Source organism: Mytilus californianus, unplaced genomic scaffold (genome assembly GCF_021869535.1).
Source record: "Mytilus californianus isolate M0D057914Y unplaced genomic scaffold, xbMytCali1.0.p SCAF_8, whole genome shotgun sequence".
In the NCBI taxonomy this organism is placed as follows: Eukaryota; Metazoa; Mollusca; class Bivalvia; order Mytilida; family Mytilidae; genus Mytilus; species Mytilus californianus.
Window position 1 is genome coordinate 81674304 of NW_026262734.1, and position 144179 is coordinate 81818482.

General features: G+C 32.4%; 2 protein-coding genes and 2 long non-coding RNA genes across 4 annotated transcripts in view; 1 reads left to right on the plus strand and 3 right to left on the minus strand.

The window, feature by feature from the left end:
• Positions 1-8213: 8213 nt before the first annotated feature.
• Positions 8214-34233, minus strand: LOC127712866 (uncharacterized). Its single transcript, XM_052219471.1, has 10 exons — positions 34135-34233; positions 32187-32349; positions 30261-30569; positions 29379-29445; positions 19803-19885; positions 16887-16925; positions 14594-14653; positions 12348-12461; positions 10400-10443; positions 8214-8383 (listed from the first exon to the last, which is right to left on the minus strand). The coding sequence occupies exons 1-10, from the start codon at positions 34231-34233 to the stop codon at positions 8291-8293; spliced, it is 1071 nt and encodes a 356-aa protein (XP_052075431.1). The 3' UTR covers positions 8214-8290.
• Positions 34234-42039: 7806 nt separating this feature from the next.
• On the minus strand, positions 42040-46060 carry LOC127710729 (uncharacterized). Its single transcript, XR_007986302.1, has 2 exons — positions 45934-46060; positions 42040-43713 (listed from the first exon to the last, which is right to left on the minus strand). It is a non-coding gene; the product is annotated as an uncharacterized LOC127710729 (long non-coding RNA).
• A 2593-nt stretch (positions 46061-48653) lies between these two features.
• On the minus strand, positions 48654-57237 carry LOC127711693 (uncharacterized). The gene is made up of 4 exons (XM_052217805.1): positions 57137-57237; positions 55078-55127; positions 50102-50210; positions 48654-49068 (listed from the first exon to the last, which is right to left on the minus strand). Exons 1-4 carry the CDS (start codon positions 57235-57237, stop codon positions 48894-48896), a joined length of 435 nt encoding a protein of 144 aa, XP_052073765.1. The 3' UTR covers positions 48654-48893.
• Positions 57238-141337: 84100 nt separating this feature from the next.
• Positions 141338-144179, plus strand: part of LOC127711216 (uncharacterized) — a 3376-nt gene continuing 534 nt past the window's right edge. The window contains exons 1-2 of the long non-coding RNA XR_007986599.1: positions 141338-141727; positions 143960-144179. The exon at positions 143960-144179 is cut by the window's right edge and continues 534 nt beyond it. This is a non-coding gene — a long non-coding RNA (uncharacterized LOC127711216). The remainder of the gene's footprint in view (positions 141728-143959) is intronic.

The window sequence follows — 144179 nt, forward strand, 5'->3', positions numbered from 1 at the left end:
TGTAAATATGTTTTGTTAGATCTCAAGACTCCCTTATACCTCTAGCCAATGTAGAATAAAAAAACACACAGTAAAACTCAGTTCAAAAGAAGTCTAAGTCCGATGTCAGGATAGGTACATTTGAACCAAAAAGAAACTAAGTATAATGACAATAATGCATAAATTACTAGCAGTTACTGACATGCCAGCTCCAGACCTCGATTAAACTAATTTAAGATTATGTCGTCATCATATGAAAATCAAGCACAAGTCTAACATTGATGAAGAATTTTCCAATTTTTCGCGTTTTTGCCTCATCTTAAAAATTGTAATGAAAACTTAAGTACAGAAAATTTTTTTATCAGCATGACTAGATCTCCAATTTAAAGACAATATGGGGGAAATCATCCAACAACTCGAGAGAATTATTGCCCGTTAATGCATTTTTTTTACCATATTTTTTTAATAATTTGTCTTATATGATAATAATTATAATAGGTAAATACTGGGTAGACACTGTAAATCAAAAAATTATCAGCAATGCAAGATCTACTGAAGTCAAAGTATTCTCAATAGTTAGTAGACTGTCACTCTTTATAGAAGTGGTTGCCCTTAAATGAGGATTTTAATACCATCTTTTGTGTTTTGAACAAAAATTTATTAAGATAGAAAGAAACTAAACAGACTAAATGATCAGCAATACAAGGTATAAAAAAACAGATTTTTGTCATGGTGTAACACCACTTATTCGGGCCCGGCCAGAAAGCAGTAGTTCCTACGCATGGGTGTAACTTTCAAAATATGTAGAATATTTAGGTAATTTTAGTATCAAATGAAAGCTGAATGACTAGTGATCATTGTAGAACACTTTTTGACTTGTAATTTTGAATAATAAAAGAATTGCGTTGCATTTTGTGCTGTGTACAGGACATTTTAAGAAAAAATGGTGGGTTGAACCTGGTTTCATGGCATGCCAAACCTCCCGCTTTATGACAATGTTAAAAAATATCGTTAAAACACTACGTGACAGAAATACAGCACAAACACACGCAAGAACATTCACAACAAAGAAACGCAAACAGATAATGTAAAAGTCGACACTTTCATGGATCAAAACTCACAAGCCGTAAACATACAACACTTTCATGGATCAATAACTCATAAGCCGTAAACTTACCATTGATTGTTAATCAAGAGTTCTTTGTAATCGAGATTGGTGTGATATGTACTTTTAATGTATTCAATATTTATTTGAAACTTTATTATTCTTTAATTTATAAATAAACATAGTTTTGTACAAGTAATTTGAAATCCAATATTTTGTTGACAAATTATGGGACAAGTCATTATATAAAAATAACGAAACCCACGGGATAAGATAATACAGATTGTCCATCAAGTCGGACCTTTTTCAACATATTGATGGTTTTATTGACATGTTTTTGATTTGATACATGAACACACAAACAATAATTGCTATTATGATAGGTTATTTTTAGAAACGGTGGTCAGAATTCATTGTTCAATTGTCACAAAAAAGGAAAAGCGATACACACTACCAGAGATAAAGTTATATTTTGAAGTCTTACAGTTTGAGGTCTACAATAATACGTTAAGATGTCAAGTGATGTCATCATATTAAGGTAATAACAAAAATACCGCATCCCAAATTCCCAACAAAAATCAATACTTTTCACAAGACGTTAAAGATTTATCCGGGTACTCGAGTACTCACAACCATCATGACCGAGTACTCGAGTATTAAATTTCAGATCTTTTGACATCCCTTATATTTAATCATGTTTTAATTTATCAAAAACAAAATCAATGTTAGAACAACAGATATCTCTAAAAGCACATTGCAAGTTTTTTGTACGTACCAAGCTGATTTATTTCGTGTACCTTTCCTTGTACATTCCTTATGTCACTTGACAAAGAAGCATAATTCTGCCCCAACGAATGAATTATATTTTTCGTAGAATTACCTTCTAGCGCATAATTCTGTTCAAGGGAATCTAGCCGAGCTAAATTGTTTTCTGTGTAATTTTGAAAGGATTTTGACCAGCTATCAAACTTTTCCAACTTTTAATCAGCTGCATTCGTTTTATCTAAAAACGCTAAAAAGCCTGGCTTCGAGAGGTGGAAGTCGACGAAAGAGAATAAAGTCGCGAATTTAAAGTTTTCATTTTAGATGTTAGCTCGTCCATACCGATTTATATCGTTGTAACGTTTCGAATGTTTGAAGCGGCAATGTAGTGTGTAAAGGAATCCACATCTTGCTTTGTATGAACACTAAAATTGTGCCAATCCGTAATTTGACATTTTAGATCAGAACCATCATGTTGGAGGACATTGTTTTCATTTTGAATAGTATCGAATTTCTTCAACAGCATGTCATAGCTATTCTGTAAACGAATGCTTTTGTGACGCAACTGAGAGGTTTCATTTTTTAATTCGGCAACAACATGTGATTGAGTGGTATTTTAATTTTTTAATTTTCCAAAAGCAAGCGATTGTGTGGTACTGTTTCCAGATTTTAAATCCTTTATCTCTTGGTTGTTAATTAATTCTGAAGTTGAAGAACAAATATTTCCATTTGTGCGATTAACTGATTCTGTATGCCTAACTCATCAGTTATTATTAGGTAATGACTGTCGGTCAAGCCGTGTGTTCCAACTGAAGATATTCCTGTTTTATTAGGTAATAAAAATCCATGGCAAATAGACAGAATAATGCAAGACAGAAAACAACACTGCATAGTTAACACCATGACACCTTATCTGGTCTCTGCTATAGATAAGAATGACGGAATCATAACATATGTTCGTTTTTTGTAATTCAACTTATAAAATAAAACAAAAGCTGTATAATCTAAAAACAAAGGAAAACAAAATGATATAAATATAAAATGATGAAAATAAACAACTACATCAAAATATAGATTTGATAATCTTTATTCTGATAATAATATATAAATTTGAAAACAAATACCAGGCATGCAAACATTTGTAATTTTATCTATCAGACAACTACGTTGTCATCTCAAACAAAGGCCAACAGGGTATTCAGCACTTGTCTTTTGTAGAACACGTAAAATTTGATATGTTAAATTATTTCTTTTGTTGTTTGTTTATTGTTGTTCCGGCCTATTTTGTTTTTCAAATGGAAGGAGTATCATAGAATTATTTTCTTATATCTATTTTCTAAAAAAAATGATTTTATCAAAGAGTTAGTCCCAGCGGTTCGTGTTGCTCAATGCCGTTATGCTTTCAATAACGTTTTGCATTTAATGACTATGAAATGTTATCAACTACAGATTAATATGTTTCAAAACTAGGCTTGTTTTATTTCAAATAGTTGCATATTTTTTTTAAATCGGTTATGCCTTCTGCTAAACAATACGGGTTAATGTTTTCCTGAATCGAGACAAACCAATAGGTACATAGCTTATCATTATATTCAAACTTACAATTGATTTTCTGTACATCGTTTCATAATTGCGAGGACTAATATCTTTCAGGAGAGACGAGAATGTCTTTAACTAACTATGTAATTATATTCAATATCAAAGTATCTGCAAGGTATGTCAACCGGAATAACGGATAAGCAATTTAGAATGTAACTTGGAAATGATAGTCGGTTAGGTAGGACTTTAAAGTAACCTCAGAGAGTTGTTGAAAGGATTCTTTTAGATGCAGAGACCATGAAACTCTCCAACCACGATAAATCAAATCCAACTTTTCCATTAAGGATTGACATATATGCATATTGTTTTTTTTTCAATCCCGTTAATACAGCCAAACAAACGTTCCAGTGTAGTTTGGATTTTACTGCTGAAAAGAATCATTAGTGTTAAAAGATAAAGTTTAACGTGTTTGGTTCCAGCAGTTGAGTATCAGTTGTTTAAAAAGAATAGAACATTGCGAAATAGAAGCCAGAAAAACCTGTTATTTTTATCCGTCTAATCTATAAAAGTAAAGAAAATAATAATTTGGAAGTAGAAGGCAACCATGATAAACATTTAATGTTTGTATAAACATTTCTGTGCTTTTTATTTTGATTTGGACATGAACACCACAACTGTTGAAATGCTGCATGCATGCCATATATATGCCAACCCACAGAATGGTCCTTGATGTCATAAATGGTGAAACGTGAATAGGTAACAGAAGTAACAGAGTGGTATCAATATGGGAAATTTAATGGTAAACAATACTGGATCCGATGACGGCTTAATTTTGTAGGGTTGTATACTTTTTTTATGCATTTTCACTGCCGCCCGCCCTTTCTTTTCGGTGTCTCCCTCGGAACCCCAATTTGATTGGACAAAGTCATTTATTTTGAGAGGGTAAACCATGCAGGTTTTCCTGGCGAAATGATTAAACATAATTCTTTTTTAATTATTACTTGATAAAGTCAATCTGCAATTTTGCAGGTGCATGTCCGTTTTTCGGTCTGTAAACTAAATTTTACAAGGAAAAACCCGTATAAAGTCGTTCTTTCTCAAATATCCGCGTACCGGTAGCTGCATGATATTTCTGGTTTGAAGGGTGTAGCATGACGCTGAAAATGATATTTAAATGACATGTGGGTCATATGACAGGAAAATTCAAACCAACGTAATATACCACTTTTCTGATCGATCGAATGTGTCCGGTGTATTTTGATTCACTATCAGTTGGTTGATACAGGTACAAATTGACTAGCTGTTCGATAAAATCAGCAGTAGCTGTCAAAGTACGTACTATGATTTATTATTTATAAAATAATCATTCAAAGAATTTGAATATAAAAAAATAAATAGATAAGTGAATGAACAAACAACAGACTGTTATATTGTATAACGAATGAGCGTAGCGCGTTGTTCAATTCACAAGTTGTTTATCAGAGAGTTAAATAATGTTCGATATTCGAATTCTTTTATTAGTTTATTTGTATTGCATTTCTATGCGTTCTCACTACTTTGTAATGCGACATCGCTGGTGATGATGATGGCGGATTGGTGTTTAACTTCCAGTGGAAAATATTACATGCATATCAGGGCGAAAACATGTTGAGGTAATATGAATATGAACATTGCTTTTTACTTAACCGCCATGCTGAGCCGAATGTTTAATGTGCTAGTTTACACGGTATAACAAAGAAAGACATGTCAGACTACCAGCACAAATTATTCTTAGTCCGAACCAGTCAATCTTTGCTCTTATTCCTTAATATCGCGTGATAAACGGCAGAGGATCAAACCCATGACCTGGCATACTCGAGGCAATCACGCTACCACCCAAAGGGGTTCAGCATCTTTGAAAATATCTAAATAATATGTATTTTTACTTAACGTTTCTTTGCAACCAAAGTTATAATATAATGACATGTTTTGATTTAAACTTTTTGAAATTTTTATCATGCAAAACAATTTCGTATATTAATGATATTCAACTGCCTCACGAAAATACCCTGTATTGTACATATGAGAATAGGAATAACAGATGATTGGTGTATCAACAAAAATAAATGTTCATATGTGCTGGCTGATTTTGTTGAAAAAAAGTTATTTCTGGGTTATTTTATGTTATATATCATTCCTTGTATTTATAGATTTTTGACATTTTCACTATGAACGTTTATTATGGAGGTAAATGCAGAAATGAGCATCTCATTAAGAAATAACCATACACGCAATTAAATGGCCATTTAAAAAGTCAGAATGCGAATATATATGTTCAAACTCTTTTAGGTCATTTTTAAGTAATAACAAACAAAATAACTATGTCGATTGGACCTGCTTTGATACGATAACGGCACTTGAATTTTTACTATATAACATTTTTGTTCTCTATGGAGATTCCGTATATCGTCAAGTTATCGGAATTCAAATGGAGACTAACTGTGCACCACTCTTTCTGTATTGTTTTGAATTATAATTTATGACTTAAATCAGCAAAGATTCATCGAAACAACATCTGATACAAAATTTAATAACACTTTTAGATATTTGGATGATATATTGGCTCTCAATACTGACGACTTCAGTATGTACACTAAAGAGATTGATCCTGTTGAACTGACTTTAAATAAAGCTAACACTGACAAAAAACACTGCCCTTTCCTGGATCTTAATGTCTATTCCTTGAACGGGAAGCTTTATATCAAAATTTACAATAACAGAGATGATGTTTCATTTCTTATTGTTAATTATCCATTTTGAGATAGTGACGTTCCCTTGTAACCATCTTTTGGTGTTTATATATCTCAACTTGTTTGATTCGCTCGTGTATGTAACAACGTAGTTGATTTTAACGAAAAAAATCTCTGTATAACTGAACAATTATTACACCAGGGTTTTCGATATCACAAACTAGTCAAAACATTTACTAAATTTATCATCGGTACAAGGACATCATTCGTAAATTTAAATCAACATGCAGACATCTTATATGTTCAGGTATTTCATATCCATTCTTTTATGGTAATATTCTATACAAAGCACAAAAATGTCGTCATTTACCTCAAAAGCTAACCAAACCTTTAAACAGACTTATTCAGAAGAGATATAATTACGATACTGTTGGCAGGTCACTAGAAATGGCATATTTTGGAATTAATATTGATTCACTCATATGGTCTTTTCATCGGAAATAAACACATAAAACCAGTTGTTGGCATGATACGCGTTATGTTCTTCTCGTATATTTTATGATGGTATGATACCAAACCCCTAACGGGAGGGAATGTACTTGAAACTCGGCAGTAAAACTAAACTCTTCGACAGAACCTTTTTTAGAAAATAGATATAAAAAATAAGTTTATGACACTCCAGTCCATTTGAAAAAACAAAAGAGGCCGAAACAACATAAACAAACAAACAACAACAAAAATAATTAAATATAGAACATGTAGAAAAGAAAGAAAAAAAAATAGAAACACGCGTTCTACAAAAGACAAGTTATATATACCCTGTACCGAGACATAATCTCATATATATGTCTGGAAGGAAAACCAATGATCTATCAAAACAACACATAAACACAATGCATTAGTAGTTGGATATAATTACTGGAAAATGATGAGACAAAAACAAGAACGAATGACGTTTCTTAGTCGTCCTCAAATTGCATTCTGTGTTGGCCTTTGTTAGAGATGACTACGTACACAATGTAGTTGTATGAAATATAAAATTACAAATTTGAAATATTGAAAAAAATGCATGTAAAAAAATGTGTCAAAAGTTGTTTATTTATACATTATGTTTCCAATACTTTCAAACTATTTTAACACATGGATAAATATTGAGATAAATGAATCGAATAAGTCATTGTCATTTGGTGTGTCTGAGCGTGAATTTGCATTGCGGGAGATCTTGTTTGGTTACAGAAAACCATAAATTTTCGTTCTGTTTATATAAAACAAATAGTATTTTAGTGTTATTCACATGTGTTTTGCCTGTCTGAAGTCATCACCCTGTACATTGCTTTTATATCTTTTATTTTATCATTAGGAAACTTGATGTTGTGGCTAAATTTTGATAGTCACTGTGAAGTTCATGCTTACTTGTCTTGACTTGGGAAGATTAAGTGCTTTACGTATAGTATATACTTTTGAAAAATAATGGGATGACAGCATCTTGACAGATTAAATAAAATTAATTAATGTCTCTATATATAGATAACCCGTAATAAATTTATAGCGTCCGAACGCTTCATCATGAACACTGAAACCAAAGTTTTTGAAATTTATGGATGTATAAATACGGAAAACGTGTAACCAGAAAGGACTTATAAAAACTAACCAAATTCATATAAGGTTAACTTAGACTCCAAATATGCCTTTTTAAAACTTTGTGTCTTATAATGAGAAATATCTTATCTTAATATCATGGATGTTATAATACATGCTAAAGGAGGAGGTATGATAAGACCACCATATAGCCCCTTAAATTTATCAGGGAGTATTTGTAAATGAATTTATTATACTTTAAATATCACATAGTTGTATATGTATACACAGCGATAGACCAATGTTTTAATACTAGTTATCTCATGTCTCACGCACGTTTAAGAAATCAACCTCGTGTCATTGTCATAAAATAACTATTTATTGCTTGAAACGGTTTTGTTTCGTTTTGCAAGTTAACATGGTCTTCAGTCATTTAAGACAAACATAGATTCATAATATAACTACATATCTTTAATTCAAAATGTTTATTAAGAATTTTACACAATGCATTCTTGTTGTCTTTGTACCCTATCAATGCTTTAAAATACCGAAACGTTTCCCCTGTCCATTTCTTCAATTCGTCAATAACAGTTGTGTTTTATTGCTCTACTTCCCTTCTACGGATAATGTAATCACTCTTATATTCCTCAAAAAGTTTTTGTATTGCTTTTTCCTCTTCAGTGTGCGCAGTCTGTGAAAAAAATATATTTAAGATACTTCAATAGCATTAAAATTTTGTTTAGAACAGGAAAATCGTAATGAGATGAATAGAAATTAAGCCATTAATGTTACGACAGCCTATGTTATTTCTGTAGTTCCTTTTTCTAGTATCAACGGTTCTTAAACAAGTCAGAGATTTCATTGGCTTATCTTCCAATTTTTGTAAACAAATTGAATCAGTTAAAAAACGTACAGCTTACTCTTTAAAATGTATCTGCCTTAACATACTTCAGACATCAATTTTACTACATATTTGAAATGTGATGTCGGCATACATTTTTTTCGAACAAAATAGTCAAAAACTAATTACACAATGTACTAGTACTATCAATTTGCATTGCAAATCTACCTTTATCTGTGTTCGTTCGGTTGTTTGTTTATTTATCTATACCCGTATTTTCAAAAAGGGTAATGTCACGTGCCTAAAAGGCCAAATAGGCATTGTTTAAGATAATTTTATTTACTTTATCTGCTTTACTGCATATTTTTAAGGGCAATCTCATAGTAGTGCAATAATTTTAAAATAAATGGGCAGAAATCTTTGACCTCTACGCTCAACAATTGTTTCAATTTTACTTTTTTTCAACATACCTTTTCTTTAGTATGATTTAGGTCGGTGTTTCGTTACTTCACACCCAAACTTTATATATTAACACATACAGTTAATATAAAATCAATTAAAAAAATCAGATCAACGAAAGTGCAATTTAGTCTTATATCTTGTTATGGTGTTTAGAATGTGTAATTTATTTCCATCATTTTCCTACCTTAAACGACTGAAGAACAATGAGTAATTTTACATAAGAAAATATGTCATGAACTCTCAACTGAAATCGACATTTAACGTTAAAATTGTTTTGTTATGCTGTTGATAGGACGATAGTTTGTTTCCAATCTTAATATTTATATATTATTGTTGTCAGCTTAGAATCGATGTTATCATTTAAATCTTTTACAGTTTGTTCTTATGTTGTGTTGTTACACCTTCACAGGTTAGGAGGACTGTAATTATAACTTTGTACAATCCCGCATCATTCTTTATGTGTCTCTCACAAGTTATTATTATTGGTTGATGTATTATTATTGGTTGGTGTTTACTTTGGATTCATAGTTATTCGTTGGATTCTAATTTTTGAGGATGTCGTGGGAAGCTGGTGGAGGTTTAACACTATTTTGAATGTTAAACAAAGTACAAATAATCTTAAGGCTTGTATTCAGATTTTGGCCACATTAAGAAATCAATTATTCACGAAATACAATGTTTCCTTAATCGACAAAAACTAGTACCATAAAAATAAAATAATGCATAAGTATTATGCATTCCTGCATAATAACTCTTGGTGACACGAAATGGGAGAACTTTCCTTTTCCAGCTCCACTAAGATTAGCCATAACGACCTTTTTTCGTTCTAAATTTTGTGTTTAGGTTTAAAGTATCTTAACATTGCAGCAGAATCAGATGAAATAGTATTATCTAAACAAGGATTTAATTAGTTAAGAAATCATCTTGATAACCAGGGATATCTTTTTAGATGCAAACAGGTCTTGTTTTTTCAATACAGTGAAACTATAGAAAAGACCATAAACAAACTCAAATGACAAAAGGGGGTAAACACAGGGTAATTTTCTAGTCAAAGGAGATTTTAAAGGAAAATAAATAAGATGAAGTATGATTGTCAATGAGACAACTAATTATCAGAGACCACATGACGTAGAATTTAACAACTATAGGTCACTGTTTGGTCTTCAACTTGAGCCAAACCCATACTGCATTGTAAGCCAGTTGACAAGTTGTCGCAAAGGCAATTATATACCACATCTCTTAATTTTTATATAAAATTGAATTTAATCATTCAATATTATTATATTGTTTATCCTAGTCAGTAACATTCTGGCATACAAATTAAAATGTAGTTTTTCTTAAAAAAAACTTCAAGCAGTTTCATTTCATAAAACAAACGACACTAACACCATTTAAACTACTTACATATGTCGTACTTTCAGGAGAATCATAAATCTCTATCGTTCCATCTAAAATACAATAATAAAAAGAATCTTTTCGTCACCGGTGTCTGGTCAGAAAGTTGATGAACCAGTTATGTCAAAGGACATCTCGTCCTTTTTCTTAAAAAGTTTATCGGAAGATACCAAGACCTTGTTGGTAAATATTTCGTATCAACTTCACAAATAATACATGATGGTCTTGAAGTATAGATTCTAGGTACTGATTTTGTTAATCCTCTTAATTACGTGTTATAGTGCTCTTTTTATTTGTCTTTGTATATTTTCAACCTTCACTGTTTAATCCTTTTTTGGTAATATACTTTTGGCGTGGCTCGGTATTTACACATCCCGTCATTGTGTTATTGTGCTATTGTCATTTTTTGTATTCTTGTCTTTCATTTTTGCTTAATATGTACTTTGCCTATAGAGAGTCTATATGCCATTTTGTTTTTCTTTGCTGAAATAGTGATTAGTTTTATAGTGATTGAGATTATTACACAATGTTGACTGATGTACCCCAATTTTTGATAATTTTACATATTATGTCTGTATGTTTTGCTCACACATTGTTGTCAATATAATGAAATTCTATGCAACTGTAATACAAGTGAGAGGTTAAGCTAGCTATAAAACCAGATTTAATCCACCATTTTCTACATAAGGAAATGCCTGTACCAAGTCAGGAATATTACAGTTGTTTTCCTTTCGTTTGATGTGTTTAAGCTTTTGTTTTTACCATTTGATAAAGGACTTTCCGTTTCGAATTTTGCTTGAAGTTTCGGTCTTTTTTTGCTATTTTACTATTTTCTATCGTCACAATAACATATATGAAGAAGGTGTTCGTCAATAAGTAATTTCACACCTTCAAAACCTGCTTCTGTTATACCGGAACTTATATTACCCTTCCAGAAATGTTAAGGGCACTCCCGTGTTTCTTGTTATTCACGAGACATAGTTTGTAGTTTGGGGCTATTTTTATCTTTTCGTCCCTTTTTTGTCAGCTTGGGTATTGTCTATTTAAAAAAGAAGATGTAGTATGAGTGCCCTAACACTCCATCCAAGTCACAATGTATAAAAAGTTAACAATTATAGGTCAAAGTACGGCCTTCAACACAGAGCCTTGGCTCACACCGAACAGCAAGCTATAAAGGGCCCCAATATGACTAGTGTAAAACAATTCAAACAGGAAAACCAACGGTCTAATCTATATAAAAAAGAAGAAACGAGAAACACTTATGAACCACACCAACAAACGACAACCACTGAACAACAGGCTCCTGACTTAGGACAGGTGTTCTTTTGTAATTTGATATGTTTATTTTTATTCGAGTTTTACAATTGTTTTTCTAATAAGTCTGCTATTTATGTTTACGGTCATAACCGCCAAACAAGTTGATAATGTGGACACTAAGTTATGAGTTCTTGAGGTTTTTTAGGTCCCCTATATGATTTTGGTGTCCATGAAATGCACATCAAATACTTCGAGACCAAAGATTGATTACTTCTTGAACTTATTGTATTATACGAATTCAATAAGGTATACAAAAAGAACTTTATTTCATAGTATGACTGTAATTATAGTTTATTTTGGGTAATGGTTTTATGAGTTAAGGTCTGAAATTATTTCATTTACTAAATGTGTATTAGCTACGTCCTTAGCTTTACAAGGGGTTGTGCCAATGCTAAAATGCGAAAGTGTATGTTTTTATAAATTCAAAATATACTTTAATTTTGAGAAGAGAAATTAAATATTTTGCCAAGAGTGAAGTTAAAATATGATGTATTTTGAAGGTGATTTTTTTTTACATTCATTTTAAATAAGATGAATACATAAGGTGATTAACATATAATGATATAAATAGTAGGTGATATGCTGGGTATATGAAGAAGAATAAGAAAAAAACTTATGCAATAATTAATAGCTCACTCACCTTCAGTCAGATCTTTTAATACTGTAAATTCATATGGTTTGTTCTTGTAGGACTCCAATTTGGCTTTGTGTATTCTATATTTACTTTTATATTCTTTTGTCTTCGTGTTTTGATCTTCAGCAAAGACAAAAAAATCGAAAGCAATTTTTACATTTATTTTTTCCTGCAGTCATTTTAATAAGTTCTTTACAATAATATCAAATTCATTCATACAACTGTTACATAAAGAGATATGAAAAAAAAATTTACGGAATTAATAATAAAGAACCCAAAGATAGTTTGCTTATTATACATGTTAAATGTATTGCGGTATTATCATTTGATGCTTTACAAAATAGTATACGGATTAATGGTGTATTATTTTGTGGCCATCTTGCCTCTTAAAAAGTACTATTGTGAAAACAATGGTCGATTTTGTTATAAAAAAGTAAAATATTTTAACGGGACATTAGCTGTCAATTTCATTTCCACCTTCGTAGCTCAAAGTTTTAATTTCATTTATTAAATACTAAAGTATTTACAAGAATTGGTAATTGCTGTTTATTTACCAAAGCAATTGCCTATCATTATTCTTTTTCAAGATGAAAAAGATTCAAGAATCAACTGTAGTAGAGGGAAGTTGTCAATGTGTTAATTTTATCTTCAGTTGAAATTTTTGTGAAGATTTAGTTTCTGCAAAATGAACAAACGAAACTTTTTTTATGTTAATTTAGATGAATTTGTTTTGAGAAAATATGTTTTTGCAGTTATTATATTGGTATTATCTCTTACTTAAATACTGTTTAGGGAAATAAACTATGTTTAAAAATAACAAGTCTTTTATTGTCAATGTGTTGACCGATTTTAACACCCATCCCTTCTAAATAAAAAAACACATGTAATTTTGATGAAGTCAATCGTCAATTTTCCGGATTAACAACTTGTTGTGTAAACAACACATGTCAAGACCACCTGGTCAGTTAACATTTCTTTATTGTATTTATCAGAAGTTTTAAATCGCTATTTCTATGCTCTTTGTATGGACTATCGTCAGGGTAACTATCTTTCCCAATTAAGTAACAAATTTAATTAGTTGTACCTGAAACATGTGAAACAATCCCCCAAAATAATAGTCAAATAATTGATTATTTTTTATAGAAGGTTGCTTTTTTTTCTGTTTTGCTTTTGTTGAATGACTCATTTTTCTAAACATACTTAATGAACTGAGATAGTTTTCATATCAGTAAATATGTTATTTGGAAAGGTCATTTAATCGTATCGAACTTATATGCATACGAAGTTGGATGAATTACATGAATTAGATGCTTCTATTATTTGCAGTTCATATCGTATCAATATTGTCGATTATAATTTCATTCATTTTATTTGACTACTTCATGCGCTTTTGACGATAAAGACCGTAAAACATATGTTACTGTTTTACTCATTTCTGTGTTTAGCTCTTGGTCATTTATCTTTGTCCGCAAGGAGTGCTCTTGGTCTAGCTAAGCAACACAGTATAAGTCAGCCACCCACATATCCAGAATCTCAATTTTGAAACTATTCAAACTAAGGGTGAAACAAAGGTTACATGCATCCAAACTCAAATGATGTCGAATAAGTGTCAATGATTTATCATGGAAGCTTTTTAACATAATTTTACAAATTGTACCAAACACTTTGCCGATAGCGAGTAATCATTTCAATATTCTGCTTTTATTAGTGTTATAAAAAATACTTAAGTTTTGTTTTGTCTTAACTGTGGCTAATACCTCCTTTAATTAATTAATTGAACACACATTAAGACATTTCAATAAAATTTGAAAACAAAGGAAGGTGTACCAAAATGTTTTCATTTCCCATCAGATAAATACAATTCAGTTTCAGATTGTAAGCAGTTATATATCCATTATCCAATATAAGACACAAAAATTAGCTTAATAAACTTTTAACAAATACGTTAAACATACCTTATTTTTCATTTTATGTTCAGTGAATAATATTATGTTAAAAAAGGACATGAATCACGGACGACATAATCATGGCAAAATCAAGATTAACAATAGTATGCAAAAACATAATCGCAAAGTTGATGATTTAGCATGATAAAATGGCAGCAATGTCATGTGTTTCTAAAGGAAACAAATATTCTTCACCACTATTATGTGAGGAAGACCCGATAACAAAAAATGATAAATTAGAAGAAAACAACAATAGTTCTAATATAGTATATATAATACATACGAAAAAGGTTCATTATGTCATACCTGTGTTATCCATTTCTATTGTGTCCTGTATTGGTGGGATCACGAACAAACACAGAATACCTAGAACAATAAAGTGATATGTCTTTAAAGATACAATTCTTTTTAAACATGTTAAAGTGGTTGCCGTAGTAGAAATTTTATCTGTAAAAACTATTACAACTCAAAGTAATTGCCTTAAACACTAATGATGTATTTAATACAAACTAGATGTTATTTTCTCCTTGACAACATTTATGTGCGTTTCGGTAATAAAGTGTATACACAGAATGTAGGTATTCTTATAGGGACAAATTGCACCCCTTTAATAGCACGCTTGTTCTTTTATTGTTATGAATCACAGTTAATGACCAAACTCAGTAAAGGCCCGTCTTTATTGCATTTATTTGATAAATTCAACAACACTTGTCGCTATCTTAATGATATTTCTTCGTTAAATATTTAAGAATTTTCTAATCATACTGCCGAAATTAATTCAAAGGAACTTTGAATACATTAACTACAACTGTATAAACGTTAAAACCGGTTTTTCATAGATTAAGATATTTTCAATTTTACACGGGAAATTTTATAAAAAATGTGCAACAAAAAGGACGATTTTTCTTTCCCTAATGGTAAATTTCCTCTTTAGGATGGTGATGTTCCTTTGGAAACATCTCAAGGGGTATATATACCACTACTTGTTCGCTATGTCCGTGTCTGTAGTGAAGTTTTGGATTTCAATGAACGTTATCTATGTATTACGGTTAAATTATTAAGTCAGGGAATTCGTTACCAAAAATTACTTTAAGCTTTTATTTAATTCTTCCATATATACAAATACTTAATTTGGAAGTTTGGCTGTACTTGTACAAAATACAAATATTTGATTTGTAAGTTTGGCTGTACCTGTACTAAACATATTTCAAAGGGGATAGCACATCCTAATTTTTACGGAGATGTTGTTTATCGAGCCTGGAAATTTAGATACGATCAGAGTAAACTAGTAGATACTTTAAATAATCTTATTTTTAAAGGTTACCAATTCAACACTATAATTAGATTTTCAAATATTGTTTTATCGGAATAAATTTTGATTTTGTTATCAGTAAATTAAAACCAAAATAATATTATGGTTGTATATATATATATTTACACATTCACGGTTCTTCAATCTGTCGATACCTGTATTTTGGCATTGCACAAGGTCATGTTTTGTTCTAACTGTAAATAAATTCTTTACACTAAATCCATTGGATGTTGGATGTGTACTGATTGATATTTTAGTCTTTAATACATGATTTGTTTATAGATGTTATTGGCTTTGAACTAGCTGTCAGTAGCTGCTAGTACTCTCAGATCTTTACTTTGTGTCTTTTTATGGTGGGGATGTATAAATACCCTGCCACGTCCGATGTTTCTGTTACTTGTTATTCTGCTTTGAATCGATCTAATGAGTTAAGCTCTTTTTGCCTGATTTTTATAGTTTGTTCATATGTTGTGCTGTTACACCACTGTCCCAGGTTAGGGGAGGGTTGGGCGCCCGCACATATGTTTAATCCCATCACATTCTGCATGTGCCTGTCTATATCCGAAGCCTGTTATTCAGTGGATGTCGTTAGTGGCTGTTTATCGTATTTGTTTTTCGTTCATTGTTTTGTACATGAATTAAGCCGTTAGTTTTCTTGTTTTCTTGTTTGAATTACATTTGTCATTTCGTGGACTTTTTTATAGCTGCCTATGCTGTATGGGTTTTGCTTATTGTTGAGGCAATACGGTGACCTATAGTTGTTAACTTCGATTTCATTTGGTCTCTAGCATCATACCACATCTCCTTATAGTTATAGCCTCTTGAATTCTGTAACAATGTAATTCTGATTTTTTTTATTAATGACAATTTATTTGTTACAAGGATAACAATATATGTTTCTATTACATTAAAAAAATATAATTTAGTCACATTATTTTAAAATATAGAAAAACAAAATTCTTACAAAAAGAACACAGAGATGTAAATTTCTTACGGTTTCTTTAGTGTAGCAACAAGAACAATCCTGATGTAAGAATAAATTTTTCAAAGAATAACTAATGAAATGTTCACCGCCATCAAGGGACATTGGCAATTCAACCCATACAAAGATATGTTAACCTTAAACGGCAGGTTAACAGATGCATGTAAAGTTGAAATATTGCACGTTTTAATTCTGAATATTGAGGGAATTTTGGACAAAAAACTCTATTAGATCCAATTTGACCACAGGGAGTACCTACTTCTTTGTATTGAAGTTGAAATTTGACCATTCGAATACCTACTTACCAATAACGATAATTCCTGCTGAGCAAACAATCAATACTTCTATTAATAAAAATATCAGAGAAATAATAAATGTTAACATTTCAAATATATAATTAATTCAACTGAGTAACAGAGTTTTGCGAAGTATTTAAAACATCAGCTTTGAACTTTTACAGTATGTTCTATGTTTCTCCAATTATTTTTTAAACCTGTTAATAAAATAAAATGGCACGAAAATTAAGCTACAATGTAAATGTATAAAATAGTAGTTGAGAATAACTACATCTTAAAAAAGCTGACAGCAACCATTGAATACTTCCAAGTACCCCAACGCATTGTTGCTGTTATATAATGAATGAAAATTTAAACGAAGATGTAACATTTTAACCAAACTAAGTGAGAGAATGCAATATGGGAAATAATGACACTGGTTTTGAGGGTGTTCGGGTTGTACAATGCATAGCTTGTAAGAACTGAACTTGAACGTACAACCTAATACAAATCAATGAAACATGAGATGCAAATCTGAATGACACCAATTTATCCTCAGAAATGAAGCAGGAACTGCTTACAGTTCTTAACCAACTGAGTTCATCCCCCGTTTCTTCATCTTTAGTTCAATGTGATATGTTTTAATGTTTAAAATTGAGAATGGAAATGGGGAATGTGTCAAAGAGACAACAACCCGACCATAGAGCAGACAACAGCCGAAGGCCACCAATGGGTCTTTAATGCAGCGAGAAACTCCGCACCCGGAGGCGTCCTTCAGCTGGCACCTAAACAAATATGTATACTATTTCAGTGATAATGGACGTCATACTAAACTCCAAATTATACACAGGAAACTAAAATTAAAAATGATACAAGACTAACAAATGCCGGAGGCTCCTGACTTGGGACAGGCGCAAAAATGCGGCTGGGTTAAACATGTTTTTTGAGATCTCAACCCTCCCCCTATACCTCTAGCCAATGTAGAAAAAAACAAACGCACAACAGTACGCACAGTAAAACGCAGTATAAGAGAAGTCTGAGTCCGATGTCAGAATAGGAAACAAAAGAAAATAAACAAAATGATAATAATACATAAATAACAACAGACTACTAGCAGTTACTGACATGCCAGCTCCAGACCTCAATTAAACTGATTGAAAGATTATGTCTTCATCATATGAATATCAGGCACAATCCCTTCTGTTAGGGGTTTAGTATTCTACCGTCATAAAATATATGAGAAGAACATAACCCGTGTGATACCAACAACTGGTTTTAGAATAAATGTGTTTAATTCCGATGCAAAGACCCTATAAGTGAATCAATATTAAAGCCAAAATATGCAATCTCTAATGACCTGACAACAGTATCGTAACTATATCCCTTCTTAATAAGTCTGTTTAAAGGTTTTGTTAGCTTTTGTTAGCTTTTGTTTGTCTTTTATTATTTGTCAACATGTTGTTAGTTTTTCTTTGTCTGATTTTGTTTGGTTTAACTCCTGTATAACGTCCCCTTTTTTACATGCAATATAATTGTAAGCGTGTAAGTATCTGTGAACTGAATTCGAATGTTAAACTTGCAGAAGATCAACTATGATGTTAAAACAACTAAAGTCAGTGAAATGTAAATTATGTTTTATGTGTTCAAACTTATAAACAAGCATTTGAATAAACAAAGTTGTATAACTAAATATTAAATCATTCTTGAGAACTTGACATGTACACTGACGTGACCCCTCTGGGAACGTTGACACTTCCTTCACTTGGTAAGATTGAATTAAAAAATTCACACTAGTATCGTAAAGTTCCATTGAGATGTGTATAAAATATGGACAATTTGGCACGTATTTAGTGTATAAGAAAATGAAATTATTTGATTCATTCGTATATTAGGTGTAATACCACCAAATCATAGTACGTCACATCCGGTTGCATTCGAAAATAGGTCGAAAAAAAATATTCCCTTGATTTGTCAGTTGTAGGTAATTAATCCTACATTTCATTGCAGTAAAACATTTCTGGGTCATAAACATATATCTTGGGTATTTAAAAGCACCATTATTTTTTTATTTGGGGTTTCTATAGAATATTTTTGAAACTTGAGGTTACATGGTTACTAAAGCTTGTACACGGGTTAATAAAAGGGGAAAATTTGATTGGTTAACTTCCAGTGATGGTTATTTTCTAATATGCAATGAAATGTTATGTGAAATTTTTTCTATAGTACTGGACAGGATAAAACTTGACTCATGCCAAGTATTTCTTTATTTGAAACAGAGATAAATTCTGCACAATTTTTTGAAAAGTGCAAATTTAACAAAGACTAATAGGGGAAAATCAATGGTGGTATTACACCTATTATGACAACCAGTAGTTATTTCGGGAGGTTAGATATTTATGAGTAAGATAATTTCGGAAAATGGTAAACCAAACAAAAATAAAACACTAATAAAAATATATTTTAACTGTAAGATGGGAAAGGTTCAGGTGAATAGGTATATGAAGCCAGCTAAAGTTTTTGTAGTAGGTTTAGTAGTATATAACATGCGGCTATTTTAATGAAAGCTTCCATGTAATCATTATATGTCCTTATCTTGAATTATACAGAACAGACAATGCATTTACCGATACAAAACTAATGATTTTTATATAAATCCTTTATTGTGTGTGCTAGTTTCACTAAATATCAGCTATTTGTTAAAATGAGAAAGTAAATTATCCTTTTAAAGTGTCATATTAAATGCAATTTCATTTTAGAACTGTTGCCGAAAAAATGCAGAAACAGAAGTTCCTCTAACATGAAAGATATTTGAATTGTTATAAAATTATGCTAATGAATGCTTCCACAAATGACTAAGATAGTTTAATGTATATACGAAAATCTTCTGAAGGAATAAAAATGAAGCATTACAGATGAAGCGATTAAAGCAAGTCATTTTGTATGTACCAATGCTCTTTCCATTCTGTACGTCCAATTGATTTGCATTTGTTCTTATAGTTCTATTACGTTTTTCAGCTTTTGTTTGACTTCTGTAAGAAAACGATCAATAACGTTTTTTTTTTTTTATATTCAGGAGAATATTGTTTTAAATTAATACTTTAACGTCAACTTAATCACTATTGTAATAATATATGAATAATACCTTTATCATCACATTCATAATTCATAATTAACATCCTGTGAATCGAATTAATATCAACATTAATGTTAACTAGAACTTAAAAAGGGACAGAGAAAATACAAATATTTCCCAAATCAACTCCACTACATGTTAAAGTAACCGTCTAAAGTTATTAATCTCGTCAGTTGAAGTTTTCTTTTATTATATGAGATTAGAGTTTGTGCATGCTGAAATGTCTCGCCTGCTTTACTTATCATGATTGAAAGTCTGTTATATGAATGTGGTACTACAAGTATTAAATACACTAAAGATTTATAATCATCCATGAAAATGAGCTCAAGGTCAGATGAACAAAGCCAGATATGTACACCTTCCAATCATTCCATACACCATAATAATCGAATAATTGCTTATAGTATCTGATAAACTGACAAAACCAAAAAAGACTTTACATTGCCAAATTAGTCATGACAATGAAGTCAAAGTCATACGAAACCTACCAGGCGATAATTTCGACTTCATTTTGTCTCTGCTGGAGAGTTGTCTCATCGGTAATTATACCACTTCTTCTGATTCTTATATTAGTTTTATTTTTCTTCAAAAAAGGTTTATATTTTTTAGTTGTGTCATTTATATTTGCTTAACATCTGCCAACTTCATGCAGAAAAAACATGAAAAAAACTACCCCAAAAAACTCATTTTGAGATTTTGTATACAAAGGCCCTTATCGAAAATGATGTTTTGCCACAATGTGCCTTTTGAAATATTAATTTTGATAAATATCTTCTGTAGTAAGGCGTTTCTCATATCTAATTATTCCAAAATTTGTGTGAAATATGCCAAGTCCCACATATTTCTGAAATCAGGTTGTCACGACTATTGAGTAAGGCGTAAAATAAGCGGAGCCACCAATTTACAAAAAGAAATGAAGTTTATTTTAACAAAATACAAAACGATAAATTGACTGTCCAATATGATATCAATATCTAAGGATCTATATACATGAATGGCTTTTAGCTTTTATGGAGTTGCTGTTTAATTGACTTCATTCATGCATCATTTTCTGTTCATTATAGAGCCAATCAACTACCACTTTCGCTTAAGTGTTTAGTATCATAGAAATTGAGGACTTAAAATTTTATGTTTCTAATCAATATAAATCAGAAAAAAGTCATATATCAAAACCGATAATTGAATTGATCGGCAGGCAAAATTTAGATAAAAAACAGTGTCTTGTAAATTTATATTTGTCGATTTTATATCATAATGCTCTTTTTGAGTTTTGACAAAACAAGACTTTCACTTGATGACAGTGAGCATCATGGTGCAGAAGAAATATTTTCAATAGTACACTAGATAATTAGAATATCAAAGAAATGTTCGGATATAAATAAAACAAGATATTGTGAACATGTCAATAAGAAAGCAACTGAATAACAAATTACAACCTCCGTTCTACGGGGCAAACATGATACTTAAAGGTCACAATACCATCTTCAGCAAAAGACAACGGGCTTAAATTCTTATTCTTAATCAAAAATATTCCCTTTTGTCTGGAGTGATAAAAAAACATAGAAAAAAAGACTAAGGGTGATATTCTCAAATGTGGACATTTATGTATGAACTATCAACTACAAAATCTTTTTTGCTGGCGTATTTGTCAGATTTATGGGTACAATCATTCGATTTTTTAGTCAGCTATGTTGTATGTCTGTGATTTATGTTTACACAGTTTTGACTGCAATATCTGAATTATTGTCACATTATGTCTTTCTTGAAAGAGATGTGTTCAAAATTATATAGACAAGTCAAATTGACATTTACCAAAAAAAAAGCATTTACACAAATATCGAACTCCAAAGTAAATTCAAAAAGGGTGAAGCCTATAAAACCTGACAAAATTAAATGTTAAACTATATCAACCAACAGAACGAATAGAAATCAACTGTCCTGATTTGGTACATATATTTTCTGAAGAATATGGTGGACTAAACTTGGTTCAATTCTAGTTAAACGCCCAATTTGTGTGACAGTTGTGTATAGTTCCGTTATACATGACGTTAAAATACTAAATCCCTGGGATGTGTTTTAGTTGATTTTAGTCTCTGATGCATGATTTTTTATTATTAATTGTGTTTGGCTTTTAACTAGCTGTCAGTAGCTGCGAGTACTCTCAAATCGTACTTTCTTGTTTATTTGACCTGTTGATACTAATTGTAATGCTTTTTTGTTATTTAATGTTATTCAGGGTTATATCTGGTCTATATACCAGCTTTGATAAGTGTTTGGTATTACTATAAATTTTCACTTCGTTCTATGAACATCAAAATTATTTATTTTGTAAAATTATTTCAATTCTCAATTTGAACTGTACACGTATACCTAACAACAAAGTTACTTTCATTTACCTGTGTTGAAAGAAATTGCAAATGGCTGATATTTTTGTTCGAGCATATTGTTTTTCTTAAATTGTTTAACATTTCATAGCGGTATAACATGTTACTTTTATTATTCTTCCCTTAATTTATTTATTTCATATTTACATTGTATCAAAGGTCAAATTTATTTGTTCAGTGTATGTTCACTGGTGTTAATATGTCCTTTGATTGAGTTAAGCCATTTCTCTTGATATTTTATAGTGTGACTTTCTATGTTGGGATGTTACACTATTGTTTCAGAAAAAGGGTGAAGGTTTGGTACCATTAAAACGTTTAAACCCGCTGCAATTGTTTGCACCTGTCCTAAGTCAGGAATCTGATGTTCAGTAGTTGTCGTTTGTTGATGTGGTTCATAAGTGTTTCTCGTTTCTCTTTTTTTATATAGATTAGACCGTTGGTTTTCCCGTTTTAATGGTTTTACACTAGTAATTTTTGGGGCCCTTTATAGCTTGCTGTTCGGTGTGAGCCAAGGCTCCGTGTTGAAGACCGTACTTTGACCTATAATGGTTTACTTTTATAAATTTCGACTTGGATGGAGGGTTGTCTCATTGGCACTCATACCACATCTTCTTATATCTATTGACACAATTGAGTGAACAAAAGGAACACAGACATTAAACTCTTAGTAATTTGACACTATCTGAGTCCAACAGCTGACAGATATCCCACTATAAATCGAGTTTTCTGTCTGTAGTACGGTCCAAATCAAGCAGTGATTTTAAAAATTCTTGTACAAATAAAAATATATCCACTAATTATATTGTTTGTAAGAAAATGAAATCAATATCCATTTCGATTTGAGATATTTTGCTATTTCAGGATAACTTCTTACCACAATTTATGACAAACGTAGTCTTTTTTTCCTTTTCTACTACCACCTTTTCTGACTTGTAGCCTTAAGTTATATTCTCACAAATTAATATCAAAATCAGGGAAAATGTTATGATTGCCAATGAGACAAAAAGGTACAAAGATGTGAACGATAACAGGTAATCGTATAAAACAAAAATTAAGACAACTATGGCAAACAGTTATTAATGTGGTCTACTGGGTTGCATGATCCTGGCTTTGGAGATGGAAATACAGAAATTTGCGGGGTTAAATATATTTGTCGGCGCACAATCCTGCCCTACGGACAGTGATGTAACAGTACAAAATATGATCACACTGTAAAAACTAGTTGGGATGGGCTTGACACATTTGATCAACAGAAAGCACAAAAAGCCAAATAACAAAAAGACAGAATACATATCGATCTCTAAGTACTCGTGGAACTAATTCAACTAATAAAGAAACCATATTTTTTCCTGAAAAAAAATATATCCGTCGTTACAGTTTCAAAGGATTAAGCAGTTGAGAAAAAGCCAGACTGTGTGTGAAATTCCACATTAGAATTTCCCAGCATATAGGACATTACGTGCTTATTCCTAGATAGCAATACATATTTTATTATGTTTTAATCAATCGATGTACGTATTGGGGTTAAACAAGTAGTTTGTATTATATGTTTACGGGATAACCAGACTGAATTAAGTTAAGATTAAACTGTTGTATATGTTGACACATTGCGTCTTGTCTTATGTATTCAATCAAGACGCATTCTTTGTGATTATCGACACAAAATATACAATTTCATTGAATAAAAAGAATCGATCAAGTAGTTGGTGTTCTAAATTACAACAAATAACAGTAATTCACAGTTATTTTTGTTGAAAGATGTGTTGACTCTGAAATATCTTACGATTTACTTTGGCATGGCCGTGTGATTAATTGGCTGTTTATGTATCTATTAGTTAGGGGTTAACTGGACCCGAGATTCAAAGAGTCAAGGGTCAATGAATCTTATAGAGGATTTAAGCCCAATTTGGATAAAAATTCAAATTTTACAAGCTTTAAAGGATAACTAATTATGATGGATGATTATGACCTTCTCTCTGACGATGTTGTACAGATAAATAATGTTGAAATGAATAAAAACAGTCCTTATTCGAGACTTTTATCATTGTTTTTGATGTCAATGTATTTCACTATCTTACCAAGAACATAATTTTACAGGAAGAGTCGTGAAGTGTATTTACAGATAACAGTAACAGATAAACACCGTAATGAAGATTTTTAAAATTTTATTCTGTTCTAGGACATGTAGTAATAAAAAAATGAGCACTGTTTTATGTGTTTGTGTTCAACAATTTATTCGTTCTTCTAAATAACAAATAAGGCCATGATTAATGGGGTTAAGTTGAATGCCAATATTTCTAACTAGATTCTTTAAATAGAATTTCAGTGTGCACATCACGTCTTAATCACATAAGATCACTTTTTCATTGGGTTCATGTTGCTCAGTTTTAGTTTTCTATGTTGTGTGTTGTAGGCTGTTGTTTGTCTTTCGGTCGTTTTTTTCGTTTTTTACCATGGTGTTGTCCGTTTGTTTTCGTCTTACGAGTCTGAATATCCTTTTAGTATCTCCTGTCTCTGTTTTACTTTCGGAACAAACAAACAAATAACGCTCAAAAGTGCAAACACCAACAAAACAGCTTAATACGTCTACGGTCAACTTTATCTAAGGTAGTTTCAACTTTAGCTTTAACACGTTTGCATGATGTAATGGCCAGACAAAATGGATGAATACTTAATGTTCGTAGCATTTGGCCACTCAGAAATGTAATATTTTATTTGACTGTGACCCTGTTTGATGGCAACAAGTACAGTTTATTTTGATTTTTTTTAAAGAATTCTAAAAGAGCTATTAACTCATAATAGATTCTTAAATTACAATGAATGTCGATAAGTTTTCAATTAAAGAACATAACAATTCATTTTCCGTGTAAAGTACCAGAATTTTGCACAACCTGCAGCTTCAACGCAAGCTATTTTGGCAACACATATAACTATATATATTTTTTTTAAAATAACTAGACAAAGTATAATAAAGATATTAATTTTTACTCATATTCTATTTCAAGATACAATCAATTTGCTTTAATTCTTTCAGTTAAATAAGTACTCATTTTGCAAGCTGCATATTTTAACACCATAAATATGGTCTTAATGACAAAATATTAGGACAGGGGAACATAACTAAAACTTCAATCGATGTCATTAATATTGTCGATAAACGACTTAGAAATAAAAGGTCTCATGGCAAACGCAAAAACCGTAATCAACGTATTAAACATCGTATAAATTATACACTTGCTGATCTGTTATCTATAATAAAAAATAATGGCAGACATCAAGTATTATGCAAACTGGGTCAGATACCAATAAGTAAATTATATGCTATTTTTCTGGAGTGTGATACAATTTCTTTTTTTAGCCCAATGTATGAATACACCCGTATTATTACAGCCTTTTGTCATCATAGGCTATTTCCTAGTATCGATAAACCTGAAAATCATAAACGACATTTTCTTAAATTAAAATATATAAATAGAGGTATTGATTTTATTAACTTATCTAGTATATTCAATGACTCTACCATCCAAAGCCAAATACCTCCATATTTTGATAATATAGAACCACCTATTATTTCGTATTCTTATAAAAAAAACCAGCAGAAGTTTGATTTTTAATTATACGTCAGTTACATCAGACGTCAATATAGAAAATAATGTTCCTTCCACTTGAGATTGTGAAACATCTAGTTTTAGATATGTTCCCTATGGTCATGTCCTTACAGGAGACCTCAACATCGTCGAAGACCGTGAGGTCATAACTTTTCTTAAGAAAGGACCGAAATATCGTCATCCATCTAAAATAGATTGGAAACAGTGTCGTCAGATCATTAAAGACGCTCTGTCTGTCTACTGTAAAAATTGGTGTAAACGTGAAAAATCTGATAAAAAATCTCTAGACAGTTATTTGAATAAAATTATGAATACTGTTAATATTCGTATATCTCATTTTGAAAACAATTCTGAAATTAGTAATAGGGTCCATGATATTCCCATTTCCAGAATAAAAAATAAACTCCAAGTACTCGCAAAGCGGTTTGTTTTCGTACCGGCAGACAAAGCTGCAAATAATGTAGTGGTGGTGTGACGCATATACTACACGGAAGTTCTCCAAAACGAAATTACAAATTCATCTACATTCAGGTCCGTACGCTCCACAGAGAGTCAAATTGTAAACAAGCATATCACTGCCACTACCCAGCTTAAGGCCTTTTCCGAACATTTGAAAGTCCCTACTATGTACTGGTTACCTAAATTGCACAAAAAAACCAATTAAATTCCGTTTCATCTCCGCATCTAGTAAGTGTTCTACTACTAATCTATCAGTGCTTCTAACTACCTCCCTTACTACTATCAAAGAACTTGTTATTAACTTTTGTAATAAAGCTTATGAAAAAAATGGTATTAATTATTTTTGGAGTGTTAAAAATTCTTTAGAGGTTTTAGATAAAATACATGCTTTTGATGGTCCTTTTAATTCTGTTGACAGTTATGATTTTTCTACTCTCTATACTACACTTCCACACAATCTTATCAAGAAAAAGTTTTCATATTTGATTAAATGGTCTTTTGAAAAATCTCATTACAAATTTATTTGCTCTAACTCGTTTAAAGCCTTTTTCTGTAACGAAAAAGGAAAGTATGCTAGATACACTTACTGGAAATGTGAAGATATGACTGAAGCTTTAAATTTTCTCCTGGACAACATATATGTACGTTTCGGCGATAGAATGTATCGACAGGTAGTAGGTATTCCTATGGGCGCTAACTGCGCCCCTTTAATAGCAGATTTATTCCTGTATTGCTATGAATCTCAGTTTATGACCAAACTCAGTAAAGACACGTCATTGTTACATTTGGTTGATACATTCAACAATACCTTCCGTTATCTAGATGATATTTTTTCGTTAAATAATCCAGAGTTCAATAAATATACTACCGAAATTTACCCAATAGAACTTACTTTAACTAAATCTAACATAAACAGCAGTAGTTGTCCTTTTCTGGATTTGGACATTTCAATCTCTAAAGGAAAACTCACTACGAAAATTTACGACAAAAGAGACGATTTTTCATTCCCTATTGTTAATTTTCCTTTTTTAAACGGCGATGTTCCTTTGGCTCCATCATACGGTGTATATATATCCCAACTGGTTCGTTATGCCCGTGTGTGTAGTGATGTCATAGATTTTAACGAACGTAATCAATGGATCACTGGTAAATTATTAAATCAAGGATTTCGTTACCATAAATTACGTAAAACTTTTGCTAAGTTCTTCATAGATACAAAGATTTGATTAGTAAATTTGGCTGTACTTGTAGAAAACTGATTAAAAACGGTATTTCACATCCTAAATTTTACGGTAATATTGTACTTAAAGCGCGGAAATCACTATGTGATCCGTGTAAACTCATCGAACCTTTAAACAGGCTTTTTAGTAAAGGTTATCTTACCAATGTTGTAATTAGATCTTTGAATATAGTTTACATTGGCACTAATATCGATTTTGTCATCAGCAAATTAAAACATAACTAAATTTGTATTTTTTTCAAGTGGGATGTATAAACACACACCCACGTTCGTTTAGATCTATAAAGAGGTTAAACTCCTAACTATCCTACTGTCTGTCGATACATTTATTTTTGGCATTGCACTAGTCATGTCTTCTTTGACTGTCCATGACGTTAAAATACTAAATCCCTGGGATGTGTTTTAGTTGATTTTAGTCTCTGATGCATGATTTTTTAGTATTAATTGTTTTGGCTTTTAACTAGCTGTCAGTAACTGCGAGTACTCTCAAATCGTACTTTCTTGTTTATTTGACCTGTTGATACTAATTGTATAGCTTTTTTGTTATTTAATGTTATTCAGGGTTATATCTGGTCTATATACCAGCTTTTATAAGTGTTTGGTATAACTATAAATTTTCACTTCGCACTATGAACATCAAAATTATTTATTTTGTAATAATATTTCCTTTCTCTATTGGTACTGTACACGTATACCTGACAACAAAATTATTTTCATTTACCTGTGTTTAAAGTTATTGCAAATGGATGATATTTTTGTTCGAACATATTGTTTTTCTTTAATTGTTTAACATTTCTTACCGATATAACATGTTACTTTTATTATTCTTCCCTTAGTTTATTTATTTTGTAAAAATATTTCCTTTCTCTATTGGTACTGTACAGGTATACCTAACAACAAAATTATTTTCATTTACCTGTGTTTAAAGTTATTGCAAATGGATGGTATTTTTGTTCGAGCATATTGTTTTTCTTTAATTGTTTAACATTTCTTACCGATATAACATGTTACTTTTATTATTCTTCCCTTAGTTTATTTATTTTGTATTTACATTGTGTCATAGGTCAAATTTATTTGTTCAGTGTATGTTCAATGGTGTTTATATGTCCTTTGATTGAGTTAAGCTATTTCAGTTGATATTTTATAGTGTGTCTTTCTATGTTGTGATGTTACACTATTGTTTCAGGAAAAAGGGTGAAGGTTTGGTACCATTAAAACGTTTAAACCCGCTGCATTTGTTTGCACCTGTCCTAAGTCAGGAATCTGATGTTTAGTAGTTGTCGTTTGTTGATGTGGTTCATAAGTGTTTCTCGTTTCTCGTTTTTTATATAGATTAGACCGTTGGTTTTCCCGTTTGAATGGTTTTACACTAGTTATTTTTTGGGGCCCTTTATAGCTTACTGTTCGGTGTGAGCCAAGGCTCCGTGTTGAAGACCGTACTGTGACCTATAATGGTTTACTTTTATACATTTTGACTTGGATGGAGAGTTGTCTCATTGGCACTCATACCACATCTTCTAATATATATATATAGAGCACTTTTTAAAGAAAATTGTACGCATATTATATGTAATAAGCTTTAAAATCCCAATGATAACTTATTTACATGGTAGGATATGATTTATTCCAAGTGTGCACTTATATGTTTACTTGATAAGAACGCGCCATATTATAAGCATTCATTACAAGTTTACTTACGATTGAATTTCAATATCTTTACAAACAAACTTTCCATAGGAATCCTCAATTTTGACACATTGGTAGTCTGTAAAGTATTCAAAGTATTAATATATCTGGAGGATAATGGACCACGTGATTACGTTTAAAGACTTGGATGGGATATGCACGATCGATAATCGTAATCATCAGAAAAATATTTAATCTTAAATATCTTTTTAGTATTTAAGCATTCTTTAGATATCATCAAAATCTAAAAATCTGAATGTTTTTGATAGAAAATATAATTCAATATACTGTTTTTCGTCCATAAAGAAGACAGAACGCCACAAAAAATGATGCATATAAGCCCCATGAGCAGTACAAATTTTCAAATTTTACGATTTTTCTTTTGGAATTTTTGCGCGGTGTGCAAGTATCCCTGAGAAGTTTGTTTTAAAGAGATAATGTTTTTTACATGTCAAACTTTATGAAATACAATTAATTTACGTGTGATATTAAAACGCCTTATATGGAAGAGCCGTAGTAATTCAGAAACAAAAGATCTGAACGGTATATTATCTATGTTAACTGTAATGTAATCGAGGAGACTAACTGAAGTTTTACATTAATAAAGCTTAGTTGGAAGAGTGACCAAGGGCCCATTACAAATGACAATCGGGATTATCACACTATCACATAAAGTATCGTAGGTTCCCATCCTAAGGAGAGGAGGACATTGCATTTTTGTTCTTTTTTATATTAGCTTGTTAAAGTCAGGTAAGTCGATAGAGGATGTCTGACACAAAGTTGTCAAATATTTAGACGTATAAATTATAATAAAGACATTATGACCGCATAGTTAGAATAATCATCCTTAATAACTGACCCAACATAATACATATACTGCACATGCATTCTTACCAGGTGTCAAAATCTGTCCTACGCTGCACAGTTTGATGAAACATGAACAGTCTTCGTTTGTTGGATCACAAGAACACATGTCAACTCTTTTTTTCGACACAAAACTAAAATTATTTGTATAATCGCATCTGCATTTTCTGTCGTATACACTCGTTCCATTGCTATAAATCAGTTGTCCTTCTTCAATACACATTGTTTTCTTGTAAATACAATTATTGCCTTGAGATGTAAAAAAAGAAAAGGGTTGGAATCTTTCCATTAAGCATGATTCGGTGTCAAAATTTCCGCTGTTTACCACTGTTTTGTCTCCTGAATAAATAAAAAAAGTTGTTTTATACAACATGTACAATGTTAAAAAACATTTATCAAATTATTTTCAAAACATTTCGAACTTATTAACATTACATTTTTCAGAAAATACTTGACTGTATGAAAACCAAACATAGTTCGCCTACAATGATCGCAAAAATAACATTTGCATACACTTCTAAACTTCTCAGTATTAACATACGTTTTTGAATTTTATTGTCAATCAATAATATGCAAAATATACAAAATGCCTGACAAAAAATTTAATATATCACAAATAACACATGTTCGAAGTTTTTATTGATGCATCTCAAGTACAGGGAAATGCCCTAAACCGTATTATTTTTTATAAAAACTATTTTAGTTTTTTGTTGTTGAAGAACTACTTTGCAGATCCATAGAAAGCACGCATAGTGTAGTACATTCCAATAATGTGTATCGTACATGAATACTGAGTGAGATGAACAAAGATAAAATGTTGTATATTACATTTTGGCTGGTTGTTTTTGTTTGAAATAAGAACATTGTACATTATGCATGCTTGTATTGTGTAACAAGAATTTAAGCCGCTCGTTGCTAAAAGCTTTTAAAAAAAAAAGCGAGAGATACCAAAGAGACATTCAAACTCATAAGTCGAATACAAAACTGACAACGCCATGGCAAAAAAACGAAAAGACCAAAAGGCAGACATTAGTATACAAAACTTAACATTAGAAACTAAAGATTGAACAACACGAACCCCACCGAAAACTGGGAGTGCTCCGGAAAGGTAAGCCCAATTGTGGAAAGATGAATATAGAAAATATTGTGCAGAAACATAATATTGCAGGTTTTTGAAAAAAAATATCAATGAGATAAAGTGAATGAAGTACATATGGTACTGCATATTATAGAAATTTGGCCAATGTAGAAAACAATATAAAACACATGACAGAAAGTACAATAAAATGATACCACAAGTAAACATTTTCAACCGAGGCGAGGCTTAACAATCTGCCGAATAACCCTCGCCTCGGTTATGTTATTCAATTTATTTAACGCTTCTCTCATTAAATTATCGATTCAAAATGAAAATCAGCGTTCTTTATTCATTCTTTCATTCCTAGTTTTAAAATTTTGAGGTAAGAAAAGCTTTATATTCTATAATTGGATACAATAAGGCGACTGCAGTTTACCAATGTTCAAATGTCAAGTGGCGAATATTTCATGCATGTTTAAGACGAGAATAAATTGACAATAAATACAAAAAGTTGGTACTGTAATAGGGATTGCCCGGAATAAAAATCGGGAAATAAGAACCGCCACTGAAAAAATGAGAGTATATTGGACATGGACAGCATTTTTTACTTGCGACAGGCCATCTACCGACATCACAAATAGTTGTTGCAAGGTTTATAAACGTTCAGATATTGTGGCACTCTCTTTTCATGAGGGATATAACGTTTCCATTCTAACTGGCACAATTTGTACCTTTAGTTATATCTATTATCTGTCCATAAAATGTATTGCCCAAACGTACATAGATGTTGTTTAGTTTGGTTCAAACCTTAATTGACCAAAATGTTATGAATTTTGTATTGTTTTTTTTTAATTGTAAACAGGGGAATCATTACTAACCAGGTGGTTCAGTTTTTGGTCCATTGCAGCTTTCTTTATCAACGTTGTTTACATAATCCAACAAGCAGGTATATTGCTCTACAGATGAACAAAATGACTTTGCCCTCAAGTTCCAATGTTTTCCTGAAGGACATTTAACTTTGATCTCTGACTTGACCAACAACTGTAATAAAACAATAATCATTAAGCTATAGATAAGGAACAATGTTTGTTTTGTTTACAGCTAATCGGGAAACAGCGAGACTTAAGAAGAGCAATCAAATGTAAAAAGGCACATAAGCGTATGAATAAAAACAAATATGGATATCAACAAACATACAGAATGATTCCACAATCCAACCACATAAAATAACCAAATGATATCTAGTAGTCAAAAGGCGTGAGTTCAATAAGGGACAAGTGTGTTTTCAGTATCTCAGGCTCATATGGTCTTGCCTGAGACTATGGTATGTACGTAAAACATATATAAACAAAAATAACAAACTCAAACGCAAATTACAAAAGGGGGCAGGCCAATAGACATGACAATTCAATGCTTGACTATATTTAGCCAACTCAGCGACTAGAAAACAACTGTCATATTCCTAATTTATTGCACACATATTTTCTAAGAAAAGGGTGGGTTAAACCTGGTTTTATAGCTAGTTTTTACTTCCTACTTGTATGACAGTTGTATATAGTCCCGTATAAATTTGCAACCTTTCGGCATGACTTTCGAAATGTGTCTAAATATCGAAAAAAATATATTTTATTTAACTTTCATATTTCTCAATATATATTCAATCGGAGTCAGACAAAAAATGGTAAAATGTAAAAATTGTATCTAAAAATTGCAAAAAAATCAAAATCAAAATTGGTATTTCTGATATTTCTAAGATTCCTATCCTATGTGTACAGATATATATATATATATATATTCGATTACAGTCAGTCAAACTGATTGGGAAATGTAAAACTTGTATTTAAAAATTGCAAGAAAAACAAAATGAAATCATTACGCTTCAAATCGCTATTTCTGATATTTCTGGGAATCCTGTCCTACGTCATGTTATATTTATTTGTAGTGCATTTTTCCTGCAAATAGTATGTGCATTGTAACGGAAATTTTGTTATTGAATATACAAATTTACTGGAGTGACTTAATTTTTGTTGTATAAATCATTCAAATATGTGCCATGTTTTCATAACAGTGAAATACCAAATTTTATATGCGCGATTCACGTTATTTATGGCCCTTTTCTCACAATGTATGCACCAATCGATGAATGTTATCTAATAAAAAAGAATTAATTGACTCCTTTATAAAATTTTTAGATATAAAAGGGGAATTTCAGGGACAATAACGGTACCTTTTTTCAAAGTAATTGGTTGCGACTTTCCCCATTGTGAACGTTGCATTTCCTTCTAGCAGCGTTTCAGTGGCGCCTATATATAGAATATATATATCTCCAATATGATACACTATTCAAGAGCTTGTGTCATTTATCATGATTTCCTGAATAGATAGTTTGTTACACGAGAAATATTATACCGAGGGATCCCAATGGTAGAATTAAAGTAAACCCCGATATCATCGTCAAATATGAAAGCCGGGATATTCATGTCGTTCTTGTTTCCCCCGCTCTGACTTCAACAAAAAGACTACCGTCACCACAAATAACCATGAATAAAAACATTAATATATAACTTGAGACAATCACTAACTGTGTCAGGTTACTCTCGTGGGACATGGACAAATTAATGTTTATCAATATCCATGATAATGATTATGATAATGATAATATAAAAAAGGAATTTTGCTATAATATTTGTGAATGAAGAAAGATATAATGGTTATTTTTCTCTCTTTTGTAAATATATTTTACATCGATTGTGAAATTTCGGCTTTCCAAAACTAGGGTTTGTCCCTATATGCTTACCAGGTAAATGAAAACTACGAATTACTCACAAGAAACATTGTTGACGCCAGCATTATGATTTGTTTACACATCTTCAGTTCTGTACAAGGATTTATTTCATCTGAAAAAGGACAAAATCTCCAAGTCATTGCACATAACGTTTATATTTGTATTTAACAAAATAATGATCTCGTATTAATTTTATGTTTGCACATAGTCATATTTAGGAAAACGGTACAGTATAACAAAATGAAACCGGTATTTCAAGAGTAAAAGTTTGTAAATTCTGATTTAAACTGAGAGGCGACATGAGACAGCTTTAACTCTTCTTAACAATCTTTTTGAAAAATTACCGATGGAAATAGAGGGAGCGCAACCTATCGATGATATTTGCTTTCCACATGACACGAGCTCTGAAAAAAAATAATATGATGCATACTTATTCTTTCATGAGCTAAGAATGCAAAATACTATATATATTCACTATGAAATTACAAATGATATACTGTCCGTTTTTGACTTATATTCAACCATTTGTTTCCAAGTACTTCGTTTTTATTTTGGAAACGTGATAAAAGCAGTCAAGGGTTCAAGATAACGTGAATGAATTGAAATGAATTCGCATAGTTTCATTTCACGTCGTTGTTTTGAATAATTGGCGTCTGTTTGGAATGTGTTGAATTTGTTGAAATGCGAAAGCTTCTGCTTTTTCTCTCTTACCATTATTAAACAATATATTAGAAACAATGACAGACACGGATTACAACTAAAGGAAGAAACGGTTGGGTTCTGTATTTGTATATCTGCTCAATAATTATCGTTAAGGTAGGTTTTGGTGCTTCTATAATACAGTCACAAAACTGATGCAAACGAATATGCATAAAATCGAAAGAATTTTTTTCTATCAACATTAATTTTTTGTCTTCGAATAATTATGTTGATTCCTTTTTGTGTATCTTTTCCCTCTCTTTTGTAGCTATTAAGCATCATTTAATGTACTTTTAGACATTTTGTCAACTTAAAATTTTGTCTGATCGGTTGTCAGGTGGAATTTTTGAAAGTTAAAAAAAAACACGAGAAAAATCTAATGAACTATTTCGTGGAAGGGCAGACTAAACCGTTTCAAAGTTTTAACACCAATTACCCTACATAACACGCACATAAAATGATAAGTTATGCATCAAACTGATCTACACGTAAACTCTGCAGTCAAGGGCTTTCAGTAAACATTTGATAGAGTGCTTATGAACGAAGTATTCGACTTTTCTTTCTTTTAGTACATTTAATAAATAAGATAATTCGTGTGCCTAAATTTTGATTGAATAATAAGAGAACGAAAATAAAGTTATTTTGTATTTACATTGGATCATAGGTCAAATTTATTTGTTCAGTGTTTGTTCACTGGTGTTTATATGTCCTTTGATTGAGTTAAGCCATTTCAGTTGATATTTTATAGTGTGTCTTTCTATGTTGTGATGTTACATTATTGTTTCAGATAAGGGTGAAGGTTTGGTACCATTCAAACGTTTAAACCCGCTGCATTTGTTTGCACCTGTCCTAAGTCAGGAATCTGATGTTCAGTAGTTGTCGTTTGTTGATGTGGTTCATAAGTGTTTCTCGTTCCTCGTTTTTTATATAGATTAGACCGTTGGTTTTCCCGTTTGAAAGGTTTTACACTAGTAATTTTTTGGGCCCTTTATAGCTTACTGTTCGGTGTGAGCCAAGGCTCCGTGTTGAAGACCGTACTGTGACCTATAATGATTTACCTTTATAAATTTTGACTTGGATGGAGAGTTGTCTCATTGGCACTCATACCACACCTTCTTATATCTAATTAAGAAATACATATCGAATTTTAACATTTGTAGTAAGACCAAAATTAACCAACCCCAAGAGAGATATTTATTTACAAGAAAGTGAAATGGAAAGAGATCAAAGCCGATGTTGTTAAATTAGGCTCGGATATCATCAATAGTAACACATCTGTTAAGACAAATGAACCAACCTATAAAAAAGTATAGATACAATACTAAATATCAATGTACCAAAGAAATAAATAAATACGAGATATAGTTTACCGTGGTTATCAAACACTGTGAAAAAGAAAATTATGAGGAAACACAAACTGTTTTAGAAAGTTAAAAAGACAGGAAATCCTAAAGATTATGTAAATTTCACACCATAAAGGCGAGCCATCTAAAAAGCTGTACGACAACCTCATTGTCAACATGTCAACAAGGTACTTGATACGGTACAAGAGAAAGGCAAAAGTAAACATTTCTGGCGATACGATAAGTCAAAACATACTGATAACATAGGTGTAGCTGCAAATAAAATTAAACGGAATACTATACATGGACAGCAAAACTAAGACCGAGCTATTAAACGAACAAGTTAAGTCAGTCTTAACCAAGGAAAGCGCGTCAGTCCTATTAACACAAACACAGAAATCGAAATATCCCAGTCTTTAAAACATAAACATAGATGTTCAAAGAGTTGAAAAACTTCTGAAAAACTTAAATACCAATAAAGCTAGTGGACCAGAAGGCATTTCAAAGAAAGGACTACATCTGTGTTCAATAGCTCTAGAAGAAACTCATATGTTCCAAATTCAGGCAAACTTCCATCTCACTGGAGAAATGCGAACATTAGCCCGATAATAAACAAAAGTTGATAGACAGCTACATTTTATCGACCTGTATCGCTTTCATGTGTTTGCTGTAAACTTCTTGAACACATATTGTGCAAACCTATCCTAAACCACATAGAAAGAAATAATATACCTACCTCACTTCAACACGGCTTCCGTAGTGGCCATTCCTGTTAAAGTCAGCTTTTTTGAACGATGCACGACATCATGATATATTTCGATGCCAAGAAGCAAATTGATCTTATAATACTTGATACTTGTAAGACATTCGAAACCGTGCCTCACCGAAAACTACTACATAAACCAAACAAAAACCATGGCATAGCTGGTAACACAATTGTGTTATGTGGGTAATCATTCCTAAAGAAAGATATGAACCGTAGAGAGAGCATTCAACGAAGGTCGGCTAGGCTCGTATGCAAAGACCTAAGGCGCACTAGAAGTATCACTTCCATGATGGAGGACCTTATGTAGCAGGAATAGGAGAAAAGCGTTTTGTACTACTGTACAAGTAGTGAACGATCTGGTAGCCATCCCCTTTGAAAATCATATTGAATTAAATAACATACCATCAAGAACTACAAACTAAAAACAACTGATAATTTTATCAGCAAATACTGACATTTACAAACATTCTATTTTTCCACAAACTATAAACGATTGGAACTCATTATCAAACAGTGCAAACAAATGTATAACAATGGTAAGTTTTAAGGCAGTCAAATCGCAAGTCCAATTGAAACTATGGCGCACAAACACATCATTTCGAGTTGTATACAAATACAAAAGACGAAGCTTTTTTTTTATTATTCGAACACACCAACTCTGTTTTTAAGAATAACTAAAAAGGTATTTCGCTTTATCCGTATACTTCATTTCTTTGTACATTGAATGTTTAATGTTAATATATCAATATGTAGCATATATAAAAATACGTTTTCAAGACAAAATAGACAAAACGCTTGAACATAAAAAGGTGTATCTGACTTTCTTTTTTCGTTGAAATTATTGCCCATTTTTTGGTAGGAGTTTTTCCCTAGTAACTGTTGGCAGGGCAAAGATGCAAATTAATGTTTTAAAAAGATTATTTTTCTTTGGAATTATGTTTCGGCGAAATTTATGCTTATGCCAAAAAATAAATCCACATGTATTTGCACCTTCCATAATTGGCTGTTGTGTGATAATTTGTCTTTAATTCAAACTTAACAAATATCTCGAAACTCCATATTATAATATCAATTTAAGTACAAACACGTATATGAGATGCACAAAAATCCTGAACTATAGACCTAGATTTAATTTTTTTAAAGTCCATAGAAACAGATGTACACAATTCAAAAATACCAGCTTGGCCATTATACCTTCTCTAATAAAGAGTTCTATTTCATTTGTTTAAACTCAACTGGATATCAGTTGTTGTAATGTTGTGTGCAAAAAGGGTGTAGGAAATTCTATGTTATACCACGGTTCAGATAAACGCTTTTGTTGACAATATCACTGAATTCATCAAAATGAGGTCTGATGAATTGTTTCAAAAAAATGAATTTCATATGTAAGAGGTTATTATTTCATTTTATTTATTCAAAATTTAGCGCAAAAAAAAGGTGAATTTGCTATATCAAGTCAATAGCTTTGTTGACTTTTGAAGCTCTAACTGTCTTTGCTTTAAATACTTTAGTCAGAATCAGAAATCCATATGGGTTTATTGTTTTTCTGAAATTGTTTAACATTTCACAGCGGTATAACATGTTACTTTAATTATTCTTCCCTCAGTTTATTTATTTTGTATTTGCATTGTATCATAGATCAAATTTATTTGTTCAGTGTACGTTCACCGGTGTTAATGTGTCTTTTGATTGAGTTAAGCCATTTCAATCAATATTTTATAGTGTGTTTTTCTATGTTGTGATGTTTCACTATTGTTTCAGATAAGGTTGAAGTTTTGGTACCATTAAAACGTTTAAACCCGCTGCAATTGTTTGCACCTGTCCTAAGTCAGGAATCTGATGTTCAGTAGTTGTCGTTTGTTGATGTGGTTCATAAGTGTTTCTCGTTCCTCGTTTTTTATATAGATTAGACCGTTGGTTTTCCCGTTTGAATGGTTTTACACTAGTAATTTTTGGGACCCTTTATAGCTTGCTGTTCGGTGTGATCCAAGGCTCCGTGTTGAAGACCGTACTTTGACCTATAATGGTTTACTTTTATAAATTTTGACTTGGATGGAGAGTTGTCTCATTGGCACTCATACCACATCTTCTATTATCTATATTATGTTAACTCCCTTTAAATTAACCCCTAATAACAAACATCGCATTTCTTCACAAAATTATACCACACACTTTAATTGGAAGCTGGAGTGGAATGGTGATAACTAAACAAATTAGTTTAACACAATTATACTGTATGTTCATGATCCTTTTCTAAGTCAGGATCCTCGTTGTTTGTTGTCCTGAGTTATATTTTTGATGATTTGAATTGTCTTTTAAGAATTCATATTATATTTGTTAACTTTATGTCACTACTTTTACAGAATCCGGGCTTGTCATATGAAATATACGTTTGTTTGTTTGTTTGTTTGTTTGTTTTTTGTATTTTTTTTTAAGAATAAAGGCATTGTTCCTTACATTACAACTTTAAATGTTTAAAGCTAATATAGAAATTTAAAAACTCAAATGTTATATATCGAAAACAATATGTGAGTAGTAAAAATGGAATGAAATAAATTCTAAATCAAAAGTAATAATGTAGCTATGTATATGTCCTGGAAGTTATTTGACTCACAAAATGCGGATTGAGAAAAAACCAGAACATAAGTAAATACAATGTAGCTATATATAAACGTACCTGATTTTTAGTAAAGACTTGCATATCCATGGATAATTGATACAAGTTTTAATGTTTGTTTATTCGTGTATGTAATCTTCCCACGAAAAAGTTGATTTAACTCGTTATTTAATGAATGTAGCATCAAAATATAATTATAAGGATTGATGTTTCTTTTTGTAGATTTAAAGGGTTGTAAATAAAGGCAACAGTAGTATACCGGTATAAACGTGATAATCGTGTCCACAGTTTTAGTGTGAAGCTCGGAATTGTTTTGTTATTCAACCATTTAATATAGTTTTAGTTCACCTGGATAACACATTCTTGAGTAAAGTTTTGTACTGTGTAATTGGAATGTTTTCTACAGTACGGGTGCATTTGTACATATGTTGCAGTTCTTAGCTAAGCTTACAGGAAGACCTAACAACAGAAACGACTATAGGTCTTTGTTTGATTATGTTGATGGCTTATAAATTTATAAGTAAAACTTTTATAAGTTTTGATACTTCATTCTGAATGCGCACATAAAATCAGTGTTAAAAACAATAAAAAAGTTAAATAATCAATTAAATACACTTTAAATTCAGCAATTGTTAGAATAGAACTATAAAATATTGAACACAATGTGTGGTACGAAACCATTAGCCGCATATACTGACTTCATACTTTAACTAACAATGTACCCAGGTAATCAAAATTATAAAACATTTACTTCTTTAAATCAAAAAGTCTCAATTGACATAAATTAAACATGAATAGTTTGATAACTCTTTTTATCACTAACATGTACACAGCTTGCTATCAATTCAATATAAAACAGTATAACTATTTAAACAGGGAACCAGTTTATAAAACAGGTAAATAAAGCGTCCTTATAGAAGAAGTGTATTTCATATTTTCTGATTAAAATCTACAATTAAAACATGATTAAAGTTTTATAAAGAATTTGTTACTTAAATTTTCCATTTGCTATGACACAATAACTTTAAATTCCCTATTTAACGTACAGTAACTGGACACTTTACAATAGTATACATGTTTAATTGTGACGCACAGAAACAGTATTTACAAAGTATTTTAAACATGTAATTGATGATATTTAAGAATAAAATCAAACAACTGAAATACATGAACACACATGATATATACAAAATGTTTTTTAAATCTATTTTACCTTTTTATTAGCTGTGCTTAACATTGTTCAACTTCATTACACATATATGTTTATTTATGAATACATCATTATCTGTTCAACATACCACTAGTCATAATTGTACACTATACGAATAAGATATACATAGCTCAACTGACTTTAAAAGAAAAGTATGTGTTTACTGCTGTTAGACTTATGATACCACATAAATTAGTAAAATATAAATACTTTTGATCATTATACAAATACAAACAAGCTTTACTTAAAGTCGGTTTAAACTACTTTTTCAAAATACATAGACATTTTTATACTAAACGTGCTTTGATAAGGTATTGGATAAAAATATATCACAACATTGATTTTGTCAGTTTTTATAGACTTTCCCTTTTTAAATACGCAATGAAGTTTAGTATTTGTTTAAAACTTTTATAGACACATAGCTATGATAGTCAAGGAATAATAAAATGAATTCAGTACGAGAGTGTGGAAATTAGCAATATTAGAAGGATAAGGTATATGCTAGTTACGTAGCAAGTGACATGGTGAACAAGGTAATGTGCATATTTTGAACATCAGGGATTGTGGTAGAATTACAAGTGAGAAAAGTAGTGATTTTGATAAATTTTTACTAAGATTGGGGTTTCAATGAAGCATCAGACTATCACTTGCACACTATTCTAGTTAAGAGTACATATTGAAAAAAGCTTTTGATATGAAACAAAAGAATGGATTTGAACATTTCCTGTTAATTCAGAATACTGAAATGTAGCATGATCGCATTTGGATTTGTGAAGTGATAATATCAGTTTAAACATTGGAAAGTAGTTGACGGTGTATGATTTATTAATACTGTGTACAAAGAGAGTGGTAATGGTGATATGTATAAATTTTAGTTATGTACATAAAACACACTATATAGAAAAGCGAAGTCTCACTAAAACGAACCTTACAAAAAAACACCCGGTTGTGCTTATCTTAAATGGGAAAGCTGTGATTTCAACATCAACACGAGATTGTGACTACGTTCCTGAAACAGATGCATGGTCAATTGTGACATGACCATTCCTTATCGTCATATCAGCGCGCAATAAAACTTTTCGAGGGATGGCAACAACTCAATGGCTTCCTAGTGAGCAGCAAACCTTAGCGAAAACATCATAAGACACAAGCCTTCATCAACGAGCAAAACCCAATAAACATTTTGTAGTAAGTAAGCTTTAAAAAGCCCTGTATAAAACAAAAACCGAAAAACATATATAACAGCGATCAACGACAAACACTGAATGAAAATTCATGGAATGGGATTGGCACAAACAGAATGAGGCATGCTGAAACATTTTTAAAATCTTTGTAATTAAATAAAAAAAAAAAAAAAATCTTCAAAAACAAATTAAAAATAATCATACATATACATATTTAATACAAAAAGCAAAATTTCAGAAGTTAAGTTGACATGCACAGCACGTTGACCGTCAATAACATATTCTGCTTGTTCCCATTATTGTTTTTTTTTTTCAAATAGAAAACTATTGAATCTAATGAACAATCTTAAAAGGTGCACAATTATACTATATATAGTCGATTTTAAGGAAAATAACTAGGAATATTCCATTGGAATCAACCACTCAGTGGCGAGGATGAATTCGGTATGACGGTAACTTCACATAAAGAATAAAAAAATTTTGAAATACTGTGGACATACAAAAATGTCAACCGATGAAAATAATGATCGAGGTGGTTTAGATCTTTTTTAAAATGAAAATAACAATTTATCAATTTCGTGCGTCCGAAGAATAATTGTGGATTTACCTTCACCAGAAACGCTCAAGTCTTAACTATAAAGATGCTAAGAATATATAAGACATGAGAACGTGACTAGCGATATTACAAAAAGGCAACTAAAAAGGTAGTCTTATTCATCTAAGATCAATTTAACATATTGCATATCATTTGACTGTTCGATCGTTATAATCTGTATGTTGCCCTATACATGTCTTATAATTATTGTTGTCGTTGGGTTGCATTATCATTAAATTATAACCTACATCTCCTTCTATCCCTATTTAAATGTCTGCATAATGGCAAAATTTATATAATATTGTTAGAAAAACAAAAAACAAGTCTGATGAAAGCAAGACGTGATTGTTTGCATTTGCATGAGTAATATACTATTAATTCATTGATAAATGATCGCTGGATAAAACAGATATGGAGTCAGAAATCTAAATTCCCTTTCTTTTTAGATATTAAAAAATGCGACATACTACATCATAACGATACATCCAACAACAAAAGGGAAAAAAGTTGGACAATTAGGATTTTTATATATTCTTTTCCATTTCCATTGATTTCTTTTCTCATCAATTATGATTGTTTGGTCGATAACTTGCATCTATTCTGAAAGATGTTTACTTTTGTTTATGTCGGAGATGTGGCAGTAGGAAGTCTTGTCGACTAAAGTATTGTTCCGGTGAAGGTAGCTTGCTCGGTCATACGTGCAATCTACTGAAATTTCATAACCCGAAGCGTCCTCTTCTATTGGCGGATAGGTACTGCATAAACTTTGATCTACTATACAATTATATTTTTTCGTAGACGGAATTGCATTTTGGCTTTGTTCGTCCTTATGACTGGATTCCTTTGTACCAAGACTGGTAAATGGGTGTTGGTAACAGGCCAGAGTTTCGTTACAATTTGTTATACTTTCAGAACTGGACGAGTCATAGTCTTTTTCAAGATTAGAACTAAATGTAATGGGAAGTAATATGCTGTCCAAATGACTATCGTCGATGCTTTCGTATAGGCATTCATGGAGTTCCAAAGTTTCTTGTGTTGTGTGTTCTTCTGCTTTACCACCACTTTCTTCGACAGTGTTTTTGCATTTTGATTTCGAAAGACATCTACGTTTCTTGACACAGTTTGAAATTCCTAAGATTCCTAGTAAAACAATAATCCCAGATAAGGCTCCACAGAATAGGATTAGTAGTTCTGTTTTTGATAAACCTACGAAATTAAATTGTTTTGTTATCAATTACATGTAAACATATTTCAACTGATTTTTACTGTTCAATTTATGATGTGGTGTTACATCACTGTCTTGTTTGATCGCTCACACGTGTGATTCATCCCGTTACATCTTTTATTCAGTAATTCAGAGGTGTGTCTTTAATTGGTGTCTGCCATATTTTATTTTTGTTCTGTAAAAAAATACGCCTTTGGTTTTTCTCATTTGAACTGCATGACATGTTTTCTTTTATGGGCCTTTGTAATGAATATATGGTACTGATGTTGCTCATTGTCAAAAACCTTTCTGTGACCGTTACTGCTATCCACGTTATTTGAACTCTGATGGATAATTGTCATTGGCAATCACATCACATATCCTTATCTTTAAATATTCTTACTGATATTTAATTTACTGTTCAAACTAAATAAATAAAAGACTAAATTTGGTTTATGTCATTTTCTTAGATATATTAGACAAAGCGAGAAGTTTTTCTTGTACAATGTGAACAGCTTACAGAAGTTGGGTAGTAAGGATTTCAAGATTTTACTGCAAAAAGATGCAGACGATACAAAGGGGACAGTCAAAACATTTAAGCAAAAAAAAAAACCTTTGCGATATAACGCAAACAGTTGCGAAATAACGCAAACCTTTGCGTTATAACGCAAACATTTTGATTTCAATTTTTCATTAAGTTTTGTATATATGTCCTTCTGTCATTAAATTCCGGTTGTGATAAAGTTAAGCGAAGAACCATAAATATAAGGCCAAATCATTACTAATAAATATGAATATGAATAAGGGAATACTTGAGGTGCAATTATACACAAATTAAGAATTGTTTTTGTATCAGAAAATTATATAATTTAACAAGAAAATAGATAGGGTATAGGCATATTTTAAGTGAAAGGCCAAAATTTTGAAAATTTTGATTAAATAGATAAGAGCAAAAATAATGTCATACAATTGTGAAACTATCACGTCAAATAGACAAATTGATCTTTCTGCTTAAAAATGAATTATTCAGAAAAAATAACATTTTTTTAAATTTTGATGTGAGAAATCGTTTTAAAATTAGAATATGATAGATTCTTTGATAAAAAGTCATGGAATTTTCATTTCAATCTAGTGAGGTAACTTTAAGATGCTTGGGTAGCAATGTGAATAGAGAGAACATAATTATAATAATAAAACATCTTCATTTTATACATATATTACAAAAGGTAGCTTGTTTGGATCAAACCAACCTTACACAATGTTAAAACGAGAGCTTACTTTGGAAGTATATTCATTATATATAGTATTAGCAAGGTCGATTTTTTATTTTCTTTGGTATAACTTCAATATATACATGTATTATCCTGATCATTATTAATCAATGATATGTTCTAAATATTCAAGCATTTAATTTTGCAATGAGTACAAAGGGTGATAAATTTTAATATATGCAGCCTCCTCCATTGATAACAGCTGCTTCCTTTGAAACTTAAATAAGATAAAACAAATGTTTGCGTTATAACGCAAAAGGTTTGGGTTATAATGCAAAGGTTTGCGTTATATCGCAAAGGTTTGCGTTATTTTGCAAAGGTTTGCGTTATAACGCAAACATAGGAAGAAATATTAAAAAAAAATGTGTGGCGCTAATACGCTTCCGTAAAAAACAGTCCACAAAACACTTCACAGAAAACTAAAGACGGATCAAAATGAACTAATGAAAAAAAAATGGGGTGATCTCAGATTCTCTAGAATGTCCTGCAACCAAAAACATTGAATAGGGCAAGGGCATATTTTATCAATTGAATATATGTTTTTATCAACGGACTATTATGTGCAGACATTTCATTGTATATTATCATTTATTAAATTCATAAATGAAAATTATCATAGATTAGGTTAGCTTCTTCTGATGTAAGCCTTACTACCTTAAAGTGAGTCAAAGTTCATGCTGTTCTGTGTTAATTGGTACACATGAAATAATTGCAGCCTTTGATTTATTATCAATACATAATATATATATACGAAGCCTAGGTGGTCGAGTGGTCTAGCGCGTCGGATACAGTGCAGGCGATTTGGTGTCACGATATCTCAGTAGCATGAGTTCGAATCCCGGCGAGGGAAGAACAAAACATTTGCGAAAGCAAATTTACAGATCTAACATTGTTGGGCTGATTTTTAGACGAGTTACAATGTATATATATATATATAAACTTCAATTCTACCGTCGGTTTCTTCTTCTTCGTGCACCTTCGTCACACTTTCTTCTGAAGAAATAGCTTCAACTATATTTGAATGTGTTGTCACTTAAAGCATAAAGACAAAATAAAATGAAATTGTTTTCGTTATAAATGATATATATATATATAGAAAACACAAATGATTTTTAATTCTACAAGAATTTTTTTTTATAATACATAATATAGTGATATTAATGTAGAAATCTAAACATGTACATTTGAGAATAATAAATCTATTTTGATTTTCTATCTTTGATTTCAAATATTCATTCTATCTTCTTACTATATGACTCAACACTATTTATACAAAACTACATGTGGTTAAGGATTTAGTATATACATACATAAATATCAAGTTGCGCATTGAAGGTAGGTCTTTTTACACAATTTATCGTCTAGATCAATAATTATTAATTAATATTGTCGCAAAAGCTTTTAACAGTTAGAAAGACGGTAGCTATATAATGATAAAATGATTGAATTTCAAGGGTCATACATGTACAATGCAATAAATGTAGAATCGTGTCTAGGAAGTTTCAACTTCTGTTTACTCGACTAATTTCAAAATGGTTTTCGGATGAACGTCTTTACTTAGTTAACCACAGAGACTATTAAAACATCCTTTTATTTTGCACATTAAATGGCCATTCCTAATATTATCTAGAAAATTAAAATAAAGTTATCTCAACATCAACATTATCTGCATGTCATAGTTACCCTCAAGATTTTATATACATGAATCCAACATTTCCTTATGTATCAAAGAACAAAAGACAGTCGTGTCACATAACAGTAAGTAAAGGATACAATGGACCTATGTTTCCAATAGTGTACGTATAAGATGGTTAAACTTTTAAAAACAATATGCCTCGTGTACCTTTTATTTGCAATTAAGAAAATTCTATTTGCTGAGAATGAAAATTTCTCGTGAAAATATATAATTTTACATGGATTTGACGCTTCAATTATGTATTTGAAAACAAAGTATGAATATATTCAATTTCTAAAAACCTTGAAGTTATATTTTAATTAAGTAATTATATTCCTCGTCAGAACCCGTATGATTACATCCATGAATACAGACGCAGTCACTGTTATCGTCATCATACATCACCAACTCTCCATGATGTTTCTATTAATGACCTGCTGCCGTTTGAACATAAGCCGTGAGGTATTCATCACATTCGGACGAAGCTTTATACATTACCCCTTTCAAAGCTTCATTCTCTCTACAACTTATGTTTGGAAACCACTGTTACAAACCCTCATTCAAACCAATACAAACTTACAACTTTCATTTCCGAAATTGCAAGTCACAGACTTTTTAAACCAGTTCGCATTAGAAAAGATGAAAGAGAGAAAAGATACTTTCTTAAACATTCCTTTGCCAACAAAGGTCTCGATGCCCTCAACTTGGGCAATATCCTTACTCATAAATTAGTTCAATCGAAAGATCAGTCTGTACCAATCATTTCTTATACCTATACCAAACCCATTGCAACTAAAGTTTTCAATTACAAACACGTGTTGCAGGATCTCAATATTGGCGACTTCAAGTCTTAACCTCCTGATTGCACCTATGCTAGTTCCCCAGTCATATATAATCCGGCTGACCATGTTATTACCGGTGACCTCAACATTGTCAATAACACTTCCATGCGAAATGTGTTATCCAAAGGTCCGAAATATCGATGGCCTAAATCCATCAATTGGAAACACAACTTCAAAAGACCTGGATTCGGTCGTTGATTATGCCAGTCAATGGGTTAAACGCGAGAAAGAAGACGTATATGCTCTTTCCAAATGAATTAAGGCCGTGAGGTCGTTGATACAAATCAGAATTAAGAAACTAAATGGGTCTATCAATACCTATGGTACATTTTTAAAGACCTACATGTGGCAAAACACTTGTCTCACCCCTATGACAAATATGTTGTCGTTCCCGCAGATAAATACACAAACAACATCGTTTTTGTGTATAATTCACATTACATCAACTGCTTGATAAAAGAATTAGGTATTGACAGTTCAAGAAAAAATATCATCATCGATGTTCTCTCACTAAATAATTCAAGATTTGGTGACTTTGTTGAACGCATCTATCCCATCTAACTTGAGATACAGGATACAATATATACTCATATCTTGACTTAAATCTAGAAATTAACAATGAGCGTCGGTTAGAAACAAAACTTTACGATAAAAGAGAGATGATTTCAGCTTTCCAATTGTGTATTTTTCCATTTCTATGTAGCAACATTCCAGCAGCGCCTGCATACGGAGTATATTTCCCAATTGATAAGATATTCCTCGGCTTGTATTTCCTATCATGATTTCCTTGATAGAGAGTTGTTGCTCATAAGGAAGCTATTAAAACAAGAGTTCCAAATGGTGAAGTTGAAATCATCCCTTCGTAAATTTTACGGAAGCCATCACGAGTTGGTTGACCGTTATGGAATATCCGTTTCACAAAGATAGCGGATATGTTCCTAATGTCGTAAATACAATCTCGTTCCCTTTTCATGAATGTGACCTACAGAATTAGACTTTTTCCCGGGTTTGTACTAACATATGCAACACGACACGGGTTTCACATGCAGAGCAGGATCTGCTTACCCTCTTGATGCACCTGAGATCAACCCATTTTTTGTGGGTTCGTGTTGCTTTGTCTTTAGTTTTCTATAATGTGTTTTGTGTACTATTGTTTTGTCTGTTTGTCTTTTTTTTTCTTTTTTAGACATGATGTTGTCAGTTTATTTTCGATTTATGAGTTTGAATATCCCTTTGGTAACTTTCGCTCCTCTTACAGGTTTCATCATACTGATAACATCTAGAATCAAACATTCAAACTGCAAATTGTTTTTGGTGACTTTTATTATAAAATATCAACATTGTTTAAAATATATTTTAAATCTTATAGCATTAATGTATACTGTTATCAATGTCTATGAAGTTTTGATAACATAAATAAAGGTATCAAACAATCTTCCCATATTACAGTTTTTGGTATGCAATAAATAAGTAGTGCAGTTTCTCTTAGTTGTAAAATACATAAAAATTGACATACGTGTACTTGTAGTCTCTACATATTTCTCTATACACCCTTGAACATTGTCACATCTGTAATCAGTATAAAAATTATGATAAGCCAGGAAAAAATTCTTTCTATCATCCATACTTTAAAGTGAGTATAATACCCTTCAAAAACTAATTTTTATAACTGTTACATTGAGATTATTATTTTATGCGGGTTTGAATAGAGGTTAAACAAATAGAGCATCATGACATAACAAACTGTTATTTGGAAGGAAAAGTGATAAAAGTACATAACATAAGTGATAACAGACAAACGTATCGTTTACACGTTTTTTATTTCAACTATTTCATAAATATATTGTAAACTTCTTAGTTACTCAGACATTAATATATTTCCTCAATCTTAGTCACAAAAAGCGATCTACCTTTAATCGATGTGTCTCATTGGCGAATGCTTTCTTGTTTTTCCATTCGTCTTTTTAATTGCACCACACACTTAGTAATGCTCTGCCCATGTCCTTTTAGACAATTTCGTTGTCTATTCTGTTATTACCACACAATATAGTGACGTCTGATTTTTACTTCCCACTGGATTTAGGGCTAAGTACGGTATTACAGATTGGTAAAAAGCTCATATTCCACTTGATATATATCTTACGAAATTTTAATGTTCGAAATATGCAATATTTACATTATAATTGTCTTAAGGCTATAGCCGAAATAACGATAAAGACAACCCTATATATAGTCAACCTTAGAGAAAGACTCGATATCCTCCCCAAAAATAACCATAATAGTTTTGCCGAAAGAAGTTGTCCTCTAAATGAAAGGAATAAAAATGTGGTGTGGGAATTTGTCTTTCAAAATCCCAATATCAACCAAAAAAACCCGAAACAGAAAGTCACCGGACGTAAATACTTAATCGTTTCTATGGCAAATCTAGCGTTTATCCCATATATATGCTACTCTGACCTGCCATAAGTGTAAACTACTACAGATATTTCATCAACAACAAATTATTCTAAGAAAAAATAAACATTAGGATATAACTACAGATTACCACAAATAAAATTATAATAATTTGTTTAAAATATAATATCAATATAATCTTTCTTACCCTTGTGTAACGTTGCACATACATATATACGCACAGCCTTCACCATAAAAATGAAATGGGCAGGGTTCACAGAAATTACCCTTTCTCGACCTAAATCCTAATTCGCATTCTGGAAAAGTAACAAACTGGCAATAACTAAATGAAAATATTCTAGAACCATTAGAATTAAAGAATATTATTGTTCGTAAATGACATAAAAAGAGACAGTGGAAGAAAAAAAAAGAAATTTGATTTATTGCTGCTTACAAAGAAGCTATTAAACCAACTTTTCCAAGTGGTGATGTTAAAATAATCCCTTCGCAAATTTTACGGACGCCATCACGAGTTAATTGTTCCAATTGTCGTAACCACAATCCCGTCCTCATTTCCTCGAATGTGACCTACCGAATAAGACTAATCACCGGATTTGTACATACGTAAGCAACAGGACGAGTTCCATATGTGGAGTATGATCTGCTTACCCTTCCGAAGCACCTGAGATCACCTCTGGGTTTAGGTGGGATTCGTGTTGATCGGTTTTTAATTTACGTTGTTGTGTTGTGCGACGGCATTGTCAGTTTGTTTTCGACTGATGAGTTTGAATATCCTGTTGGTATGTTTCATCTCTGTTTAACGTAATTTTGTCATTGGACTTTTTTTACATAATCTAATTTAATCTATTTTTAAATTTGCTATCCAGTATATAAACAGTGAACTTGATATGTTCATATTGTTTGTTTTTTATTACATATTTATAAAAATCTACCTCTGAAATTTTTGCTCAGATTTTCCAAAATAGCCGTCATAAGATATCAAAATCGACAACATTCCCTTATAGAAGGTTACAAAGTGTTTTGTTTTGACGTAACTTCAGCAAAGCTAAGTGCTCTATAACACCAAGTGTATGCCACATTTATTAACTAAAGTCAAACATAAACAGATTTGTGAGGTAAGTATAGAAAATCGTTACTACGGTACTATTCTTGCAGAACAGTAGTCTACAAAGAGTGATCATGTATAGATACTGACGTTATTTCAATATTTAAGCTAGACTTAACTCTAATGTGTACTTCTCGAGTCGAACAGTTTTCTTTTGTGATCAACTGGAAGAGGCCATAGAAATGATCTAAAAATTGCAGTTATATCAGGCTTACCAGGCCATTAACAAGGCAGGTGCATGCTTCTTCTGTTTAGTTATTCTTTTGGTTTTCAATTAAACAACCAACCGCAACAATCTGTTTGTATGCAACGATACTTGAAAAAGCTGCACATGCAGGTAGTTCAAGAAGACATAATGAAGACAAAAGTCTTTTCAACAGTCATCAAAAACATTAATTGATAATCGGTTGGCCAAATATTCAGATGCAGACAAGTTATTCCATTGAGGCAAATATGACATTATCAATTTCAAAGTTACGTCTGTTTTATTTCTCTATTATTATTTAACATTACATTCAACTGAATTCAAACAATTTCATTGTGTATATAGGTCTTCTTCTGGGTGCTAGGACCAGGAAATGAGGAGGTATTAGATGACAAAATGTATAGTTTACGTTTGTTGTTTATGAATGATCCATTCATCCATTAATCTACAGTACTAGATTTATGAAAAATTCAACATTGAATACATGGTTCCTTCCAACCGCAGCCATGGACAATATTGAAAACAACAACAGTTCAACTACGACTAACGAGTCGTTCTATCTTACGACAGTTTCGATATTTCATTCGACATTCCATGAATATAATCTAGCAATGTGTTAAATCTTTTCTGAGACATGTATCAATTATCACTTGTGATCAATTGTTTTTTGCTTATGCAAAATCGGGTAAGTGGAACTGGCCAAAATATTTCGTGCAGATAAAGAACAGTTTAGTTTAAGGTCTTTATATAGAAATGGTATCGTTGAGAACCTTGTGTGATTGCTTAGAAAACAATGGTTGAACAATCGTTTGATCATGGAAACATAGAACTTAATGAATAGCAGTCTTTTCAAAGTCTCTCATGCATCATGAACAAGACATTTCCGTGAGGTTTCAGTAGGTGTACTTTTCATTCTTATGCAAAGATCCTGAAATTATTTTTACTGAGGAACGAGACCCTGGTGAGAACTATGTAACATTCAAAGAATGGAGTAATGAGAGGGAAATCTAAAGTCCGCGTAACCATAACTGCTCTGCGACATTAAAGATTGAACTGGACATTTTGATGTGAGATCATAAAGAGAACGTTCCATCTAGGCGTACAAGGTTCCATTATACTGCTTATTCATTGGTTCTTTGCATTTTTTTCATCAAACTTATGGCTTCCAGTACCCCTGCGCTATATTATGCCATTCAACTATACAGTTTAAGTGTTGCAAACGTAATTTAAAAATGGTAAATGTAGATCAAGCCCAAGTGTAGAATTACACACTTGTAAAAGGAAAAGGTGGGGCAATCAGTTTGACTATCAATATCGTACAACTAAAGCATTTAATAGTGTTTTGTCTAGCAATGGCCATAGTAATTAACAAGATTAAACCAACCTTTGAAATAATATAACATGATCAGGTAATCCCCATGATGTTGTGCACCATGAACGGTTTTAAAGCAAAAACACAACATTCTAAAAGCATATGAAAACTTTAGGCTGGGGAATGTTTCGGCCTTTTACCCCGAGTGCTACTTCGAGTGAATGCGGATGGTATATACCCTATTTGACATTTATCATAGAGGTATCAACATTTTGTAATGAGGTAATACAATGTTGATGACAGATATAAAAAAGAAAGTCACGGTATATGAAAATGCCGGGGACAGTGATGTTATGTACGGTCCTGTTTAAAATGTAGTGGGGAGTGGGGCAAACACTAAATGGTCAAAATGTGTTGTTGTTCAGATGATATAATGATGGAGAATATACTGAGGCACTCAAAAATCATTAGTAAAACAGAACCAGATAAGAACATGAATAAAAAACCGCCAAAAATGCTAATACAAATCACTAAACAAAAATCTTAAATTGAGCAAAACCAACCCCACTGAAATCCGCGAATGATCTCATGTGCTTAAAAAAGTATGCAGTTCTTGTTCAACAAGTGACACCTACTTAGGTGCTCTTGTTTAAATAGATTGATGAGTCATATCCAGTTATTAGGCATATATCATATAATAGTGGATTTATAAATGTCTCTTTTCTAATCCTTAGAATCACAAAATTTAAAACATGTAAAAACCATTGGTACATGTAAATCATCTTAAACTTGATCGAATGTGAACGTATGAAATGAAGTAAGATTTTCGATGACTAAACGATGAATAAACAAGAATTTTACTAGTTGACAACACAGACAATGAAAACTAAAGAGCAAATAACTCAACATTGAAAGTATAAACAACAGAAGATGACCCTTTTCATCAAAACTAGTGGTCAACGCAGGTGTTTAGAAGGGTGAGTATTTTCTAGCCAACTGTGAAACATATCCATTATCATTAGTGACTCAGATGGTACTAAACGTTTAAACATATATGATGGCGTCCTGGAAACGTTCGAATGTTTCAATTTATGGGATCTTTGATTAAAATGACATGGAAACAGTATCAATAAATCATGGAAACGCAATCACTATAATATTGTATGAACTGCAAAATGTAATTCGATAGAAGAAATAAATATGAGCAAAGCCTTGTTCCAGTTTTGTTCATTTTCACTTTTTTGTGGCCATTTTGAAAAACAAAATGAAAAGTCAAATATAACGTCATGACTTACTAGAAACGCTAGATTACATTTTATATGTTTTAAAATATTTGGTTTAAATATTATTTGCTATAATTTATTCTTGGTTGTAAAATTTAGACTGATTGGCACACATCTTGAACAGGGCCGACATATTGGATTGTTCAGAGTTGGTCCATAGCTTAAATTGACTACCAAATATATATTTACAATTGTACAAAGTTTCATGTTTTTATCATCAAACCCACAATTCGTCTAAAAATATGCACGAATCAGATTGGCAATTGACCTCTCTACCTCAAAATCATACTGAACAGTACTGAATTGGCTTCAAGCTAATAGTTGTCTAAACAGTATTGAATTTACAGAAGTGGATAAGTCTGAAAAATGACTGAATGATTATTGTTCAAACTGTTCAGAAGATGTTAATATCAATATGATCGTTAAATTCGTTAACTAGACTCAGTGTTCACTACTTTCAATGATAAGTGATAACACTTATATTGGTTTGGAATCTAAAGTAAAATCTAGTTCTGATCTTTAAAAGAAAGTATGATACCGATGACTGTTCTTACGACATGTGATACAGAAATAAATTAAAACAGATACGTCCGAGTTCAAAAGTATTGAAAGCCAAAAATATAAAACAACCTAGAGGATGAACACAAATAGCGCAAAAAACTCTTTTAAGATAATTTTTGTTTAATCTTTGTTTGAGGGAGTTCAACCTTAGTTTTAAATTTATTACAATTACATAAACTTTAATTAAAATTACCATGTCCAAATGTCTCATGAACACCCAGTTATTACCAAAGCACTAATTACTAGGCGAACTGGACCCGTGTAAAGTGGAAAATACGTATACGCGAACTTATAGCGGTTCTAACCAATACGATGTACAAAAAGTAAGTTATACTATCAATAAGTTACCTATTTTTTATATGTACTCCCGTAAGCAACACATTATCTTTCGATTGGTTTATCTTAATGAACCCTTACTTAGAACCTTTGTAACGTTTAGTAGATTTGAAAATTAGTATCACTCCGATGGGACAAACTACTTCATGTGAATTTAGCTTTGATTCTACCTTATAAAATTAATTTTCAGGAGCTGATGTTTTACGAAATATCTCTTCCGTAAATGAAAATAGAATTGAAAAATTCCGGGAAAATTGTCAAACATCTTCATAAGACTGGTTGAAAATTTACATAATACATATCTATGGTACTACGAAATTGTTTTACTCTTATTTTTATCATACGACTATTACATACTCACTGATACAGTTATCGTTGATATCTTCATAGTTTGAACAGCAAACATATTCTCTGTAAAATATGTAAATACTTTAAAAAAGGAAATATTGTTAACAAATACATGTGTAAATTTTGAAATCAGCAGATACAATATAAAAAAAACATAATGAATTCTTGTAAAGGATGACTGTAATATTTGTTCTGTCTATTCTAAATAACCTCAAAAATGTGGTGCACACTTTTAAATAAACCTCTACGCGAGTTTTTCAGTGTACACTACATTTTTAATGCTATTTCTCTATAGACAGAAAAATATTGCAGTCATTCCTTAAATAACAGCATTAGGAAAACATAGATTCAATATTATTTTCGAAACTCGAAACCTTATAGGATAGTTACATTAAAGATTTGAAGATTCCAGTAAAATTTGCTAGCTTTGTTTGATAAAAAGACTACATACTGTATATTCCCACGGTCTAAATGACCATTTCTATCTTTCATATATCATATATATAGTTTTGATAAAACCAATGTAATCATGGTAAAGGTGTCTTCCTAAATAACAGAAATTCAAATTTTTATAGAGTGTGATGCAATATCGTTTTCCATTCCAATCTATGAGTTCCCGCCTATCATTACATTTTTGTCACCATATGTTGTTCCCTTTATACTATGCTATATGTTTGTTCCTCCTTTGAAAATATTTCAATTGTATATGGATCTTTTATAATGTGTGAATGAATGAAGCAGTCCTTTGACATACATAAAAACCCAACATAAATCTTGGGATTAACATATGGTCTTCAACAACACCACATATCAAGTGCCAAATCACCAAGAGTTTAGACAACGTGTGCATAAACTCAACATAACCGACAAAAGATAGGCTTGCTATCAGATACAAATTGGACATAAAATAGACTTAATAAAAACCAAAAGACAACAATTTTCGTGGTCCTTGTGAATGCTTAGATTTAACCACTGATGATCACAGAATATAGAAAATTATCAATCATTCTGACATTTTTGTTTCACGACAAAATTAAATTCCAATACGGACATAATTCATCCATAATTGAGAATATTGTGTATTTTGATTCTCTTAAATATTTCCGGATATGTTGAACTATATTTCATTTATACATCAAACAAAATTTTAAAACATTATCCCGGAAAACATTAATTGATCGTTTATAGAATAATAATGACGCATTTCGATATTTTTTTAGTTGTATTGAAAAAGTTCCAATCAACACTTCTGATAATGATTAGAAATATCCACTGGTAATCCCACGTTTTAGTTAAAGGCTGAAGTACCATTTTGATTGAAACGAATCATTATATGAAAATGTTCAATAGACAGATATATATCACTGAAAGTTAAAAATCTTTCAAATACATTTCAAAAGTATTACCTTGTCCATTATCACAGGACTCAATTAAATGCAATTATAGCGAATGACAACTTTGAGCGTACTGATGTCATGTTATTCAGTATTAACAATTTTTTTGTTAATAATATACGAAGGAGATCATACCGAATACATTATATTTGTTTATTGACTCTGTGAAGGCTGATGAAAATTTTGAAAAGAAAATAGTTAATTGTGAAATGACTTTAAATGAATGCAGGCTTCTGACTTTATGCAGGCAATTTTAACATGTTAATAAAAAATAATTTACGATGTTTAATTATTGCATTTACTGCAACGAGATAACTGTAATTGTACTTAAAATCTGAAAGTATACATGTGTGCAGCATTTTAGGTAATATCAAAATTTCCTTTGTCTATCAACAATCGCATTAATAAATGCAAGTAATAATTGATGAAAAAAAAGAGGAAGTCGCTACCAAATGACAATTCATAAGTCGAAATAACAGAAGAAAAAAACATGACATAAAAGAAAAACCACGAAAAGAATAACATCAGTCTACACAACACTTCACAGAAAACAGACTGAACAACACGAAATTTTTTTAAAGATTTATATATTTTTGTTTATCTCATTTAAAATTTTATTATTGATTCCTATCCTAAAAATTATTACATTTGTTGGTTATCAAAAGGAAATATACTCACCTTGTTGTCGTGTCAAAACATGTGTTGTTGTCATATCGTGTTAAACCTCTTACCACACTACTTGTAAAAGTGAGGAGCAAAATAATCAAGCCTTTCAACATTTCTCCGTCTTGGTAAATTAAAGTCCAATACGGAAATAATTTCAATATTAATGTGGAATATTGTGTATTGTAAAGTTTTCGAGTGTTCCAGGATACGATGAAGTACTTATTATGTAAAACCAAAACATTAATATCTATTTGTTTGTCAGTTTGTTCGAAAGAAAAACGTTAAATGCTTCCTTGTATAATAGTTTTTAGTTTGTCTGTTAATTTTGTATCATTTCATCTGTTTTATCTGATATTTTGGGTTTCATTTTAACAACAAGTTTATCAGTATTTTAGTATTTAAGTATTGTTTTATGGGCTTTTATGTCACTTAACCTTCTTCTTTTTGGTGTTTACATTCGAAACAAATCACCACTCCTTAAACAATATCTCCACTTTTAATAAACAAAGTATACATTTTGTTGGATACAAACGCCAATTTTAAAAAGACAGTATGATTATATTTTAAGTTGAACCGACTATTTTAAAGATTAACTGATTTAAAATGGCAACACTTTTTTCAAATTTTGTAGACACAAGACCCAAATGTTGCAGTATTGTGTTGTATTAACCTTGATGTTTTTTTTTGGGGGTTTTTTTGTTGTTGTTGTTTGATTACAGTGTGATTGGCGTATGTAGTTCATTGATTTTGCACAGTATTTGCAAAAAAGTCTTTATAATCAACGTTTGAAACGGATGACTTTTTTTACAAGACTGATAATTCCAGGGTTATTCCATTCATACCATCAAACAAGGATAAAGAGAAGTGCTGATTTTAGTGGTAAAATCAATAGCTTATGAAATAGGTGTCTCAAGTACATTGTAATTGTGTTTGATGTGTCTAAGTCAAATTGTTGTTTTTGATGTTTTGACAGAATTGTTTATTTGATTACTTAATTACAATAACAGAGCTGTGATTATTACAAAATATAATATGGATTATGAAATAAAATAGAATAGCACTAACCTGTATCGAAATGGCTGAAAATAAAGCTATTGGTCCATGTTAAAAGTGTTAACCTCATGACATCATTTAAAACAACAGTGTAAAAATCTATCGATAAAGTAAAATGTTAACATCCAATCCATATAGACGTTTCACGTTTGTTGTTTATAAAACAGAATTGGTAATTGCTGTCGTTTAATATCAAATTATAAATTGGCAAAGAGTGCTTTTTGTTTTAATGCCTTCACAATGCTCAAATTCTGTGACATTATGACATCCTGTTTGTAGATCTTTCCGATATATATTACTTCCATGGTTTGATTTATTCGAAAGGTTTCTTTTCTTATATATAGATGCGATGAATAAGCACTAGCTGTTATATGTAGCAGCGATAATTAGTATGAGAGGAGGATGTCGGCGAATATTATATACACCATAGGCCACCACACCCAGTGCGTCCCACTGATATAACTTCCGCTTATTTCCCACAATATTAACCTTTTTTACATACTGTAATAATAAACAGAAAGTATGATAAACATTGAAAAAGGTACATGATTTAATAAGCGTTTTTCTTTTTGTATTTCTTGAACATTTATCTCATTATGTCATAAGGATTTGGAATTTTACTTAAATCAGATAAAATATCAGTATTGTATGCATACATGCAGGTGTATATTCCATCTGAATTCAAATATACATAAATATCTAATTTGAAAAAAAATTAACAATCCTTTATCTAATTTTTGTAGCCTTTAAAGAACTCTTCTCTACCTCTAACGTCTAGTTGTCTGTCATCTTAACTGAGTAGCAGGTATTCAATCTTTAGACAGAGGCACGGGTTTTTTTATCTTTGAGCTAACATATCCAATGTATTTTACAAACTTATACAGAACCAATGAAGATAATTATACTTATTTTCTTATTCTTGGACTCAAACGCAAATAAAGTATTTATGAACAAAAACTAAAACACATATCTATGGGAAATAAAAGAAACAGTAGTATACCGCTGTTCAATAGTCATAAATCGATTTAACTGAAACAAATCCGGGTCACAAACAAAAACAGAGGCACACACATCGACTATAAGAGGAAAACAACGGAACAACAGAAACACTGAACTGCTGCAAAAACAAACGCCAACATACATAAAAAAGGACTATTTGAATATAACTGCCATATTCCTGACTTGGTACAGGACATTTTAAGAAAAAATGGTGGGTTGAACGGAAACAGCTCGCCTAAACGATTGCAGCAAAGTTTCATTTATTCTAAAATAAAAAAAAAAAAACTTTCCTCAAATCACTTTGCAAAAATAAGAATCCACTGCTGCATACATGTCTTACAAACATATCTACAAAGAAAAAAGAAAAAATAGAATTTGTTCATTTCTATAAACAATATTTACATAACATGATAATGTTCTATCAAGATCTTCAGAAAAAACGTAATGCGTTTACAATAATTAAGAAATTAATACAAAAAGTTTCACATTGGTGGGAGTTTGGGGAAACTTTACTGCACCATGACTGTGCTTCAAGAGGTCAAAATATGAAAATATATTTTCAATGATAGCTTTTACCGCAAATGACTAGTCCGTGCTATCATATATAGAAACTTTAAACTCTTTACTATGTTAAGGTGATTTATTGTTATGCTAAAATAATTTAAATATTATTGTAAACATGAACACATGTTCCCAATATAACAACAAGCCCATGTGCTATTGATAGTTAATAAATACATTTATTTTCTTATTCGTGGTCTCATACGCATATAAAGTATTTATGACAAAAAGCTAAAACACATATCTATGGGAAACAGCTCGAGTAGACGAGTGCACCAAAGTTTTGAACAAAACAAAGGATGGGCCAAAAATTGACATATATTGGTTTATATTAAACACCAAGATTTTTTTGTAACTGACAACCTTGCTTCTACATAACCATCTTTTGCATAATCACTGTTCCCTGTACCGTGTTTTTTAAAAATTCTATCTTCAATTTTTGATGCAAGAGCTGCCGTAGCTCCACCAGATCTCAAACTATGAAGACCAAATTTAGTCTTGTCTAAACCTAACTGATGATGAGTAGACAACAACATGTCTCTGGCGGAAGTATAAGATATTTTTCCTGATTAACGAAGTACATAACTGTTGTTACTTTTGCAAAAGCTTAAACCTCGGGATATAAATGTAACACTCAGAAACGTGTCCATCCCCCCAAACGTGTTCGATTCCCCCAAACGTGTCCATATGACGTCACTGAACTGCAAAACATGTATAGGTGCTAAAGGGCACCAAAACGTGTCATGTTTTAAGAACGCCCAAAAGTGCCCATTCCCCCAAACGTGTCCATATAAGATCATATAAAGCATATATATCGTTTCCTTTTATGAACGCTCAATCTTGCCCATATTTTTAAATGCCCATTTATTTAAGTTAATGTTTGGTCTTCAAGTAACAATAACATGTCCTCCAATATTAAATATATAATTTGGTTTAATAACAAATTTGTTTATTGTTCTTCTATTGACCTATACTCCTTTTAATTTACTCATTCATTTATTGTCCTAAAAATAAGGTTATTAGGTCTTCTTCCAACCGACAGTTAAATCCTTGTGAAAGTTGCGCGTCCGTTTGGCTGTGTGGGATGTAAAAGTACGCAACCACGTCCGGTCAGAATGAGGATGTTAAATCCGAAAACTTCGTGTAGGAAGAGATAAACGAACCTAATGTATTTATTGTTTATATGTTCTCGCCCTGAATATGCATGCAATATTTGCCACTGGACGTTAATCAACCAACAATCAATCAATTTATTGTCTTAAATATGCATGAAATAATAGCTACACGCAACAATCAGTTAATCCATTACTTTCTGTTAGTCGATTATTACCTCTTTCACAATTAATTTAACGTAATGCGACAGTTAAAAAGAAGATGTTCATTTAAAATGACTTGCCTTCACATCGTGGAATTTACGCATACGGTTTTTAATGTATTTTGACGATACCTTTAGGTAATTAATGATAATGAATTATAAGGTTGGTATCAGGGATGCTAATGATACATGCAAATTTATTCCTCTTGTTTATGTCTCTGTAGTGATGCTCGAACACAAAAACTTAATACCAGTACATACTTTGAAGAGCTGATAAAAAAATTCCGTGCAATATCCTCATACATCACTAGTATGCAGGTAGTTAGACATGACCGGAGTATATTGGTACGAAAAAATTCACTTAGTAAACGACGAATTTAACTGTTCAAAACTAAGTCATTGCAATTTGTTTATGTTCGCTCTAAATATACATGAAATATTTGTCATTAGACATTAAGCAAACAACAGTAAAGAGTTAATTTATATGTTGCAAATCAAACTTGCAGTTATGCTAAATATAAATAACCGGCGTTTAACAAACTAATGATAATACATTTTGGATTTTCTTCTTTCAACTCTGTTCCTTTTTTAATTTCCGGTAATTGTGCCCAAAATACTTCAGCATTTATGTCCTTTGAATGCGGCTTTAATCTTTTTATAATCCAACCGAAACCCGACATCTTCAAACGTTATTGACGTCAATGAGGACATAATACTGCTAAAGGTTTTGAGACGTTCAGGCGTCTTAAAGTGGACACGTTTTGGCGAATAACAATTGACGGACACGTTTGGGAGATGTGAAATCCGACATGTTTGGGCGATTTATGATTTTAAGGACACGTTTGGGCGAAATAGACGTGTTTGGGGGACTCGGACACGTTTGGGGGAGTGTTACATATATTCCGTACTACTGGAAGAAATATTTGCCATACTTAAGTACCTGATGTAACATATTAACTGGACAAGTGATGTTGTTAGTCTAAGAAATTAGAACATCGTTACCCTCTCTGTACATATCTGTTTTACTTTTTTCGACAACAACTTTCACATATTAGTCATAAAAAGTTATATTATTCTCTATCCAAATTTGACAATTCTGAAAAACCTAAAAAAAAAAAAAAAAAAAAAACACAATAAGCACATACATGCTATTCTCAATTATTTTAAAGTAGACAACTGTGAAAGATGACTGTTGAAAGAATTCTTTGGTAATGCTTCCCATCTACCAGTATGAAATATAGCTGAACAACGTATACATTGAAAATACATATTAAAATGAGAACACTGATTTATGATGATAATCAATAGGCCATATCCACTATATTCCTTATAGGACCATGCTTTCCTTGACCATGCCAGCAACTGGCTATATCAGATTAATCAATAAACACGTGAAATTAACTGTAACAAATCTTCAAGACATGTCAACTATACTTCTATAGGACCATGCTCTTCCCTGACCATGATGGCAACCAAACATGTCAGAATAAACAATGAATACACAAATATGTGTAAACAATCTGAAAGCCATGTCAACTATAATACTATAGGACCATGCTCTTCTGAGACCATAACAATAAAGTGGTCATTATAACAAAAAACTATTTGTCATAGAGTAAAACCAAAATAAGCTTTCATTCTAATTGCCAACACTGACAAATTAAAATGTTCCGAATCGAAAATTTACTTTTCGTTTGAACCTTGCCTAAAATGCCTTCTGTTTTTTGAAATTCTAAAACATCAACATGATCAACGACATACATGTAATGTTGATATATCATTTGTTTTTAAATGTACGGCCAAAACACTGCAGATTTTTATTTAGGGACAATCAATGTACCGCTTGCCTTGCAAGCTATAACATGTTTAATAACTCTTAAAACCAAATAAATTGGAGGAACAAGCCAATTGTTCTCTTGAGATCAGTCTTGTGTAAAAGCATCGATAGCCTCAGCAGTAGAATTCCAAAACAAGGAATTGTAACGAGGTAGTTTAGAATGTAGACAAATGGCAGAACGATCGATCGTATGTGGACCCCAGATTTCATCCATAAGATTGAAAAATTCAAAGGTGACACCCCAATCTTCATGATCAATCATTTTGCTGACATAATCGGCCAAAGTTTCTTCGGAACTTCGAATCCATTGCACATGAATTGATATGCCTTATTGAGAACAAACAGAAAATATAGAATTTGCTAAATTTTGTAACCCTTATTTCATGCTTTCGTATCTAACAATTCTTACACAATTGTGGTTATCTGTAAACCATTTCAATGTTCTCCCTTTGAAAACATTTTTAAAAGAAATCAGCGACTGCCTGATTGCTTTCATTTCTCTCCAAGTAAAGTTCAGTTGCATTTCTGAACGATTCCAAATTTGACGACAAATCTTACTATTAACTACGACAGTATAAGCACCGCAAGCAAAATTACTTGCATCTGAAAACACCGTTACCGTCGATTTGCTAACAAAATCAAGATTTTTTTACATTCACTCTCTAAATGTTATCAAGCCAAAAACAGTAACTCCTCCTAACTTGGACTGGTATTTCCATATTCAATACTGTATCCCAAAATTCCTTACTTTTAATACACATGTAACGATATCTAGTTTTAAGTCTAGTAATATTGCCAATTACAGGAGACATAGATATGATTTTTCCTACTACCTGGGCTAGTTGTCTGGCTGAAAATATGTTAAAATTAACCAAAGCATCCGACAAGGAACATATCAAATAATTAATACTTCTGTCAGGTATAGTAACGCAAAATTCAAGTGAATTCTAAATGATTTCGAGCCATTCTAACTCCTGAACAGGAGTAAAACTAGATTTTTTTCTCGTTTATTTAAAAAAAACGGCTGACAAAAGGCTTTCTCTAACGAATATAGGATCTTTATCACACTCTTCAAAAGTAGGAGCCCATGCTAAAACTATCGTCTAGATATAGAACTATCTTTATAGAATTTCTTCTCCAGTATTTAACATGTTTAATCATCTTTTGTAAACATTTTGAAAAAAAATATAAGGAGCTGTTGATAAACCAAAAGGTACGACAGTGAAACAGAAATACTGTTGTCTCCAGGAAAACCCAAAAAAGGTGTGCTGTTGGAGACAAATATCAAGATATCCAGACTTTAAATCAAATTTATATAGCGAGTAATCATTAGCAAAATATTGAATTGCAATTTTCCAGTCTTCAAATTTGAACTTGTCTTTCTTGACACTTTGATTCATAATACTGAGATCTAATATTAACCTCGGTTTCGAAGATGAATCTAGCGCTACAATGAAAGGCTTAAAAGGGACTGGCTTAGCACACCCAGTAACTTATACATCAGAAATAGCTTCATCAAAAAAATTTCTCATTCATAAAGGTAGATTTGATGTTCTTATAGTGCATCTGTTTAGGTGTTTCTAAAAACGAAATAATGTAACCGCCTTTTTAGTGTTAATGACAAATAACTAGCGCCAATAATTTTTCCAAAATTCTTTTTTTTTTATCTTTTAATTTTCTTCTTCGTGGATTGATATATATTCGTCTATAGTGGCATATAAATAAGCAAGCAAGATAAATAAGCATAATCAAGCAAATAAAAGGAAAACAAAACAAAATAATAATACGATACGATGTAACAGAATAAATATATGGACGAAGTATAACATTTTCACTAATATAAAGATAATTGTAATTACAGTACAAGCATATTTATACATTAATAATTCATCATTAAAATCTAATCAGTGACTTTAATCCAGGGGTTCCAGTACATGTTGTATTCTTTCACACTCATATTTTTTGAGGAAATATAATTTTCTAAAGTTAAGTTTTATTTGATATAATTTTTTAAGTCCTTCTCTATGAGGTTTTTCATCTTGCATTTTTGATCTATAGATGAAGTTTATGACTTTATTTTTTATAAGATTTAGGTTATTGTTTTCATAGAGGCCAAAAATGACAATATCCACATTTAGTGGAACTTCAATGTGTGTTGCTTCAAAATCCTACCATTCAGATGGTGCCAGATGTCTGCTCCTTTATAACAGCCCCACAGTAAGTGTTTTTAGTTTCTGGTTCTTCCTTGCAAAATGTACATAAATTACACTGTACACGGTTCATTTTTAAAAGTAAAGTTTTTGTACCCAAAATACGGTGAATAATTCGGTATTGAAACCAATAGAGCTTGATATTTTTTTTTTGGAAAACTTAGGAACACAATTATTTATTTTTTTCCGATCTCAAACAACTTTATTTAATATAATCTCCCATTTTCGCTCAGCTGTAATAAAAACTGGTATTGTACCTTGGTTTAAAATATTAAACATGTCTTTTGAACCTTTGTCTGCCTTGTAGAAAATGTTAATATTAAAAGGTAAAACAGCTTGTTGTTTTTTCCCTTTCAGTGTTGATTCCTTTAGATTGTAAACATTTTTTTAATACCATAAAATTGTAAAAATGTGGGTTTAAAATTATATAGCCTTTCAAAATTTTTACAATATATTTCCTTGCTCATCTAAAAGGTCATTCACAGTCCATACCCTATTTTGTGCCCAACTTCTACAATAAACACAGACATCATCAATTTTAATGTTCTCATTATTCCATATAGATGAAGAGATAACTTCCTCAGAATAACATGGATGTCGCGGTCTTGATATATTTTTCCAGGCATAAAAACTTCTTTCCAAAATTGGTTATCTAATTTTTTAGTTGTTCCAAAATAAGCCAACTCTGTAAAATGTATTTGTTGTGTAGCAATAAATAGTTTTATCCACTTTGAATTTGAATTAAATAATCTTCTAACCCTAGTTCATTTTAGCCCTTGTATAAAATTTCTAAAATCATTTTTAAACCCCCTTTGCAGTATTCTTGACATAAAAAGTTCCCGATTTACCTTGTCAGGTTTACCATTCCAAACAAATGCATACATTTTACTATTGAGTTGACGTAGTACATTGTCATCTGGCCTAGGGATGGATAGGAACAGATGATTCAATTTTGATATAATTTAAGACATTATAATAGTTATTTTACCAAATGGGGTAAGCGACTGTTTTGACCATTTTTGTATAATATTTTCTATTTTGTATGGATTCGAGGAGCATAATTTAGTTTATACTTTCTTTCCAAATCAACACAAACAGTAATACCCTATAATTTGAAGGTACTGGAACCCCATTTTATTCCCTACTTTATACATATTTTATCTTGACTATGTTTTTTACTTCCTATCCATATAACATTTGTTTTACCTAAGTTAATTTTCAGTCATGATATCTCGGCATAGAATTGTAAAATACAGAGGGATGCATCTAAAGATGAAGGCGATCCATCTAATATAAGTAATGTGTCATCTGCATATTTAGACAAACTAAACTCTGTATCAACTATCGTAATACCCTCTTCTCATTACTATTTCTAATAGAATGTCAAGTATGTTTGCACATAGCATAAAAAGGTAAGGAGATAAAGAGTCTCTGTGTCTACAGCCTCTTCCCACACGAACATAACCTGACAGACAACAATTTTGAGTGACTGTTGAAGAAATATTATTATAAAAGGTTTTTATCCAATTCATGATGGATTTACCAATATTAAAATACTCAAGTGTTTCAAATAAAAATGAACATGATATAGAGTCCAAATCTTTTTCAATATCAGTCAGGAGTAATATAACAGGGATGTCATTTCCCTCTGTGAAATGTAAAATATCATATATAAGTTCTCCCCAATAAATCTCCCTGGGATAAAGCCTATCTGGTCAGAATTAATTAGTTTGTTAAATACTGACTTTATCTAGATGTTAATTTATATGTTGAGTTCAAAAGGGTAATTGGATGCCAATTTTTTATAAACTGACTTGATTTACATTTCTTTGGAATACACGTGATAACCCCCTACTTCTGTGTGACAGACATTTCCCCTATTTGGTACGCATTATTTATTGACCTGTAAACAAATTTTCAGATGTCTATCCAAAACACTTTTTAAATTCTGCAGTGAAGCCATCTGACCCAGGACTTTTTTTTTATTTTTCATCATTTTCAATGCTTGTGTTAGTTCAGTAAAGGTGATATTATCTTCTAATGATTCTTTTTCATTATTTTTTAATTTAATTGATTGAAATGGTATTTCCCCTGATGAATTGACTTCTTTTATACACTCTTGTCTTCTGTGAAGCTTCTCAAAAGATATTTTTGTTTGCTTCAAGATTTCATTTCGATTTTCTACTACAGTGTTATTTTTTTTTAATAGTTTTATGTACAGAATTTTGGGTTTCTAGATTCCAAAAATACTTAATTGGTCTCTCTCTTTCAATCTACTGTGTCCTTGACCGAACTTATTGACCTTAAACCTTGTTTTGCTGCAAAGTTCTAAGTTCATATTTTTCATCTCTATTACATTCATATTGTCCTCAGTGTTTGAATTTTGTATTTCTTCTGTATTCTTGTTTCCCTGTTTTACCCATTCACTTTGTATATATGTGGAATATGAAATAGCCTTACCTCTGATCTCATTGAGAAGGGTCTCAAAAAATAATTTGTCACTGATTGTAAATTGAATATCAAAATTATCAAAACTATTGTGTAAAGCATCCCTGCTATACACTAACACTGCATATTGCTCAACTGTGTTAATATTTTTTTTTTTTTTTGATTAATTTACATATTCAGGATCTTGAAGGAGAGAGTTGTTGAATTTCAAGAGGCTTCTGCCTTTTATAATCTTATTTTTTTTTTTTTCAAATTCAACATGTTTATTAAAACTCTCCTTTACACCGTGAAAAGTACTATCATGTTCTGCATTTTCCAAAAAATTGATTTGTTCAAGGAAAATAGAATAGTCATTACTGTTTTCAATACCCAATCCAGAAAAATATGATTTACATTCTAAATACTTATCATTAAATACCAGATTAAGATCTTTAGGCGCTCTTTTCCTTGAGCGTTGTGCTAAAATGTCTGGATCCTGTTAGGTTGGCAGTTCTTGTGCCAATGTCGAAACTGTTTACACTGGTGACACATTTCGTACTGGGCCGGCTACGACCGCCCATAGTCTACACGAAAGGGTTGAGGAGGTTGAGAATAACAACTGTAAGGCTGAGAATGAGCAGGATTCGGCACTGTTTCAGCTGGTCTTGCATTTTAGGTAGCTCTGTTGTTATTGTTGTATGGAGAAGAGCGAGGTTTGGTCCTCTCTTTAACTGACCTAACTGCACGACTTTCAGCCTGTTTAATCTTCTTTTCATCGTCAGACCTATCCGCGGATGATATTTGCTTCATATTAACGTACGGTAGTCGAGCCCCCTGCAGAGCCGTCGGAAATCCTTATGACTTATTTCTAGCTTTTAGTTTAGGTATTAGCTCAGACACAATACTGTTAGTGGGAAAATCTAAAGAAGGACCATTCTTTTAAATTTTCAAAAGTTTTTTCAGAATTTCTTCATTGAAATGATACTAAATACTGATCCCTCCTTTCTTGAATTTTTCGAGATAATTTATCTTGCTCAGAAGCCAAATCAAATTTTAAGTCTACAAGTTTATAGTCTAGATAATCAGGAAACAAATGAAATGCATCTGCGATTTCAGAACTAGGATCAGGGGCTGTGACTCACCTCTATCATGTGCATTAGTTGCGGTGTGGTCCGTATCACCAATATCGAACATAGCTTAAAATTAAGCAAACTTTATTGCACTAAGACTGAGGTTTCGAATGGTCAAAATATGAAAGTGCATTTTCAATGCAAACTGTTACCGCGAACGACCAGTCCGTGCTATTATATAAAGAAACTTTAAACTCTTAACTATGTCAAGGTGACTTATTGTTATGCTAAAATAATTTAAATATTATTGTAAACATGAACACATGTCTTATTGATAGTTAAAAAAAACATACAAAATCTAAAGGGAACATGATTTCATAAAATAAATGTACCTATTGAATTAAACTATAATTCCGAAAATGTCACAGTCTACAGTGGAGGACGAAATGTTTAGGTTTGAATGTTTCTGATGAAGGTTACTCGAGATAAGCGCTTCAGACATGGGGTCAGACGCACGAAATTTGAAGATATTATTTTCATCAATGGCAGTTCTGTTACATATTTTAGTCATATCTGTTTCTATTTCTCCTTTTCTATAACACATATAATAAAAAAAGAATTGACCCTTACCTGAACGGATAAGGCTTAAATCGGTGTTGTTTTTTATAATGTAATCTTTTTTTCAAATGTATTATCATATCAAAAATACCTGATCTTATATTGACAAAAAGACATGTATGAACGTTTTCAATATTGTGAAAAACTTTTAACTAACTGTTCAGCTTAATGTTTAAATCATATAATAAAGACTTACAACAATTCCTACTTTAAAATGTGGTATTTCATCTGCTTTTAGACCGATTTTATACTCCTACACAATGCAAGTTTTGCTTATAAGTATTTAAAAAAATACTGAGTAACATGAACCCACTGAAAACCGTGTGAGGACTTAGTTTCAGATAGATATTAGAGGTGTACTTTTTGGTAAAAAAAGTAATTTGTTGATTGTGTGTTCTTTGGTTAACATGAAGTCGCACATATGTCTTGCATATTCTGGACGAATTAAGTTAATTGAGAAATATAGTTAAACGAGGAGTATGTCAATTAATAAAATACGATTGCCAAAGAACAGACAAATGCTGTATACACGCTCATAATTGGCCCAAGTCCAGATGATTCATAACAAAATCTAGTATAAAGGGACTCAAAGATTGGCCTTCAAAAAAAAGAACTCTTAGTTTAATTAACGATCTGAAAAAAAAATAAAATGTAGATAATATCAAACGTTTATTAGCTTTGGCAGCGACAGTTCATTTTTTGCGTGTTGGGGTGAATTTAAGATAAAGTTTGTCTGAAGAAGTTCCATCTTTATTTTTATCACATAACATGTACGTATGAACTTAAAGCACTAACAATATATATATTTGTATTTCTTCATGCTAATAAACAAAGGCAACTAGTGATAAAGTTCTTGCCTTTGGAGAGACACAAACGTATTTGGCGAAATAAATGTTAACTTTCTTGACGTGAAATAAGCACATATATAAGAAATTGGTGGGTTTATTATCAATTTGTCCCTGACTCATGACTGCTGACACATAACAGCATACTATTTGCGTGGAGATTTAATTTAACTTTCTGGACCTGTTTAAAATTTTGTCGATGCATATTGTACTGTATAGTGTTTTAGTAAGCGCTGCAAGTCAAATTTATTGATTTCACACCAGGTTAATGTTAAAAAAAGTATTTCAGTTTTAACTTAAATGCATAGTATCACAGCCAAATATATGAACTTTAGTATTCTAACAACATGGTGGCTTTTTTTCTAAAAACGTCATCAAATTTAAAGCGCCTGGAGCATGTCCAAAAAAACGGATTTGTTAGAAAGTTTGTCAAATTTTGAGTATTTATCCATAAAATCTACAAAAAGGAAATTGTTATCCTAAACCAAAATTATGTTGAAAGTAAAGGCATGTATTGTCTTTCGGGGACAAATTCATTCATTTTGATGAGCGATGACCACCGGTGCAAAAACATACAATTTGTAATTTTGTATAAAAAAAACCTACAACAACATGTAGCTCTGAAACATTTTGAATTGATGGACATATGTAAAGTTTTGAAATACTATTTTAAAAATTGGATAGAATCTCTAACATGCAAATTCCTGTTGGTTATAGCAACTTTTAGATTTTGTCCACGCTATTGAAACAAATACAAGGGTGATTGGCCCTCTCTTTTATTTGTACGCATTTCATATAGTTAATCTGCATGACACTGATAATGTGTTCGACATATCACTGCAGGTTAGTAATTTTTACATAATATACTACAAATACATAAAAAAAATCAGTTTTGGTCACTTGGACAGAAAAGTGTGTATTTACTACTGACAGATATATAATACTTATACGTTTCAAAATGTGTGAGAATTGATATCGCTTGATCACCACCAGTTATTTAATTTGATATGATAATAAACGAGCATTTGGCTGTTTGTCTTTACTACTATGTTAATTAAATAACGAGAGTTGATAAAGCGAAATCCAATTCTCACGAGTTGTTTAACCTATTTCTCGTATGTTAACATTCAAAGGTGTGTTACAAAAAATTATGCGGCTCGTTGATAAAGTCTTTTGTACATATCAGTGTGACGTCATATGTCCGATGTGGACGTCAAACTTAAATATTATACATTTAAAACTTTTTGTACGTTTCAAAATGTAAAAGAATTTAACAGGTGAAAATTGTGAGTATATATTGTGTATGTTATTGAAGAAATCACATACATGTATCTCCATTGCCATGGATGAAATATAAATCGGTTTGACCTTTGAAAGTCATTAATGACGTTATGAATAGCCATATAAATGTCTTAATATGAGGCAGAAAAAAATTAACGTATTTTTCGTATTACTCATTCGTATCATGTGATACGAGATATATATATTCATGCGAGAAATAGATAAAAGGCAAACAACCTCAACAGAATAAATATGCATGTGTTATATTCAATTAGTCATTGGTCTTTATTATACAAAGAAAAAAAAGGTGAGTAAAAGACGTACTGCGATAAATAAAATTGAGAATGGAAATGGGGAATGTGTCAAAGAGACAACAACCCGACCATAGAACAGACAACAGCAGAAGGTCACCAACAGGTCTTCAATGCTGCGAGAAATTCCCGCACCCGGAGGCGTCCTTCAGCTGGCCCCTAAACAAATATATATACTAGTTCAGTGATAATGAACGCCATACTAAACTCCAAATTGTACACAAGAAACTAAAATTAAAATAATACAAGATTAACAAAGGCTAGAGGCTTCTGACTTGGGACAGGCGCAACAATGCGGCGGAGTTAAACATGTTTATGAGATCTCAACCCTCCCCCTATACCTCTAGCCAATGTAGAAAAGTAAACGCATAACAATACGCACATTAAAATTCAGTTCAAGAGAAGTCCGAGTCTGATGTCAGAAGATGTAACCAAAGAAAATAAACAAAATGACAATAATACATAAATAACAACAGACTACTAGCAGTTAACTGACATGCCAGCTCCAGACTTCAATTAAACTGATTGAAAGATTATGTCTTCATCATATGAATATCAGGCACAATCCTTCCCGTTAGGGGTTTAGTATCATATATCATAACATATATGAGAAGAACATAACCCGTGTCATGCCAACAACTGGTTTTTAAATAAATGTGTTTAGTGCCGATGCAAAGACCCTATAAGTGAATCAATATTAACGCCAAAATATGCAATTTTTAATGACCTGACAACAGTATCGTAACTATATCCCTTCTTAATAAGTCTGTTTAAAGGTTTTGTTAGCTTCAGAGGTGAATACTGACATTTTTGTGCTTTATAAAGAATATTTCCATAAAAAATTGGATGTGAAATACCTGAACGTATAAGAAGTCTGCATGTTGAGCTATATCTACGAATGATGTCCTTATACCGATATTAAAATTTAGTAAATGTTTTGACTAGTTTGTGATATCGAAAACCCTGGTGTAATAATTTTTCAGTAATACATAAATTTCTCTCGTTAAAATCTAAAACATTGTTAAATACACGAGCGAATCGTACAAGTTGAGATATATAAACACCGTTTGAACATATCTATTCACATTCTGACTTTTTAAATGCCCATTTAATTAGGTGTGTGAATTTTTTCTTAATGAGAATGTGAGGCAATGTGGTATATAGGGTAGAAAAATCAAAACTTTGAACAGATTCAAAATCACCAATATATGCATGTAATTTATCAAGTACTTCCAACGAGTTCTTGATACTCCAAAAGTAATTAATTCCACTATTTTCGAAGGCCTTATTTGAACAATTTATTATCAGGTTTTTGATTGTACCAAGTGTACTGGTAAGAAGAATAGACAATTTTAGTAGTGGAATAATGGCTTTAAGACGAAATGAATCTATATTTGTAAGGTGTTTTGTGTAGCTTCGGAAGCCAATACATAGTTGGGACTTTCATTGTATTTGGTTCTGCTTGTAAAGCGGTAGCTAAAAGTTTATGTTTGTTACAGATGTCGTTTTCTGAAAATGGAGTCAGTTGGAATGTTGGTGAATTGGTGATTTCTTTTTTCAAAACCTCAATGTAAAATTTACGTCAAACAATAATAATATTATTAGCAGCTTTATCGGCCGGGACAAAAACAAATTCCTTGGCTAGTTCTTTTAGTTTATGTTTGATACGAGAAATAGGTTTATTGTGGTTATTGTTAAGAGTAAAATGTTCTTTAAAATGTTGAATACGTATATCAACTATGTTCATTACTGAATTAAAAAAAGAGTCCAAAGATTTTTTGTCAAGTATTTGATACAAAATGTACTACAAAAAACATATTCAATTTTGTTGCATCCATTGGGAAATCTAGTGACAAAACATTGCCTCCCGTATAAACACAGAAATCTTGATCTTATGAATGTTTGTACCGTTTTAGCAAGGATGCTATTAATTATGAATTCACAAGAAAACGTTATGTTAAATCAAAACAATAGAAGTAAATTGAAATAAAAACAAAATTTTCATACAATGTTGTCATTTTCCTCCGAAAATAAAAAAAAAAACGATGTACAACAGGCTAAATGAGCTTTGTGTAAAATTGGTTTAAAATGTTGCTATCCGAATAAATCCTGGAGTACCAATTTCAATTATTTTTCTACTGGCAGTATATATCTCTAGAACATTCTAATTGTCCGTAAAGGTATGCAGCTAGATCAGAGAAGTTCAGGGAAAAAATTCCAAAGGAATCGATAGATATGCAGAAAGGATTAACACTTTTGAAATTAAGTTACTTAGCAAATTCAAACGGATCTTATTCCGATGTAAACACTGAATGTAAATAGATCGAGAGGACCTCAAATACTTGAAAAGAAATCGAAACGACCTTTTCTTAAAATTGTATAAAAAAAGTAAAAATCTTTTGAACGGATAACCCACTTTATAAAAATATTTTTCTTTAATTTTATAACATGCATAGACATGACTTTTAAATTTATATTCACGAAAAGACAATATTTCTATATTGAAAGTGACAAGAGCAAACAGGTGTACTTGAAAGCTTTAGATGTGAAAAATAGGGATATTTTGTGAAATTGTGACATGCTAAGGACTATGTGGAACACTCCGAAAATGTTTGACCTGAACGATTTTAAGATTTTGTATTGACCTGATATTTTCCATTTTTATCAATATGCAGGAAAGATTAACATGTTTTTAATTCAGTTGCACAAGCTTCTAGTGCAATTATCTCTATAAATAATGAACATAAAACATCGTGTATTTGCATGTATATTTTTATTAATATTGTTAAACTAAGAATTTTGAAAAATAGATAATAGTCTGTTTCCAAAAACTCCAAACCTAATATTGTCATGAAAATGAATGATATGGAACAGCGTTTCAGAAGTTAGGACAAAAGCGTAGCTGATATACGCTATAAATTAATAATCACATATAACATTAACACGTCTACAAATCTGTATAAGAAAATTTCAATCAGATAATACAAAGTGAAAATGTTATAGTCCAAAACCAAAATCGTTAGTTAGGTCAAAGAATATTTATAATGAGATGCACTTTGATGTTCGGGGAATTCCTGATCTTACCTGCATTAAGAAACAACATACTTTTTATAATAAAAAAGGTGCTAACAACTATTACACGTGTTAATTAAAATCTTTGCAATTGTGACGAAAATAGATTAGAGGGAACAGCTGTTCGTAGGTGATAAAAATTTTTCAACCTATTAAGAAAATACAAAAAAGGTGAAATAAATTAACGAAAGGACTGGCATGAATTCGTACAGATCCAGGTATGTTTCTCATGCTGTGCAGTCAAGAATAGGACATGATCGATGAAACAGATCAGACGACTTTTGTGGTATTTAAAATTAGTAGATACAAAAATGTAATCACGTTTGTTAGTTAGAAGACTTTCAAAGTACACTGTAATATATGGAAACTCCAAATTAGTATAGACAAAACAAAATTCATGGAAATAAACAACGAAAATTTGATATTTGTATATGGAAATGTAATAGACTTTTATACCGTTTATATATTTTATCAAAACTAAATTATGAATGTTTTCAGATGACACCCAGGTATTTAAGAAGAACGAAAAATCTATAAAAAAGTCATTCAAGATTTCGTCCTTATATGAAAAAGCTTCGGGCTCTAGAATAAATTATGACAAAATAAACGGCTTACTTTTGGGGCTTCTAAAAGAAAAAGACCAAAATTTAATAAAATCAAATAGATCACAAGTAATGTTAAAACATTAGGTGTGTGCCATGGTTATGAAATAGATGACGATGATATATGGAGAAAAATAATTGATAAAGTTAAAAATTGTATACACGTATTGAAAAGTAGGAAGCTTACATTTACAGGTAAAACACTTATAGTTAAAATATAATTTTCTCTCTGTTCATACGAGATTGAAAAACGAGGAATTACGGATAAATATACTAAAGAGCTAAATAATATAATTTGGAATTTTATATGGGACGGAAAAGTTAACCAGGTAGACAGAAATATCTGCTGCTTGCATGAAGTAAAAGGCGGGTGGGTATGGTAAGTATAGATATGTTCATGAAAAGTAAACAAATAAAAGTTTTATATCGCTTACTGCAGGAACCATTGGATAGCTGGAATGCGATTGGTAAGTATTAGCTACGGAAATTTGATGACAAATATAATGATACCTTTTTTGTATGTAAATGTTCAAATTTGAATGGTTTAGATATGAACCAATTACCACAATTTTATCAGAAAATTATAAATACTTGGTCAGGCTTCATACAAAATATTGATTCAATAAAAGAGATGTTTTAAATATGAAAATATTGGGGAACTCTTCTATTTTGTTCAAAAATAAACCATTGTTATACCCTTCATTTTTAAAAAGCGGTATCAAAACTATCAAGGACATTTGGAGTTTAGAAAATACTGATTTTATTAGCTGCAATGAAATTTGTAGGAAGCTTATTGATCGGAGGAATTGTATTTCCGAATTTTCTAGAATTAAACAGGCAATTCCTAACGATTTCATGCAAAATTTTGAAATCTTGCGGAAACCAGAATCTGCATAATGAAATGAAATTAAAGATATCAAATGACCTTGAGATTATGAACTTAAACAACCAAATAATAAAACCATCAAAGCTAAAACTCAAAAATATTCGTACATTATTGAATAAAGACGTATCTCCAAAATGTCAAATTAAGTGGGAGGAAGTATATGGAAACAATTTACTTTGGGAAAATTTGTGGTCAGAATTAAACAAATGATAATTAAAAATAAAGTAAAAGAATTCCAATGCAGATTCACGCACAATATTTTATATACTGAATGTAGATTACAAAAAATAAAACTATCAAATGGAAACTGCCATATTTGTCAAAATGACAACAACATAGAAACCCTGCAACACTTTTGTTTTTAGTTGTAGTACATCTAAGTTAATTGTAAACAAGCTTCAAGAAATACTTATCCAATCAAACATAGGAATACATAATCCGATTGTTGAAAAGAACATGATGTTAGGAATAAGCACAGGAATATTCAAATATGACAATTTTCTGAACACAATTATTACATATCCTTAATGGACTCTATGGAAAATTAGGAATTCAATCAAATACAATAAAAAGCCTATAGCACCACAAGATATTTATAATATCTGGAAATATAACTTCAAAATTAATCTAAAATTCGTTCTTCAATTAAAAGGCATTGACATCATCGATAAGACAAAATTGAATTCAGTGATAATGAAAATTTAGACAAAAAATATAATATAAACGTTAAACGAAGATTTTTATGGATTTATTATATGACTATAGATTTTGTCAATGTATACATATATATATAAATGATATGAAAGTCTTAGCCTATTATGTGTGTCGCGTTCAAAACGTTTATATGTGTTAAAAAAAACAACCAAAAAAAGCCGTTTGGTTGATGTATCATTGACATATATCCTATATCTCCTTTAATTCCCATCTAAATGAATGTAGATAAACTTTGACAAAATTGATAAAATATGTTAGGAAAAAAAACCGCAAGACTGGATTGTTGAAATGTGCATTAGTAACGCTCATGTCATAATCAAGTCACTGGACTAAAAAGTATGAATTCAGGGGAAAAGTCGTTTTCGTTATTAGTTTTGATGTGTCAAAACAAATCAAAAATAAGATTGCCCCTAAAACGAAGTACCCAACTACATATGGAAATAAATAAGTTAGACACGTAGGATTTCCTTTATATGATCTTTTCCATCTGCATTTGATTGCATTTCTGTTCACAATCTATTCTGAAAGCGGTCCATTTTGGCATATTTCATAGATGTGACAAGAGGAAGTTTTGTTGAGTAAAGTGTTATACGGGTGAAAGTAGCTTGATCGGTCGTTCGCTGCGTCTTCTGAAAATCCATAACTTGAATCGTCCTCTTCTTTGGCCAGATAAAGATCACATGAGGTCTGATCTTCTATGCAAGTAGATTTGTTCGCAGAAGGAAATATATTACGGCTGTGTTCCTTGAATCCTTATTAACAAAACTACTCAAAGGCTGTAAGTAGATTGACCGGTCATCGTTACAATTTGTTGAACTTCCAGAACCTGATGATTAATCGTCTTTTTCCAGATTAGGACTGGATGAAGTTTGATTTTCTATGCAAGTAGATTTCCTTGCTGAAGGAAATATAAGCTGGCTTTTGTCCTCTCTTTGACAACTTGATTTCTTTGTTAAAGGACTGTTACTGGCTCTGAGTAGCTTGATCGATCATCGTTACAATGTGCTGAACATCCGGAACTTTGCAATTCATCGTCTTTTTCCAGATTAGAATTACAAGTTTGTGGAACCAATATGCCGTCCAAACGACTATAGTCAATAGTTTCGTAAAGATTTTCATGTAGTGCAAAAGCTTCTTGTGTGCCATGTCCTTCTGATGTTTGCACTTCCTCTTCACTAGACTGGTCAAGTTTTGATTTTGACATACGCACACGTTTCTTAACAAATTTTAAAATTCCTAAAAATCCAAGTAAACCAATAATCCCAGATAAACCTCCAGAGAATAAGATTGTTAACTCTGTCTTTGAGAAACCTACAAAACTAGATTTTTTTGTTATCAATTACATGCAAACATATTCTAACTTATTTATACAGTTCCATTTATGTTGTGGTGTTACATCACTGTCCCATTTGAGCGCTCAAATATATGATTTAATTCCGTTACATGTTTTATTCAGTAATTCATAGGTTGTCGTTAGTTGGTGTCAACCATAATTGTTTTGGTTTTATTTTGTAAAAAAATAGGCCTTTGGTTTTCTCGTTTGAATTGTATCACATTTTTCTCTTGATCCTTTGTAGCTGACTATACGGAATGGGTTTTGGTCATTGCAAATGCCTTACGGTGTCCTTTAGTTACTTGTAATACATTAATCAAATACTATAAAGATGTATATATTTTTGTAGAAATACATTCAGATATGATAACAATGTCTGTATATTAAATATCAATTGAAATTCTATAGAGTTACTAAACAACCGAATTCACTGTAAGCAAATCTAATGGATAGTGTTTGTTTTACTGCAAGGGAATTTTGTTGTCTGATTCATTTTTTTAAATCATAGAACTTTTCAAATGCAGCCATATCAAGTTACGTGCAGACAATAAAAATAAGTTTGATCTGTTGTAATTTTTTACTTACATGATACATATAATTTATCATAAATTTAACTTTACCATTGTTTTGTTTACATGTGGCACCTGTCGTGGTGCTCGTGTAAGTACAAACCCGTTGATAAGTTGATTTCGGTTGGTCATATTCGGGGAAAAGGGATTGTAGTTACGACAATTGGAACATATCCGTTGTCATCTGTGAAACAGATATATCATAACCAAATCGTGATGGCATCAGTAAAAAATTACGAAGGGATGATTTTAACTTCATCACTTTGAACTCTTCCTTGTGAGCAGCAACCCTCTACAAATGATATCATGATAGGAAGTACAAGCCGTGGAATATCATATCAACTGTGAGATAAAATTGAGAATGGAAATGGGGAATGTGTCAAAGAGACAACAACCCGACCAAAGAGCAGAAAACAGCCGAAGACCACCAATGGGTCTTCAACACAGCGAGAAAATCCCGCACCCGGAGGCGGGCTCTAGCTAGCCCCCAAACAAAAACGTGTACTACTCCGTATGCAGGCGCTGCTGGAATATTACTACATAGAAATTGAAAATTAATAATTTGGAAGCTAAAATCATATCTTTTATTGTAAAGTTTTGTTTTCAACCGACCCTGATTGTCAGTTTCTAGATGTAAGTCAAGATATGAGACAGACTTAAAACAAGGACGAAAGATACCAGAGGGACAGTCAAACTCATAGATCGAAAAAAAACTGACAACGCCACACTTAACTGGCACAACACATATAATTTAAGATAAATTATATGTACTGTGTTAGTTAAAAATTACAACAGACCAATTTTATATCACAAAAGTTAATCGTTCTTCATAAAAACAAGTAAGGGATTTCATTTGCCCCATATTTTCAATAGTATGCTTTATAAGGATATTTAACTAAAATAAAACAATGTCCCATGCAATGTTTATTTGCAATCATGATAAAGGGAGTCTGACTACATCACAATTTTGCAGAAATATTATAAGTGTCACTAATTTGGAATTCGTTTCTTTATTCTTTCATTTCTGACAAAAACTTTTTGATCGAGTTTTACATTTATAACTTGCTTAATCAAAACAAAAGACAACATTTTCAGTTGAAGTTACACCTGGGTTAAATGTCTCTCGTTCTTAAATAAATTTACTAAATAGTTGAAAGCCGAACTAAAATCACTTTAAAAAAGGCTTTACATAATTTTAGAACACATTTACGGATTTTTTATTTTCAAAACCGTCAAATTTCAATATGATATAGCCTTCAAACTCTTTTGATTTGAGCCCTCTGATGGGTCTTGTGTAAGGGATAAGTATTAAAAAGTATATAGTGTTTATGTCAAACAAATTCACTTTTCGTGAACCATTCGAAGTTCAAAACTTTTAACTAATTTATTTATTGTCGTTGTTCTTCTTTGAGTATAAGTTGTTTACTTGATAATCCAGTGTCTATACTATAGTATTGATTTTCAACAATTTATCGTGAAATCATGTGTACAAATGTACAAATGTAGGCACTTAACTTTGACGCAAATATTCAAAATAACATAGCAGTCGACAAATTCAACACATACCAGTCTATTCACACTTCATATACCTATCTACCATGTTACCGTTTCGTCTTTTATTTTCCTGGGTTTTCCATAAAGTATTTTAAACTATAATTTGAGATAAATGGTATGCAAAGTCATCACAGAAGTGGTAGATTTTGATACAAAATAAATAAGTGCACTTCTTTTAAGTTGAAAAAAATACATAAACCAATGACACACGTGTACTTGTAGTATATATTTCTACACATCCTTTGGCATTGTCACATCTGTAATCGATATAAAAATTATGATAGATTCATGTAAGGTAAAATAATTGTTATAACATATATACCATCCCAAAATAAGATAAAATTAAAATATATGTGTTATAAAAAAGAAGCGAAGGATACCAAAGGGATATTCAAACATAAGTCAAAAACAAACTGACAATGCTATGACAAAAACAATCAAAAGCAAAAGATCAAAATACCAACAATATTATGCAAAACACAACATAGAAAACTAAATACAGAGCAACACGAACCTCACCAAAAAAGTGTGTCAGGTGATCCGGATCGCCCTTCAATTGCCTCAATCTGAACTTGCGAGAGCTATACTCGCAAGGTCGTAGCCCATACATGCCTTGTTTTTAATTCACAACGAGAGTTAATTGCCGATTTGAATGAAGATTTCGATCGGGATACTCCTAGACAAATCTCTTGGCTGGTCATTTATGTGTACCATTTGATGCTTGTTTCGTTTAGATCATAGATCATATTTCTGAGTGTATAAACAAATGTATATACTTTCGCATAAATGTATTCGCTTAAATCATAAATACTACTAGAACACACCCGCGACATCGAGGAACCGTATCTCAATTAAAGTACTTGCGTCATATTTATAGACCGTATTTTAAATCACTTTCACTAATAGGTGTAAATGGTATTCAATTGCGGTTTTTACATTTCTGTATATTTTTCGGACAATAATATTTTATGAAGGAATGTATGAACATAGTTGATATTCGTATTAAACATTGTGAAGAACATTTTACTCCTAACAACAACCAAAATAGCCCTATTTCTCGTATCAAACATAGGCTAAAAGAACTCGCCAAGGAATATGTTTTTGTCCCGGCTGATAAGGATGCCAATAATATCATTATTGTTTGACGTATATTTACATTTAGGTTTTTCAAAAGGAAATCACGAATTCACCTACATTCCAACTGACTCCATTTTCGGAAAATGACATCTGTAACAAACATAATCTTGTAGCAACCTCTTTACAAGCAGAACCAAATACAATGAAATTTCCAACTATGTACTGGTTTCCGAAGCTGCACTAAACACCTTACAAATATAGATTCATTTCGTCTTCAAGCCATTGTTCCACTACTAAACTGTCTATTCTACTTAGTATTACACTTGGTACAATCAACAACCTGTTAATGAATTGTTCAAATAAGGCCTTTGAAAATAGTGGAATTAATTACTTTTGGAGTGTAAAAAATTCGTAGGAAATACTTGATAAATTGCAGTAACTGCTAATAGTCCTTTGTTAATTTATGTATCATTGTCATTTTGCTTAGTTTCTTCTGTTACCTATTCTGACATCGGACTCGGACTTCTTTTAAGCTGAGTTTTACTGTGTGTATTGCCGTGTGTTTTTTATTCTACATTGGCTAGAAGGGGTTGAGATCTCACAAAACATGTTTAACCCCGCCGCATTTTTGCGCCTGTCCCAAGTCAGGAGCCTCTGGCCTTTGTTAGTCTTGTATGTTTTTTTTTAATTTTAGTTCACTTATATGTTTCGGAGTTTAGTGTGATGTCCATTTTCATTGAACTAGTAAAAATTTTTGTTTAGGGGCCAGCTGAAGCCCACCTACGGGTGCGGGATTTTCTCGCTGTGTAAAAGACCCATTGGTGGCCTAGAGCAGTTTTCTGTTCTTTGGTCGGGTTGTTGTCTCTTTGACACATTTCCCATTTCCATTCTCAATTTTTACAACAGTTATCCCTCTTCAGATGTTTACTACTTTCCCGATTACAACTAAATAACTTTTATATTTTTTCTTGTTTTGATTTGTGTTTGGCTAACTTTCCAACAGATTTAGGATGACCAAAATATCTATGCTTTGATTAACTTTTGAAAGGATTATTTTCTTACGTTTTTACCAACTGTGTTAATTATTGTATATTTATACTGTAATATCTGAACATATTTGTTTGTTTCTTTTATTTCTGTTGAAGTAAAACAACAAAAAATACTGAACTCCAAGGAAAATTCAAAACGGAAAGTCCCTTAACAATTGACAAAATCAAAAGCTCGAATGGAAAACAACTGTCATATTCCTGACTTGGTACAGGCATTTTCTTAAGTAGAAAATGGTGGATTAAACCTGATTTTAAAGCTAGCTAAACTTCTCACTTGTATGACAGTCGCATAAAATTCCATTATATTGACAACAATGTGTGAACAAAACAAACAGACATAATAGGTAAAAGTGTCAAAAATAGGGGTACAGCAGTCAACATTATGTTATTTTAGTGAACATCTTAATCTTTGTGAACATGATTTGTCTCTTTAGCTGTACATATCCAAATCCTTACTCAGCAGCCGCAGCTGTTTCACATTTTTTACTTTACAAAAAATGTTTTGTTTTAAAGTTAACAATTTCATTGATAAAAGTTCCAGATGAGATCTTTTGAATTAATAGTCCTTTGAAGTCATTTTTACTCCATTTCAAAGATATCAGTGGTAACCGTTTTTCGTCAGGAAATATATAATACTAATTTTATATTTATGAAATATTTCAATACGTGCATGATCTGAAAGGTAGATGATAAGTATACCTATACTTACACAAACAACTTACTCATACTATTAGGTTGAACAAAAAAAAAATATCGAAATAATCAACAATTTTCTCTTTACTTGTAATTAATGTTTTTCGGGTTAGAAGATTTTTTTATTTCAATAAAATAGTGTACTTCAACGTATCCTGACATATCTAATAGCCGCCGAGTATAGAACACTTTGAACACAATAAATGAATTATGTCCGTATCGGAATTTCATTTCAGTAATTAATCAAAATTAGGATATAACCGTATTGTATTTTCAGCTTGACCTTCGTAAAACGTAGATTTTACTGTCGCAAATTGAGTTAACCTAGCAACACGTAGCGTAGCAAGGTAAACGGATATTTCCGACAGTAAAATTAAGCTTTACGAAGGCCAAGCTTAAAATACAATACAGTTATTTCCATTCTAATGCCATATGTTAAAATAAATATTTTGACTTAAAAATGACAAAGATCAAAAGTCCGCGAAACTTTTAATTCATCTTTGGCATATAAACAATCTGACGGCATAAGTATACCCCCGATGTCAAACATAAACACTAAGCGTATTCACACTGTTCGTACGCTTCTAAATGGTTCAAAAAATGACTAAAAGAAGATTTTGAGGCACAAAATGAGACTTTTTTGTTTATTTTTTTTTGTTGAGAAATTACATACTAAAAAATTTCGGAATTCAAAATGATGGCCTTTCTTTAGTTACGGACTGGTAGAACGTAGAATCTAACACTTCGAAATATGTGCCATCGTCCAATGAAAATTATTGTCACAAACAAATGGCTTTAGAATGTCGGCATGTTTGATTGTTTTCTGATGACTCATTCATTATATGACGCTATTAATATTAATAGAAAACAAACAATCCGATGTTTTTGTTTCCTGACGGAAATGATATACATTTCGATACGGACATAATTCAATCAAAGTCTAGAATATAATGCATTTTGCCACTTAAATATTCCAACATACATTGCAGTACATTTTTTATTTTGAAATCCAACAAAATTGAAAACATTTCCAAAACTTAACGAGGAAAACATTAATAACAATATATAGAATAACTGTCAATTATTTGATATTTTTAATTCATTTAAAAAATCTAACGATGGTCTGGTGATAATTGAAGAGACATTGGGTACAATGAAGACAAAATAAAGTATGATTTTGTTTTGTTTCAAACATTTATTACAAAAGAATATAGAAAAGAGTAGTCATGCAAACTTTCATCCGGCCACTGGATGGAGATGTAATCCCAATGTGCAAATCCCTTTCAGCTATTACAAAAAGAGAGAAAAAATGTCAATATTGAAAAGTTAAACACCGGAACCAACATAAAGAATGATTTTGAAGACTGATTCGGCCCTCACAAATAATGTTTAATTCATTTAAAAAATCTAACGATGTTCTGGTGATAATTGAAGAGACATTAGTACAATTAGGACAAAAATAAAGTATGATTTTTTTTTTGTTTCAAACATTTATTACAAAAGAATACAGAAATAATAAGTCGCTATAACATTCAGTTTTGTTCAGTTTGTCCAAATTAAGCTTGAAAGTCAATAAAACAACTTTTTTAAAATCCGTAGTCATGCGAACTTTCATTCGGCCGTTGGATGGAGATGAAATCCGTATGTGCAAATCCATTTCATCTATTTAAAAAAAAGAAAAAAAAAGATGTCAATATTGAAAAGTTTAACACCGGAACCAACATGAAGAATGATTTTAAAGACTGATTCGGCCATCACAAATAATTCGTATACAGGTAATACGATGATTTATATATTTTTTAATCTATGACATGAAATCAAACAGACAGAAATAATCGTCATTTTACGATTGCACGTGTTTGTCTGTCTATGATACGAAATGTTTAAAATGACCATCGGTAGTCTACGAAGGTCATCTTTATGGTTAATAAGATGGCGTATAGTCTAAATCTAAAATACACATGCAATACTGAAACATTATAACGAGTTGTGTTTTGTTTCGTACAGTAACAAAGTTTGTTGCAATTAAGGTAGTTTAGGGGTCTGATTTAGAATCGATAGAATTTTTTAATAATTTGCCAAAATGTAGTTTATTTATACTACTTTCAAAAATATGATAACAATTATGGGTCACGGGGCTTTATATCAAGTTGCTGAGTGTGCAAAAATAACAGATTTTTTATAGATTATACATGGAACACCAAATTTTCGTGATTAAATAAAAAAAAAATAACGATTGAAATAATATGAAAAGATAGCGCTAATAATGTGCTTTCAGAAAATAAAATAAAAATTTGGGTCCCAGGACTGGTTTTTTTAGTACTCCACATTCCTTTATAAAAGATACATTATCTGAGTTATCTCCCCTTATGTGGCAAAGTGGAAACAAATTGAGTCAAACAAAAAGTAATCTGCATTTGTAAAAATACAATATGGTTTTAAATTTAATAAAACACATATTTTTCTTCATTTAGATGAAAAGCCTGACAAATAAACAACATTTTTTCTCACACAATTTTCACTTTTAGATTAAGATATATGCCGGTTGTGTGCCTGCTATTTTAAATCAAAAATGGCAGAAGACATCCGATCTTCCTTAAATGTATGTATTGAAGGAATACTCAATTGGCTTACATGATACAATTTAGTAATATTGATAATTTTTACTGTTACTTTCTAGTTTGTACAATATTATTGTGTTGAAAGCAAATAGTTCAAGAACTGATATGACCAAAACGGAGTATTCAATCTTATAAATACGTAAGGATTGTTTTAATTTTAATAGATTCATAAGGATTAAACTTTAAGGGTTGTAGATAAAATCAGAATTTTCGACAGAAATGCGTAATATAATTGAATTTCATTGACTGTTTTTATTGAATATCGAGTGGCAAATATTACAGTTACATTGGCAATGTACATGTTCATATCGAAGAAAGGAAACTGAACTATATTCAAAAGGAAAATCATGAGAAATCAAACATTAGTCTAAACACTACTACACATAAAGCAGACTGAGCAACCCTCTCTCTCTCTCTCTCGCTTCTAAACATTTTATCCACAATTATCATTTGTTCTCTATTCTTAAAGAGACTACAGCTGCTAATTATATCAGCAATATATACCATGATAACAAATGTGTACGCCAGACACCCGTCTCGTCTACAAAGATTCTTCAGACTCATTAATTATTAGTTCAAAGGGATCATACTTACTTTGCTGTTACGTCAAAACATGTGTTGTTGTCATATCTTGTTAAACATCTGGCTACGCTACTTGTTAAAGTGAAGAGCAAAATTATCAACATTCCAACTTTTCTCTTTCATGGACCAAATAAAAGTCCATTAGGGAAATAATTTTAATAATAATGTGAAATATTGTGCATTTTAAAGCTGTCGAGTGTTCCAGGAAACGACTAAGTACTATATTATGAAAAACCAAAAAACATCAATACATATTTTGTTATCATGTTATTCAAAAGAAAAACGTTAAATGCTTCCTTGTACAATACTTTTTAATTTGTCGGTTAGTTTTGTATTATTCCATCTGTTTTATCTGGTATTTCTGGTCTTTTTTAAACAAGTTTATCTGTGTTTAAGAATTGTCTTATGGGTTTTTATGTCAGTTTAAGGTCCTCTTTTAAGAGTTTACATTCGTAACAAATCAAAACAAAAATCTTTGAAAATATGTCCACTTACTACGCAATCACATACATTTTGTTCATGCTTGTACCAAGGCGGGTACATGTATATGGCAGTTGTTTTCACTTGTTCCGTTGGTTGATAACGTTCAATTTTCTCAGTTTTTATAGACTTGTTGTCATATCTTGTTAAACCTCTGGCTACGCTACTTATTAAGTGAAGAGCAAAATTATCAACATTCCAACTTTTCTCTTTCATGGACCAAATAAAATTCCATTAGGGAGATACATTTATTTTTGGCATTGCACAAGTCATGTCTTCTTTGACTGTCCATGACGTGAAAATACTAAATTCCATGGATGTGTTTTAGTTGAAATTAGTCTCTGATGCATGATTTTTTATTATTAATTGTTTTTGGCTTTTAACTAGATGTCAGTAACTGAGAGTACTCTCAAATCGTACTTTCTTGTTTATTTGACCCGTTGATATTAATTGTAATGTTTTTTTGTTATTTAATGTTATTCAGGGTTATATCTGGTCTATATACCAGCTTTGATAAGTGTTTGGTATTACTATAAATTTTCACTTAGTACTATGAATATCAAAATTATTTATTTTGTAAAAATATTTCCTTTCTTTATTTGAACTGTACAAGTATACCTAACAACAAAGTTATTTTCATTTACCTGTGTTTAAAGTAATTGCAAATGGCTGATATTTTTGTTCGAGCATATTGTTTTTCTTAAATTGTAAATGACTGATATTTTTGTTCGAGCATATTGTTTTTCTTAAATTGTTTAACATTTCACAACGGTATAACATGTTACTTTTATAATTATTCCCTTAATTTATTTATTTTGCATTTACATTGTATCATAGATCACATTTATTTGTTCAGTGTATGTTCACTGGTGTTAATATGTCCTTTGATTGAGTTAAGCCATTTCAGTTGATATTTTATAGTGTGTCTTTCTATATTGTGATGTTACACTATTGTTTCAGATAAGGGTGAAGGTTTGGTACTATTAAAACGTTTAAACCCGCTGCAATTGTTTGCACCTGTCCTAAGTCAGGAATTTTATGTTCAGTAGTTGTCGTTTGTTGATGTGGTTCATAAGTGTTTCTCGTTTCTCGTTTTTAGTATAGTTTAGACCGTTGGTTTTCCCGTTTGAATGGTTTTACACTAGTAGTTTTTGGGGCCCTTTATAGCTTGCTGTTCGGTGTGATCCAAGGCTCCGTGTTGAAGACCGTACTTCGACCTATAATGGTTTACTTTTATAAATTTTGACTTGGATGGAGAGTTGTCTCATTGGCACTCATACCACATCTTCTTATATCTATTCACCTTATTGATTTTACCTTGGACTTCGGTATTTTTATTATACTTTTTTTCGATAAAAACGCCGATTTCATTTTAAGTTAAAACGGCAATTTCAATAATTGTTTTTTTTTTATGTTGGCCACACTTAAACAAAAGAACACAAAGATCCAAATGTTGCGGAGATGTGCTGTGGTGTATGTCTTTCGTCTGTTTATTGTTGGATTATTAAAGCATTGGCGTATATAACCCTAGTGCCCCGTCATTCAAACTAAGAAAAAGGTTATGTCCTATAGCAGTATTTGCAAAACAGTCTTTGATTTTATCGTTGGAAAAGGATGACGATTTCTTAAAGGCTTGTGTTTCTAGGGTCCGTCCGTTAAAATCCCCAATCAAAGGTAAAGGAAAGTGATGATTGTACTTTTGTGATAAAATTGATAGCTTACAGGTAGGTTGTCTCAAGAACTTTATTAATCTGTTTGATGTTTTTAAGGTTAATTGTATGTTTTTGTGTTTTGACAAAATTGTCCATTTAATTAATGTAATAATAACAAGAAAATTCAAATAGCGATAATTTATTCAGATAGAATAACACTATAATGTATACAAACTTTCTGAACATAAAGTCGTAGGTCCATGCTAGGGATTAAAGAAAGAATGAAACTGTATAATTATATAATATAATGTGATGAGAAAAACTACAATAAATCATTATAAGATAATAATTTAAACTGCTGTGGGGTTTTCTGGAGTACTAAATATATTAACTTATTTTCTGCATGTCCATATAAATAGTGAACTAATTCTAACGGTTGGAAAAAGATCTTGCATGAACACTAGTTAACTACCAAATAGAAATATCTCTTTTCGTTCATTTATAATTGCATGTTCCATTTTACTAAATCTATCTTACTGTTTAGACGGTCATGATGAAAGTTTCAATGACGTCAAAGTAATAAAACACGAATATGTCTTACAAATATGATAGAAGGATATGTGTTTAAGTAGTAATGAGCCATCAATATGAAAAGTAACAAAAATATATGTGTCATTATGACATCATGTTCGCTTGCACTATCAGTTTCCTTGGTCATTGAATCATGAAGTCGGGGCCAAAATCATACTGCAGCATATGATTTTAAAAGCTCACATCACAATGAACAAGACATTTAGTCTAAGTTTCAAATAGATGTGACCACAGCTACATGTTTAACCACCTTTAAAAAAAAAGTTTAATACCATTAACAGTATCAAGTTTTGTGCACCATTTTGACACTATATGTAACCTGAGAATGTGATGGTTTCACGCTACAACATTGCAATGTTTAGTGATCCGTGTCAAACCGCAATAATGCATACAATTTTAAAAAGTTGATATCATAATGAACATTTGAAGTTTCAAGTTATTGTCACTTCATCTTCGTGGTTATCTACCTTAACCAAAAACTTAAACGTGATATTAGACGGCCGAATGTAATAACGAATGGAACAAAACCCATAAGCCCACTTCTATCGTAGATTCCTAATTTTACCTACAAGGATAGTAGGAGTGTTGGGGTCTCAAAAGACATGTTTGAACTCGCCGCATTTTGTGTCTGTCCCAAGTCAGGAACCTCTAGCATTTTGCTAGTCTTGTGTGTTTTTTAGTTTTGGTTCATTTCTGTGTTTCTTAGTTGAGTGTTGCGTCCATTTCGCTGAACTAGTATACATTAATGTTTAAGGGCCAGCTGAAAATCGCCTCTGGGTGCAGGATTTTTTCGCTGATTTGAAGACCCTTTGGTTGTTTTCTGCTATTTGGTCGGTTTGTTGTCACTTTGATACATACTCTTTTTCCATTCTCTTTCCTATAGAATGGTTTGCACTTACGCGTTCACAATTAAATACGTTTTTTTTTTCAATGCAAAAGCCTCCTGTTTTCATCTCGATCTTTTGGATTTATCCTGCTGAATTTAGGCCTACCAACTCATCCCACTTTTGAAAAGTAGTTTTAATCCCGACTGCAAACTCGCCCCATTGATGAAAAGTTGTTTTAATCTCGACTTATGAAAAAAAGAATTGAATGAATACTGATAAAAACCTTACGAGAGGCATCTTGTTTTTTACATCTTTTCTTTTGGTTGAAACAAAGAAGAAAGAAGTAAGTATCAGCATTTCTGTGACGTTGTTGGCTATTGTACTGAATTGTTCATGACGTTTGTTTTCTGGTTAATATTAAACACTGTTTTACAAGATTAGGCAGTACAGTTAGAGAGATTGTACAGATTACACTATTTACCCTTTTTCATAAGTTGGGCGAGTTGGTAAGCAAGAGTGGACGGAGTTGGTACACAAGAGTGGGGCGCGTTGGTAAACAAGAGTGGGGCGCGTTGGTAGAAATTTGGGCTAGCTGGTAAAAGAGTGGGCGATTTTGCAGTGGGTCAAGTTGTCTTGCTTCCAAATACAAAATAAAAACCAAAGAAGAAAAAGTACTGATTACATGTACTATGTAAACAGTATTACAGATAACAAACTTTTACAGTAGAGGACCAATATTTTTTAATACATTTTCAAATAATGCTTTACTTGTTTTGAGCAAGGTTGAAATTCATTATACATTTTAATTTGTAATACAGACTTCTTACTAATTAATATCGGCAACTGTTGTCTAAATATATACATGTAGCAATCACATTGAAAATTTCAAAAAAGAACAAAAAGAACACAAAGTAGTACAATGCCTATGACAAATGAATATAAAGGGTTCTGATTTTTTTTTTAAATGATACAATTCATTTTTTTTTTGTATATGGTGATTTAAAACTACAATACCAATAATACAACATGAAAATATTTAACAACAATAGTAAAGCTATCACTTTGATCATTAAGTTTATCCTAATAGAGGAATCCGATGGACCCATTTTGAAATTGTTTTGTATTTTAGTGACTTTACCTTCTACAAAAGAGTTTTATTATTCGAACTGATCTAAATTCAAACTAATATAGCTCGTCATTAAGAAAAAATTATTCAATTAAGCAGATATCTAGATATTTTGTTCAACGTGTGATATAAAAAAAACCTTGACATAATCGGGTTTCTTAAATAACAAAAGGATATCATAAATGTCATTTATTCAAGATTCTACCACGTCACCACGAGCAAAACAAGGCAATTGACAAAAATCTCCACAGACAGCGGGAATCAATGCCACATAAAAAAACACACAAATTTGTATATTGAATATCCAATTAACCCTAACTATCGATCGGCATGGTTCAAAGCTTTCAAGTTGACATTGAATTTAAAATTAAATATGTTACAGTAATTCTAAACGCCAAGCATTCAACTGCCACATTTGTAAGGAAATGAGATTAGCTCAAGATTTCCCCTCCCGTTCTTAAATCTCAATAAAAATAAACAAAAATAAGCCAACAAATCAATTGATGACAGCTATTTAGCGGGCAATATGTTTTTCGTTAATGACGGTAAGTACATTACGCATCTGCAAAGAAGAAACAATGGAAACTTGATTATTTCAAATTTAGATTAGAAATCATTCCTGTAAAAAATGTTGATCGACACTTACTTTCGAACTCGACCAAGATACAAATAGAGGCGAAAAATACCAAAGGAACATTCAAACGCACAAGTCGAAAATAAACTGACAATACCAAAAGAAAAAGACCAACAGACAAAAAACCCTTTGATATGACCCTTTGATATAAATCTCTTTAAATAAGACAACAAATGTTATCCCTGGAGCAATTACAAGCCAGTTTTCTAAAGAATTTATATTTCCGAAGGACACAATTCTTGTTAAATTGATCGGTGCTCATTTTCGAACTAGCCCAAGGTATTGTTAATATTAACCTTTGTCATAATTTCATAAATATCTTAAAAGAAATGTTCGCCATAGAGCTCTTTTAAATACAATTGTCCTTATCATTTATACTTCCAAGGGGCACAACTTCTTAAATAAAATTTATCAGCAATAATTTTGACTTCCTCCGAGATAAAGTTAATATGACCTTTGATATAAAAAACTTGCAAAAGTTGACACGTGAGAGCTCTTAAAGACCGGACGAACGGATATCTGTTATTTCTATGTTTCAATCACTTCTGTTTTTATTGTGAATAAATGGAATTAGTTGGTAGATATAAGAAGATGTGGTATGATTGCCAATGAGACAACTCTCTATCGAAGTCACAATTCGTAAAAGTAAAGCATTATAGGTCAAAGTACGGCCTTCAACACGGAGCCTTGGCTCACATCGAACAGCAAGCTACAAAGGGCCCCAAAAATTACTAGTGTAAAACCATTCAAACAGGAAAACAAACGGTCTAATCTATATAAAAAACGAGAAACGAGAAACACTTATGAACCACATCAACAAACGACAACCACTGAACATCAGGTTCCTGACTTAGGACAGGTGCAAACAAATGCAGCGGGTTTAAACGTTTTAATAGGCGTCAACCTTCACCCTACCTGAAACAATAGTGTAACATCACAACATAGAAAGACACACCATAAAATATCAATTGAAATGGCTTAACTCAATCAAAAGACATATTAACAAAAACAAGTGAATATACACTGAACGAATAAATTTGATCTATGACACAATGCAAATACAAAATCAATAAAACAAGGGGGTTAGATGTTTAACAATATCAGAAAGACAACCATAACCTTGGACAAAATGCCGCCAAATAAAATAACGTGCACAGGTAAATAAAAATAAGTTTGTTGTAAGGTATACATGGAGTACGGAAAAAAATTTTACAAAATAAATTGTTTCTAGTACGAGAACAAAAGTGAAAATTTATATTCATACTAAACACTTATCAAAGGTGGTATATATGAAAAATAGTGAGACTAGATATTACACTGAATAAGTAAACATTAAATAACAAAAACACACTACAAATTGTATCAACAGGTCAAATTAACACGAAAGTACGATTTGAGAGTACTCGCAGTTACTGACAGCTAGTTAAAAGCCAAAAACAATTAATAATAAAAAATCATGCATCAGAGACTAAAATCAACTAAAACACATCCCAGGGATTTAGTGTTTTAACGTCATGGACAGTCAAAGAAGACATGACTTGTGCAATGCCAAAATAAAAGTATTGACAGGCAGTAGGATAGTTAGGAGTTAACATGTTAATAAAATGTATAATGTAATTCATAGATAGAGTAATCTCTATATAGGAAATGAACGTGGATTATTTAACGAAAAAATATCATCTAGATAACGGTAGGTATTGTTGAATGTATCAACCAAATGTAACAATGACGTGTCTTTACTGAGTTTGGTCATAAACTGAGATTCATAGCAATACAGGAATAAATCTGCTATTAAAGGGGCGCAGTTAGTGCCCATAGGAATGCCTACTACCTGTCGATACATTTTTCCGCCGAAACGTACATATATTTTGTCCAGGAGTAAATTTAAAGCTTCAATCATATCTTCCCTTTTCGTTACAGAAAAAGGCTTTAAACGAGTTACAGCAAATAAATTTGCAATGAGATTTTTCAAAAGACCATTTAATTAAATATGAAAACTTTTTATTGATAAGATTATGTGGAAGTGTAGTGTAGAGAGTAGAAAAATCATAACTGTCAACAGAATTAAAAGGACCATCAAAAGCACGTATTTTATCTAAATCTCTAATGAATTTTTAACACTCCAAAAATAATTAATACCATTATTTTCATAAGCTTTATTACAAAAGTTAATAGCAAGTTCTTTGATAGTAGTAAGGGAGGTAGTTAGAAGCATTGACAGATTAGTAGTAGAACACTTACTATATGCGGAGATGAAACGGAATTTATATGGTTGTTTTTGTAATTTAGGTTAACTATTTATTTGTATTAGTTTTTTTTTCTTTTGAATTGTTTTACCTTGAACAACATAGCACTAATATTTGAAGTAACTCAATAAAAAGTATACCATACAATTCATAAGTGTTGTGTGGTTCAACACAGTTAATGAACTTCACATATACACTGGAAAACTGAAAGATGACATTTGAAAATCTTAAATTGTAAAAATTATAGAATAAAAATTACAAGACAATCTTCATCTCAAATAAGTAAACACACATATACAAGAGTGAAGCATGAGATGAAGATATATATTTAAACTAAAATCTATTATGATTCAAGAAAATAAACCGGCTCTGTATGTCTATCATTTTGATCAAATACAATAATATGTATACCGAGTGTGAATTTGCATTGCTAAACGACGTGTCTCGGTATTTTGTACATCCAACATTCATGTATTTATTTTTGATGGTTTTTTTTATGGTTTCGGTTGAATAATGTGTTATGTCTTATCGTTTGTTGTCCAAATAATTATAAAATTGCCTTTCAATACCATCATTGTCATATTCCCGAATATGACTGTTATACCGAGTGTAAATTTGCAATGCTATACGATGTGTCTCGGTATTTTGTACATCCAACATTCATGTATTTATTTTTGATGTTTCTGTTATGGTTTCGGTTTGATAATCTGTTATGTCTTATCGTTTGTAGTCCAAATAATTATAAAATTGCCTTTCCATAACATCATTGTCATGAAAATTGTTTGGACGAATATTGTAAAAGTAATTGTATAAAGTTCGAGATTGCATGAAAGCTACGTAAGCACGTCACTGTTTTTGATATCATGTGGTGTTTGCCGTTGATGGAATATGTTCGTTGTTGTTCTGCGATTCTGTTGTGTCGACTATTATAACATTTGATTGTGCGTTTCTCTGTTATAAATGTTCTTGCGTGTTTTTGTGCTGTATTTCTGTCACGTAGTGTTGTCATTTTTGCGATATTTTTTAACATTGTAATAAAGCGGGAGGTTTGGCTAGCCATTAAACCAGGTTCAACCCACCATTTTTTCTTAAAATATCCTGTACCAAGTCAGGAATATGGCAGTTGTTATCAAATAGTTCTTTTCTATGTAGTTGGCGTTTGTTGTTGTTGCACTTCGGTGTTCCTGCTTTTCCTTTGTTTTCCTCTTATAGTTTATGTGTTTCCCTCGGTTTTGGTTTGTAACCCGGATTTGTTTTCTGACTTTTGAACAGCGGTATACTACTGTTGCCTTTATATATAACCTCGGACTAAATGACAATATCATTGTACATGTGAACATATTGTTAACACAACATAATAATACTGTTGGTAAACGACAATATATTCATAGTTACATCAAACTAATCTTCCCTGATGCCCTAACATACAAATTACAATACAATCAAAAACAGATATTTACACATAGAGTGTGATGGGATATCGTTTTCATTTCAATCTTGTCACATTAGGTTGTTTTCTTGTATTGATAATCTTGAAAATCAAAACCCCGTCATTGATACCATGATTAAAATTTTGTACGTAAGACGCGCGTTTTGTCTGCATAAACTGAAAAATGTTAAAAAGGCCAAATTAAGTACGAATTTAGAGAGCATTAAGGGCCCACAATTCAGAAAGGTTTTGTCAAATAAAGCTAAGGTAATTTGCTCCTATCATAACAGATAAACTAAGAGGGGTATTCATTTTATGAATATTTCTGGCATATCCAATTAGTCCACCGCTAAATATGGAAATGAATAATTATTACGTAAACGTATGTCAAAAGAGTAAAATTTTAATTTTTGATTAAAATATCAGTTATATCAACTACCAATATAGAAAATAGTTTTCCTTCATCATGAGCTTGTGAAACGCTGGAGTTTATGTATGATTTCTATAACCACGTTACAGCTAGGGACTTCGTAATCGTTTAAGACAGAGAGGTTTTAAACTTTTTATAAAAAAGAAGGAAAACATCTTCTTTCATCGAAACTAAATTGAAAAGAGTGTCATGGGGTCATCCAATGTGCTCTTTCATAAAAAGAAGCGGGAAGTCAAAATTCATCAGTTGAGAAGAAACTGTCAATATTAAGGCAAACAATAAAAGTAACGAAAAGGCAACAACCCACAAATTACTTCATAAAAAATCTTAATATAAGGAGAAACTTCACAAAAATAAACGGTTGATATTCTGGAAGGATAAACAGATCATGCTTCACTTATGGCACCTGTCGTGTTGCTCATGTAAAGTTAGAAATAATGGGACCAATCTCATTTAGTACAGTTATAATCCTTTTATCTTACCCTTAAAAATCACTCAATCCATATAAAGGTTCGTTTTTCCTCATTTTGATTTTAAGCATTTATATTTCGATTTCATGAAATGGGCAAATTATTGTTTACATTATAATGCCGAAAAAGTTTCAAAGAGTAAAATCATTTGCTTGTTTAGTATCAGTTTCAGTATTAATTTTGTTAATTGTTGGTTTACTTCGTTTGTTTCGTGGTGGCCTCGGTGGCCGAGTGGTCTAAGTAGTTACTACTGTAATCACTAGCCAGTCAACACTGAGGTTGTGAGTTCGAACCCCGCTTGTGCAGGTGCACTCGACTCCAATCTCAATTGACTAGGATTGTCAGTTTTCCTACGAAGGTCGGGGGTTTTCACCGGGCATTCCGGCTTCCTACACCAATAAAAACTGGCCGCCACGAAATAGCCCAAAAGCGGTGCTTAAAAGTGGCGTTAAAACACCAAAAATCAAAAATCAAATCAAATCGTTTGTTTCGTCTTGACTGCCATGAGCTTGCGTTTTATAGAAATAGTACACCATTCGTAAAATTGAGAATGGAAACGGGAATGTATCAATGAGACAACAACCCGACCATTCTTAATAAACCAAGTAAAATGACAATTTCAGTTGAAACTCCTGAAATATATTTTTTTATCAAATTGAACATACTTATTATAACTTTTTAACGTGTTTGTTTTTCTGTTTTATAATTAACAAATTTTCTTACAAAAAATAGAATAATTATTTTTCAATATTGATGTTTTTAAACAAGACTAGTACAGTGTCTGCATTTGCGTATCACAGTGATTGTTGGAAACACAGCCTTCGGTGTCATTGTGATTTAAAAAAGTGTAAAAGTGTGTCTTACCAATTTAAAAAAGACAATACGCAAGAATGCTATTTGTTTCAACACCACAGATCAACTTTGATATCACCCCAAGTTCAGACAACGTGTGCATAAACCAACATAGCCCACAAAAGCTAAACTTTCTATCATATACAAACTCAACATAAGATAGATTTTAAAAACAAAAAACATCAATTCGTGAGATCCATGAATTGTGAATGCTAAGATTTAACTACTGATGATAAATGAATATAGAAAATTATCAATCATTCCGAAATTTTTGATTCACGACCAAAATAAAATTCCAATACGGACGTAATTCATCCATAATCGAGAATATTTTGTATTTGGATACTTTTAATTATTTCCTGATATGTCATGAACTACATTTTATTTTACATCAAACATAATTAATAAACATTATCCCGGAAAACATTACTTGATCGTATATAGAATAACTATGACGCATTTCCATATTTTTTCAGTTGTCTTAAAAATAAGTTTCGATAAACGTCACTGCGCATCATAGGTTTTTGAGTAAATAGCTGTAGAACCATTTTGATTGAAATTGATCGTATCAAAAACTTGTCAAAAGACAGATATATTACTCAAGTAATAAATCTTTCATAATCATTTCCAAAGTGTTACCTTGCACATTGACACTGACCAAAGCTCATGAAAATAAAAAATAAAAATACAGGACTCAATTGAACGTTACAGCGAATGACAACTCTGGTCGAACAGATTTCATATATTCAGTATATTTAGTGTTTATGAAATGGTTTTGATAATTATGCAAGAAGTTGGTCTTTAGCGTATACCGAATGCATCCTATTTGTTAATGTAATCAGTTTACGCAAATGAAAAAAAAGTTTATATTGTACATCACTTTGAATATTTACAAGCTTATGATGTTCAATAGGTAAAAAAGTATAACAAACATATAGAACCTGAAGGCAAATTCAAAAAGGGGAAGTCCATAAAAACTGATAAGATTAAACGCTATCAATCAACGTTTATTTTATTTACTATTAAAAAAACTATTTTTGTTACACATATTGCGACGTGATAACTGTATAGATAACTGTATTTCACAATTTGGATGTACTTTGAAAATATGTTATACATGTGCAGTATTTTATAAATCTAGTACTTGCGTTTCTTGATCAACAATCATATTTATAAATGCACTCAATCTTTTCAGAATTCGCAGTTATTTAGCCCAATCATACTAGTATTGTGAACAAACTGAATTCTAAATAAACAGTTAAAAATATTACAGCAATTTCGTCAATATTTTCATTTATTATGACATAATATTGACATTGGTAAGTGATTTTCGCAGAGTCCAGTTCATTAAGGACACTTATTGCCTATTCATTTCAAATACAGTTTATTTTTTTCAGTACGATCATCGTTATATATGTATAAATATAAAAAAAAAAAAGAGGCAGACGTTACCAAAGGGACAATCATAGGTCAAAAATAACAGACAAAACAATGGTCAAAAAGAATAACTGTAAAAAGACAATCATCAATCCACAATGCACTCACTGTGCAATACGAAATTTAATTATCTATTTTTTTTAATCGCTACAATTAAAAATTAATCAACATTTTTCATGTTTGTTTATTCTTTAAAAGACTTCAATTGCTAATTATTAGTTAAAAGGGAAAATACTAACCTTATATCATTGTCATAACATGTGTTGTTGTCATATCTTGACAAACACTGAACCACGGTACTTTTTAAAGTGAAGAACAAAATAATGAAGCCTCCCAACATTTCTCTTTCATGATCCAAATACAAGTCATATAGGGAAATAATTTAAATAGTAATACGGAATATTAAGTATTCTAATATTTTTGAGTGTTCCAGGATGTAATAAGACTGCTTAAAGGTTGTAAGTAGATTGACTGATCATCGTTACAATTTGTTGAACTTCCGGAACTTGCCGATTCACTGTCGTTTTACAGATTAGGACTGCATGAATTTTGATTTTCTAAGAAAATAAAAGTCTTCGCTGAAGAAAAAGTCTTCTGGCTTTGGTCCACCGTTTGACAACTTGAAATCTTGATATAGGACTGCTTATTGGCTATAAGTAGCTTGATCGATCATCGCTAACATTTGCTAATTTTCCGGAACTTCTCGAATTACCGTCATTTTCTAAATTAAGATTGCTTGTTTGTGGAACCAATATGCTGTCCAAATGACTATCGTCAATAGTTTCGTAAAGGCTTTCATGTAGTGCAAAAGGTTCCTGTGTTCCTTGTTTTTCTGATGTATGCACTTTCTCTTCAGTGGGTTTGTCACTTTTTGATTTTGACTTACGCATACGTTTCTCAACAAATTTTGAAATTCCAAAAAATCCAAGTAAACCAATAAAACTTATCACAGAATAAGATTAGTAGTTCTATCTTTGATTGACCTACAAATTGAGTGTATTTTGTTAACAATTTCATGTAAACATATTCCAACTGATTTTTACAGTTCAATTTATGTTTTGGTGTTACATCAGTGCCATTTGAGCACTCAAATATATGATCTTATCCCGTTACATGCTTTACTCAGTAATTTAGAGGTTGTCGTTAGTTGGTGTCTACCATATTTGTTTTTATTTTTTGGTAAAAAAAGGTCTTTGGTTTTCTCGTTTGAATTGTATTACATTATTTCTTTATGAGCCTTTTGTAGCTTACTTCACGATATGGGTTAGGCTCATTGCCAAAGGCCTTATGGTGACCTTAAGTTACTTGTTATACATGAATCATATACTACAAAGATGTATAGAAATACATTCAGATATGATTATCATGACTGTTTATTGTACATTAATTGAAATTCAACAGAGTTACTACACCACTGAATTGACTGTAAGCAAATTGTTTTCCCTAAAATATAAAAATAAGATAAATAATTGCAATTTGCAAATTCACCTCTTTCGTCAAGCGATTTTAACCCAATAATGGGTCAAAGCTCGTGTCTTGTCTTGTTTCTATGTACACACGAAATTACATTGTAGCAGTTTATCTTTTAAAGGAAAGGAAACATATACCAAAGGGACATTCATGGTCCAAAAAAGGTCCACTAGGGAAATAAATTCAATAATGAAGTGGAATATTGTGTATTTTAAAGCTTTCGAGTGATTCAGGATACGTTTACGTTTAAGTTTCAATATTTACGCGTAGTTTCCAATATCATTTAATATCTAATTTAAGTTAGATAGTTTTAGCTTGCTTTAAAAACTGTGAGCATTCTGTGAAACTGTATTGTTTATTGTACTTGAGTTTTTTGTATGATATTCTATAACACTGCTCTCCTGATTGGTCTCGTGGGAGTGTGTTCGCCTCGAGAGCGGGAGGTCGTTAGTTCGAATTCCGACCGGGTCAAACAAAGACACTTACATTGGTATTTGCTGTTTCAACGCTAAACACGCGGCATTTAAGAGTAAGAGCACATACTGGTCTGCTCAGAGTCAGAAATGTGTCCGGGTATGGTGCCTTTTCCTCCTGCAAACTGTTAGCTTGTGAACTTACACGTTAAAAATCTGGCTCAGCGTGTCGGTCTGGCACAAAGCAGGATTAATATTCATATTACATTTACATTTTATCGTCCTGAATATGCATTTAGTTTGCTGCTGGACGGCATCCATTATCATCATTTATTTTACCGTTACTATACAGTGAAGTGTTTTTTTACTAGGTTATATTACACCTTCTTTAATTTCCACCGATTGGAATTAAAAAAAAAAAGACTAGTTATATTTTGCAACCAAACACTTGTGCCTGTTGGGATATCTTTGAGGGTTAATATCATTAAATTAACTCTGTATTTTTGAGTCATGGGGCGGTTTTGAGCTTATTAATCTGTATGGGCATATTTCTATTACAAAAGACTGCATGTTGACTCTTAATGTTTTGATTTATCTGTGTCGTTGGGTTGCTGTTGTATTAATGTATAACTTTAACCTTTATCTTCTTTTATTTAAAACTAAAGGATTGACTTGGGTATAGAAATATTGACATATCTAGACTTCTCCCGTCCGACAGTATACCATTACAAAGGGGTGCGTCCGTTAAGCTGTTCGGATGTATAAATACGCAGCTTCACCTAGTCGAAATAGAAATGTCGTATATCCGATGCCTAGTGTAGTGAGGGTTACTGTATCGTGTCATTATTGTTTTTACATTGCATCGTATCTATACCTTGTGTTTACACTGTCTGCATAATAGACATTGCGATGTTAACCATAGCGAGTCAACATCGTGTTTGTATTGTATAACAAGTCTATACCTTTGTGTTTACATCGTTCACATCGTAGACATCGCGATTTTGACAATAGCGAATCAACATCGTATTTATATTGTATGCTTAGTCGATACCTCTGTGTTTCTATCTTTCACATAGTAGACATCGTGTTTATATTGTATACCAAGTCTACACTTTTGTGTTTTCATCGGTCACGTCGTAGACATCGCGATGTAAACACGATATCGTTTCTACAGTGTATACATCGCGATGTTAACGATGTCAACGATGTAAACTGTATACAAGAGTTATTACAATAATAACGATGTATCGTATCTATACCTTGTGATTACATAGTAGACATTGGGATGTTGACAATAGTGTGTCAACATCGTTTATATTGTATACCGAGTCAATACCTTCGTGTTTACATCGTTCACATCGTCAACATCGCGATTTTAACACGAGATCGTTACTACATTGTATACATTGCGATGATAACGATGTCAACGATGTAAACAGGATATAAGAGTTTTTAGGATGTTGACAAGATTAACATTCTTAATATCAGGCTGTCAACAATATTGTTTTTACATCGCTGGACTGAAAAGTATGAACTCGGAGAAAAAGTATTTTGATCTATTAGTTTTAAATAAAAACAACAGTAGTATACCGGTGTTCAAAAGTCATAAATCGATTGAGAGGAAACAAATCCGGGTTACAAACTAAAACCGAGGGAAACACATCAACTATAAGAGGAAAACAAAGGAACAACAGGAACACTGAAGTACAACAAAAACTAACGCCAACATACATAGAAACGAACTATTTGATAATAACTGTCATATTCCTGACTTGGTACAGGGCATTTTAAGAAAAAATGGTCAGTTGAACCTGGTTTAATGGCTTGCCAAACCTCCCGCTTAATGATAATGTTAAAAAATATCGCTAAAATGACAACACTACGTGACAGAAATATAGCACAAACATATAATATAATAGTCGACACAACATGCAAACCACAGAACAACAACGAACATATTCCATCAACGACAGACACCACGGAAAATCATAAACAGTGACGCGCTTACGTAGCTAACATGCAATCTCGAACTTTATACACTTATTTTCACAATACTCGTCCAAACAATTTTCATGACAATGATGTTATGGAAAGGCAATTTTATAATTATTTGGGCTACAAACGATAAGACATAACAGATTATCCGACCGAAACCATAACAGAAACATCAAAAATAAATACATGAATGTTGGATGTACAAAATACCGAGACACGTTGTATAGCAATGCAAATTTACACTCGGTATAACAGTCATATTCGGGAATATGACAATGATGGTATTGAAGGGCAATTTTATAATTATTTGGACAACAAACGATAAGACATAACACATTATTCAACCGAAACCATAACAGAAACATCAAAAATAAATACATGAATGTTGGATGTACAAAATACAGAGACACGTCGTATAGCAATACAAATTCACACTCGGTACAACAGTCATATTCGGGAATAGGTCACGTTCGGTACTTAGCAGACAAACGACATAGATGTGAAACCACAATCTAAGACTAGGTAAAAATGTCATTAGTTAGTTTAGACACAGACACATCGTATAGATCAACCAATTCCTGATGGTGTCCATAAAATTTACGAGTGTCATTTTTAATCTTTCCTCCTCATAACTCTGTTGGAGCAGTTTCTGCGTAAGGAGCACACTCCTGTATATGAAGTCAGTATAGTGTGAACATGCACGAGCATAACGTATCAATTGAAATATGTAAACACCATACGACGGAGCAGAGGGTATGTTACTGCTGAGAAATGGGAAATTGATAATTTGAAAGTTGAAATCATCTCGTTTGTCATAGATTTTAGTGTGAAGTTGTCCATCTGTGTCAAAATCGAGGAAAAGATCAAGGTATGAAGCAGTCCTTCTTGTATCAGTAGTATCCTTAATTTCAAGTTAACTGGGATATATGAGATGCAAGTACTGACTGAAATATGGGTTGTTCAGTGATAGGACAGTGGTAGTTAAAGTGTTTTTAAATGAATCCAAATTGAATTGTCCAAAAACGAAGCACCCAACTACACATGGAAATAAACAAGTTAGACATTGTAGAATTTCCTTTATATGATCTTTTCCATTTTCATTTGATTGCATTCTCTACGCAATCTATTATGAAAACGGTTCATTTTGACATATTTCATAGATGTGACAAGAGGAAGTTTTGTTGAATAGAGTATTATACGGGTGAACGTAGCTTGATCGGTCATACGCGGCGTCTTCTGAAAAATCAGAGCTTGAATCGTCCTCTTCTATCGCCGGATAAGGATCCCATGAAGTTTGATCTTCTATGCAAGTAGATTTGTTGGCAGAAGGAAATATATTACGGCTGTGTTCCTCTATGTGACAACTTGAATCCTTTTCAATAAGACTGCTCAAAGGCCGTATGTTGATTGACTGTTCATCGTTACAATTTGTTAAATTTTCAGAACTTGACGATGCATCGTATTTTTTCAGATTAGGACTGCATGAAGTTTGATTTTCTATGCAAATAGATTTCCTTGCTGAAGGAAATATCATCTGGCTTTGTTGCTCCCTTTGACAACTTGATTTCTTTGTTATAGGACTGCTTACTGGCTCTAAGTAGCTTGATCGATCATCGTTACAATTAGCTGAACTTCCGGAACTTTGCGATTCATCGTCTTTTTGCAGATAAGGATTGCAAGTTTGTGGAACCAATATGCTGTCTAAATGACTATCGTCAGTAGTTTCGTAAAGGCTTTCATGTAGTGCATAAGCTTCTTGTGTTCCATTTTCATCTGATGTATGCACTTCCTCTTCAGTAGGTTTGTCACGTTTTGATTTTGACATTCGCATACGTTTTTTTACAAATTTTGAAATTCCTAAAAATCCAAGTAAACCAATAATCCCAGATAGAGCTCCACAGAATAAGATTAGTAGTTCTGTCTTTGATAAACCTACAAGATTAGAATATTTTGTTTTCAATTACATGCAAACATATTAAAATTGATTGATACAGTCCAATTTATGTTGTGGTGTTACATCATTGTCCCATTTGAGCGCTCAAATATATGATTTAATCCCATTACATTTTTATGCAGTAATTTATAGGTTGTTGTTAGTTGGTGTCTACCATAATTCTTTCTTTTTTGTAAAAAAAATTAGCCTTTGATTTTTTCGTTTGAAATGTATCACTTTTTTCTCTTGGCCCTTTGTAGCCAACTATACGGTATGGGTTTTGCTCATTGTCAAAGGCCTTACGGTGATATTTAGTTACTTGTAATACATGAATCAAATACTATAAGGATGTATAGAAATACATTCAGATATGATCATAATGTATGTATATTGTACATTAATTGAAGTTACTAAACCACTAAATACACTGTAAGCAAATGAAAAGGACTGTGTTTGTTTTACTGCAAGGGAAGTTTTTGTGTCTGATATTTTTATATAGAACTTTTCAAATGCAGCCATATCATGTTACGTGCAGACCATAAACATAAATGTGATCTATTGTAATTTTAACTGCCATATTACATATTATTTATCTTAAATTTTAACTTAACCCTCGTATTGTTCTTCTTCGTGTACTGGTACCTTCGTCACACTTTCTTCTGAAGAAATAGCTTCAATTATATTTGATTTGGTTGTCACTTGAAATTTAAAAGTAAAATAAAATTAGATTTTTATCGTTATAATTAATAAATATAGGAAAAACAAACGTTAAAATTCTACAATAATTATTTCTCAGTATAAAAAATTCGTCTTATAAAAGAGAGAAAAAACATGCAGATTTTAATTTTCAATCTTAAAAATAGGATTACTTGATTGCTTTATTTGTTATTTGTTATTGTAAGTTATTGTAATTTCTTTTGCCTCCTCTGTCAAGCATTTTGACCCAATACCTCATATTGGGTCAGATCTCGAGCCTTGTCTTGTTACTATGTGCACATGGAATAACTTTGTAGCAGTTTATCGTTTAAAAGTGAAGCGAAAGATACCAAAGGGACATTCAAATTGATAAAATGAAATAAACTGACAACTCCATGGCTAAAAAAGAAATAGACCAAAGACAAGCAACACGAACTCCATCAAAAACTTGGGGTGATCCTAGGTGTTCCGGACTGGTAAGCAGATCCTGCTCTACATGTGGCACCCGTCCTGTTGCTCATGTTAGTACAAACACGATGATAAGTCTAATTCGGTAGGTCACATTAGAGGAAAAGGGACAGGGTTGTAGTTACGACAATTGGAACATATCCGTTGTCATGTGTTGAACGGATATTCCATAACGGTCAATCAAATCGTAATAGCGTCCGTAAAAGTTACGAAGGAATGACCAACTACATCACTTGGAACTCTTGGTTTTATAGCTTCCTTGTGAGCAGCAACCTTCTATCAATGCCATCATAATAGGGAATATAAGCCCTGGAATATCATATCAACTGGGAGATATATACTCCGTATGCAGGTGCTGCTGGAATATTGCTACGTAGAAATGGAAAGATAACAATTTAAAAGCTGAAATCATCTCTGTTGTCGTAATATTTTGTTTTCAACCGACCCTGATTGTCAATTTCTAGATGTAAGTCAAGATATGAGGCAGACTGACCTGCCACAATACATATATATTATCTTGAATTTAACTTTACCATCGTTTTGTATTTCTTCGTGTACATGTACTTTCGTCACAATTTCTTCTGAAGAAATAGCTTCAGCTATATTTGATTTGGTTGTCACTTAAAATATAGAATAAAATAAAATGAGATTTTTATCGTTATAGATAATAAATATGAGAGAACAAACGTTAAAATTTTACAATCATTATTTCTCAGTTTAAAATATGAAAATAACACGATGTGGCCAAAGCGCTTTTCTGGATTTACCTTCATAAGGAACGCTAAAAGCCGAATATTTGAAAGCGAAAAATGTATAAGAAACGAAACAGTTGAAGAACTATAGACAAAAAATATATAAAAATAATTCTTCATATAAATGAGAGAAAACATGCAGATTTTAATTTACAATTTTTTTTAATAGTATTATTCATTTTCTTACTACACGGTTCAACAACATTCATGCTAATCTACACGTGCATAATGATACAGTATCTATATATCTATATAGAAGGTCTCCCGATCAATAGGTTTAAAGGAAAACTGTCGCAAGAATTTTGCATTGCAAATTCATTATATAACGCGTTGCACTTTGAGGATCTTACAATTAAATCTATAAAATACATGTCAATCTTTGAAGTTTCTAAATCTGTTTTGTTTTTCTATTATTTATTTCAGAATGGTTTTCGTATTAACGTCTTTACTTTACTTAGTAAACATAGAGGCTATTATAACATCAATTGATTTTGTACCTGAAATATATATATATATATATATTCTTAAAATAGTGTGCGAAATTTAAATCATATTTTTAAAATCAACCAATGGCATTTCTTAGTTACTTTCAAGATTTTGTAAATGAAAAATTTACCATTCAGCCAACATCTTTATCTAACAAAAGGTAATCGTTCTTTATAACAATTAGTAAAGAATTTAATTTGCCCCGTGCGTTTAATAGTATGCTTTATAAGGTGGTTTAACTATAATAAAAACAATGTTCCATGCAATGTTTATTTGCAATCATGATAACTGGAGTCTATTTAACAATTTTGTCGAAGTATTATTAATGTTACTAATATGAAATACTAACGTGACCGTCGATATTCGTTTTTTTTTTTTCATTTCTGGCAAAAACTTGACAATCGTGCTGAACATTTCTAACTGGCTAGGTAAAAGAAATTAGCCAATATTTGGAGTTGAAGATTTTTTTTTATTATGACATGGCTCGGTTTCTCATACACCCGTCTTTGTGTTATTGTGCTATGGTCAATTTTGAATTCTTGTCTTTCATTTTTGCTTTGTCTATATGCCATTTTGTGTTTCTTTTCTGAACATTCTGAAACAGTTATTTGTTTTTATAGCGATTAAGATTATATTACAATTTTGACTGCTGTACCCTAATTTTTAACGTTTTTACCTATTATGTATGTTTGTTTTGCTGACACATTGTTGTCAATATAATGGAATTCAATGAGACAAGTGAGAGGTTTAGCTAGCTGTAAAACCAGGTTTAACCCACCATTTTCTACACAAGGAAATGCATGTACAAAGTCAGGAATATGACAGCTGTTTTCCATTCGTTAGATGTGTTTGAACTTTTGATTTTGCCATTTCATAAAGGACTTTCCATTTTTTGTTATTTTACTTTTACACCTGGTTTTAATGTCGCTCGCTCTTAAATTAATCGTGAAAGCATATGTATGTGTAGATACATAGCTATGAATAAAGTATTCAAATAACATAGAAGTCTACAAATTCAACACACATCAGTTTATTCACACTTCATAACCTATATACACTGTTTACGTTTTATGTTTATTGCCTGTGGTTTTTCGTAACGCATATTAAAATATAATTTTAGTTAAATGATATACAAAGTGAAAATCAAGCTGTTCAAAGGTTAACTGTGATTAAGTGTCCTTTTTTTTCTTTTTAGCAGAGTGCAAATAGATCGCACAAGGTTAGTGTCTTAAGATTCTGACATCTGAAAAGGTTCGTAGAAAGAAAGCAAAATATCGTTATATAGGAATTATTGCACTAATTGAATAGCACAATGTGTTTCCTTACTACCATGAAGAGCAACAATAATAACGTTATTATTTTACTTCGAACATGTTTATTGTCAATCTTTTAAAAAATATTATTAATAGAATAGTTTAGTCGATGTATTACAAATTTTCATATCTAAGTATCAATATTGCCAATCACTTCTGCAAATCAATCCTTTTTAATGGCAACGGAAATTACTCATGCCAATATATACATCCAGGTTTTTGACAATGATGAATTTCTGGAAAACGTAATAACCAAATGGCAAATATATTTATATCAGAACCCGGCTGATTAATTCCTTGAATTCATTATGCTGATAATATACATTGATATATACAATCAAATACTAAAACTGTATTAATTTTTGTGACATAACTTTAATAATAAATTAGTATAATCGTTTTGAAAAAAAAAATCAAAAAATTGTCACATAAACGGTTTTTGTTACAAAATAAAAAAAGATTCACTCTTTCTTTTAGTAATAAATTACATAAAAAATGACATACGTGTACTTGTAGTCTTTAAATATCTTTCTATACACCCTTTGACATTGTCACATCTGTTATTAATATAAAAATTACGATATGTAAGGCATAATTCTCTTTCTACCATCCATAATTTTAAGTGAAAACTAATTTTTCCTCACTGTTACGTTAAAGTTATTTTATGAGGGTTTGAACAATAACCAGATGTTAAATAGGAAGGTAGAGTGATAAACGGTCACAACGAAAAAATATCGCTTGTACTTTTTTTAAACCATTTTCATATATACATTTGTATATCATAAGGTTCTTAGTAACACAAATTATTTAATTCGGTTTCAAAAATAGGCTTGTTTTATTGAATAGTGCCATTTTTCATTTCTGTTTTTGTACACTTAAACGAAATATATGTGCCAGAGACGACATAAATATGTTCCATAAGTCGTCAATGGCGTTTTACTTTTATCTTTTGCGACCCATTACAGAATACTGTCTCGACTTTCCCATTCGCCTTTTCAATTGTATAACATACCTAGCGGAACAGAAACTTCAAATTTACCCTAAATTTAATGTTGTTTGCCATAAACATAATAGGGGTTTATTTGTGCATGTGCTTTTTAGACAATTTTGTTGTTTATTAGGTATTTATCATTGTGAAGGCTGTCTTTGTATTCCCCACTAAATTTTGGGCTGATAATGGGTTATAAAAAAGAGGCGAAAGATACCAAAGGGATATTCAAACATAAGTCAAAAACAAACTGACAATGCAATGACAAAAACAAACAAAAGAAAAAGATCGAAATACCAACAATATTATTCAAAACACAACATAGAAAACCAAATACAGAGCAACACGAACCTCACCAAAAAGGTGATATCAGGTGATCCGGATCGACCCTTCAATTGCCTCAACCTGAACTTGCTAGAGCCAGATTTGCAAGGTCGTAACTCATGCATGCCTTGACTTTAATCCATAACGAGAGTAAATTGCCGATTTTAAGGTTGCACTTTGTAAATACAGCTGTTTCTCAAGCCACGCCTCTTTTGGGGAGATATAGAATATTAATAGATAATTAATTTTTTGTTAACATACTGGTTCCCAGTTATGATCTCTAGGTTTCATCTCATAGAGACATAACTTGGGAATGTTACCAGTAAATATACATATGCATATTGTCTATATAGAAATCTGTGGTAATCCTACAGTCAAGGTAGGGATAGTTAAGAAATTTAGTGTTAGTTTAAACTCTTAGAAGATCGGGGCATATAAACGTTGAAAATATGCCGCACAGCCCTATATTTTGACCTTTGAAAAAAATTGTAGTGTATATGAACTTTCCATTCTAGGATATGATTTTTTTCAAAACTTCATAGTAAAAGTGGTACAGTTTTAGCCGTAAAAGGGAGTTCCTATGGGAAATTGCATTGTCAATATTTACAGAAATGCAAACTTAATGAAGATTTCGATCAGGATACTCCTAGACAAATCTCTTGGCTGGTCATTTATGCATACCATTTAATTGTTGTTTCGTTAAGATCATAGATCATATTTTTAGTGTATATACAAATGTATATACTTTCGCATCAGAGTATTCGTTTAAATCGTAAATACTATATAATTAACCTTACTTTAAATGATTTGAAATACGTTAAGACATCGGAATCGTGAAAGAGACGAAGTTTGCTATCAATGTGAAGTTCTGCAAATTACATAGAAATAAAACACTAATTTTACAGATTTGGCCAGTAAAGGTGAGGAGTTATTTTATAGAGTTCGTTTTATCCGTTTATTAGCTTTTTTTTCAAGACAAGAATGGAATATATACAAACAAAACAAGGATAATGCAAAATAAAAGATCACAAATGAAATAAAACACATAATAAAATCACACGAATAACTTTTAAAAAAACGCCTCAGTTGTTCCGAAAGAGGGTTCAACAAGTGGCATCCGTTGTGTTGCTTATCACATGCGGTGACAAATGGAAATTTGTGTTGGCACGAAAGAGAAAAGAAGGAAGAAATTGCGGTAGGTAGCTTAAACAAATTAATGTTAGATCATTCATTTAAAGAAAAATACATTAGCAGGGGTTTTGGCATAAGAAAGGAACAGCACATAATCTAGACTAAACCTCAAAACGAAATAAAGTAAAGGTGGTGTTGAAATGTGTCAATGCAAGAGAAAACCTCAAAAGATATTGAGAAATAAATATTTTATCGTTCTCTATGAACTTTTCTAAATCTGTCTACTTGGTTGAAAATTGTGAATTGATTGTTTACTACCAAAGATTTACTAACAGCCATAAATTCAACAAATAAAAAACAGAAAACTAAATATATAACTACATCTTATAACAGACAAAAAAATAGCTATATAATATTGTGTTAAGATATAAAAGCCATATAATCTGTCTTACCTTTGAAACTCACTGCATATACATGTTTGCAAACAACCTTTACCAAACAAATTAAATGCACAGGGTTCACAGGAATTACCCTTCCTCGACATGAATCCTAATTTGCATTCTGAAAAATAAATGTAAAGGATTACAACTTAACCAAGTCTAATTTTGCATGCATGATATAAAGGAAGAAAGTACAAATGTAGCTACAAGGATTAACATAAACAAAGTCTTATTTGGCGTACATGATAATAAGGGAGACAGTAGCTGCATGAAGTAATTTGATTTATCGTAACCTTGACGCGATTCTTCAATATTTTCCTATTTATTAATTTATTTTCTATCCGATATGTATTCAGTAAAATTGAAATATTTTTCAAACTTGGTTTATACAATTCAAGTACATGTCTATAATGAATGAAAGTTTTCATTCAGATATCCATACATTGTGTACTTTAAATGATGAGTGTTCACGCTTGAATGTCTTTGGAAATTGAAATATGTTTTGGATCCGACTTGTTTAAAACAAAGAGTATGATACCGATTTCAATGCCCATGGTATTTGCTACTAAATAACGTGAATTATAAGATACGCTCGAGATTAAAAGTTTTGAAAGCCAAATATATGAAACAGCTTAGAGCCAGAACCATTTAAAATAATCTGTCTTTGAAATTTTTCACCTTATTTTTTAATAAAAGAATTTATCATGTACATCCTGTTAGTACCGAAGCAATAATTGCTATGTGGATGTAACCGGTATAACCCGAAAATACATGTAAGTGTACTATTAGAGCTTCAGACCAGATACAAATACAATAAGGTGTAATACTAATTTGATAACCTTTTTTGAATCTATTTACAACCAAGCAAATGATTATTTTGCAACTGGTTAATGTTAATTAATTTTTATCTGGAACGGATTAACAAATCAAATCAGTATCACGCAGATGACTTTCTGAAATTGCAGTGAGTTTTAACAGGGCAAATTTATTTCAGCACTTGATGTTTTATAAATTAAAAAATTCTTTAAACCAAACTATAATTAATCTGTAGCAAGTAAATTGTCAATTATTTTTTTTCTTTGGTATGTTTTAAATTTTTTGTTTTCCTTAAAGGAATTGTAAGTAATATCTCAGTACATACTTACTGATACATTCACCGTTGATTTCTTCATAGTCTGAACAGCAACGATAATCTCTGAAATATATGAACAACTTTTGAAGAATGAATCTTTATTCATTTTGATTATTTATTTATTTGGACATAAAAATTGCTAGTTTATACAAAAAACAACGTCCATACAAGACCATAAAAAGATCTAGTATTGTTAAATAAACAAATTTGCATATACGCTTATGTGAAATTATTCTTTAGTCCGAATTTGGAAAAGTTCCGGAGGAAACAGGATCTCATTACCACTGACTATTAATTTTTCCGTTGCAATTTAAAACAAATATGATAGAATCGTCCACTGTCCGTTTATATTAGTCAAAAATATGTTTATTCTACATTGGCTAGAGGTATAGGGGGAGAGTTGAGATCTTACAAAACATGTTTAACCCCGCCGCATTTTTGCGCCTGTCCCAAGTCAGGAGCCTCTGGCCTTTGTTAGTTTTGTATGTTTTTTTTAATTTTAGTTGATTTATATGTTTCGGAGTTTAGTGTAACGTCCATTTTCACTGAACTAGTACACATTTTTGTTTAGGGGCCAGCTGAATCCCGCCTCCGGTTGCGGGATTTTCTCGCTGTGTTAAAGAACCATTGGTGGCCTAGGGCAGTTTTCTGTTCTTTGGTCGGATTGTTGTCTCTTTGACACATTCCCTATTTCCATTCTCAATTGTACCCTTTTTGTTTCAGTATTTTAATCCTTAATTTTTGATTTTTAAATATGTAGTATTAAAATTAAGGGCTTTGAATACTGTGTGACACGGGTGCTCCGATTTCCATTCTCAATTTTTACAACTGTTACAGTTATTCCTTTTCAGATGTTTACTACTTTCCCGATTACAACTAAATACCTTTTTCATTTTTTTCTTGTTTTGATTTGTGTTTGGCTAACTTTGCAAAACATTAAGGATAACCAAAATATCTATGCTTGGATTAACTTTTGAAAGGATTATTTTCTTACGTTTTTACCAACTGTGTTAATTATTTTATATTTATACTGTAATATCTGAACATATTTGTTTGTTTCTTTTATTTCTGTTGAAGTTAAATTTCCATCTTAGAAAAAAACTAAAACAAAAATACCGAACTTGATGGAAAATTCAAAACGGAAAGTCCCTTAACAATTGGCAAAATCAAAAGTTCAAACACATCAAACGAATGGAAAACAACTGTCATATTCCTGATTTTGTACAGGCATTTTCTTATGTAGAAAATGGTGGAACAAACCTGGTTTTGAAGCTAGCTAAACCTCTCACTTGTATGACAGTTGCATAAAATTCCATTATATTGACAACAATGTGTGAACAAAACAAACAGACATAATAGGTAAAAGTGTCAAAAATAGGGGTACAGCAGTCAACATTGTGTTATTTTATTGAACATCTTAATCTTAGTGAACATGATTTGTCTCTTAAGCTGTACATATCCAAATCGTTGATCAGCCGCCGCAGCTAATTCACTTGTTTTACTTTACAAAAAATGTTGTTTTTTTTAAGTTTACAATTTCATTGATAAAAGTTCCAGATGAGATATTTTGAATTAATAGTCTTTTGAAGTCATTTTTATTCCATTTCAAGATATCGGTGGTAACTGTTTTCCGTCAGGAAATATATAATACTAATCTTATATTTATGAAATGTTTCAATGTGTGCATGATCTGAAAGGTAGATGGTAAGTATATACTGTAGATGACCCATACTAACACAAACAACTTTACTCATACCATTATGTTGAAAAAAAAATATCGAAATACTCTACAATTTTCTCTTTACTTGTAATTAATGTTTTCCGGGTTAGAAAATTTTTTTATTTCAATAAAATAGTTTACTTCAACGTATCCTGACATATCAATATAGCCGCCAAGTATAGAACATTTTGAACACAATAAATGAATTTTGTCCATATCGGAATTTCATTTCGGTAATCAATTAAAATTAGGAGATAACCGTATTGTATTTTAAGCTTGACCTTCGTAAAACGTAGATTTTACTGTCGCAAATTGAGTAAACCTAGCGACGTGTACTGGAGCTAGATAAACGGATATTTGCGACAGTAAAATTAAGTTTTTCGAAGGCCCAGCTTAAAATACAATACAGTTATCTCCACTTTAATGTCATATATTAAAATAAATTCCATGACAAAGATGAAAAGTCCGTGAAACTGTTACATCGTCTTTGGCATATAAACAATGTGACGGCATAGGTATACCCCGATGTGAAACATAAACACTAGACGTATTCACACTTTTCGTACTCTCCTAAATGGTTCAAATAATGACTCAAAGATGATTTTGAGGCACAAAATGTGACTTTTTTATTTAATTTTTTTTTTTGAGAAATTACATACCAAAACATTTCGGAATTCAAAATGGTGGCCTTTCCTTAGTTACAGACTGGTAGAACGTGGAATCTAACACTTCAAAATATTTGCCATCGTCCAATGAAAATTATGGTTACAAACAAATTGCATAAGAATGTCGGCATGTTTGATTCTTTGCTGATGACTCTATCAGTATATGACGCTATTAGTATTAATAGAAAACAAACAATCCGATGTTTTTTTTTGTTTCCTGACGGAAATGATATACATTCCGATACGGACATAATTCAATCATAGTCTAGAATATTATGCATTTTGGCACTTAAATATTGCAACATACATTGCAGTACTTTTTTTTTTACTTTGTAAAAAATTCAAAAACTTAACGAAGAAAACATTAATGACAATAAATAGAATAACTGTAAATTGTTTTTATATTTTTAATTCATTTAAGAAATCTAACGATGGTCTGGTGATAATTGAAAACACATTGGGTACAATTAAGAAAAAATAAAGTATGATTTTTTTTTGTTTCAAACATTTATTCTTTCAAACTTTCATTCGGCCGTTGGATGGAGATGTAATCCGAATATGCAGCTATAAAAAAAAATGAGAGAAAAAGATGTCAATATTGAAAAGTTGAACATCGGAACCAACATAAAGAATCATTTTCAAGACTGATTCGGCCCTCACAAACAATTTTCAGTTCATTTAAAAAGTCTGACGATGTTCTGGTAATAATTGAAGAGATATTAGGTACAACTAAGACAAAATAAAGTATGATTCTTTTTTTTTTGTTTGTTTCAAACATTTATTACAAAGAATAAAGAAATAATATGTCGCTTTTAACATTCAGTTTTGTTCAATTTGTCCAAATTAAGCTTGAAAGTCAATATAACAACTATTTTTTTAAATCCGTAGTCTTGCGAACTTTCATTCGGCCGTTTAATGGAGATGAAATCCGTATGTGCAAATCCCTTTAAGCTATTTACAAAATGTCTATTTTGAAAAGTTAAACACCTAAACCAAGATGAAGAATGATTTTAAGGATGTTCGCTACTCTGTTTCAGAATAACAAGCTTTTTAAAATACTGTTATAAACTGATAGTATATAAATAAAGGAATTAAAAAAGCAGAAAAATTTTCAGATAAAATATGAGAAGATTTCTCTTATAATGTGCTTTCAGAAAAATAAAATAAAAATTTAAAATCAGAATTTTCGACAGAAACGCGTAATATAATTGAATTTCATTGACTGTTTTTATTGTATATCGAGTGTTAAATATTAGTTACATTGTCAATGTGCATGTTCATGTCGTAGAAAGGAGATTGAATTATTTTTCATGTTTGTTTATTCTTTAAAAGACTTCAATTGCTACTTATTAGTTAAAAGGGAAAATACTAACCTTATATCATTGTCATAACATGTGTTGTTGTCATATCTTGTTAGATCTCTGGCCACACTACTTATAAAAATGAAGAGCAAAATGAGTAAGCCTTTCAACATTTCTCTTTCATGATCCAAATAAATGTCCAATAGGGAAATATTTCGATAATAATGTGGAATATTATGTATTTTTAAGCTTTCGAGTGTTTCAGGATATGATTAAGTACTAATTATGTAAAACCAAAACACATTCAATACTTATTTTATTTACCGGTTTATTTGAAAGAGAAACGTTTCATGCTCCCTTGTATAATAGTATATATTTTGTTCATTAGTGTCGTATTTTATCATCTGCTTTACCTAATATTTTGGGTTTCATTTAAAAAGGTTAATCAGTATCTTAAAATTGTCTTTTGGGTTTTTACGACAATTACAATATTATTCCTCTATTTAGTGTTTAAATTCGTAAGAATTAAAAACTAAAATCTTTTTAAATATGTCAAATTTTACTACGCAATCACTTATTACATTTTTTGTTGGATATAAAAGTAGATTTTATTACAGCGTTGGTCAGATTATATAAGTTAAATGGACAGTTTCAAAAATATGACTTTTTTATATTAGCAACACTTTTATAAAAAATGAAGCAGACCCAAATGGTTCAGAGATTCGTTGTGCTGTATTTCTCTTGGTGTCATTGTTTTATTTTTTTTTTTGAATAAGTGTCTCCAAGATGAATATTTCCCAAATGCTCTTTCTTTCAAACTAATCGGTATGTAAGAAAGATTCAGTGTTTAAGATCATTATTTAGAAAAAAGTCTTTGGTATTATCGTTTAAAAAAAGACGATTTCTACAAGACTGATAAGTCAAGGGACATTCTACATAAATCACCGATCAAGGGTAAATGGAGTTCTGATTGTATTCTAGTAATACAAGTATTAATAAATTATTAAAGACTGCCTTTCTTCCACTCTTGGTTTAGGAATTATGTCAACGAATGTCAACGAACCATTTGTACATTGCCAATATACTCTATGAAACTGATTTTACGGTAGAAAAAAATGATGAAATAATACTTCAACTGTTTTTAATTTAGTGTTCGGGCTGATATATAGCACAAAAGCCGACGTCTACAACTGTTGTACTACTACCCAATCAACTGCTTTTCATTCATGAAATAATCTTACCCTTTATAGATGCCTGAATCATATAAAAACTTTCCCTCTTAAAGATCAATACAGCCATTGTGAACTATCACACAACCAATACTGAAACATCGAGTTCTTTTATAGAATGATTCTGACTCTGATGACTTATGGAATCATTCGCCTCACTTTTTAAGTCGAAACTTACTTTAAGACAGGAAATTCATTCTAAAAAAACTAATTGTTTTTTTTTCAGTATTGGTACATTTGTTGTTGAATATAATGAGATTTATGCTTTCTCGTCCGTACGCAATATATGTTTAATTCATTAAATCTATAAAAAAAATATATATATCCCGGACCAGCATTCGGAAGTGTTGACCTGTGATGACCCGCATTTAAACCTCAGAGCACTTAGACTGTTCTTCAATATCGAGTGTAAACAAATGTATGTTGTTTCAAACCGATACAAAATAAGGGGAGTTTTGTGAAGGAATTGAATTATTTTATACCATCATTTCAGTCTAGACTTGTCATACAAGAACACTTTTTGTTAATTGACCTCAGGATTTCGACTGTATAACAAAATATACGGTTTAGATTACTAGCCTTTTTGAATTATTTTATACCATCATTTCAGTCTAGACTTGTCATACAAGAACACTTTTTGTTAATTGACCTCAGGATTTCGACTGTATAACAAAATATACGGTTTAGATTACTAGCCTAAGGGTGTTCATATAGTCATTTTCACAACAGAAATGCTTGCAGTGTAGGTTTTTTTTAAATAAAAATTTCCCTTATTTCGATTTCTTTCTTTCCCTAAGAAGGTACCAAAAAACCTTAAATCTGGATAGATAGTCGAAGATTTTCCCTCATATAATAATTACAATGATCTGTATTGATATACGTAATGAAAGACTACTGACAAGCATTTCCCCTCGGTCTAGGTGAATTTATTGTGAAACCAGGGAGCATATCTTTAATTTCGTGCATTGAAATCATAATTGTTATCGATTGAAGATAACGTAAGCATTGGTATCATGACAAGTAGTGCATGCATATTCAGAGAAAAAAATAAAGAGACTTGAATTTTGCTTTGCAACTGGTCACTTATAAACCCCTTCAAGGGTTCATACAAGTGTTTGTTGACGCGTGGACAATGTGACACATTGACACAATTGATGTAATTTCACTATTCAGACACAAAACCCAACAAGAACTGGAGTGATATTGTCAATTGAAAGGAAGTTAATTCGTTCAATTTTTTTGAAACCCATTGTTATGTCCCAGAAATGTATTCAATACGAACTGAATGGTACGCTCTTTTTCGTTTTAATTTTAGGAGTATATATGACAGAATGCAGCTGGTTTTGTAATAAATATATTGCCGCTCGTAAGTATTATTCATGTATGTATCAATCTCAAGAGCACAATAATGTATAGAAATATGTTCTTTGTTCAAATATATTTCAAGAAATGTAATTCAAACATATCCAAGCCAATATTGAAATATATTGCCCCTTTCCTGAACGTATAAAACTTAAGTCACTCTTGGTTTTTATAGTAGGATTTTTTTTACAGAACTGAATTCTAGCGATATTGCAGATAATACAACATGTACCAGTTATGTATTTTTGTTAAGTAGAGAGTCATGTTATACGTATTCCAATAAACATTTTGACAAACCGCTGACCTTAATGCGTAAATCATATTATATAAACTTTAAATTATTTTACCACAATTCATGCTTTTAAATGGTGGTATTTTATCTATTGTCTATCAATTTTTTGATTTATTTACAAAGGCAAGTTCTCATATAAACATTTTAAATTTGGTTTGTAATACGAATCCACCAAGGGGGACTTATTTTCCGAAAGGATGCATATCTGTCAGATAAAAATGTAATAAACTGCTTAATTAATGCTAGCTTAACTTTCTGTGGCAAAATCTCATCCACATTCATTTGCCGGCAGTAGCAAATGTATCAAAAATAAGATCTGGAGATTTATCAATTGAATGTAAGAATCAATCTTCAAATGTGTTTAAAATGAACAACATTACTCAATCTACTGTGTCAGCCTCTCCTCATAGATAAATAGTAGCAAATTAATCATTCGAAACAGATGTCAATATCTGTCTGACCTTAGCGACGACGAAATTTATGTAGAAATCTCTTAAACAAGGTGTAACTGATGTTATTTTATTTCAAATAAAAGGAATAGAACCTTGTTAAATTAAAAAATATCTTTTATCTTTCAAAACTCCAACTCCATATTTAAATTAGGATGCTTTGGCATCAGGGTTGACACGTTTGTTCTTAACCCAATTAGGTTCCTTACTTGCCAGATGTTTTGTCATAGAAACAAACAATTTAAGTGCATCAAATGTTCCGAAGACGGTCATGAGACAACTTCATGAAACCCTGACAATTTCTAATGTGTAGACTGTATTGCTTTCCATTTGACATCATCTAGGGAATGTCAAGTACATATCAAAGAAGAAAAATATCAATAAAACTAAAACGGAAAACAACTTCTGTCGCACATGTCAGAAGCAAAAAAAATGACTTCTGTTTCGAATAATATCACATTCCATATATGTATATACCGTCGTATGGTAGCGAAGTCAGTCGGTTTTTTTTGTACGAGTCCACACAGATTTGAATGAACTGGTCCATTGATGCTGAAAAATTACCGATTGGCCTGTTGTTACGGAACCATTTCATAAAATTATTATTGCAACAAAGCCAAACACTTTATAACCGTTTATCAGTCAATCAACTCTTCCTTACAGAGCCCAAAAACATCATAAAAAAGTTAAATCCAATAATCCCAAACAACTCCAACGACTCGCTCTTCTACCAAAGAGTTACCTTGTTACTGGTCTACAAATAAATCATCTAGTAAATCATTCACAAATGAGCGACCTAGACAAACGTCTTTTTTTCTTGATAAGGACGCGAAGGGAGACCCCACAACGCCAACAAGATCACCCTCGCTGAAATCTTTTGAGAGGAAGTCCTGTTTTATTGGTCGAGATGGTAAAACACCATCAGTACAACTGAGTCACAGAGACAAGGGACGTTATTCACAAAATAGTTTTGCTGTATGAGACAACTCCCAAATGGAATTCGACAGTGCTATGCATTCCGAAAGGTCACAGTGACATGATGATTGAAGGTAAAAATGCTGGAAAATTTGATCACATTTGTCCTTTTTAAAAATTCATGACGAATCTAATTCAATGGAATTGCCGAGGTCTAAAAATAAATCTTCTTTTTAATTCAGTCGTGTTTACCTGTTGTATTTTGTTCATCTTTTTCAAAAATGTACTATACGTGGTATACCCCTTTAAAGACATAGTGTTACTTTTTTTTATTAAAGGAGTTTCTTAAATACAAAATGCAATTAATTGTAGAATTAGTTGGACCGTACTATGAATGTCCTTGTCCTACACGAAAACTGTTGATCCTCCATTCGCAGTACCGTCCGACTCACCACAGATCTACAGAAAGTTGCTATTATTTTATCCTTACACAAAACAATTACTTAATGTTCTAATAATATTCCACCTAGTTCTACAATTGATAAAATAAAACTTGAAAATTAAACTGACCAGTTAACCTCACCTTATATTCTGATGGGGTTTTTCAATGCCCATCTTTAAATATGGGGAAGCAAATATTTTAATACTGAGGAAAACATTAAAGAAGACTTTGTGTATCAAGAACACTTGTGCATCTTTAAAACATTGGTTTTATACTTATCTTCATCCTGGAAACTATGCTTATTCTTTTATTGATTTTACCAAATGCGATCCTTCTCATTTACCAGATTTTTCATGGTATATACATAATCACAGTTAGTATGGTCGTCATATCGAGGAGCGTTTAGTTCAGTTATGTTGTCATAGTTTGGTTAAGTTGGTCATGGATTAGTTAGGTTACTTCCCAGAACGATTGCCTCAGTTCTTTTCAAATGTGCAAATAGAAAGCAAATTACATGCTTGAATCTATATTGTAAGTCAAACGATCTAAATTGAAAAAGCTGTTTTTAAGAAATTAACGTAGGATGTCCAAAATATCGAAATTGGTATGGTTTGGTTAAGCGATTTGCATGGTTCAGTTAACAATCTAGAAATTCGTCATGGTTTTGATCAAATTTGTCATGGTTAAGATCCAAACTAATACATATTTGTTTCACCTAATATTGATACTTTGTTTGACGGCGCTTGTGAAAAAACACAGTTACACAAATTACCAATTGCCTAAGGAGGAAAAAAAATCCTTTTTGACCAAATTTCGTGGTTGTAAACGTACATTCATATATTTTTGTCCCCCGCGTAAAGCGTTGCGGGGGACATGGAAATAACAGGTGTCCGTCCGTCCGTCCGTCCGTCTGAGCGTTTATCCGTCCGATCTCATGTGTACAATTCTTGTCAGATTTTTATGAAACTGATATAATAGGTTTATATCAGCAATGTCTTGGACGAGTTCGAAAGATAGCTATAATGATGATATCTTAAATTTACTGTAGACGACGTATTTTCTCGAGCGATGTATTTTTGCGAGTAGAAGATCAACGTTAATATGTGAAACTCAGATCTACTGGTATGGGAACAAAACAACAACATACGGAAATGACGACAATATAGTGTCTCAAAATAGGATAGAATGGGTTAAACACGAAAAAAAGGATCAGCCAAAATATTTTCGGTAATCTTAAATTGTGTGCAATTGTAGCTTTTTTCGGAATAATTGACGGCAAATTTATATCATAACGAAATATGTGATGTAACAGACAGTAAAGAAATCACTTTTCTTTATGCATAAAAAACGAACAACAACTTTTAATTTTGACATACGCAAGCATTATTCTGTGTCAAATTATAACTATATGATAAAAAATTTAATGTACTAACATTATAGCCATAAACAAATCTACTTACTAGCTTAAATTTATGTTCAGAGGTTCCTTTAGCAAAAAATCCGAATGTTTATATTGTGTCATTGTTTGTCATTAAAAACACTTAACACAATCATGTCCAACATAACCAAACTATGACAAAATCACTGTACGTAACGTTCCTCGATATGACGACCTTACTACCCGTGTATATCCTGGAATCTTTTCCGATTTGTTTTAAATGATAAAATAATTTTTTGAACTGGAATAATATTAAATAAATCATATCTATTATCAACATTCAAATGTTCTCTCCGAGTATAGGAAAACCAATACATTCATGTGAATTATTTGTAAATGTATAATTGCAATCGCAAGTAATTCATTCAGGTTGAATTTAATTTTTGGAAGATACTCGTGTGTTATTCTAGCATGACTAATACGGTATCTAGAAATAACACACTAATATTTCCTGCATGTAAATATGGTTTAAAGGTATATATTTGGGTTCATTTCATGCAATTGATTGTCGTTCCTTTTACTCCATGTTTTAAACACGTTTTCTCTTATATTAGATTTTAAATAAGTATATGGTATTTCACATTTAGATATTGGGTCGTTTAGGGCATACCTTGCTTCCTGATTTACAACTGAGTTTCCATGGATATCTATATGACTTTGCACCCATGAAATATATGTTTTTTTTATCAAGAATATTCAAATTTCTCATTACATAAAGGATGTTTAGAATAAACGGATTTTTAATTTTGGTATTTTGTTTAGGTTGAAGACATAATAGCGATTATGAACATATAACAAATTTTGATTTGTCAGTAGAAGCAATTATTAGAAAGTGATCACTTCCACAGGGATCATTATCACTGGTAGTAAGGTCGTCATATCGAGGCGCGTTTAGTACAGTGATATTGTCATAGTTTGGTTAAGTTAGATATGATTGTGTTAAGTGTTTTTTATGACAAACAATGACACAATATGAACATTCGGATTTTTGCTAAAGGAACCTCTGAACATAAATTCAAGCTGGTAAGTATCTTCGTTTATGGCTAATATGTTAGTACATTAAATTTTTATCATATAGTTATAATTTGACACAGAATAATGCTTGCGTATGTCAAAATTTAAAATTGTTGTTCGTTTCTAATGCATACAGAAAGTGATTTCTTTACTGTCTGTTACATCACATATTTCGTTATGATATACACCTGCCGTCAATTATTCCGAAAAAAAGCTACATTTGCACAAAATTTAAGATTACCGAAAATTCGGTGTCATGGTTTGGTTCAGTGGTGTCATGGGTTTGGTTCAGTGGTGTCATGGTTTAGTTCATATTCGACATGGTTCAGTTCTGTGATTCCTGTCGTGTATGATCGAAGTGTAACAATCAAAATGAACAGACATTGTGTACAACAATTAAAATAATGTTAAAAATATTTTGGCTGATCCTTTTCTCGTGTTTAACCCATTCTATCCTATTTTGAGACACTATAATTATTGTCGTCATTTCCTTATGTTGTTGTTTTGTTCCCATACCAGTAGATCTGAGTTTCAAATATTAACGTTGATCTTCTACTCGCAAAAATACATTGCTCGAGAAAATACGTCGTTTACAGTAAATTTAAGATATTATCATTATAGCTATCATAATTATAGAACAAGCATGTATATAGAGATCACGGAGTAATATATTAAATTAAATGTATTTCAATAGCAATTTTCTTTAAAAGTAGTTTTATTCGGAATACAAAAGGACCTAAGAAAGCACATAGTCATTTACAATTAGTAAATGCAGTTTAGATTTCCAATGAGAAAACTATCCACCCGAGACCAAATGACGTAAATGTTCGGTTGCCGTACGGCCTTCAATAATTAACAAAACTCATACCTCTTAGCAAGCAACTAAAGGCTCCGACAAAATTAAAGGTAATGCAATTCAAATGAGAAAACCAACGGCCTGATTTATGTTCAAAACAATTAGCGAAAAACAAATATGTTATACAGTAACAAACGACAGCAACTGCAGTACAGACTCTGGACTTAAGACAGGCAAATGCAGAATATGGCGTGGTTTAAATGTTTGCGGGCTCCCAACCACCCCCTTGCCTTAACCTGGGCAGTAGTGTAACAGCAAAACACATTTTAAAACTAGTTGAAAATGACTTGACTCATCAGATCGAAACAAAGCAAAATAATCAATTCACAAAAACACCAAAGACACAAAGAACAGATCTGTGAGTATTTTCCAAGCCAAAAACAACTTATAAAAAAATCCTGAATCCAAGATAAAAAAGTTTTTTTTAATTTTAGAATGGAATTCTGCTGCCAATATTCATCTTATTCTCTGTGATTTCTCGTCTAGTCGGGTCAAAAACAAGGCCGTACACAGTACTTTTTGTACTAAACACAATAACACGTGTATCTTGGAAATTTTCAATTATTCTTTTCGATCACATATAATCATGATAATAATGTACATTTTCTCATACTAAATACTAGACCTACAGAGCCTTTTCTGATATTATAGGAACTTTATTGCATAAAAGAAAAAATTCTTAAACGGGTAAAGTGATACTATGTGTACACAATACACTATGACAAAAACATAATCATTTTTATTCATTCGTAAAAATGGACATTATGGACCCATTTCTAATTCGAAATCGTGACTCTTTTATATACTTAAATTCGACACTTTGAAAGTAATTTTCATATTAATATCACTTATAGGTTATTGAAGAAATAAGTTTAAACTGTTGTCGATGTTAACATTTTGTTCCGCAGAGGGTTGAAGACTGTATGGTGCCCTCTCGATATCGTTTGGTTAGTTTTGTAGTTGGGTTACTGTTTCATGGGCGTATAACCCCCTACCCCCAAATCTCCTTTTATTCATCATAGACATAATCTGGTTCAAATTAAAACAATAGATGTATAGTTTGCTAGAACAAAATGAAAAACAAAGATTATTTTTTTACTAGCTGGTGCGTATTGCAACCAGAGTAGATGTCTTTAATCTTTTGACTAGTGACGCCTCTCACGACAATTATCCCCGGTAGAGTCCATCATGGACATATGGAGAAAAGAGTCTAGGTGAAACAGAAGCAATGCTTTCTGTTTTTGTAATTTATTATATCGAATGCCAGTTAAAAAAAGAGCAATGGCTATACAAATAATATCGTAGGAACACACCAAAAGTAATAAAAGATCAGAGTTTCAAAGTCCCCCGCGTTGCACATATTTTATCTATCCAAGGTACAAGGGCAATAACTCCAAAAAAACACTTTTTTTCTGAAAACAATGATTAATATCTTTAGAGAAATGAAGGCTCCAGAGCTAATGCAATGTGATTTCCATTATAATTTATATTTCCACGGGGCATTACTCATTAACAATATTTGATCAGAATTTATTTTCGAACGTTTCAAAGACATTACTGATTTAAACCTACAATATAAGTTTCATATAAAAAACTTGCAAGAATTGTACACATGAGAGCGCTAACGACGCAATTTTCCATAAAATTAATGTTTCCAAGAGGCATAACTCTTTTAAAAATTGTTGATCGGCACTGATTTTCGAACTTGTCCAAGACATTGCTGATATAAACCTATAATATAAGTTTCATAAAAATCTGACAAGAATTGTACACATGAGATCGGACAGACGAACGCACAGACGGAAGGACGGACGCCTGTTATTTCCATGTCCCCCGCAACGCTTTACACGGGGGACAAAAATATATGAATGTACGTTTACGCACACCAAATTTGGTCAAAAAGGATTTGTTTCCTACTTAGTCAATTGGTAAGTTGTGTAACTTCGTTTTTTCACAAGCGCCTTCAAACAAAGTATCAATATTAGGTGAAACAAATATGTATTAATTTGGATCTTAACCATGCGAATTTGACCAAAAGCATGACGAATTTCTAGACTCTGAACTGAACCATGTCAATCGCTTAACCAAACCATACCAAATTCGATATTTTGGACATCCTGCGTTAATTTTATTTTTTTAAAACAACAATTTCAATTAAGATCGATTGACTTACAATATAGATTAAAGCATGTAATTTGCTTTCTATTTGCACATTTAAAAAGAACTGAGGCAATCGTTCTGGGAAGTAACCTAACTAATACATGACCTACATGACCTACATGACCTACTTAACCAAATTATGACAAAATCACTGAACTAAACGTTCCTCGATATGACGACCTTACTACCCGTGATATAACTATGTTATATTAGTGTAAAATGATATTAAAATTTTAATACTTTATCTTATCTGCGAACTTCATTCATTTGTTATAGTAAGAAGTAATTTCGCTTGAAAATAAAGATGAATGATATTGAAAGACTGTTGTCTGATTTTAATATTGTCTTTTGAATATTCAATATAGCTCTTGCTTCGTTAAGCCTTTTTATGTTAATGCGACGTAAAACATTCACCAATCAATCTGTCAATCAATCAAAAACATAGGTCATAGTTAAGTCATGCTAATAAACCAAGGCAACCAGTAACAAAGTTCCCGGTTTGGATAGTGATGGAATTGAAAGAGTTTTTCGGTAGAAATAAATTTGACATAACATGCTTATATTGAATTTGTTTTTATGACAATCAATAATTATTTTCAGCAAAACCGTTGTAAATGTATATTATTAAGGTACAATATATATGTGGGTTTCTATAAAAAAAAAATACGGGAGAATAACCAATAGACCAAAGGAACAGTGCTTTCTAATTGTTGTTTAATCTAATTTTTTATTAGTTGTTATTGGCTTTGAACTACCGGTCAGTAACTACAAGTACTCTCAGATCTGTACTTAGTGTCTTTTTGTTGTTGGGATGTACAAGAACCCGGCCACGTCCACTCTGTGTTTTTGTTGGATGTATTTCTATTTGTATCCATCTGATGAGTTTTTCAACTGTTTTTTATAGTTCGTTCTTATGTTGTACTGTTACACTACTGTCCTAGGGGAGGGTTGGGATTCCGCTAACATGTTTAACTCCGCCACATTCTGTATGTATGTGCCTGTCCCAAGTCAGGAGCCTGTAGTTCTGTGGTTGTCGTTTGTTGCTGTGTTACATATTTTTATTCGTTCATTTCTTTGTACTTTAATTAGGCCGTTAACTTTCTCGTTTGAATTGTTTTACATTTGTCATTTCTGGGCACTTCATAGCTGACTATGCGGTATGGGCTTTGCTCATTGTTGAAGGCCGTACGGTGACCTATAGTTGTTAATTTCTGTGGCATTTGGTCTCTTGTGAAGAGTTATCTCATTGGCAATCATACCACATCTTGTTTTTAGCTCATCTGGCTCAAAAATGCCAAGTAAACTTTTCTCATCACTTGGCGTCCGTCGTCCGATGTCGTCCGTTAACTTTTACAATAATCTTCTCTGAAACTACTGGGCCAAATGAAACCAAACTTTGCCTAAATAATCCTTAGGGTATCTAATTTAACAAATGTATCCGATGACCCCGCCAACAACCAAGATGGCCGCCGTGGCTAAAAATAGAACATGGGGGTAAAATGCAGTTGTTGGCTTATATCTCTGAAACTAAAGCATTAAGAGCAAATCTGACGTGAAGTAAATATTTATCAGGTAAAGATCTATCTGCCCTGAAATTTTCGGACGCATCAGACAACCCGTTGTTGGCTTGCTGCCTCTGAATTGGTAATTTTAAGGAAATTTTGTAGTTTTTGGTTATTATCTTGAATATTATAATAGATAGAGATAACTGTAAACAGCAAAATTGTTCAGCAAAGTAACATCTACAGATAGGTCAACATAATTAAAATAGTCATTTGACCCCATAAAGAGTTATTGTCCTTTAAAGTCATTTTTTTCTCAATTTTTTGTAAATTTTTGTTTTTTACAAAAATCTTCCATGAAACTATCGTGCCAAATTAAACCAAACTTGGCCTAAATCATTTTTAGGGTATTTAGTTTTAAAAAATCTATCCGATGACCCCCGCCCATCAACCAAGATGACCGCCGTGGCTAAAAATAGAACATGGGGTAAAATGCAGTTTTTGGCTTATATCTCTGAAACTGAAGCATTTAGAGCAAATCTGACAATTTGTTCATCAGGTCAAGATCTATCTGCCCTAAACTTTTCAGACGCATCAGACAACCCGTTGTTGGGTTGCTGCCTCTGAATTAGAGATAAACTGTAAACAGCAAAAATGTTCAGCAAAGTAAGATCTACAAATAAGTCAAATGACCAAAATTGTCAATTGACCCCTTCAGGAGTTATTGCCCTTTAAAGTCAATTTTTCACAATTTTTCGTAATTTTTTTAATTTTTTACAAAAATCTTTTCTTCTGAAACTACTGGGCCAAGTTCATTATAGATAGAGATAACTGTAAACAGCAAGAATGTTCAGTAAGTAAGATCTACAAACAAGTCACCATCACCAAAACAGAGAATTTTGTCTTGAATTCTATTCTTGTCTTTAATGTTGTAGAGTGTCCTTTGTTTAATATGCACTGCAGCACATAGATCAAGGTGAGCGACACAGGCTCTTTAGAGCTTCTGGTTTTATATTAGCAGTTGACAGAAGATTTTTAACGATCATATCAAATAGTCACACTTATCAATGAAATAGTAAAAGCTGAACAGGCGTTGTAACTTTTCTACCGCTCCACCAAGAAGGAATTATCATCAATGTACAAAAAATGGTGAAGAAACCAAATGGACATTCGAAACTCACATTTCGAAGTAAAGCTAACAACATCATGATAAAATACGAAAGAGATCGAAAAGACAACCAAGTCCACAAAACATCAATAGAAAAATGTTGATAACATCAAATAGAATTAAATAGAAACAGCTGTCAAACATTTCAATATTTTAAATAGCAGAAATTGTACCAAATACGATATTGTTATTATTGCGAAAACTGCAACTTGATAAATGTCGTGTTACATTTTCAATTCTCGAAGAATCTTATTTAGATAGAACTTTATAAAATGGTTTTTTCTCTGTTTATCATTCACTGCATTAATTTATTGGTAAAACAATTTCTGCATTTGCAAGATTTTTAAAGAAAATAGTAGTTTGATTCGAAAACATTACCTCCAAGAGAGATGGTGACAGTAATGTCGTTTATTTTGTAACACTATATTGTATATAAAAAAACGTATAAAATTTTGCAGTTTCAAGTTTTTTTATTTGGAAAAAAATCTCCTGTCGCTTCATTTAAATCAATTTTAATTTATAATACCAATTTTTTTTATAATGTGTTCGTTTAGTAAAACAAAATACATTGAACAAGTACCAGTCAAATTAGAAAAATCTAACTCTGTTCATGACAAAACACGTGTATTGGCAGTATCTAGTTTATTATCTGGCCGCACTAATGTTTACAGAAAAGAGCAAACTGGTCAAGCCTTCCAACATTTCTAACTCGTGAATGAATAAATCTTTTAAAGAAAAATGATATATAATATAATCTAGAATATTTTATATTCAAAGCTTAAACGTCTTTCAGGATAGGCTGAGTATCAATTGTAGCAAAACTTAACATATCATGCGTTTCTCAGACTATCTTTGACGTCTCCACACAAAGTCCGTTGATTGTATATTGATTGATATTTTCATCTTGGAGATCATGATTTATTTATGAGATGTAACTGAGAGTACTCCAATATCGATGCTTTGTTTCTATTATTTTATGTTAGTTGTTTTTGTGCTTTATAACGATCTTTTGGGTTAATATCAAAATAAGAAGATGTAGTATGATTGCCCATGAGATAACTCCCCACAAGAAACAAAATGACTAAGAAGTTGCAACTGATTTTTACTGTCGTTCTAAGGTTGTGCTGTAACGCCAGTGTCCCTAGAAAGTTGTCTCATTGGCAATCACACCACATCTCCTCATTTGTTGTATAGTACACAACACATTATCTGGAAATAATTATTATTGTGTTCTAGAACTTATTAATAATTAGTGTTTGTCAGTCTGTTTTAATAATTCAGCCTGCTTTATCCGATAAGAATATTGATTTCTGTCAACAGTGTATTTTATCGTTGTCTCATGGATTGTTTCCTGTTTAAATTCCTGCATTTGGTTTTATCATTGTATCCAATCGACAAAATCAACATCCATTGAAATAAGAACAGTGAGTAAACCGATGACTCAAAGATAATTTTGCATCGACTTAAATACAAAACACTTTGTAAAGACCTTAATGATGCTTGAAATATTATGTGAGATATGAACCTTGGGGTTATTTTTTTTTTTGGGTTACCACTTCAGTGACATCCTTTTGTTTTATTCCGAAAAGATATTAGTACTTGTTATTCAATCAGACAAAAACTGATCAACTTATCGTGCCGTTCTAGTTCATAGCCGCGTCCATAGACGGTCCTTTTGATTCGCACCCTCCCAAAAAAAGTCTAAGATATGCAGCTTTATCGACCAATAACATGAATTGTAGGTGATTACTATTCGTTTATCAATTTTTTCTATGTACAGTTTCTCCCTATCCATTATCTTGCTTGTTTCAAGAAAATTTCATAGTCGCTGAGAGATCATGAAATCATTTTTTAAAAACAAAAAATGTAATAAGGGATGAACTGATAATTTTATAGATTAATTAAAGAGATGTACTGTCCGACGATTTTTACCATAACAATAAGATATTCATTTAAACACTAGTTTTTTTAATTTATTTTAGTCATGGCTACGATGTTATTTGACAGATTATAAAATAATATAGAAACTAAAACAAGCAGTCAAAAAATAATTCAATTAAAATTTGGGCCAAAATATTGCATTTCAAGATAACGTGCAAAGGTGATAAATTGACAAATTATCGTGCTTTGAATGAATAGCTCCTAAACCTTGACCTGTGACCCTGACCTGTGATCTTGATCTCATTTTCTTTTTGTAGACCAATGACCTCAAATCAAATGACCCTAGGTGTCTTTTACTCAAGGTTTACTAGTTACAGTTACTTTTCATTTATGTCGAATACATTAAGGGAAAAAACTCTCATATGGAGTGCCTGGCTCGCTTCGGTCAAAATTATTCTCTATCTATTGCCAATATGACGAGATATTTGTAAAAAAAAACGAGTCGTTTTCTTTTACGGTTGCAAAGAAGTAGCAGTGTAATGGGCGATACCTCTTTAAAACATATTATAAGATAAATAGGGTGTGTTGCAAAATCACGATACTTGTTCGCTATCATATATTCAATATCTAATGAACATCTTGAAAAATCGCAATACAGCACAAGAAAGAAAGTGGCAGGAGAAGGTAATCAGATAAAAATCACGAGATCTTTGGCACGACGGGCTCTGCCACACTAGGTGAACTGCGGAACCTCCAGTTCATCTGGCATTTCACGTCATAAGACGGGCCGTTGTTCCCTCTATACTCTTCTACTGCCACGCAAGCTCTGCGGGCAGGGCTCAGGTGACGCAGCACCGACAGGATAACTCTCCAATACAGGATAACGACAGGGCTATTCACTGGATGTAATGAATAGATGCTAACCTGTGGCCATTTCATAGCGGAACACACTGCTCGTAGTGGTGGCATGTTTGGTCCCTGGATTCTGCATCCCCTGGGAATGCCTGCTCGCTGCTGGAGCCACAGCACAAACTCCGCTGAGGTAATGTCCTCCTGCCCAGTGAGCCATCTGGCCAGCAAGATAACCATGTGGCCTCTAAATCTCTGGAACTGCTGGTCCTGCATAACCTCTCGAGAGAATCTAGTCTCGAACATGGGTGACAAGTGGTCAGCCAGGGCATGTTCTCTGAGGTGCCTGGTGATGACAGGGCACTCTGGTACGGGACAGGCCACATCCCGGTCACTCTTCCGTCAGGTCCTTTCTTTATACCCGCTGTAAGGGCCAGTCCACACTTGGTCCTCTTTCCCTTTCCAGGCCGCTGGTATTTCTTTCTTGAAAGCCATGGGTTTAGTGCTGGCGGGCACTGGAGCTGACTGCTCCCCCTTCTTAACTACAGGTGCCTCCTCCTGTGCTGCTTGTATCTCTCCTCGAGCCTCCAGTGTCTCTTCTGGATTACCTTGTACCAGAACAGGTGCCTCCGGCTCTCTAGAGACACTTACCTCTGGTATCACTGGTACCTCCAGCGATACTGTGTTGGCCACAGTTCCTTCCTGGACAGGTTCTTCCCTCCTGACCCTTCTCCTGTGGGTGGCTGGATCCAACACCGAAGTGTCAAATGGCTGAATGCCCACTCCCGGCTGGGAGTTACAACTGCTTGGCCTCCAAGACCTTGTTTCATTCTCACTGCTCTCGTCGGAGCACGATCTGAAGGATTCAGAGTCTGACATTCTGAAAAATATAAAAAAAAAGAACAAACATTAGAAAACCTGACAATTTAGTGAATTTGTTAAACTACTTGTTTTCTCCCCCTCCTTTGTCTTTTGAGGGTGGACTAGTACGAACAAGTTGACAGTTGGGACAGATGTAGGGATCTATCTCATTGGCCTCCTGTATTGACATACCTATACAGGTCAGGTCAGGTGGAACCATTCCCTACAGTTATCACATTGAACCATTGTCTCACCAGTGTCTGGGCCCCGACACACACAGTACTGGGGAGTAGTAGGCTTTTAAATTGGTCCCTACATGTCTCTAATCCAGCAGGAATTTTTCTATCCCCACAAGGCTTAAGCCTGTCATGGTTAGTATTAAAAACCACCCGTTGGAGTTTCACCTTGTACACATACCCAGTAACCTTACTAATAATGATACCTGGCCCCTTCCATGGTGACCCCAATTTCTTACATTTTCCCTTTATCTGGGCAGTATCGAGGACATATACAAGATCCTCCGGCTGGTATGATTTTTCCAATACTCTTAGATCATAGTCCCTTTTCATTTTTTCTTGGGAGGTCTTAAGCTTATCGCGTGCAATGGTATGTGCACTTTTGATAGCTTTTTCTAGATCTACAATATAGCTGTCAGCACCCTCATATTTCTTTTCACTCTGACTACCGAACATAAGGTCTGCTGGCTGATTGGTCTCTCTGCCTAGCATGAGCTTGTTCGGTGTGTACCCTGTACTCCTGTTGACACTAGATCTCATGGCTCCTCCTAGTTGAGCAAGGTGTTGATCCCAATTATCTTGTTGTGAGTCAACAAAGCATCTCACTGCATCCATGAGACTGCGGTTCTGTCTCTCTACTTGTCCATTTGACTGAGGACGATATGGAGTTGTTCTAGCCTTATGAATTTGCAGCAATTCACATACTGCTTTAAAGAGTGCACTCTCAAAGTTACGTCCCTGATCTGAGAATAACTGGAATGGGTAACCAAATCTTGTGAAAAACTCATTAATGGCAGCCTGAGCGGTCACCTCAGCTGTTTGTGACGGTAGAGGTATGCATTCTGTCCACTTAGTGAATTGATCTGTCATCATCAAGATATGTTCGTTGTTCTGTTTTGTCTTTGGCAAAGGGCCCATAAAGTCTATGTGAACTCTCTCCATAGGGTACCCAGCATGGTACTTGGTGAGAGGACACTTACCATGTCTGCTTGCTTTCTTGTTCTTGTTGCAGGTATCACAACTAAGTACAAACACGTTTATGTCTTTGGTCATGTTATACCAGTGATATTTATCCTTGATCTTGGACATCGTCCTTGACACACCTTGGTGTCCTGCGCTTGGCAGTTCATGACTGAGCTCCATTACCGTCTGTCTTAAAGAAACAGGTACAACCAGCCTTGTATTGGCTCCCTCCGTCTTGGGTTGACTCTTTAAAACACCATTGTCGTCCATAAAAAGCTTTGCTTATTAATCCAGTGACTCTTGGCCGCTGGTGATGCCAAGAACAAATCATTGGACAGAGATTCACTGCCATCTTTTAAATAAGGTAGGATGAACATCAGGTCTGGATCACTCTCCTGTCCCGTTTTGATTTCCTCCTCACTAAAACCTGAGATGGTTATGCCCTCTTCTGGTGCGGTTGCTGCCACAACGCAATCAGAATAACTGTCCATTACAATTCTTGCTGTCAAAGGAGTAAAAATCAATTCCATTCCTGTACTGAACGGGAGTAAATCACATTCCGGAGTCGGCTGGCTGGCTACTGGCTCAATTGAGTCCAAGCTACTGGTGTGGCAGCAATCTTCAATAACTGCAAGTTCAACTGGTACTGCAGGTTGTTCCAAGGTTGAAACTTTTTCCGGTGTTTCAAATAACAGCATCATTGCTGTTGCTACCCTTTTAAGTAATCTTGGCTTCTGCTTTCTTTTTCTAGCCAGTGGGACTGTTTCATCTACATCACACAAAAACTGTGCCCAACTTTGATGTGCTCGCTGGCAGTAATTACAGCCCTTGCAAGGTAAACTTGCTAGTATGGTGTCTGCAGTATAATGTGGACATTCTTTCAACCTATCCGGGAGACGGGAAAAGACATCAGCATCAATGTGTTGTTTACCTGGCCTATGCTTTATAACAAGGTCATATTGGCTGAGCTCTTCCAACCATCTAGCCAGCTGTCCCTGGGGCTCCTTGAAATTGACAAGCCATGTCAAACTACTGTGGTCAGTCCTCACCGTGAATTGTCTTCCCAGAAGGTAGTGTCTAAACTGTCTAGTAAATCTAATTACTGCCAACAACTCCTTTCTAGTTGTACAATAACGTTGTTGTTCTGCTGTAAGTACAAAACTACCATATGCTATGGTGCGTTCTTCTCCATTTTGCACCTGAATGAGCTCAGCGCCTATTGCATTTTGGGAGGCATCTGTATCTAGGATGAAATAATCTTTGTTGTTTGGTAATGTTAATACCGGTGCAGTTAACAAGCTGTCTTTTAACGTCTGGAATGCAAGTTGACGTTCATGGTTCCATGAAAACAAATTTTTTCCTGTTACTTCATATAGTGGAGCAGAGATCCTGGCATAGTCCTTGATAAATGAGCGGTGGTAGTTCACAAATCCCAGAAATTGTTCAATTTCCTTTGTGCATGTAGGCACCACCCAACCACTAACTGGTTGCAAATGTTGCTGACCTATTTTGAGGTCCTGGTTACTTACACTCCTCCCTAAAAATTCTACAGTCGTTCTAAACAAAGCACACTTTTTAGGCTTTAATCTAAGTCCGTACTCTCTAAATCTTGTAAATACCTTCTCTAAGTTTGTGAGGTGTGCATCGAAAGATGGTCCTAAAACCAATATGTCGACTAGGAAAGCCAAGACAGTTTTCCACGTTAATCCCCTGAGGACAAGGTTCATCACTCTGGCATAAGTCCCTGGTGCGTTGCACAGTCCAAAAGCCATCTTGACACACTCAAACAACCCATACTTGGTAACAAATGCCGTCTTCTTACGGTCCTCTGGCTTGATCTTGATTTGCCAGTACGCACTATTAGCGTCCAGTTTGGAGTACCATATGTTGCCAGCCAAGGTATCCAGACATTCATCTATTAGAGGCAAAGGAAAGAGATCACGTGATGTCACTGAATTAAGCCTTCTAAAATCTATGCACCAGCGCTCTCCCCATCCTTCTTCCTGATAAGGACTGGTGCTGAAGCCCATTCTGATGTTGAGGGTTGTATAACTCCAGCATCTAACATTTTCTTGAGGTGCGCCTCCTCCTCCTGAACAAAACAAGCTGGGGTCCTCCGCATACGCAGCTGAATAGGTCGGGCATCGCCAGTGTCAATCTCATGTTCCACATGGCTGAAATTACCAAGGTCAAACTCTGTCTTTGCAAAGACATCACTGTAGGTGTAAAGCAAGGTTCTCAGTTTTGATTGCTGGTCTACTGTCAAATCCTGACTGGATGTAGTAAAGAGTTCTTGGAGGTGGTCTGGTAGGTCCTCTTGTTGGGGTGGTGACCCATTTGAACTGGTACCCTGCTGACTAGTTGAACAAGTACCAACACTTGGCTCTTGAGGATCCTCCATAGATTCAATTACTGCCACAGCATGTGCCTCAGCTATTTCTAGTCCACTCTGGAGTCGGACAGGGTTGTCCGTCACATTCATAAAACAAACCACTGGACTTTGTCCTTTAGCACAAACTGATCTGGGAATCAAAAGTGTAGTCTTTGAGTTTGGTTCTATCACAAAATCATTATCTTGTACTGGTACTGTACAGTTCATTCGCATTACTGAATTCGGTGGGACTACTACCGAGGTTGGTATCGTAATTCTGTTTACTGAGGGTTGAGCAGATGGTGTTTCTCCTCCTAAGACTAGCTTAACCGTCTTGTCGTTGATGGACATGTTGAGTATGACATTATTACTAGCTAGAAAGTCATGGCCAAGAAGCATCTCACAGTCAATTGGAGCAATATATAGCTGATGGCTGAAAAGTAAGTCATCTATCCTGAAAAGAGTAGGGTTAGTAATCCGGCAGGTCATCTGCATGTCTCGTCCTGCACCATGCATAAGTGTCTCTTTAATAACATAAGGTTGTTCTTGTAAGGAATCAAAAACCTTGTCTTGCATAATGGTAAATTCCGAGCCTGTATCAATCAAGGCAGTCGCTAGCTTGTCCTGGACTTGTACCTTCACTCTCAAGAGTCGAGCAGTCCCAATAGTTCCTACAACTGTAAACCCATTGGATGGCCCCTCAGTAACTGAGTCCTCTGGCACATTAATTGTAACTGATTTGCGTGCTGTTTGATTGTTCTGTTTGGGAGGCTGCCTGCCAGGTGAATTATTTAACTCTGGGCAATCTCTTTTGTAATGTCCCTGCTTGTGACAATAAAAACACGCCCCATCTGGAATCTGTGTCCTGCGGTTACCGGAACGATTATTATAACCACCTCTCCTGCCTTGTCCACGTCCACGAGAGGTATCTGCTCTATAGTCACGACTGGGCGAAGTACCATTAGATATGTTTGATTGTCGCATCTCCTCAGTTAGTGTAGCCATTGAGGATAGTAGGCTTTGCATCTGTTGCATGCTCTGTTGTTGCTCTTCTCGTTGTTGTCGAAGCTGCTACTCCATCAGCGACACTCGTGTGTCTATGGCTGATTTGGAAGAGCCTACCCCATGCACTGAGGGTGTATCACTAACTTGTGCTACTGGTGTTGGAGCTGCTGCTTGTTTCACATCTGGTGTTTTTCCTTGAGCAATGTGGGCTTGTACAGCTTTTCTTGAATGTTGGAACCACTTAATTATATCAATTGCATTTTCAACCGATACTGGTTTAAATCCACATGCATGTTGGCCAGCCTCTGGATCATTGCAACCTTGACAAAATTTCATTACTGCTTGTTTTGTCATGTACTCTTCAGAGAGATCTCTGAAGGATTGTGTTGCCAAAGATAACACACGATCTGCCTAGTCCTCCAGGGATTCCTCTTTCTTTTGGGTTATCGTCTGAAACTGTATCTGTGAAGTTTCTTGTGGTTCCTGAAATCCAAAGCGTTTCACCATTTTAGTCACTACTGCACTAAAAGCAATGTCTTTGTTAGAGTCCAGCAGCACTGTATAAAAATCACTAGCCTTGTCCTCCAAGCACCAGCAAAGCTGGTCTCGTTTTTGTTTGTCTGTCCAACCTGCAGCCTCAGCGTACCCGGTGAACTTTGTGTAAAATGCCTTCCAGTTGCCTTTTCTTGTATACTTTAGGTTTTTTGGGCATAGAAATGAAAAATTTATTATCTTGTTTCATCGGAGCTGGCTTAGCTTTATGACGGTTGCTCGATGAATGGTGACCATCTGTGTCTGACTGACTATGTCTGTCTGACTTCCTTTTAGCGTGCTTTTTGCCTGAGCTCTTGTGGTGTGGCGATGAGTGATCACTCACCTCCTCCTCAACGGGAGAAACATGTCTACTTGATACACTTTGTCTAGAATGTGTTCTGTGGTTTCTACTTTTGTGACGACTCCGACGGTACACTACCCCTGATGTAGTACTAGATGAATCTGAATCACTATTTGAGCAGCTTGTAACCCTAGATATACTTCTTCGGTCCTGAAACTGAGCCTCTGGTCGGTTGTTGTACATCTGTTGTTGTTGTTGTTGAGGCTACACTGGCAAATGTGGAGCTACACCATAATAACATGATTGAGCTGTTCCCTGAGCAAGATTTTGTGTTGTTGAAGGCTGATCAGGCCTCCCTTGTTGATATGGTATATTTCCAAATGGCTGTTGAGGCTGATGTAGAGGTGCAGTAACATTGTGGAGATGTCGCACCGGCTGTTGTCTGTAAAATTCTTGTTGGTGCAGGATGGTCTGAGGCGGCTGCCCCTGTTGACCAATTGTGTTGATGAGGGGTTGTTGAAACCCTGACTGGTTGGTGTTAGGTTGGTGTTGACCTGGTCTGTTAAAAAATTGTTGTGTCGATAGAACCTTGCTGTTGATAGGTGGTATAGGTACAGGTTGGCTGATCGGTGGTTGATGTTGTTGATTATCAATCACCCTGATGAAGTTTTGTCGTTCGGCTGTATTACTTGGAATGGTATAGTTCTGTTGACTAGTTGACTGTCTTGTTGACCTGGGACAGGGTGGTTGATGGGCCCTGTTGACGGTCGATTGAGGTTGTTGACAAGGTTTCCTTTCCCTGACTAGTGGAGTAGACCTATGTGTAGTTATAGGGTTTGACCTGTTGATGGTGGGTTGAAGTGGTTGTTGACTTGTAGCCCTATGGTTGACTGGTTGATTGACAGTTGTCGGAATTGACCTGTTGAAAGTTGGTTGAGTAGGCATTTGTCTGCTCGACATGGATGTGCCCTGTGGTTGATGTTGTATGTTGCTTAAAGTATGCCGGGTAGATTGTTGAATTGTTTGTTGAGTTGGGTGTGTGTTGGTGACAGTGTGATCACCAGGTAGTTGAATGGCTCGTGTATGTGATCGAGAGTAGTTGACGTTATGCTCAACCGGGAGTTGAACAGCTTGTTGACGTTGTTGGTTGAAGTTGACGGTATGTTCCACAGGCTGTTGAACAGTTTGTTGACGTTGGTTGAAGTTGATGGTATGTTCAACAGGCAGTTGAACAGTTTGTTGACGTTGTTGGTTGAAGTTGATGGTATGTTCAACAGGGAGTTGAACAGTTTGTTGAGGCGGTTGAATATAGTTGACTGAATTATCTAACGACCGACTGTGTTGGTTGCTTGTTTGCCTATTCTGGCTGTAGAAGTCCTGCTCAGTAGGCGGTTGACTTTGTTGAAACCTATCATTGAGATTAGGGTTCTCTAAATCTCGCTCTATCATAACAGTTGATAGCTCGTATGCTTTACAGTTTCCACCCACAAACCTGGGTTGCTGGTTCAGCTGAACTTCTATCATACTTTCACTATTGTCGTGTTGAATACCTACAGACTGGTTGTTTTCTTGACACCTAAAGGCCTGATCTTGACTTGACGGATCTGGCTTATCTGATGGTTCATATTTGACATTTTCCTGTTTATCATATTGTGATCCACGTCCAGAGCCAATTACTTCTGGTTGTAATGTTTGACTGTGAAGTAGTGATTCCTCACAACAGGACAGAATATCATCTGATATTCTGCAACGGTCCATCTCCTGGGTAGGATATTCATTTTCGTCGATGCATGATGGCATGGATCTTGTCGACTTGTGATCAACCTGCGAGTTCCACACTGTACGTTGCACTGCAAGTGTCGAATCCATGACAATCTCAGAGTCAGAAAAAACCGGTTGATCTAATTTAGGTTTTGTATAGATTTCACCCCCCTGGACAGGTGCGTACGTAGAACCGTGTTGGTCTATCCACCTCTGTGTGTCCGTCTTAAATTGTTGGAAATGAGCAATCTCCTGCCTAATAGTACGAGGAGTACAGGGTGTTGACTCAAAATTGGCTCCCCCTCCCTCATGTGATTTTACCTGGGTATCTGTCTCATAGTCTTGTGACACATGTGGCTGACCTTGATACCTTGCATCAACATTGTCCATGTCATTCAATTCACATGGGGAAAATCAATCATCTCTGACACCTGGGACATTTTATTTCTCATATATGGTATTTGGGCCAATATTTCAGGTGTAATTGTTATGCCATTATTTCTCATAACCATGATTCTATGAGCGGTAGCCGTACCAATGCCAGGTACATGTAGGAGAACAGACTCCAGACTGGAGTTGATTTTAATTTTATACCCACTCATTGTGTTTAATAATGACCTATATGCAATGATACTCTCAATATAAATAAATGACAAGACAATAACCAAAGAAAAAACAAGTCTTTATTGATTCTAAATCCCGTTTACAAATAGCAAAGATGTGTATTGCATATGTAAACAAATCACGGAAATCACTTCCGGTATTGATCTCAAGTGTCGTCGTTACCTGGTAACACGAAATCACGCGAGACTCAATCTGAAAAAATCAATACTTTGAACAAAGTTTGAAAACTTTCACAGACAGTGAAAAACCTATCCCAAAACGGTTTTTTAAATGAGGTACTGCTTCTAAAGCTTTTATTTGAGCCTAAACCGACTTCCGAGGTCACATAATAGCCAAATAAATTCTGCAAGTCACGCTTGATTGCACCTGGTCAAAATTCCCTGACCAAAATGGCTACCCAGGTCCCACGATGTGCGTTCGAACCACCCACACTACCAATAATGTGGTGTTCGTCTCGGGAAAGACTATTTCCCCTGAAAGGACCCGACCTGGACTTATGATATATGACAAGAGAAGGCTCTATTACTGTAATTACCTCTATTATCGGGCGTTGATGTTGTCTCTTCGTGTGTAACGTCTCTTCACTTCGAAGGTCAGTCGCAAGAGGGCGCTGCAGGCGTGCGCAGACTCCGTCCTCAGCTGCATATATCAAGAGGCCCACTGGTGTCAGTTATCTGCTCCTAGCTTGGAGAACCCAGGGCTTAGGGTAAAAATACAACAATACCTTGTACCATATAGGTATATAGATCTGATTTATCAATAAACACATTAGAAACCTTATGGTTAGAGGTAGAATTTCCAAAATCTAAACCTTTCTTCATTTGTACTGTTTATAGACCACCAAATTCCCCTCAGTCCTGGATAGATCTTTTTGAGGAGGAATGTAATGCAGCTCTTTCAGAAAACAAAGAGCTCATTTTAATGTGGGACTTTAATATTGACTTGATAAAAATTGAAAATAAAAAATGGATGAATTTCATAAAGTTTTAACCATTTTCATCTTCAACAACAAATTTGCACTGCAACACGTATCTGTGACAAATCAGAAACTCTTATTGATCATATTTACACTACTAATCCTGAAAAAATTGCTCATTGTCATGTTCCTTCATATGCTTTAAGTGACCACTACCCTGTATGCTTAAATAGAAAAATCAATATAAAGGTAAAGAAAGAAAATCATATCGAAATAAAGTATAGGTGTTTCAAAAACTTTAATGAAGATGTCTTTTGTGCAGACTTACATCAAACCCCTTTTCATATTGTTGAAATGGAAGAAGATATTGATATTTCTGTCGACAAATGGTATGAACTTTTTCAATCTAATTAAAATATAGATCTCGGATTTCGTTATACTACGTTATACTACATACGAAGATCTAACAAGTACCCTACAAGGTTTCACTTTTGTGACCTTATATAACGTAATATTTGACCCCAGAAAGTATTTATATCGACCAATCAGAATGCTCCTTATAAACGCGACCTAGGAACATGTTGAAGATGGCGACGTAGAAATGGAAAAACAACATAGAAAATGCATTAACTGAAATTTTGCCTTAGTACAAAGTGAAAGAATTGAAATTTGAGAAGAGACAAGTTTTGGAAATCAAAGATTGCATGGTCAGGCTTCCAACATGCTTCAAACGGGCTATGGAAGAGTTTACATACCAGATATCTGCTACCCGATAATCAAGTCAGCATTCAAAGGTAAATTCTCGAAAATAAGAGTATTAAAGGTTGACATTCTATCATTGGGCAACTTCTCGAGTGTTTATTAAAAAAAATCTTTGTGGAGGATTCACAGTGTACTGACAATATCCCAGAAAATACATTGCAAGTCTTCATTCTAATTCTCCTACCAAAAAATTATAATTTACAAAGTCAATGAAGATATGGGATCAGATAAATCTAAATTCATTGGTAATAGTATATAAATCATAATGTCATCTTATTAATGATATTCTACTGTGTACTTGCAAAGATATACATGTATACTTATGCCAGCACATGCAGAAGAAGTTTTAATATCTGCATACTTTTTTTACTTCTGTCACACACTGATACATGTTGATATCATGTGGTGCTCCAGATAATTGTTAGGGGAAATTTTCTGCCAAGAAAGAAATTAATTGTTCACTATTCTTGGACTCGGCTACAGTGGGTCAGAATGGCAATTAGTGTTTCAGTGTTCATTAAATATTAGCTTAATGCTTTGTGAGAAAAATAACTTCATTCTGTTTATATACATATAAAAAAGAAGATGTGGTATGATTGCCAATGAGACAACTCTCCACAAGAGACCAAATGACACAGAAATTAACAACTATAGGTCACCGTACAGCCTTCAACATTGAGCAAAGCCCATATCTCACAGTCAGCTATAAAAGGCCCCGAAATGACAATGTAAAACAATCAAACGAGAAAATCTAACGGCCTAATTTATGTTAAAAAAAAATGAACGAATAACAAGTATGTAACACATAAACAAACGACAACCACTGAATTACAGGCTCCTGACTTGGGACAGGCACATACATACAGAATGTGGCAGGGTTAAACATGTTAGCAGGATCCCAACCCTCCCCCTAACCTGGGACAGTGGTGTAACAGTACAATATAAGAACGAACTATAAAAATCAGTTGAAAGAGGCAAAAAGTGTTACTTTAACCATGTTAACCGTTCCAGAACAAATGGTAAAATTTCTGAATTTTTCGTTTCCATTCTCTAACTTTTAGTTTGCCTCAACCAAATGTTATGAAACTTATACACAATACTTATTACCAAAAAACTCAGATCAAGCACAAATTTGGGTAGCATCACTTTTACCGTTCTTCAGTTATGTCGTTTTATAACTTAATATGATCTGCAAGAGTGGGCATCATCTGTGTCCTGTGGACACATTCCCCATTTATTGTAGTCTTTTATACTCAAATATTTAGCTTTAACTACATGATTGAGTAACTTTGCAGAGGCGGATTTAGAGGGGGAGCTCAGGGGGCTCAGGACCCCTTTTTGGAAAAATTTGGTTGTTTATATAGGGAATCACTGAAGCATGGCTGTACAGGCCCCCATTATGAAGAAAATTTCTGGGTTCGCCACTGCTTTGTTTTCATTTGTAACATTACTAGTATAAATAATTTTGAAGACTTGATTAAGTAATTATGCTCTTGACTGATAGAATACTCTATCTTTAAATTCAACATGTCCAATACATATACTTGATCAATATATAGAAGAACAAGACAGACGAGGCTATCTCTATCATAGTACATACATGTATGTTAAATTGTTCAGAAAACAACCAACCATCAAACAAAATCAATAGGTATCTTATAAGATTAATGTCTGGAAATGATGATGCTAAACAAAAAGTAAAAAATGTGAAATGAAATGAAATACAAGTTTAAAGATTTGTGTACAGATTCTGATAATAAATACATGTACGTACAAATTTGATTAGGGAATCCACACCTCAAGGACTAATCCCAAAAAGGATTACTCAAGGGCCAGTGTTTTTATTTCCCCAAAAAATGTTCAAAGATAAGAAGATGTGGATCCTAGAAATGGATTCACAGTGTCAATTTATAAATTTACTTTTAGATAACGGTAAACCTACATGTATATCTGTAAGTAACATTTATTTAAGGACAATAAAACATTCTGTCATTAACCAGAGGAACATATCAATTAAAATGTGTTTGAATAAACACTAGTATTAAGTAACAGGGTACATGTAGGGAGGGAAACCCTAAACAAACATGCATGTACATTTTTTCTTCATCTTTTAGTCTGGAAAAGCTAGTAATAATTATTAAAGAAAAAAATTGAATGAGTTCCTCTGAAACGGATGTTAAATAATCTTAAATAAGCTTTATAATGGAGTTAGCATTGTTTTGAAATCAGAATATTCCATAAATATATTTAAATTGATATTTCAGGAGCAGACATTCTTCCCTGGTCTATATAGCTTTATTGAAAGGAATCAGACACAGAAAGTTTGGGGAAATGAAATTGAGAGTCACTGTGAATAATTCACACACATGCTAGACATAAAGAAATGGCCAGACACAGGCTTAGCTATAGAATCTGTATCAACTGGAAGCAACAGCATTTTCATCAGAAAACTAAAAAGGATGTGAAAAACATGAAACATGCATT

What these genes read in the sequence shown, in the direction of transcription:
- LOC127712866 (XM_052219471.1), bottom strand. Translation starts at nt 34,233, where the DNA reads ATGACTTGGAGATTTTGTCCTTTTTCAGATGAAATAAATCCTTGTACA. An exon ending in TGGCGTCAACAATGTTTCTT is followed by an intron (nt 32,350 to 34,134) that starts GTGAGTAATTCG and finishes GTTTTATTACAG; the next exon opens with TTGTTGGTCAAGTCAGAGAT. An exon ending in AAAGATATTGAAATTCAATC is followed by an intron (nt 19,886 to 29,378) that starts GTAAGTAAACTT and finishes GTTTTCTTACAG; the next exon opens with AAGTCAAACAAAAGCTGAAA.
- LOC127711693 (XM_052217805.1), bottom strand. Translation starts at nt 57,237, where the DNA reads ATGTTGAAAGGCTTGATTATTTTGCTCCTCACTTTTACAAGTAGTGTG. An exon ending in TATCAACGATAACTGTATCA is followed by an intron (nt 50,211 to 55,077) that starts GTGAGTATGTAA and finishes TTACTTTTCCAG; the next exon opens with AATGCGAATTAGGATTTAGG. An exon ending in ATGTGCAACGTTACACAAGG is followed by an intron (nt 49,069 to 50,101) that starts GTAAGAAAGATT and finishes TACTGATTACAG; the next exon opens with ATGTGACAATGTTCAAGGGT.